A 144,179-nucleotide genomic window follows, 5' to 3' on the forward strand; every position below is an offset into this window, starting at 1 on the left:
GATGCAGTGAATTACTGATCCATTATAACAAATTATACTGGTTTGATTCCATCTATTCACATACCTACTGTAGTCTATGATAGCTCCCTTCTTTGAACTGCAAGTAAATGTCCATGTACATTCACTTTCTCCCATCCATGGCCCTGTACCAGTCTGATGTAGGCAATATCTCCCTAAAACTGGTCAGGGTCCAGTGATGCTTTTCTTCTGCTGATTAGAAACCTGTTCCATTGTGTATTACTGACTTGTTGCTCAAGCTCCAGGCCAGAGACAGGGGAACAGGAACCCAGGGCCACTGTGTAAATTGATCAGGTCCCCCACATATCCAATAGTCAGTCAATTTAAAGCTAGTGGCTATTGTTTGGATCAGGGTTTGAAAGGTATTTTCATACCCCACTGCTCTCGAGGTACCAGTACAAAGGGAGTACTCACATATAATCATACATGCATATACAAGGCACAGTCTCCAACCCTTTGGGTTTGGTTCACACCCCATTCTCCTAACTAGTATATAATACCCCTAATTCCTAACAATACAGTTCAATAAATTGTAATATCTAGTACAAACAAGAAAAGTTCCAAGAGAATTCCCCAAATGAGACAAGTCAAAAAGATTTTACATGCGCAATTCATTAGTCTTTCCTAAGTTTCCTGTAATTTCAGCTGCACTTTCAATGTTCCTGGATCAGTCTCTCCTGCCCACTTCTTTGGTGCATCCACAGGACCTTTGACTCGAGTGTGATGTGTCCAACCTTTCTTTTTGGTGCATATTGCCATATCTGAAGTCAACAGGATCTGGAACAGTCCTTTCCAGCTCAGGGTCAGCTTGTCCTCCTTCCATGTCCGAACCAGGACCCCATCTCACCCCATCTCCAAGCTAGAAGTTATGCACTGTGAATCCCAAGGGAAGAGTCTGAGCAATAAGCCCTTTTAGGTGTAAAGTTTTTAGATGTTGCAATAAAGACATGACATATTTTCCTAAAAACAAATCCTTAGTCTCAAACATTGGATCCAAGGAAGAATTTTGAATTCCTTTTAGATAAGGGTGACCATACAATAACTCATAAGGTGATAATCCCATATTCCTTTGGGGTTTTGTTCTAATTCTTAAAAAGGCACTTGGTCCAGGGCAATTGTGTCTCTAACTCCAATTTAGTCAGTTGCTGTTTAATTTCCTTATCCATCCTTTCCACTTTACCTGATGAGGGCAGATGCCATGGAATATATAAGTCCCATGATATTTCTAGAGCTAGGGCCACAGATTAGAGGATCTTAGCCATGAAATGGGTGCCTTGGTATGAATCTATCTGCTCCACCATCCCATACCCTGGAATGATATGCTCAAGGAGTACTTTTACAACTGCTGAGGCAGTTGCCCAGGCAAGGAGAAAGGCTTCCACCCATAAGGTCACATGGTCCACTCTGACAAGCAGATATTTGAGACACCCCATTGATGGCAACTTGGTAAAGTCCACCTGTATGCTTTGGAAAGGCCTGATACCAGGGGGCCTTCCTCCTTTTTGGACTTGTCATTGGGCCGCCCTATTCATCCTCTGACAAACAGGACACCTGCTGACCAATTGCCTGCTATTGTGTACAAGCCAGTGCCACAGATTTAGCACCACATCACACAGGCCTTGGACACCCAAATGACTGCCCTGATGTAAATGTTGGAGTACATGTCTCATACCTGCTGTGGTCAGTACCTCTCTACCATCAGGAAGGAGCCTTTATCCTCCTGAGCACCAAGGCTTTGGATTTCCTGCTTCTCTTCTGGGGTAAGGGAAGGTGGAGGCATTGGAGGCAGAAATGCCAGAATTAGCACCATCATCTCCTCCGTACTTACAGATTCCTCTTCTCCACGTTTTGCCTCCTCATCTGCAAAGCAGTTTCTCCTTATCTCAAATGAATTTCCTCTTTGGTGCCCCTACACATGAATCACTGCAATATTCTTAAGCAACATAAGATTAGTTAAAATTTCAGTGACCAATGCCCTGTGTGCCAATCCCTTTCCTTTGCTATTTACCATTCCTCTTCCCTACCAATTTTTCCCCAAATATATGAACAATTCCCCAAGCATATTTTGCATCGGTATATACAGTTACGTTCTTTCCTTTAAGCAATTTTAGGGCTTGACTTAATGCATATAATTCACAAATTTTGAGCTGACCACTCTTTTGGCAAGGATTCAGCTTGAATCAGAGAAAAATCTTCCCCATTAACAATAGCATATCCATTTTTCCTTTTGCCATGAACTATTTGTGAGGAACCATCTATAAACTATTGAGCGCCTTTCAACAAAAAGACCTCCTACAAATCTCCCCTAATCTTAGTTTGGTAATCAATCACATTTGGACAATCATGTTCAAGGGACACATGTTCCCCAGGGGAAGCAGATAAGAACATGGCTGGATTAAAGTTATGGTCTGGTGAGAGTACCAAATCATTTCTTTCCAATAATATTGCTTCATATTTTAAAATCCTTGAATCAGTTAGCCACCTCCTGGCCCTTTGATTCAGAATTGATTGAACCTGGTGCAGGACACTCACTATTAAACTACCCCCAAAGGTTAATTTCCGATTTTCTTCTACCAAAAGTGCTGTGGCTGCCCTCCCCTTAATTGTGATAATACTACTAAAGCCACACTGTTTACTGTATTTACATATAAATGAAAAGTCTTTTCTAATGATGACAAAAGTAATACTGACATTTCAAAACTTTGTTCCCCTTTTGAATCCCTTTGCATTATATCAGGCTTCTCTTCCAACAAATGAGTACATAGAGGCTTAGTTAATAATGCATATTCATCAATCCAGGTTCTACAATACCCCACCAATCCTAGAAATCTCTGTAGACTCTTTTTCCTCCTAGGCTTAGTAATTTGAAGAATCCCCTTCACCCGTACAGGGTCTAATTTCTTTTTCCCTAAGCTTATAAAATGGCCTAAATATTTTCCCTCATATTTCACAAATTGCCATTTGTCTTGGGAAACTCTTAATCTCGGTGCCCTTAGATTACTTAACAAGTAACTTGGGCAAGGTCACTCTTTTTCCTCCCTGCCATAAGAGGATCATCTACATATTTTAAGATTTTTAACAGTAAGAAATTTATCTCAGAATGTTTACACAATTCTTATATACCCAAGTAGATGTTCCATAAATTGAATATTATATCAATCATTTTACTTTTAAAATACACAATACATAGAAAAATCCCAAACTACATATTGTCCATAACAAAAACATTTTCAAAAGGATAAATGCAAAAACTATTATTCTTGGAGTCCCTTTAAATAATTGGCATCAATACAGTTAATTAAAACTTCCTATTTTCACATAAAAAAACCTGAAAAGTTCTTAAAAACATCATTTAAACTTTTTGAAATAATCCTTTCAAACTATAGATCACATTTATGATCATATTTTTTTTAAACAAGAAAACCATTATGTTTCAAAGAAACAAATATTCAGTCAATTAATATCTTTTGAGAGCAGCCTGTGCCTTTAAATGATTAGCCTGCCTCTCCAGCAATTCAGCTGCAGCACAAATAAAGGCAACTTTCCACTGGTGCCCTTCTCCCCACTCAATTTCCTACATAGGAATTCTTCTCAAGATCAGTTAATTTCCTTTCTTTTTCCAACTGATTCCTTCTTGACATCATTCAGGTTTCCAATTTTACTCCTATAAATAAATCTCCTTCATAATAAAACTCCTTCATAAATCTCCTGCATTCTCCTCTCCAGTTCCCTTCAGAACTTTTAAGGTTCACAATACAGTGAATAGCTAGATAACTCCATAAAACATAACTTAACAATGCTAACAAATTACCCAACATGTTTCAGAAGGTAACATTCTGAATCAAACTAATACAGCTGCTTTTAAAAGTTTTCTTTCTTTTCTTTTCTTTTTCCACCATATCTCTTCTCAGGGTAATTAGCATTTTACCTCCAGAGCTTTTTACCTCCAAAACCTTGAACAGCCTAAGCTTGAATTTTATTGCTCCTTCCCTTTTTTAGTAATAAAGGTATCAATATTCAAACAAATTCTAAGATCTTATACTCAGAATAAACAAATCTAGTATGCAAAGGCAATAGCAAAATTATATTTCCCATAATTTTAGAATCATCCCAATATTTCTAATCAAATGTCTTTCAACTGCCTGAGTTTCCATCAGATAAGGTTTTATTGCCCTTTTCTCTTACAGCCTCTGAAAACTGCTTTAAGGGAAAAACTTTCCTGTCAGTTTAAAATAGCCAAGTTCCATTTACTTACAAATTAGCACATCAGGTTAAAAAAATTTAAAATCACAAGCAAATTTTCAAATAACCAATTCCCAAATTTCTTAATCATTGTTCTTAAAACTTAACAGAGCTTTTAAATTAGCAAAACAGACTAGGGGCTTTTCCCAGGATCCCTGCCCCTGGAGAGAATGTTTCATCTTGAACATTTTTCCCTCCCAGAATCCAAACAGAGTTTCTCTAAACTTCCAAGCCTATTTAGTGCATCTCTCTGCCTTCCCAGAGAATGCCTAGATATTCCATGATTTAAGACCAATGCATTCTGAGCCACTCTGAAAGAATTACTACTCTGACTGAATCCCAACTCCCAGCAATTCAGCCTGCTATTTTTCTAAGCCTGCAACACAGAGGCTGAACTCTATCTCTTACAAACTTGCTAACTTTTAACACAGGACAAAAACAGTACAAAACAGACAAACATACATACCTGTACACACGTAGAGCTTTATTTTCACCTTTTACATTTCTTTTTATACCTAGCTACCATCCTGATAAATTCTTTGGACTGCTTCTATCCCATTTTTACAACTTGGTTTCAAACCAAATTGTCAGCAGAGATCCTTTGTTACCCTCACGCCCGCAGTCACCCAAGAGAGAGAGCCTAAGACCCTTTCTTAGAAAGTCATTTGTTGGGGTCAATAGCAGTCCACCAAAACAATTATAGGAGGGCTAATCCCTTGGGTCTCCCTCGACCCAGCCAATAGACTCCCAGACCTTTCCAAGCTCACCTTGAGAGCACAGTGCTTCCTTTTACAGACTGCTTGCCAGACCATCAGGACTCTATTTCTCCTTTTTGTCTTCAATTCTGCTTTTCACTGAGTATCTCTGCCTCGGGTCTTTTGTCAGAGAGGGAAGGAGGCTACACACTCAGAGGCAGAGACTACGGAAAAAAACTATCCATGGGCGTGCCTATCCCCTTTCGGGATGTGCAGCCATCTCTCCCAAAGACTCATCCCGGACTGAGCCCCCAAAACTGTGAGGGATAGAAAATCCTATCCAAAAATGTCAGAGATCACTCATAGAAAAGCAGAATTATTTATTAGAATCTCGAGAAGCGGACCCCATCCTGGTCTGTGAGCCAGATTCACAGTAGGAAAGAGCCACTCCTATGAAATGTTCACAACTTTTATACATTTCAGGGGCAGCTAGGTGGCGCAGTGGATAGAGCACCAGCCTTGAATTCAGGAGGACCCGAGTTCAAATTTGGTCTCAGACACTTAACACTTCCTAGTTGTGTGATCCTGGGCAAGTCACTTAACCCCAGCCTCAGGGGAAAAACAAAACAAAACAAAACAAAAAAACCTTTTATACATTTCAGACAAAGGACCTCCAAAATCCCACCCTCCATGTGTTGTGATTGGCCATACAAGTCTGCACTCTCCTATTTTGGTGAGTGGAATGCAGCCAACAAGGTGATTTACAACCTTTGGTCACTTAATGCTATATTTGGACAATGGAATGCAGCCTAGGCCTTCACTTGACTGGGGTCTAGTGGCCCTGATTTACATTAGCTAGCAGTCTCTGATCAACATGTGCTTAATCTGTAAGTTCTTCACTTACTCCATACATTGTGATTGAGGTGACTTGATTTGTGGTAATGACTCATCTGGCATATGCCAGATGGCATATTCTGACTCTCCCTGAAGATGTTTTCCTGTTTCATCTAGGTCAACTTGCATGCTATATGGATGACAGTTAGTTGGAAATTCATTCCCCAGGTGATGACTGTGGGAGCTGGACTGGGAACAGAGTTAGTGATCTGGGGAAGAGGGGAATGGAATCCTGCCATTTCTGGGCTTCTTAGGCTTACCAACTACACATAAGACAGACTTAGTTCATATGAAAATGGAAATTGAAGCAATATGATCCATCAATATAATATGGCTGCCCCTCAAAAGCCAATGCAACTTATAATGTTCAGAACTGAGTCCAGTTCTTATAATCACACATAAAAAGAACATAGACATATTTGAATGTACCCAGAAGAATAAGGATTGCCACACATGAAATTTGGTTGAAAGAACTGTAAAACATTAACTTAAAGAATTCTATGAGATACATGAGCATTATCTCAAATTTTTTAGGGAAGTCATGTGAATGAAGACTTGTTCTAGGGTTGCATGCTGGGTAGAACAAAATATAGGGAAACAAATTTGGGGAGTATCAGGTAAAAAATAGGATGTTTCATGAGTGGGTTCCCCATCGTTAGAAACATTGAATCAAAGATTTCATGACCAGAGATTTTGTACAATAAACACATGTGTCTAGGTGAGGGTTGGACTAGATAAACTATAAGGGCTATCTTCCAACTCTGACTTCAAAGATTTCTCCATGCCCTTTCTTAATGTTCTTTGTTATCCCCACTCCATTACACCCTCAATTCAAAACTTCCCGAAATACTAATGTACCCGCAGGCTATATGTGTCCTTTCCTTCCATGAAGTTCACACTGGCTGAGCCAGCTTGGATAATAAAGACAGACTTTCTGGTCTTTCTTCCCCTTTCCTTCCTCCCTATCTCACTACTGAAGCTATTAACTCAAAACTCTTTTTTTACCTAGAATATTTTAGGGGCAGAACAGCAAATGTAATGGTAATCTTTAGCTCTACCTACTGCAGAAATTAAGTCCATTCTAATTCCCTCCCTATTCTACAGTTTCCTTGCCGCGCATGAAATCAAATTCTGTATTTCATGTCAGCTGGGCAAAGTTCTTATGCCTATTTCATTGAAGCCCATCTTAGAAGGCAAAAAAGGAGGATTCTACTGAAGAAAATGGTGAATGGGAACTCTTCTGCTTCTTCTTCCTTTTTCTCAGACCAGGGGATAGTAACCCACTCCATTTCTAAATGCCTTCCTCATTTTTTCCTCCCTGTTTAGTTGATCCCATCTACTTTCACTCTCTCCTGAAACTCCTCCACCCCATATTGATCTTATTTCCCAATTCTCTTTCCCTTCAGAAACCTTTAATCAGTCCTTTCACTCCATTATTTTTCCTTATCCTGATATAACCTAGTATCTTTCTTAAGTTCTAGCTAAGAACAAATGAAACAGCACGTGAAGTATTTTTTTTTTTAACTTAAAGTACTTTATAAATGCTGGCTACCTCTGTATTCTCAGCCTTCCACCTTCTTATTCTACTCCCAGAGGTCTGCCTAGCTAAATAAGCAAATGGTTACAAAAACTGACAGTAATCAGGAATCCAAGTGGAGGGTTCTTCCTGTATCAACCTATGAATTCTTCCCCTTTAACAGCAGGAGAACAGCAAAAATGGCTGCAGCATGGCCTTTTTCTAGGAAGACTCCAAGAATCTATACCTTTGAAGAACTCTGGTGCCCCAGATCCTAAAGACTGAAACCCAATCCTTTGCAATCGAGGTCCTGCAACTATAGAATCCTGTCTAGTTCTACATGGTCAGCATAGGAAAAAAATATCTGCTCCTTTCTATGGGAATAATCCTCTTTATATAGACACACTTTAGAACCTCTAAAAGATCTTAGTCTAGTGATGCTATCACCAATAATGGCTCTCTTCTCTATCCCTTATATTCATTATTCCCACAGAATGGTACTGAACATCAATAAAAATCCACTTTGGGGAGGATTCTGGGAAAATGGCAAAGTGGGTCAGTAAATTTCAATCGCTCCATATTTCCCCACAAACAGAACAAATTTTCACCTCAGTGAAAATAGACTGGTGAAAAATCAAGAAGACTTGGGGCAGAGCAGGGCAGAGCATGTGAACTGCAAACACCTTCAGGCTAGCTGGAAACACACAGCAAGTGGGAACCCCTGGAGCTAGCTGGTTTTGGCTGGTGCTTCAATTGGAACCACAGACATTTTCATCTCCTGGACTGTGTGGGGACTTGAAGATCTGAGTCCTGGAAGACTGAGGGAACCTCTGCTGATTAGAAACTCCATGCCCACTTTTGCTGCAGACACATGGCCCTTGATGAGAAGGAACCAGCACATCCTCAAGTGCAGAAGCAGTGGGGCAGGACTCCTCTGGCTGCTGGCATTTGAAGAAGGGTGGAGCTTTTGTTTTGGTTTTCCAGGTCAAAAGGGAGAGCTGAAGTGAAGCTAGAGGCACCCCCAACTCCACAATTAGAGGAACTTACACTAATACTTCTCATTAAAAAAAAAAAAAAAAAAGAAGGGACAGCTAGGTAGTGCAGTGGATAGAGTACCAGCCCTGAAGTCATGAGGACCTAAATTCAAATCTAGTCTCTTAATGCTTCCTAGCTGTGTGACCCTGTGTGACAACAAAAATTGCATCAGCCCTAGGACATTCTTTTCTGACATACTTAAGACTGTTTTTTTTTTTTTTTTTCCCCATATGTGCTTGGGGTTTTATTATCAGAAAAAAGATGAGTTTTTAAAGTACACTTGGATTCTACAAAAGGACTTATTATTCCTGAGGATAATGGGCTATGAATGCCAAGACAACATTCAGTCTAGAGAAGAACTAATCAGTACCTAGTGGTACTTTTTGTGCATTGTGATATAATCAAGAATAAAAGGCTTTGTCATAGAAGTGCACTTTTTCTGAATCCTTTGCTTTGATGTAAACAAATTGAAATTAAGTAAGTTTTCTAGCTATGTTTCTTCATCTTGAATCTATAATTAAATTGTTGCTACTAGTCTCATCACTAATACCTAAGGAATTTTTCTATTGTTTTTCCTTATCTTTATTTGCTATCTCAAAGCTAGTTTTTCATAAGAGGTCCTAGGCATGCCAATAAGAACTATATCAAGTGGGGAAAATCCAAATTGGTAGAGTACAGTGCTCTTCCTTCAAAAACCTCCTTCAGACAGATATAAAAAAATGCACAATATTTATTCATATGTATATACATATACATACTTACACATATGTATGTACAAAACATATATGTATGCACATATAAATACACATACATATTTACATACATATACATACAAGCACACACAGAAACAAGACACATACACATATACCTACATATATATTTACATACACACATATATACATAGGTATGTACACATACATCTAAGACAATGGCTGATATGTAATGTAGATTTCTGTCTTGATTGAATCTTATTTTAAATGTGTCTTCATGTGACATCAATGATCACTACTCCTACTTTTTCTTTCTAATAAATTCTACTCCTAATCATTGTTAGTATGTTTTTAATGTATCTCTTATTTCCTATCCCTGCTAACTCTTCTACTTCTACCTCTTAATTTACCTTGTTATTACTTAATCTCCAAATATTCCTCTTATTCTTTCCCCCATTCTTTCCTTCCTTTTTTATCCCATACATATTAATTTATATACTTAATTCCACTCCTATTCTACATACCCTTCTATCTCCCACCTTATTCTATTCTCTCTTCCCTTATTTCTTTGTAGATTTTGGAGGGTGCTATACTCTTTTTTGTAAAGGGCTAGAGCAAATGCACTTGGATAATGGAGCACATGAGACTAATTGCCAATTGGACAATTCTCTATTAACATGTTTGAAGGTTGACCCTCCCCAGCTGTTCTGTGCTGACTTGATTGGTGGGACAAAGAGGGGGAAGTGATGTGGGTGGGTGGAGTAGGAGGAGGAAATTGAGGCATTCTCCTGGCAGTGGAGACAGAGGAAGGTGGTGTGGAGATTGCTAGATCTAATCCCCTGACGGTGACCTCAAGAGACCAAGAATAAAGACTTTTGATTAGCCTGACTCCGGCTGATTTCTGGGAAGACAGAATTCCAGCACTTTTTGGTATACACACACAAACACACTACATACATACATATATACATACATATGTACATATATATATTTCTTCTTTAACCCATTCCTGATGCAAGTAGGTTTTCAGAACTACCAATGTATCTTGAATTCCTTTGTATTGTTTTTGCTCTTACACTTCATTTATACAGAATAATTACTATTTTGCCTTTTGCTATAGTTTTCCTTTTCAGAGTCACATCATATTCAGCTCTGCCTCAATTTTTCTTTTGGACTACTAAATTACTAATGTCAATTTTAGATATGTAGTTTACATGTCTACATATAAAACATAAACATTTTGTCCTTATTGAGTCTCTTGAAATTAGTATTTGATGTTGGCTCTTATATGTTAAATTTTCTATTGAGTTCAGGTTTGTTTGAGACAAAATCCTGAAAATCTAAAAGTTCACTGAATGTCCATTTTTAAAAAATTAATATAATTAATTTTTCTGGATTTTCTTGGATTTTTGGCCTCAACCCTGTGTTTTTTTTTTTTTTTTTTTTTTTTTTTTTATTGTGATATATAGTATTCCAGTGTGGTGTTAAGTCCTGTGCAATTCTTATTGTAGCATCAGCATATTTGAATTATTGTTGTTGTTATTGTTTGTAAAATTTTCTCTTTGATCTGGGACTTTTGAAATTTAGCAATGATATTTCTATATATGCTCCTTGTGTTGCTCTTTGAAGTGTGATTGGTGGATTTTTTCTATTTCTGCTTTCTTCTTTTGTTCTATGGATTTTGGAACAGTTGTCTTTATTTCTTGTATTATTTTGTTAAGGTTCTTTTTTTGGGTATAGCTTTCAGGTAGTCCAGTTATTCTTATGCTTTCTCTTCTTGATCCATATCTGTTGTGTTTTTTTTTTTTTTTATAAAATTCTCATTTTCAAAGAATCATATTTTGATTTAGGACTCTGAATCTCTTTTTAATTTGTTGACTTTCATAATCTTGTTTTTCTTGAATTGATCTTTTGTTTTTAGTTTTTCTTCAATTTCTCTCATTTGATTTTTAAAGTCTTTTAAAAGTTCTTATATAAACTCCTTTTGGCCCATAGTCATTAACATTATTCTTTGGGGTAGGGGAGGTTTGTTGTTGTTTTTTACTTCAATAGCTTTGAAGATGAACCTAGTCTTCCCTTTCAAAGTAACTTTCTATGAATGAGTTCTTTCTCATTTGCCAGCGCAAGTTAAAAAAAAAAAAAAAAAAAACAAAAAACCTTAATAGTGTAATCACCTCTAGTCCTAGGATGGGGAAGACAGTGCCTTTGGCTTCACTTCAGTTTTCCTCTCTCACCTGAAACCCCAAATCAAGAACTTTGCTCTCCTGTAAGTGCTGGCAGCCAGCAGCTTCCCTACTCCACTGCTTTTGCACTCACCTAGGTGTTCTGGTTCCTTATTTCCCAGGGCCAAGCAGCACAACAACATAGTTGAGCCTGATGTTCCTTATCAGCAAAGACTCCCTCAGTCCTCCCCCATTGTCTGGGAGGTAAAAATTCCTGGCTGAGGTTACCTTGGAATTCAGCTGGCCCTAGGACTCTCAGGTTGCTGTTTCAGCAGAGCTAGCCTGGAAGTGTTTATTCATCACAAAAATTATACTTGTACAATCCTGGGGTCTTTTTTGGGAGCTTTATCAGTTGAATCTATGACCACTGTTCTGCTCCAAGTCTTTTTTGTTTTTCACCACTCTACATTTACTCTGAGATGATAATTTTTTTGTGTGTGTGTGTGTGAAGGAAATCTGGAGAGCTTGGAATTTTCTGATTTACTCCAAGATCTTCCCACAATCCTCCATGTCTTGATAATTTTAAAAGAATAATAGAAAGAACAGAAGAGGAATACACTGAAGGGAAAGGAGGATACAGAAATATATTTCACTACAGTGAAATGGGAGAGAAAAGGAAAAAAGAAGGAAAAATTAGAGGGTAGATTGAAGGAGAGCTATCCTAAACAGTATAAAAATTAAGGTACAAAAGTGTTAGGATTCTTACAAGGTGCTAAGTCACTGAAATTGATAGAGACAATAATTATCTAATTTAGCATGGTTCAGTATGATTGATCTGATCCTACAAGGAGATATTATGGGCCAGAACTTTAAACAAGGTACTAAGTGGAATTGATGAGATAATGATTCTCTAATTTACATGTACTTAGTACTTACTATAATTCCATAAGATTCACACCTTTAAGAGAACATATATAAGGAGGAGCTGACAAGCTCACAAAAGAAAAAGCCTGTTCTTGGACATTCACAAGTCAGAAACCCACAAGCTCACTCTCTGGGAGGAGGAGTCAAGACTCATTCCAACTTCCACCTTTGTTTTGGCTGGAGACATTGGGAGGACTAGAGGCTGAAGCTGGCTGGAGAGATTTGGAGGGAGCTCTTAGAACCTAAGAGATAGATAGGCCTCTATTAAAGCTAACTGGGCCCAGGAAAAGATTCAGGACTTTGAAGGATACAATAAAGGATCTGGACTTTAACTCCTGGCTGCATTTGGGATTATTGAACTGAACTGAAACTAAGGCTGCCTCCAGAAGCTCCCCAAGGAATCTGCTCACAGAGAAAGATTATATTTTAGAGAAGAGAACACTACTAAAAGTATCTATAGATCTTTTTAAGGTGATAAAAATGGGGATTTTGAGAGGATGTCCATATATTGGAGCATGTATGACATAAATATAATGCAATACTATTGTCCTGAAATCCTGTGAGCATAATGACTAATCAGAATTGATAGAATGAATCTATGAGATTCATAATTAATTAGTTAATATTTATTAATGGCCTTAGGTGACCTTAGGGGTTATACCACATCAGTCAAATCTTTTGAAATCTTAATTAATTAATATTAATTGAGATAGACTCAGAATGCAGAAGACAATTTTTTTTTTTAAAAACTTGGCCAATGTGGAAAGTGCTTTTGATTGAGTATAAAAGTTTGTCTTTTTCTTGTATTCTTAATTATAGGGTGGGTGGGTGGAGATTTTGGCTAATTAGAACAAAAATTTTAATTTTTAAAAAAATAAACCATATCAAAGGAGATCAAAGTAGAATTGAAAAATAGTTTTGTTTTTGCTTTTTTGGGCAGCAAAGTACAATCTCTTTTGCTGACAAAAGAGAAAAGCCCTGGGACCTCTCTCATCCACTAAGAAAATATTACAGTCTTAAGCTCCCTTAAAAGAAGGAGCCCTGAAACTCTAAAACTTCTTAAAGGAGAAAATCTCAATGAGGGACCCTGCCCAAGGCAAACAAGATAAACAGTTTCATTCTGCTATTTAGGTGGAATTGGTTCAGTCCAGAGCTAAAAGAATTTCAACCCTATTCAATTAAGTATCTTCAATTCAATTCAACTCCCCCCACCACTTCTTTGGGAGGGGGAGCAGGCCTTGCTTGTAGCCAAAGACCTCCTTTAAAAAAATGGCAATTAAAAACTTATTTCCTAGGGGCAGCTAGGTGGCGAAGTGGATAGAGCACCAGCCTTGAATTCAGGAGGACCCTAGTTCAAATCTGATCTTAGACACTTAACACTTCCTAGCTGTGTGACCCTGGGCAAGTCACTTAACCCCAGCCTCAGGGAAAAAACAAAACAAAACAAAAAAACCCCCTCATTTCTTTGCAAAGGTATTAGACATGACACCTATGCCATGCCATGCTATGCCAAGGAGGCCTCTGCCCATTGGATAATATTCTTTTCCAATGCTACCCTCTCTTTATCCTTAAGTATTTCCCTAAGGAGACTTTATGCCTCTCTCCTCGAGATTTCTAACCTTACTTCCCAATTCCTTTTAATAAACCTCTTTTATCATTCTAGCTTTTCAGGTTTGTAAATTCCTTTACAGAGAATCTCTGCACTACCAGAAGAGGATTCCCCCAAACTCCCTACCCTTATGCCAAATCCCAGGCGGGTATAGGGGAGTCAAACCTCTCCATTTGGTTCCCTGAACCCCAAACCTGCCACTAGACCTTATCATTTAACTCCCTGACCACCAGGAACCCTAATCTCATTTTGGTTCCCTATGAAAGGGAACCCCCAAAACTAAACCTCATTACCCTCATTCATTAATAATAATTCCATAGAAAAATGTTCTGGTAGATTTAGGAGTCCCTGGCTTATACCAATTTAAGACATAAAGAAAGCTACCTATTTCTGGGAAGACTCAGGACTGAGGATGAATGATGTCTTCTTACCACACCAGAAATTATGAATTTCATTCTGAATGGAATTACTATTCCTTTCTTCTAGGCAAACCACAATCCTTCTATCCCTTAGCAAATGGTACTCATTAGTTGCTATAACTAAAAAATAATTGAAAATTGGTGATTATCAACTGGACCAGGTTGATTATTGCATGATAGACATATAGCTTATTATTGTTGAGCTTATATTAAAAACTTTTCTAGTTCACTGAAAGCTTCTAGAGTTTATGATTTATGGATAGAATCATGAAGAATCCAGGACTACTTCCCTGTTATGGTGAAACATTTGTTTCCTAGTGATTATAATCCAATTCTGTTCTGCACCTGAATCAACTTTAAGGGAGAGGTGCACCAAGGAACACCCAATGGTTTTTCAGAATTCAAAAATTCTGGAGTAAAATAGAAATTATTATCAGGTGGGACAACCTGGAGTTCAAACCCAGAAGATCTGAATAGGAGGTCTAAACTCACTCTACACTAGGACAAGTAGGCTAACATAAGAGAGAAATTTAGAAAAGTCTCCCAAAGGGATTAAATCCTTGTGATTGATTCCTCTTGGTTTTTAGACCACCAAGAAAACCACATCATATGAACCTGCAGGCCATTGGCCTCACATCACAATAAAATAAACATTCCAAGTCTGCACAAAAATGAAAAAAGGAGCATGGACAAGTTCCTTCAGGGTGCTCTAGGCAAAATTCCAGGCACCAACATCTATATAATACTGCTTCCGTCAGCTTCCATATTTGTAATAGGCAGAGTAATACAATATATATTAGTCCATAAGCCTTCAATTATACAAAAGTTATTTCAAAAAAATAGCTTTGACATGTAAAGAAAACACCATAAAGCTAGTATTGTCCAAAGTAAAAGAAGAAAACAATGTAAAAAAAAATTTAGTGGATCCTTTTAAAACCAAGATACCTCAAAATGAGTCTTTAAGGGAAAATCTCTTTAGTGGGTCCCTGAAAATGTATAGGGAGCCCAAATTTATCCTTGATAAATTCTCATAATGTAGAACTCCCTCTAAGTAACCTCTTCCAACTGGTACATGTACTCCCAGATTAGGTTCCCAGAAGATGGCTGCTGTCTTTGGTATCTATTTCTAATACATGAATACATGAAGCCTATACTTTCTTTTAATGGTCAACAAGTAGATATTATTAGCATGGTGCAAGGATATTTACATGTAGAGAGCCAGAACTCTGGAGAAGTATACTTGAAATAAGGTGTTAATTCAGAGGAATTTATGAGACAATGATTATCTAGTTTACATATATACTAAGTACTTAGCATGGTAATATAACGGTTCTCTAAGTTCACACATAATCACTATGCTGTAATGATGCAATTACAATAAGGTATATAAGAACCAACAAGGACTGGAAGATAGACATTCCATCTCCCACCATCCTGGTGGCTCTCTTGCCTTCTGCATTCCTCCACTAAGACCAAAGCTCATCTGAATGTCCCCAAGAAAGCTAGCTTGACTCTGGTGAAGGAGACAGACTATGAAGAGATAATAAAGACTTTGGACTTTATTCCTGACTATTCTCATGGTGATTATTCTGCTGAGACCAAGGCTGGTCCCAAGACCCTCCAGAAAGCTAGCCCAGACATTATAGTTAGAGTACAGAACATTCCTTCGAAAAGTGTGATATACAAGATAAATAGGAATTTTGACAAAATTATGTAGATTTCAAAAATATGAATAAAAGTTATCAATAATCATATGAAAAAAACTTTATATTTATCATGAGAAATTAAAATTTTAAAAAGTTAAGGTATGGCACTCTTCAGATTGGTAAAGATCATAAAAAATAAAAAAGCTAAGTGTTGAAGGGATTGTGAAACCTTTAGGTGGAACTGTGAATCATCCCAACCATTCTATACAAATATAAAGAAATCATAATCTTGTCTGAATGAATTAATATAATAAAAAAAGCACAATTTTGGAAATAACTACAATAGTCTAATTAAAACAATACTGAGAGACTTTAAAATTTTAATCTGTGAGATAACTTATCATGACTCCAGAGGAAAGACGATGGCTAGGTGCTTTTTTTTTTTTTTTTTGGCAAAAAAGGTGGTAGACAATGACTGGGGAATATAGCATCCTGGGCTAGTAAGTTGGTTTGTATTTTGCTATATTTGTTATAAGAGAAAATACTTTTGAGGGTGCATGGAAAGTCACTGGAAATTACCAAAATTAGAAAATAATGAAGGAAAACATTTATTAAGCACTTACATTATGCAAAATATTGTTTTAAGTGCTAGAAAGACAAATAGTAATTCACAGTGGTAGCTCCCTTCAAAAATGGATGTAAGTTATTTTGGAGGTTCTTTGACTCAGAGTCCAGAGCTGTCTCAATCAGGGTCTGAGGGGAAGTCAAGATAGTGTCAGTGATTTCTCTCATCTGACACATACCATCTCTTGTTTATCATGATGACTTGTTTTCAGAGACTATCATACATTCCTATAAAAAAAAAATAGATAAAAATTTAAAGCATGCCATAGATATAAAATAGGTCGTAAACAAGAAGAAATACCAGAAAGATTAACTGTATATTTCATTAATATGTTGTCATATAAAAAGAGTATTTGAGGTGGGCGCTAACATAGGGATAGAAGAATTTTCCTTGATACAATAAAAAGTAATTTGAATTCTAAATCTAGCATAATAAGGAATGGAGAGATAGTAAGGTTGTTTTCCACAAAGGACAAGGGTATAAAGCAGCAATTTCAACTCTTAGTATAACATTCAACATATTTTTAGAAATATAACAATATCAGAATAAATATTTTAGGGAAACAAGCAAAAAATAAAGAAGAGAATAAAATGTCGCCATCTGCAGGTCATCATATAATTTACCTAAAATAAATTGCTAAGGCAATAAATATACCTTTGGCAAAATAGCCTGGTACAAACTCACAATATATCTACACATCACTAAGGAAAATGGAAAAAAAGAAGAAAAAACTGATAGGGAAATAACATTTCTTATTATCACCAAAAATATTATATACTTTAGTTTTAATCTCAAGGCATAATGAAGACATATAAAGGCTACACTAAAACATTTCATATAAAAATTTAAGAACCAAAAAACTGGAAAGACATTACAAATGGATAGTTTGAGCAAATATAATAAAACAGCTATATTAATCAAGTTATTCTATAGGTTTAATGCAAAACAAAAGGGATATCACAACAAACTTATATGAAAGAATAAATAACAAAAACATTTTTTTAAGGAAGATGGCAGAAAAAAGCAGGAAGTTGTCTGAGCTTTCTCTAATTTGCCTCAAAATAACTATAAATAAAACTTTGTAATAAATTCCAAAATTACAGAACCTATAAAAAGGATGGGATAAAAAATTCTTACAGACCAATATAACTTAGAACGGTTTGAAAGATCTCTCTCACTTGGATAAAAGAGTAGTGCAGTAATCTCTTTGCTGGCACTGAGTTCAAACCTTTGTTGTTTGACCATACTCAGATCCCAGGCACGATCCTGGTAGCAGTCCCAGAGTGAGGAGGAGCACTAGTACACCATAGCTTGCAGCCACAACCTTCCTCTCAGTTCTAGGGCAAAAAAATTAGTGTTTGTGATCATTCACAGTCCAGGAGAATAGTAAACACACTTCTCTTTATAACGTATCCCCTAGGAAGAACTGAAAACTTATAAGTCCCTAGAAGTAAATAGCTTCACAAAACCTCTAAAGCATGGGACCGTACATCCTACACTCTGGAAATAGAACCCTACTTTAACAAAGAGTTAAAATTCAAGTAGTAGGCTAGGCAAATGATGGAAATGATAGACTAGTGATGGAAAAAGATTGTGACTCTAAAAAGTTACTATGGTGAAAAGGAAGATCAAAATACACATTTAGAAGATGATTTTAAAAAAAATCAAAGCTTCTACATTCAAAGCCTGAGAAAAATAAGAATTGGTGTCAGGCCATGGAAGAGGTCAAAAGGGATTTTGAAAATCAAATTGAGAGATAAGATTAAAATGGGTCCATGATTTAGGCATAAAGAATGAGATCATAAATAGATTAGAGGAACAGAGAATAGTCTACCTCTCAGACCTGTGGAGGAGGAAGGAATTTATGACCAGAGGAGAATTAGAGATCATTATTGATCACAAAATAGAAGATTTTGATTACATCAAACTAAAAAGTTTCTGTACAAACAATACTAATGCAAACAAGATTAGAAGGGAAGTAACAAACTGGGAAAATATTTTTAAAAGTAAAAGTTCTGACAAAGGTCTCATTTCCAAAATATATAGAGAACTGACCCTGATTTATAGGAAACCAAACCATTCTCCAATTGATAAATGGTCAAGGGATATGAACAGACAATTTTCAGATGATGAAATTAAAACTATTTCCACTCATATGAAAGAGTGTTCCAAATCACTATTGATCAGAAAAATGCAAATTAAGACAACTCTGAGATACCACTACACACCTGTCAGATTGGCTAAGATGACAGGAACAAATAATGATAAATGTTGGAGGGGATGTGGGAAAACTGGGACACTGCTACATTGCTGGTGGAGTTGTGAAAGAATCCAGCCATTCTGGAGAGCAATTTGGAATTATGCCCAAAAAGTTGTCAAACTTTTTTTTGACCCAGCATTTTTAAAGAAGGACGTATGTGCAAGAATGTTTGTGGCAGCCTTCTTTGTAGTGGCCAGTGGAAACTGAGTGGATGCTCATCAATTGGAGAATGGCTGAATAAATTGTGGTATATGAATGTTATGGAATATTATTGTTCTGTAAGAAATGACCAGTAGGATGATTTCAGAAAGGCCTGGAGAGACTTACATGAACTGATGCTGGGTGAAAAGAGCAGGACCAGGAGATCATTACACACTTCAACAACAATACTATATGATGATCAATTCTGATGGATGTGGCTCTCTTCAACAATGAGATGAACCAAATCAATTCCAATAGAGCAATAATGAATTGAACCAGCTACACCCAGCGAAAGGACTCTGGGAGATGACTATGAACCACTACATAGAATTCCCAATCTCTCTTTTTGTCCACCTGCATTTTTGATTTCCTTCACAGGCTAATTGTACACTATTTCAAAGTCCGATTCTTTTTGTACAGCAAAATAACTGTATGGACATTTATATATATATATATATGTATATATATATATGTATTGTATTTAAATTATACTTTAACATATTTAACATGTATTTGTCAACCTGCTATTTGGAGAAAGAGGTGGGGGGAAGGAGGAAAAAAGTTGGAACAAAAGGTTTTGCAATTGTCAATGCTGAAAAATCACCTATGCATATATCTTGTAAATAAAAAGCTATAATTAAAAAAAAAAAGAAATTATGATACAATAGAACATTGGAGAAGACCAGGGGATAAATTCTGCTTCTCTATGTGATCATAAAGGAAATTACTTCATCTCTATGGACCCTAAGTTTCCTTATATTTAAAGGATAGCATGAAACCAGAATTCCTTCTAGCTATTAATCTGTAATCAAAAAATTAGAAACTCAGAATTTATTAGAGACCATTTCATATTATTTAATGTGTATCATCTTTTCTTGCCACCTTCATTTCATTAATCAATTATTGTCCACATGCAGCCAAACTTATTTTCTCAGAATTTTGCTAAGATAAAGCTATACCCTAGCCAGGTTTAAAGTTGACTAGCTGTCTTTACCCATTTTCCTCAAGTGTATATAAACAAATTTAAAATAAAAACAAAAACAAAAACAAAAACAAAAACAAAAACAAAAACAAAACCCCCAAAATTGAGTTAAAACCTTGAGAGGATTAAACCTGGTAGAAAGTCATTCACCTAGCATTTCTACCCTGTTACCATTCCCTCTAATATGTTTTTTGCTTTTTCTCTCTCAAGGGGCAGTAACTATGAATTAACCCTTTTATTAAAATATAAGCAATCATTTAGTAGTTATGGAAAGGAAATGGTGTAGTTAGGAAAAAAACATATCCTTAAGAATTTGTTTCTGTGAAAATTGTCAGTGTAGTTATACTTTGTTAGTGTAGTTATATACTTAGTACATAATAGTATAGTTATATACTTAGTATATACAAACTTCAAAAAGTTTGTCCTAAAAAATAATAGCATTTCTTCATGATAAATTCACACTCCCTAAGACAGGGTTTCTTAACTTTGTCATGGATACATTTTCAGAATGATATTTTAAATGCCTAAAATATACAGAATACAAAGCCTATGACAGTGAAATAATTATAAGCTTATGTTTACTTTTTAAAGTTTTTAAAGACCCCATATGAACAATCCTTCTCTAAGATTTAAATCATAGAACAGGTTCTGGTCTAAGTCAAAAGAAGGAATTTCCTTCTCTTAGGAATTTCAATGTGAATGAAATCTCCCCTTCTACTCCCCTTCCCCTCCTCCTCTCCCTCACTGCTTCCCCACCCCTTCATTAAAACATAACAAAGATTAATGACTTTTTTATTACAGTTTTTTTTATTTACAAAACATATGCACAGATAATTTTCAACATTCGACCTTGCAAAACCTTGTGTTCCAAATTTTTTCCCTCCTTTCCCCCCACTCCCTACCCTAGATGGCAAGTTATCCAATATATGCTAAACATGAAATTCTTACATACATATTTCCACAATTATCATTTTGCACAAGAAAAGTCAGATCAAAAAGGAAAAAAAATGAGAAAGAAAACAAAGTGGAAGCAAACAACAACAAAAAAGTGAAAATACTATGTTGTGATCCATACTCAGTCTAGACCTCTCTATAGTTTCAGATGGCTTTCTTCATCACAAGATGATAGGAACTGGCCAAGTCTGTCAGAACTGATCATTGTATTATCTTGTTGTTGCTGTGTACAGTGTTCTCCTGGTTCTACTCACTTCAACTGGGCTAATGAATTTGACTACAGAGTGATTTTTAAGGTATTTTTGTTTAAAAAAATGCTTCCATGAATAAATGAATTATAAAATATGTAAACTGAACATTTGATTATATATTTCAGCTGATAATCTTTTATAAAAGAAGTGGGTTTCTTGCTTCAATATCAGTTTTATATTTAAGCAGTTTTACTGCTATGGCTTTATTCTAACCAGAGGTGCAGCATAGTAAAGTGCAGTATTATTGCTGAAACCTGCAGATTATGGTCTGCACCATGTTTGAGCAATATTGTTGCACATACTCCTTCTGCTGACACTCTATTGCCTATCAGTATAATATAGACAAAGAGAGAAAATTAAATAAAATTTAGTATATTCAAGCATTACTAGTAAGATTTAAATACATTAGTATTTTCTTAATCAAAGAAAGAAATCCAAATTCATTTCATTGAACAGCAAGGTTAGTTAATGCATGCATACCTTAATTAAAGGAATTTGATTATGATGATTCCACAAGTTTAGTTTACACTTTCTCTCTACTAAGAGAGACATAACATCTGGATATCCATTAGCATAGGCCAGGTGAAGAGGTGTTCTATGGAAATGAGAAGGCTATTATTACCCTCATTTAACAGTTGAGGAAACTGAGAAACAAATTTGCTCAGTTACACAACTAGAAAGTATGTAAGATTGAATATGAATTCAGATCTTTTTAAGTAATTAGCATTTAGTAATTAAACAGGTTAGTAACTAAATTAGTAATTAAAACAGAAAGACAGAATAATATGATTTTTGCATCTTTTTAAAATATTACCTCCTAAAAAAGTTTAATTAAGAAAGTTTAATTAAAGGGTTAGGAAGTGCAAGCCAAACAGATGTAACTTTTAAGAGGCCTGGGATTCCTAGGAGGGAGGTGGGATACAGTCACTCAGGTCAGGCAAGATGAAGAACAAAGGGCATCATGTCTTGCTACACTAGGCCACCCCAACACCTCTGGTTCACTGTGGATGCCAGTAGGCCTGAGAACTTGCTGGGTGAATTTGGTGGCTGTGGCTCTGTAGTATATGTATACATTCCACTTGACTTTTATTCAAGTTGCCTAAAAGGATTTGCTTACAAAATCTATTTTTTTTTAAATTATAGCTTTTTATTTACAAAACATGTGCATGGATAATTTTTCAACATTGACCCTTGCAAAACCTTCTGTTCGAACTTTTCCCCTCCTTCCTCCCACCCCCTCCCCTAAATGGCAGGTAGTCCAATACATATGAAAGTATATGTTAAATATATGTATATGTATTTATACAGTTATCTTGCTGCACAAGAAAAATCGGATTTAGAAAGAAGGTAAAAATAACCTGAGAAGGAAAACAAAAATGCAAGCAGGCAATAACAGAAGGAGTGGAAATGTTACGCTGTGGTCCACACTAATTTCCCAGTGTTCTTTTGCTGAGTGTAGCTAGTTCTCTTCATTACTGAACAATTGGAACTGATCTGGATCATCTCATTGTTGAAGAGAGTTACATCCATCAGAATTGATCATCATATAGTATTAGCAGTGGAAGTATATAATGATCTCCTGGTTTTGCTCATTTCACTTAGCATCAGTTCATGTAAGTCTCTCCAGGCCTCTCTGAAATCGTTCTGGTCATTTCTTATAGAACAATAATATTCCATAACATTCGTATGCCACAATTTATTCAACCATTCTCCAATTGATGGGCATCCATTCAATTTCCAGTTTCTAGCCACTACAAAGAGGGCTGCCACAAACATTTTTGCACATACAGGTCCCTTTCCCTTCTTTAAGATCTCTTTGGGACATAAGCCCAGTAGTAACACTGCTGGATCAAAGGATATGCACAGTTTAATAACTTTTTGAGCATAGTTTCAAATTACTCTTTAGAATAGTTGGATCAACTCACAATTCCACCAACAATGTATCAATGTCCCAGTTTTCCCACATCCTCTCCAACATTTGTCATTATCTTTTCCTGTCATTTTAGCCAATCTGACAGCTGTGTAGTGGTACCTCAGAGTTCTCTGATCAATAATGATTTAGAGCACCTTTATCTTTATCTGAAAATTATCTATTCATATTCTTTGACCATTTATCAATTGGAAAATGGCTTGATTTCCTATAGAGTCAATTCTCTATATATTTTGGAAATGAGGCCTTTATCAGAACCTTTGACTGTAAAAATGGCTTCCCAGTTTATTGCTTCCCTTCTAATCTTGTCAGCATTAGTTTTGTTTGTACAAAACCTTTTAAACGTGATTTAAAAGTTTTTATTTTGTGTTCAATAATGATCTCTAGTTCTTCTTTGGTCACAAATTCCTTCCTCCACCACAGGTCTGAGAGGTAAACTATCCTATATTCTAATTTATTTATAATTTCATTCTTTATATCTAGATCATGAACCTATTTTGATCTTATCTTGATATATGGTGTTAAGTGTGGGTCAATGCCTAGTTTCTGCCATACTACTTTCCAATTTTCCCAGAAGTTTTTGTCAAATAGTGAATTCTTTTCTCAAAAGCTGGGGTCTTTGGGTTTGTCAAACACTAGACTGCTGTAGTTATTGACTATTTTGTCTTGTGAACCTAATCTATTCCACTGATCAACCTAGTGGAAACCAAATGGTTTTGATGACCACTGCTTTATAATATAGTTTTAGATCTGGTATAGCTAGGCCACATTCACTTAATTTTTTTTTTATTAGTTTCCTTGAAATTCTTGACCTTTTGTTTTTCCAGATGAATTTTGTTATTTTTTCTATGTCATTAAAATAGTTTCTTGATAGTCTGATTGGTATAGCACTAAAATAGATTAGTTTAGGTAGTATTGTCATATTTATTATATTCCCTTGACCTATCCAAAAACATTTAATATTTCTTTTATTTCTATAATAAAATATAATATATATATATGTATATATATATGACATTTAATATTTTCCCAATTGTTTAGACCTGACTTTATTTGTGCAGAAAGTGTTTTGTAGTTTTGCTCATATTCTTCCTGACTTTCCCTTGGCAGATAGATTCCCAAGTATTTTATATTATCAACAGTTATTTTAAATGGAATTTCTTTTTGTATCTCTTGCTATTGGATTTTGTTAATGATGTATAAAAATGTTGATGATTTATGTGGATTTATTTTGTATCCTGCAACTTTGTTAAATTTGTGGATTATTTCTAATAGCTTTTTAGTGGAATCTTTGGGTTTCTCTAAATATACCATCATCTCATCTGCAAAGAGTGATAATTTGGTTTTCTCATTATCTACTCTAATTCCTTTAAGCTCTTTTTCATCTCTTATTGCCAAAGCTAGCATTTCTAATTCAATATTGAATAGTAATGGTGATAGTGGGCCACCTTGTTTCACTCTTGATCTCATTATAAATTTACATATATATATATAGATGTATGTATATATACACCACTTTGGCTACATCCCACACATTTTGGTATGTTGTTTCATTATTGTCATTCTCATGAGTAAAATTATTGTGTCTATGATTTGCTGTTTCACCCATTCATTCTTTAGGATGAGATTATTTAGTTTCCAATTATTTTTTTTAATCTGTTTTCCCCTGGCTTTTTATTGAATGTAGTTTTTATTGTGTTGTTATCTGAAAAGGATGTAAAATTTCTGCCTTTCTGCATTTGAATTTGAGGTCTTTATGTCCTAATATAGGGTCAATTTTTGTATAGGTTCCATGGACTGCAGAGAAGAAAGTGTACTCCTTCAGTTTGCTTACAAAATTTAAAGCCCCTCTGCGAAGGTCTGGTCTAGCTCCTCTTGTCAGGATAAGCAAAAGTCCTTGCCCCACGTGTGGACGCCAATTGTAACGAGCTGTCGTCTCCAGAAGCTGCTGGATCGCTCTCTGGGAAGAGATCTGCTGTGTCTACTCAAATCTCTCAGACAGATTCTTCTTCCTGTAGTGAACCGTTGTCTCCAGGCAGTTGCTGTTAACTCTTGTCCAAAGAAGTGACTTCCCTTCCTGCAGAGAGCCCCGTCAAGCCTGATGCAATTCAGAGTCCTCTTCTTTCTCTGAGAGTCCTCTCTTTTATTCTCCCAGAGAATGGGCGTGGGATAATGCAAGGGCTTCTGGGAAGAACCACCCCAGCCAATGAGCTTGCCCCCTCTATCAAGTCAACCTGAGTTCTCACCTTGTAATTGTCCAGAAAACCTGAATTCTCACCTTGTCACTGTCCAGACAACCTCAGTTCTCACTTAGTAATCCTAACATCTCCCCCTTTCTTTTGATTTAGAACATAGGACAGTCATGACCTTGAAACATAAATCCATCAATATGGGAAGTATTACAGATAATTACATAAATGACCTTGAAACATAAATCCATCAATATGGGAAGTATTACAGATAATTACATAAATTACATAAGCATATAGTAACATAGTAACATAACACATGCTAGAAGTATATAACATAATCATAAATTGAAAATTTATAAATGTCCATAAGTCCATTGTCCATTAGTCTCATCTTGTGTGAGGAAGTCCAATGATTCCTGCTGGTTTTAAAGTTCTTTAACAGTCTTCTTATTATCCATGCTCTTTCAGTGTCAGATGTTTCTTAGATCTTCTCCTTTATTTTGAGGTCTTTCTCTTTTTCTGTCTCTCTCTGATGGACAAGGCGAATATGACTCGCTGGCACCCATCTGATTCCTTCTCCTGCTGAAGAAATACAAGCAAACCCTCTCTCCCAGGCAGTTAACCTATCTAATTTCCTTCTATTTACCACTTTCTAAATCTCTTCTTATCATCTGGCAATTACATTGGAATTGTTTGCACTGGACACAGCCCTGTTGGTTTAAAAGGCCTGTATTCTCCCCAAGTGTAATCCATTTTTGCAATCTGATTGCCTTTTGGTTGACTGATTGGGTAATCCCTTTCTGCCATGTGATTGCTTTTCTTCTGGTTGATTAAATCAGAGTCCTGGCCTTCTAAAGGCTCTTTGGGTGTAACATCAGCTGCCATCATGCCCCAAGTCTTTTTTGCCTGGGGCCCTGGATCTGGGCCCCTCATCCTATTTCCCTGAATTAGTTTACACTCTGATGCCCAATGGAGTCCTCTGTTGCATTTTGGACATGGGGTTTTAGGTCTTCTTTCACCCTGTCTTCTCACTGTATCTCCATTTCTACACTGAGCTCTTAGATGCCCAATTTTTCCACATTGAAAACATCGCCGAGTTTCTCTAGAAGTCCCTTGCCAGGAGGGACCCTGCCTTTCCACATTCATCATTGTCCAGGTGTAAAAAGCATTTGTTCCCACTGTAGCACAGCGTCTTATGATCTCCTCTAAAGGAGCATCTTTGTCTAATCCCCATATAATTCTTTTGCAAATCTCGTTGGCATTTTCCTTAGCCAGATGTCTGGTCATTATTTCTGTAGCTGAATTTTCTCCAATAGTTCTTTTGACAGCAGTTTGCAAACGTCCCACAAAATCTGCAAAAGGTTCATTGGGACCTTGCTGTATTTTAGTGAAAGCCTCTCCACGATCTTTCTGTCCAGGAAGGACACCCCAAGCTTTTATTGCAGCCTTAGCAATTTGCTCATATATTGTCATGGTATAATTAATCTGTTCCGAATTCTCTCCATATTGACCTTCACCAGCTAAGTGCTCAAAAGTGAATTGTGTGTTAACTCCTATTTCCAAATTGCATCTGACTTGAATTTTACATAATTCATGAAATTCCGCAAGCCATAATAAATTTTCTCCAGGCTCCAGACATGTCCTTGCTATGGATTTCCAATCATTCGGGGTTAGGACTTCATAAGACAAACCATCTAGTAACATTTTGACATAAGCTGATGTAGCCCCATAAAGGGTACAACCTTTTTTCAAATCCTTAATTTTATTCAAATCTAAAGGTGCATATCTTCTCCTTTTTTTACCTACAGAGTCAGTATTTTCAATCACAGGATATGCATGTATAAAATCACTTATATCCTGTCCTTCTCTCTTAGCTTTAACCAATGCTTTTTCTAATCTTGTCATAGGCTTAGGCTGCTTCACAGACAATTCTGTTTGTGTTTCTGCCTCTTCCTCTCCTCCCTCTTGCTCCACCCCTGAAGGGTTAATTGAGGGAGGAGATGGGAGGTGTTCCTGTTGCTGTTGCTCAGAATTGTACTTAACTTCATTGTTATCTGATTCATCCTTTTCACCTAGTTTAGTTGACACTTCCCCATTTTGCTCCTTCATCTCTTCCTTTAGAATAACATTGTTTAAAGCCAATTGGATTACATTGTATATATGAATTGTATCTTTGGAAATTGAGTTTGGCCTGGAATTGTAGTGTTCACCTAATTGCTTTCCTACTAATTCCCATTCATCTGGATCCAATTCTTCTTCCAGAGAAAAAGAAGGACATATGACCTTCACAGTTCTTAAAAGTTCAGTAATCTCCTCTAAAATTATAATCAAGCCTTGGCTTTTCATAACCTTGATGATGCTCTCTAAACATTTTCCTTGAACAGAAGGTGTTTGCCCCATTTCACTATAAGAGATTGCTGGTTTAGCCCTTAACAAGTTCCTTATTTATCTATTAGCATGCTCACTTAATCTTTAACAAAGTTTCCTCGTTACTCACGGTTCTGGGTTAGAGAGACTGAGATCTGGATGGGAGGCTTTTCCACTGGAATCAGGACCGTATCTGTCCCTGTTCGGGCGCCAAATTGCGAAGGTCTGGTCTAGCTCCTCTTGTCAGGATAAGCAAAAGTCCTTGCCCCACGTGTGGACGCCAATTGTAACGAGCTGTCGTCTCCAGAAGCTGCTGGATCGCTCTCTGGGAAGAGATCTGCTGTGTCTACTCAAATCTCTCAGACAGATTCTTCTTCCTGTAGTGAACCGTTGTCTCCAGGCAGTTGCTGTTAACTCTTGTCCAAAGAAGTGACTTCCCTTCCTGCAGAGAGCCCCGTCAAGCCTGATGCAATTCAGAGTCCTCTTCTTTCTCTGAGAGTCCTCTCTTTTATTCTCCCAGAGAATGGGCGTGGGATAATGCAAGGGCTTCTGGGAAGAACCACCCCAGCCAATGAGCTTGCCCCCTCTATCAAGTCAACCTGAGTTCTCACCTTGTAATTGTCCAGAAAACCTGAATTCTCACCTTGTCACTGTCCAGACAACCTCAGTTCTCACTTAGTAATCCTAACACCCCTCAGTAAGCATCCCAAATTTTGAATTAACCTATTACCAAGAATAAATCAAACAGGCACACCTTGATACACTATTTATTATATATTGTGGCCCTAAAGTTTCTTAACCTGTTAGTAAATCTTTTGGGGATCAATGTCTCTAAATTCGGCAAAGCCAGGCTTGAGATAACAAATTAACAGGTCCATATTCAAAACTTATAGTTTAATAATATCCACCAGATTGTGTTCCACTGGTGTAATGTTTCCATTCCAATGGAAGCCCATGATATATACCAATTTCTGGTGAACACCTTCCCATTTTACAAAATATGAAGAAATTTTTGCTATTCTTGTTAGGAATATTCACAAGACCAAGAATTCAAAAAGAGGTATTCTTTCTTGAACTCCAAGAGGTAACATTATCAAAGAAGATTTAATATATATTGGTAGTGTAATGTAGTTTAACTGACATTAAAATGATATTCAGTTCTATAAAACTTGAAATATACCTTTGTATTTCTGGAGAAATCAGATCTTGATATATCTTTATATCTTGCTATATGGAACTTCCACTAATACAGATCAACACTTGACTCTGCAATTTGTAGTTTGAGAGATCTATTTGGGTAATGAGACATTAGGTGATTTGTTCATAATTATGTAGCCAATGTGTGTGGGACCTGTGCTTCTGACCTTTGTTTCCTTGAGACTAGTGTTATCCACTATGCCATGCTGCCTCATTACATAAAATTGTATAGCATGATGAATTAAAAAATATAAAAAAATTACTTTTATGAAAAAAATTGAAGTATTTTGAAATTATGTGCTATACCCATTTCCCCAATAATTAACTTTGCTAATATGCTTTGCTTTTGTAGTTAATAAAACCAAGGACTTTTCTAAAAAGTGTTTTCAGTTTACATTTTAGAGAAGCTTTTTGATAGTATGATGATAATTTATTTTTAAATATGAGGAAGCATTTATTAAATACCTACTATGTACCAGGCACTCAGGATAAAAAACAAAAATGAAATAGCCTTCTGTACTGGAGGAGCTTAAATTCTATCAAGTACAGTATCATAATAATATATGTAGCTCTTTTAGTATGCTATGTTATATTGCATTCTTAAGTTTTGTGAACAAAGTTAAAAAATTATTTTTGCCTTGTATGCCAGTCTATGCTTTACAAAAAGATTCTTTTAAATAAGTTACATTTTTGAGCAAAAAAAGGGGGAGATGAAATAAGGCCTTTTATTATCAAAATTATGAAATTTTATTGAGATTTATGAAAAAAAAATTTAAAATTGAAATTTGTTAATTCAGTTTACAGTACTAATTTCCTCTTTCTTAATCCAGGTGTACCCCATGCTTATCAGTTATGATAAAGGTAGGTTATTTTACTCAAAAATGGATAAGAAAAACAAAAGGAAGACAGGACAAAAGAATGATATTCCTAGGAAGAAGTTGACAAAAAGAGGGTAGGAATTTTTAAAAGGTGTTTATATTTGTGAAATTGTTTAAGCAGGAAACTGTCAGTAGTAATAAAAGGAGGAAAGCAAAGTAGCATAAAATTAGAGAAAAAGAAAGATGTTGACTCAGCCATCATGCTGGCTGAATTGCACCATGACACCATGCACCATGCACCATGGGCAAGTTGGTTGCAGTGGATTTTATGGGAGAATATGATCATAAAAATAGAGGGAAGAGTGTCATGGCTACTTGAGTTGAAGAGCATGAGACCAGCTGAGGCTCCCTGTCTCAGGAGCAGATTGATGGAATGGAAGCCAGTGATGGCAGGAAAAGACTTTAGTTTATTGAGCAGCACAGCCTTTGTTTTATAGGGTTTCGCAAGCATAATCCAATCACTGTGCAAAGAGCTTGCATGAGCACCTTGTGGACATCTTGTGGACAATGAGAGAGTACCAATTGGAGGAGAGCCCATCTAGTCAGCTGTTGACTGCCAGTTGAGTGGTTTTGAGAACATCCTTGCATAGCCAGCAACTTGTGACGCTCAGCTTATCTTTCCATTCCCAGGGATACATGGCAACTTCTTGTCACATCCTGAGAACAAAGAAACACTTTTCACTCCCATGAGTTCACTTTCTGTTTTTTAGGCATATTAGTTTTATTTCTGCAGAGATCTCCTGCACAGTGTTGAACAAGGCTTTAAAAAGATACCCAAAACATGTGGGTCCACATAACAGAATGAGTAAAATAACAATTATTACAATCCAATATTCAATAACCCACCACCAATTGGAGGAGTTATCAAACTAATGTATGTCTGTTGTCTTATCCTGGTTCAAATCTGCATAAGTCTTTTCAATATCTGAAGCCAATTTGTTCAGATCTATATCATCTGCTATTGTGTTATTGAGGAGCAGACCATTTAAATGTTTTTTGATCTCATCCCAAGAATAGTTGGATTTGGATGCATTATAACAAAGATTTGTGACACACAGACTTGTATATCTGTAATCACATTTTAAGTCCTTTGCAATTTTAGTAGTTCCACTTCTGTCCCTATCTCTAGAGTAGCTTTTCTTAAGATTTTTATCATCAGATAAATCTGATCATCTAATTCTGGCTTGTTTGTCAAATCCTGCTGGCGCATTTCTAGCTAGTTCCTCCACATATTGTGCCTATGTTATGCTATTCTGTACTTCAGAAACAAATATTGCTAATGAAATAGATGATGCCATCAGGGCCACCAACAGTGTGATACCTAAAATGACACAACTGATACAACGGTGTCAAAAATGTGATCTATTTTGCTATGATACCACTCTTCATTTTTGACTGGCATTATAGCTACATGGGTCCTAGTATTTTTTTTTTTTTCAATTATTTTGAATTTTAATTTATATATCTGTATAATAAATTCTTTAAACTCATAGAATACTCTGATTTGTCTTTATATATATGCATATGTATATATATATATAATTATTTCAATGTTAAAAGTTTCCTTTGTAATCTATACATTTTATATTATACATTTAAACATATACAACATACCTTTACAAAAAAAGTTTACATGCCCTAGATCAAGAACTTTTTTCTGGGCTATATTCTTAGATCACATTCTTTTATGAGCGATTTTCAAAGATACTCTCAACCTAAAATGCCAGGAAGGCATTTCAGCTACTATTCCAGATGGGAAGGATATTTAAGAGCAAGTATGTTCTTTGATAGACTTCAATTTACAACAGGTAGGTAGTTGTCTATTCTATGTAAGCATATAACATTATCTATTTTATACTATGAATAATTGATCTCAATTTTTAAAGTATTTCATGGTCATTAAGTACATCCCCCACAACTCTATTATATATATATATTTTTTTTACAAATGAGGAAACTGAAACTTTAAGTGATGCTCCTGAAGTGATCCTGCTAGCTAATACTAAAGCTAAAACTACAACTCTAATGTTCAGGCTCCAAGACCAGGGTAATTTGAACCATTCCATGCTGTCTCTCATTAATAGACTTCTTAGCAATTTGAAGACTTTGAAAGCCTCTTTGATTGGACACAACGTTTTTCAATTTGCTAGTATGGCTGGCTGGGCCAATTCAATTTAGTTCAGCAAGCATTTATAATGTGAGGCACAATTCTAAAATCTGGGGGATGGATAACACAAGTTCTGATCTCGAAGAGCATTTAGACTTATAGGGGAAGCTAAGCTAAACAGAGTTAAGTGACTTACCCAGGGTCACACAGTAAGTAGGTCATGTTTGAACTCACAAAGATGAGTTCCTGACTTCTAGATCCAGTATTTTATGCATTATACTACTTAACTGCCCCATATATATTATTAGAAATCCAATAGCATAGAATTCTTTTTAAATGGAGTACAGAGGGCATCTCAACTGTCCTATAATTTTTTTTTTAATTTTTTTTATTATATATATATATATATTTTATAATATTATCCCTTGTATTCATTTTTCCAAATTACTCCCCTCCCTTATTCCCTCCCCCCGACGACAGGCAATACCATACATTTTACATGTGTTACAATATAGTCTAAGTACAATACATGTGTGTGAATATCATTTTCTTGTTGCACAATAAACATTAGAATCCGAAGGTACATGCAACCTGGGCAGACAGATATTAGTGCTAATAATTTACATTCCCCTCCCAGTGTTTCTTCTCTGGGTGTATCTACCTCTGTCCATCATTGATCAACTGGAAGTGAGTTGGATCTTCTTTATGTTGAAGATTTCCACTTCCATCGGAATACATCCTCATACAGTATTGTTGTTGAAGTATACAGTGATCTTCTGGTTCTGCTCATTTCACTCAGCATCAGTTGATTTAAGTCTCTCCAACCCTCTCTGTATTCCTCCTGCTGGTCATTTCTTACTGAGCAATAATATTCCATAACTTTCATATACCACAATTTACCCAACCATTCTCCAACTGATGGACATCCATTCATCTTCCAGTTTCTAGCTACAACAAAAAGAGCTGCCACAAACATTTTGGCACATATATGTCTCTTTCCGCTCTTTAGTATTTCTTTGGGATATAATCCCAGTAGTAGCGCTGCTGGGTCAAAGGGTATGCACAGTTTGATAACTTTTTGGGCATAATTCCAGATTGCTCTCCAGAATGGCTGGATTCTTTCACAACTCCACCAGCAATGTATTAGTGTCCCAATTTCCCCACATCCCCTCCAACATTTGTCATTATTTGTTCCTGTCATCTTAGCCAATCTGACAGGTGTGTAGTGGTATCTCAGAGTGGTCTTAATTTGCATTTCTCTGATCAATAGTGATTTGGAACACTCTTTCATGTGAGTGGATATAGTTTCAATTTCTTCCTCTGAGAATTGTCTGTTCATATCCTTTGACCATTTATCAATTGGAGAATGGTTTGGTTTCTTATAAATTATGGTCAGTTCTCTATATATTTTGGAAATGAGACCTTTGTCAGAACCTTTGTTTTTAAAAATATTTTCCCAATTTGTTACTTCCCTTCTAATCTTGTTTGCATTAGTATTATTTGTACAGAAACTTTTTAGTTTGATGTAATCAAAATCTTCTATTTTGTGATCAATAATGATCTCTAGTTCTCCTCTGGTCATAAATTCCTTCCTCCTCCACAAGTCTGAGAGGTAGATTATCCTCTGTTCCTCTAATCTATTTATTATCTCCCTCTTTATGCCTAAATCATGGACCCATTTTGATCTTATCTTGGTATATGGTGTTAAGTGTGGATCCATATCTAATTTCTGCCATACTAATTTCCAGTTTTCCCAACAGTTTTTTCCAAATAATGAATTTTTATCCCTAATGTTGGAATCTTTGGGTTTGTCAAAGATTAGATTGCTATAGATGTACCCTTTTTTGTCCTTTGTATCTAATCTGTTCCACTGATCTACCGGTCTATTTCTTAGCCAATACCAAATGGTTTTGGTGACTGCTGCTATATAATATAGCTTTAGATCAGGTACACTTAGACCACCTTCCTCTGAGTTTTTTTTCATTAGTTCCCTTGCAATTCTTGACCTTTTATTCTTCCATATGAATTTTGTTGTTATTTTTTCTAGGTCATTAAAATAGTTTCTTGGGAGTCTGATTGGTATAGCACTAAATAAATAGATTAGTTTGGGGAGTATTGTCATCTTTATTATATTCGCTCGGCCTATCCAAGAGCACTGAATGTCTTTCCAATTATTTAAATCTGATTTTATTTTTGTGGCAAGTGTTTTGTAATTTTTCTCATATAATTCCTGACTTTTCTTTGGTAGATGGATTCCCAAATATTTTATACTATCAACATTTGTTTGGAATGGAATTTCTCTTTGTATCTCTTGCTGTTGCATTTTGTTAGTGATATATAAAAATGCCGAGGATTTATGTGGATTTATTTTGTATCCTGCCACTTTGCTGAAATTTTGAATTATTTCTAGTAGCTTTTTAGCAGAGTCTTTGGGGTTCTCTAAGTATACCATCATGTCATCTGCAAAAAGTGATAGTTTAATTTCCTCATTTCCTACTCTAATTCCTTGAATCTCTTTCTCGGCTCTTATTGCCGAGGCTAGCGTTTCTAGTACTATATTGAATAGTAATGGTGATAGTGGGCAACCTTGTTTCACTCCTGATCTTACTGGGAAAGGTTGCAGTTTATTTCTATTGCATATTATGCTTACTGACGGTCTTAAATATATACTCCTGATTATTCTAAGGAATAATCCATTTATTCCTATACTCTCAAGAGTTTTTAGTAGGAATGGATGTTGGATTTTGTCAAATGCTTTTTCTGCATCTATTGAGATGATCATATGGTTCTTATTAATTTGATTATTAATATGGTCAATTATATTAATAGTTTTCCTAATATTAAACCAGCCCTGCATTCCTGGAATAAATCCTACTTGATCATAGTGTATTATCTTGGAGATGATTTTCTGAAGTCTTTTTGCTAATATCTTATTTAAGATTTTAGCATCAATATTCATTAAGGAGATTGGTCTATAATTTTCTTTCTCAGTTTTCGATCTACCAGGTTTAGGTATCAGTACCATGTCTGTGTCATAAAAGGAATTTGGTAGGACTCCTTCATCCCCTATTTTTTCAAATAATTTATATAACATTGGGGCTAATTGTTCTTTAAATGTTTGGTAGAATTCACATGTGAATCCATCTGGCCCTGGGGATTTTTTCCTGGGGAGTTGATTAATAGCTTGTTCTATTTCTTTTTCTGAAATGGGACTATTTAAGCAATTTATCTGCTCCTCTGTTAATCTAGGGAGCCTATATTTTTGGAGGAAGTCATCCATTTCACTTAAGTTATCAAATTTATTGGCATAAAGTTGGGCAAAGTAACTCCTTATTATTTCTCTAATTTCCTCTTCATTGGTGGAAAGATCCCCCTTTTCATTTGTAAGACTATCAATTTGATTTTCCTCTTTCTTTTTTTTGATCAAATTTACCAAAGGTTTATCTATTTTATTGGCTTTTTCATAAAACCAACTCTTGGTTTTATTTATTAATTCAATAGTTTTTTTACTTTCAATTTTATTGATTTCTCCTTTTAATTTTTGTATTTCGAGTTTAATTTTTGGTTGGGGGTTTATAATTTGGTCTTTTTCTAGCCTTTTAAGTTGTAAGCCCAATTCGTTAATCTTCTCTTTCTCAATTTTCTTCAAATAAGCCTCTAAAGATATAAAATTTCCCCTTATTACCGCTTTAGCTGCATCCCAAAGATTTTGATATGATGTCTCATCATTATCATTATCTTGGGTGAAATTGTTAATTGTTTCTATAATTTGCTCTTTCACCCAGTCATTCTTTAAGATGAGATTATTCAGTTTCCAATTACTTTTTGGTCTATTTACCCCTAACTTTTTACTGAATGTAGCTTTTATTGCATTGTGATCTGAGAAGAAGGCATTTATTATTTCTGCCTTCCTACATTTAATTTTGAGATCTTTATGTCCTAGTATATGGTCAATTTTTGTATAGGATCCATGAACTGCTGAGAAGAAAGTATATTCCTTCCTATTGCCATTCAGTTTTCTCCAAAGGTCTATCATACCTAGTTTTTCTAATGTTCTATTTACTTTTTTAATTTCTTTCTTGTTTGTTTTGTGGTTTGATTTGTCTAAATCTGAGAGTGCAAGGTTGAGATCTCCCACTATTATAGTTTTACTGTCTATTTCTTCTTGCAGTTCTCTTAACTTTTCCTTTAGAAAGTTAGATGCTATACCACTTGGTGCATATATGTTTAGTATTGATATGGCTTCATTATTTATGCTACCTTTCAGCAGGATATAGTTTCCTTCCTTATCTTTTTTAACGAGATCTACTTCTGCTTTTGCTTGATCTGAGATAAGGATAGCTACCCCTGCTTTTTTGGCTTTACCTGAAGCATAATAGGCTCTGTTCCAACCTTTTACCTTTACTCTGTATGTATCTCCCTGCTTTAAGTGTGTTTCCTGTAGGCAACATATTGTAGGGTTCTGCTTTTTGATCCAATCTACTATCCGTCTCCGTTTGATGGGATCGTTCATCCCATTTACATTTACAGTTAAAATTACTAATTCTGTATTTCCTGCCATCGTATTATCCCCAGATTATGCTTTTTTCCCTTGGCCCCCCTGATCCCCCTCCCCGATATTTAATTTACAGACCCCCCTTGTGACACGCAACCCTCCCTCTTTTTTTTTTTTTTTTTTTTTTTAGGATCCCTCCCCCCTCCCTCCAAGTCCCTTCACTTATTCCCCTTTTCCTTTTCCCTTTTCCTCTCCCCCCTTTTAATGAGGTGAGAGAAAATTCTCTGAAAAACAAATATGTTAATTATTTACTCTTTGAGCCTCTTCTGATGAGAGTAAGATTCACACAATGATTCTCCCCCTCACTAAGTTCCCTCAGATATGGTGTATTTTCTATGTCTCTTCCTGGGATGTAGTTTCCCTCTTTTTATCACTCCTTCCCCTTTTTCTGAACCGACCTCCTTCCCTTTACTACACCCCCCTTTTTTTCTTTTATATTAGTAAAATCAAATTATCCTTGAGTATTTTTTATATACCCACAACAGAGTTACAGTTCTCAAGGGTTCTGTGTACCTTTTTCTGTTTCTCTTCAGTCTTGTGGATGTAGATCAAATTTTTTGTTTAAGTCTGGTTTTTTTCTTAGAAACATATAGAATTCCTCTGTTTCATTGAATGACCATCTTCTTCCGTGGAAAAAGATGCTAAACTTAGCTGGGTAGTTCATTCTTGGTTGCAGTCCTTGATCTTTTGCCTTACGGAATATCAGGTTCCAGGCCCTTCTATCTTTTAATGTGGAGGCAGCCAGATCTTGGGTGACCCTTATTGTGGCACCTTGGTATTTAAATTGTTTTTTTCTAGCTGCTTGCAGGATTTTCTCCTTTGTGTGGTAATTCTTCAGCTTAGCCACAATATTCCGTGGTGTTCTTTTTTTAGGGTCTATTTCAGAAGGAGTTCGATGAATTCTTTCCACATCTACTTTCCCTTCTGTTTCTATTATCTCTGGACAGTTCTCTTTGATAATTTCCTGTAAAATAGAATCTAGGCTCTTTTTTTGGTCATAGTTTTCTGGAAGTCCAATAATCCGCAGATTATCTCTCCTAGATCTATTTTCCAGGTCTATAGATTTTCCCAGTAAGTATTTGACGTTGTTCTCCAGCTTCTCATTTTTTTTGTTTTGTTTGACTGATTCTTGGGTTCTCTGTGAATCATTCATTTCTATTTGTTCCATCCTGACTTTTAAGGAGTTATTTTCTTCTTTCACAGTTTTTAGTTCTTTTTGTAAATGCCCAATTTCGTTTTTAAATGAATTATTTTGCTCTATTGAATTTTTTTCCATTTCCCTAATTTTTTTTTTTTGAGAATTATTTTCTTTTTCCAATTCAGAAATTCTATTTTCTTGAGACTTTTTTATCTTTTCCAATTCAGAAATCCTACTTTCCTGTGTTTTTTTAACCTTTTCTAATTCACTAATTTTGTTTCCCTGCATCTCCTGTGAATTCTTTATTTTTTCCAACTCCAATTTCAGGACGTTGTTATTCTCTATCATAACTTCCCTTTCCTTGCCCCATTTTTCTTCGATCTCCCTCAATTTCTTAAGAGCTTCTTCTAGGAGAGAGTTATGTGATGGGGGGCAGGAATCGTTCCCCTTTAGGTTGTTATCTTCTGAATCTTTGCTGTTAACTTCCTCGGGGTTGGGTACCCGCTCTTTCTCTGTATAGAAGGAATCTATAGTTTTTCTAGCTTTTTTGCTCATACTTAAAAAATGTTTTGGGGTCTGTCCCTGGGGTAGGAAATTATTTACTTCTTTACCAGCTTCCTCCCAGACCGGATGGATGCAGCGGCCCCTGCGCCCGCGCTAAGATAGAGCTCTGGGAGAGAGTTCCCCACCCCCTCCCTGGAAGCGCCTCAGAGGTGATTAGCACTGCTGTGCTTTGAGGGCGTAGAATAGTGAAGACAGCAAGAAGCTCAGCCTATGTGTCCGGGTGGGGAGTGGATGTCTGCAGCAGGTGACGTGAGAAGCCCCTGCGCTCAAACTGGAAGTGTCTGCCAGAAACCGCGGTCCCTAGTTCAAAGGTTCCGCTTCTCTGGGACTTCCTGGAGCTGAGTTCCACTCCCTCCAGCTAAGCTAGGCCGTGTGTGTTGCCTTGGGCCGTATCCACCCACTTGTCAGTCTCTTAACTATTCTCAGGAGGTAGCTGAGGCCACACCCCCTGGTGCCTAGTCTGCCGAGTGGGGGGGGGGGGGGGGAAATCTAATCTGAGTTTTAAAATATTTTGGCTTTCTCTTCTGAACTGCTAAATAATTAGCAGAGAAGAGCTAACAGCCTGTGCCAGATTCCTTTACCTCAGTGGCTTCTCTGATCCCAGAGCCCCTCCCAGCGCAATGGGCGCAGTGTGCCCCTACCCCACCGTCTGTGCTGGTCTTTCTTATTCCTCCCCTGAGAACTGACCTTTCCTGTTGAAACTCCAGATTCTCTTCAGCTGGTAAGTCGTGCTTCCAGTCCTTGTGGTATCTATCAGTCCTGAGCTAATTTTGAGACTTAATTTATCTAATTGGTTGTGAGGGAGTGAGGACGTTCACTGAGTCGTGTGTTTCTTCTCCGCCATCTTGGCTCCACCCCCATGGGTCCTAGTATTAACAAACACAGTCTGACTGACCAATTTTGGGCCTAAACATTCACTAACCGGAATTTTTAGTTAACATTAAAATATTCACCTGATTTGTAACATTAATGTCATTTTCCCACATAAATGCATATCTTTCCCCTAAGCGTGTCATAGATCCCATCATGTACCCTATCCTTGTTCCTGCTGTTCAAGAATGAGTTTCAAAGATCTCCTTCCATGCCCATATTAGGTCCCCAATTCTTGTATAATGACCACATAATTCGTGGCAAGGAGCACCTTCCACATATTTTTCCATGGATTCCTTATTACTAGTATCCACACAAGCACAGGCATTTCCTTATAAGAATTTCTCTCAGTTACATGTCAAGATTGAACAACATTCCCTGTCAAGTTCATACAAGTACAAAAATATCCAACACATGGTTCCAGAAATGGCCACCTGTAGTCATTAGTCAGTTTGCACCTGTTCAAATCCCCTGCACACAAGAGGGTGGTATTTGGGCAAGGAGTTCCTTGCCCTCTTTGCAGGTAGACCTGGTGGAGACCCATTCTTGGAACAGTCATATCAAGTGTGATGTTTTGCACTTGTACACAATAGGGATGTATTTTTTCTTGACCAACATAATGGTAGATGCAAGGTGAAGCCTGTAAAGTTATACTTTACTTACAATACCATTTTGTTCCCTATTCCTTGAAACATGAATTTATCTCGTACCAGATGAGATCCATTTCTGGAGATTACCACCTTAAGTAATTTATCACCCCAAACAGTTATTCTTGGCCACAGAGAGTCCATCATGATGGCCTATTGGTGATTCTCCCCTTTGATTGCTGATGGTACTATTGTTAGTATTGCTAGAGCGCTCAACATCTGTTAAATTGGCGTGTTCATCTTTTTCTGCCTTCTCTGTCTCTTTGATGAATGTGCCCTTCTTTTGTGTCTTCGCGGTGTTAGCGACAACCTTGAGATGTTTTGAAGGAACCTGCTGTTCAGCTGCGCCTATTGTGATATAAGCATACCCTGTCCTCAGATTAATACCCTATAGGGGCCTTCCCATCCATTTGGGCCTTTCCACATGGCTTCTGTGACTTTGTGGGGGGGGGGTGTTTGCATATAGTGGCTTAAGCTCTGTTGTGCTTTTTGCAGTATTTTTGCAGAAGTTTTCTTCATAGTTGGACTTAGTTCTTGAGAGTCAAATTTTAAATTTATAGTTTATATAATTTTGTCTATATACCCCTGTGTCATTCAGGGCACCCCGAGTCTCCCTTTTTGTTTTTGAAGGAACCTTTTTATAATCAGATTTGTACATTCTACAATGGTTTGACCTGTGGGGTTATATGGTATGCCAAATATATGACGTATGCTATGATTGAGAAGAAACTGTTGAACAGTCTTGGACGTGTAGGACAGTCCATTGTCAGTTTTTGTATTTATTGGCAAACCTGCTATTGAAAAACAATGATACAGATGATGAGAGGTGGCCTCTCCTTTCTGTACAGTGGTCATAGCAAATCCTGAATAAGTATCCACTGTAACATGTATTCTGGACTTAATATTTTGCCAAAATATTATTAGGTTTATTCCCTTGTGGGTTAACACCTTTTTGAAGAGGTGAGGGTTGATAAGGGACAAGAGCAGTGCATCTTTTTAGTATTTGTTTTGATTCTTCCTTCTTTGTATAACATTCTAAGTGATTTCATGGAAATATGATAATCAGAATAGGTCTTTTCTGCTTTTTCTAAAGGAATGATGAGTGAATATGCTTCTACAGATGCATCAACTTCCCCGTTGCCCTCCAACATGGGTCCTTGTCCATCAGTATGAGATCTCACATGTGAAATTAAAAAAAGGGATTAACACGTTGTCAGATTGTGTTTTGAGCAAATTTAAAAAGGCTAGTGATTTCTGATGATCCTTCTTTTATGCTAGCTGTTTCTATTCTTTGTACAATCACATGTTATATTGGGTATCAGATATAATATAGGGGCTTCTAGCATAAGGGCTTGGATAATAGCATACAACTCATTCTTTTGAGTGGAAGCATAAGGAATGGAATATAAATTCTTAATATGCATGGCAGAGCATAAAATGGCTGCCTTATGATCCCTCATAGTATCTGTGAAAATATTGGGGCCAGCTACAGGAGCAATTTTGGTAAATTTGGGAATAATCCAAGGCCAACTTTCATAGGACTTCACATAGATGAGGACCCTCCCTGCTTTAATTTCACTTATTTCGAGTAGTTCAGTCTATAACTCATCCAGTGCCAATAAGAATTTCTGTCAGCTCTTATCCATGTTGATCCACCTTTTTTACCATAAATTTGTAAAATGCAGATCAGCACTTTCCTAATAATCTCATTTATACTATCCAAGTAGGATAGTATATTGTTATATCTTAATTTTTGACATAGATATCCACTTAATAATACTATCTCCTTGATGTATTACTCCTAATGGTGTTCTGGGGCAAGCAATACAGAAGTTTCAGTGGTTTTATGAATATCTTACCTTCCAGTCTGAACATCATGTAACTTTATAATCTCCTGAATACTAGTTATGGCCTCTTGAGACCATTGCCTAGATGAGGTCAGGCAAGGATTGCCCTTCAATATTTCATAAAAAGGATGCATGAGAGTATTAAGTGACTTGTGACCTCAACCACTGTATCTCCCCTATCATTTTCTGAAAGGCATTTAATGTATTTATGTGATTTTAGTTTTATCTGTGACACCCTTTGCATATCTTGACTCACTTCAAATCCTAGATATTGATATAAGGCTGCTTTTTGAACCTTATCTGGAGCTATTATAAGCCCCATGGCATGTAATATCTTTGTTATAATCTTCAGTATTTATATCTAACATATCAGATAACTGCAAAGAATATCATCCATATAATGCAGCATGTAAGTGGCAGGATATTGTTGTTTCATTTCCTTTATGGCCTTATCAGCATACCAGTGACAAATCGTGGGACTTCTTCATTCCTTGGGGTGGCACGATGAGAATGGAAAAAGCAAAATATTTCTGATCCTTGGGGTGCAAAGGTATAAAGTAAAAACAGTCTTTAATAGCTATGATTCATAAAGGCCAGTGTCTGGGTATCATATTCCCAGACAAGCCAGTGTCTGAGAAGGTAAGCCTGACTGTAAAGGGCCCATATTTTCCAACACATTGTTAACTTGGCTTGGATCAGTTAACTTTCTCCATTTTCTTGATTTCTTTTTAGTAACAAATACTGGAGAATTCCATGGGCTCTGGGTCTCTTCTACATGACCCAATTTCAATTGTTCTTCTATTATTTCTTTTAAAGTGGCTATCTTTTCAATAGAGAGGGGCCATTGTTCCACCCATACAGAGCTGTTGGATTTCCATGACATTTTTGGGGTAGTGATAGCTGTGACTTGCACAAGGGCCCCTTCTAAAAATCCATTGTAACACCACCATCCAAATCCTATAGTATATCTAGACCTGTGAAATTCAACTGCTCATCTATGGTGGCATGACTTCCTGTCCCACTGAGTTGTTCAAAGACTACAGTCATATTAGGACCCTGTGCTAGCTGAGCTGCAAGTGTTCTGGCTTGTTCAATAAATTCAGCCATCCAGAACACAGACTGACCAGGGGAGTAAATGACCCTAGCTAATGCCTTCCAATCATTAGGATACAGGATTGTCACATATTCTTTAGATGATACATAACAAAAGGAGCTGCAGGCCCATATTTCTGGAGAGTGACTTTTAGGTTACTTATTTTTTAAAATGAAGGGGTTCATGCCTCCTTCTTCTCTACCCAGGATTAAAAGGATCATTGTCCTCTATGATTGGAAAGAGACCCTCCCAAGCACTAATATCCTCATCCTGTTCTCTGGCATTTGTTTGGTTTGTTGTAATTCTGAGTCCCTATTGCTTCCATTAGGGGGCATCCTGCCCTTTCTATTATCCACACTTTCTCTCCTAACCTGTTTTTGTCTCATGAAATGTTGCAAGTTCCCCTCCTCCTTTTGTTACTTACATCACTGATTCCTTCCTTCTTTTAATTCTCTTATATTCATCTCTAATTACCTTATGTTCATCATTGCTTTCTCTGTGGGAAAACATAATCTATACTATTATCTGATGCATGGGATAGCATTTTTTACTTTCTCTCCTTTGGGGAAACACTAAATTCCCAAGAACAATACTACTGTAAATAGCCATTTTCTCTTGTGAAGCAAGATTGAGGGTTAAGGGGGGAAAGGAGGAGGAGTCAATAGATGCTCTAATAGCTTCCAATTTCATAGCTTTCTTCTGTCTGCTATTTGAAGGTCAGGCTTCTCTCAGAATTGAACCCTGGGGAAAGGGTGAAGGCAGGTGAAGAACAAAAATTGGAATGAAGTTGCTTATGCCAAGGGGTATGTTACATTTGATGTGGGGACCTGGGTATAGTTTTGGAACCCTTTGCATTTATAGGGTAACTAGAGGACTCAGTAGATTGAGTATCAACAGGAAGTGAGAAAGATCTTAATTCAAGTCCAGCCTCATATTTTTTGGTTGATTGTTATCCTTTGTTGGTGAAGAGGACCAAAATGAAATTACTATGTTAAAGAGTCCAGTTACAGTGTATCTGACTATGGCTGATCAGACCAATATGAGTTCTGAATGGTCTACCACAGATTGGACACAAATAGTCCATGTGAACATTTAGGTTTGCTTCTCTAACTTTGTGCATCTCTCATTTCTTTTGGGCTAATTCAATTCTGTTTTGTTCATAGAGCACAGAACCTTTCCTGATGAGGGCATACCATGCTGGATGATGCTGTGCCAGTGTCCCTCATGTCATACAATTGATTATAAAGTGTCATTGTATCACTTTTTTTTTTTTACCACTTTGTAAGCACTTTCCCTTGGGAGAGCTCTAAAATATATCCTCAGATACTTATTAGCTACATGACCCTGGACAAGTCAGTTCCCTTACATTTGCCTCAGTTTCCTCATCTGTAAAGTGGAAATAATAGCACCCACCTCCCAGCATTGTTATGAAGATAAAGTGAGATTACAATAACAAAGTGCTTAGCACAAGACCTGGCATATAGTAAGCACAATATAAATATTAGTTATGATTGCAGTGATGATGATGATAATTATTGGAGAGATTCTCCACAGAGAATTCTTATAAAGTTGATGATAGCTTTCCCATATGGAGAGTCTAGCATATTCTTAACTACATTTTTAGTAGGTAGATTTTGAGAATATTTTAAGATGCTAGAGATAATAGTTGTCCTTACTTTTTGAAAAAAAATCAAAATGGTATTTTTGTGTTGGTATCGTTAAGTGTGTCCAACTGTGGTTGATCAGACCAATGCAAGCTTGGAATGCTCTGCCATAGGTTGGACACAAATGGTCCCTATGTTCAAACATTTTAAGTGCTGTCTCTAACTTTGCTCACTTTTGAGCTAATTCAATTCTGATTTGCTCGTAGAGCATAGCACTTTCTCTGATGAGTTCATGCCATCCTGGGAAATTCTATGTCTATGACTTGCAATCAATTCTAAACTTCTTAAGAGAAACTTTGAGAAAGTTTTATTATTTTTTCCCCCTAACTTTGTGAGCAACTTGTGCTATGTGAGTTCTTCATAAAATAGTTTTTCCAGCAAGCATAAATTTGGCATTCCATACAATGTGACCAGTCCAACAGAATTGCACTCTTTGCAGTAGTGTTTGAATGCTTGGCAGTTTTGTTTGAGAAAGGACCTTAGTATCTGTTATCCTACTAGGTGAGATCTTTAGACTTCTCCTAAGACAATTCAAATGGAAGCAATTTGATTTCCTGGCATGGTGCTGGTATACTGTCGAAATTTTCACTAGCATACAACAATGAGATCTGTCCAACTCCTCTTTAAATCTTCAGTTTGGTAGTCAGTTTTATAGACTGATTAATACCTATGTTCTCCCATATTTTCCCTCAGAACCTCTCAAACACTGAGATAGCTCTGACAAAGTGTGTCAACCTCATTGTCAATGTGTACATCCCTGGAAAGTGTACTGCCAAAGTCAATTAATCTACACCATTCAAAACTTCTCTATTTTCCGGAACAGTGGTTCCACATATGGATTGTATTATGCTGTCTGATGGAGCACCTATGTTTTCTTGGTGTTAATTGTTTACACCAGTTAAATTAGCACAAACAGCAGAGAATCTTTCCACATTTGTTGTAGCTCAGTTTCATAGACTGCATTAAGTGCACAATCATCTGCAGAGAAAAAATAGAAGCAAACACTTATGCCAGGGAGATTGTAATTACAGCAGATGTGAGCTGGTGCCAAAGGAATAGTTTTTATGGAGAGGAGGAGATACAGAAAATGAGAAAAAAGAAAGAGACAGAGAGAAATTGAAAATAAGAAAGATGCTTGCCATCTAGGGGAGGGTGTGGGGGAAAGGAGGGGAAAATCTGAAACACAAGGCTATGCAAGGATCACTGTTGAAAAATTATCCATGTATATGGTTAAAAAATAAAAAAGGGAAAAAAAAAGAAAATAAGAAAGTTATACTGAGTGTTAAATTGTCTTGTGTCTGGTGAAGAGGAAACGTAGTGGATACTTAGTAGGACTGCAAAAACTGAATATTACTTTATTAAAGTATTTAATAATGATAAATTACTGGATTCTGATCTAATCATTCTATAATTCTTTATTACTTAAGGTTTTCTTTTCTGGTTGGGATACAATTGAATTATTTTTTAAAGGTATTTCCCTTTCTTCCCTCCCAGGAAACCATAGATTTCAGGCAAATGTAGAACTGTCCCCGGAGTTGAGGAAAGAGTATCATATTGGTTAGCCTAGTTCCTCTATTGAGAAGTTAAGCTTCCAAGCCCAATGTGGAAACTTTCACAAATCACAATGGCAAGTGAAAGCCTAAGACTGACTCAAGATGTTGGTACTTGGTACCTCAGCTAAGCTATGTTATGCTAGAGATTATGCTCAGTGGATAGAGACTATCAGTGACTGATTAGGCTTCTGTGGAGCCAGGAGAAGTTAAGGAAGTTAATTTTCTCCTAGACCAATAGTATTAGGCTTAGGAAACCAGTTGTAAACTCAGCACCACTCTCAATGTTTCTCATGGACTTGAATGCTTACTCCTGTACCCTTCTCTGTTAACAGAATTTGTAGTTCTGGAAATGTTTAAAATAACATGGCTCTTGCCTTGATTTCGTAAAGCAATTATCTTGTGCTTTATTTACAAAGAGCAAGTGGTATAATGAATGAATGGACATGTTCTATTAAAAACAAAGTTAGTGCTACAACATTTTGCACTAACCAAGTGAATAAGCCCAGCTATGTCAAAATATTAATAAATAGTTGTAATTTAGTTATATTAATTTTTGAAGCCTCAAAATTAAGTATAAGATGGTGAATTATTTTTTTTAGTTATAGCAACTCATGAAAAACCATCTTCTAGGCATAGAAGGTGACCTACATTATTCCAAGAAATAGTTATATTAGTGAAATCACAGTTCTATTACCTATTCCTTTTCTTGTAAATTACTTAATCTCAAGTAATAGAAAGGAGATGGTACCAAGTTTATTTTTTTTTTTGTCTTATAATTCTTCAAATAATTTAATGGTTATTTTATAAGGATTATTAATATTTAGTAATTGAAAAAAAGATATAGTCAATAAGATCTTGCTGAGAATACTTTTATCAAATATTAGCATTTATATAGATTTTAAAGTACTTTGCATATGTAAATCTTATCTAATTCTCACAGAAACCTGGTGGGGGGATGTGCTGTTTTATCCCAATTTTAGAGAGCAACTAACTGATACTGAGAATAAAGTCTGATGATTTATCCAGGTTCACACATATATTTGAGATTGGATTTAAACTCAGGTCTTCTTCATTGTCCAATACTATGTACTTGTGCCAGCTCTACAATTATCAATAACACTACAGTTTTCCTGAAAATGTTAATTCATGATTCTTAAATCATATTAGTTGAAGATCATGATAATGAAAGCACAATATTTTTATTAACAATTGTAGATAATTTATTAGGAAAGAGTATTATGCATCAAAATTTCACAAATTCCACTTTACATAGTATGATGAATGCCTAGGCAGCATTAAGAGCTATGTAAAGTTAAACCCAGGGTTAGAATGTTTTCATAGATTCTGTTTTGGTTTTAAGCATGTCCATAAAAATCTGTCACTGACTTAATTGGTTTTTAATGGGAAAAGAAACAAATGATTTTGGTTCATTACAAAAATAAAATTTAAGCAATAGTGATATGAGCTCAGTTGTGAAGTCTGCTTTTTTTTTTTTTATTATACTTCTGGACCCTGATCGTCAATACTTGCCCCAAAACTTGTGTTTACATCTCTAGCATCTAGTATAGTTTCCTGAAAAGTAAATGCGTGAGAATCGTTTGTCAATTGATTGAATTCCTTGAATATTGTGATTTTCAACCAACACCTTCTTTCTGTTTGAAATTAAGTAATAATGGGAACTCTAGAAGTCTAAAAAGACTTAAATCAATTGATGCAAAGTAAAGTGAACAGAACCAGGAAAGCAAATTATACAATAGTAAAACATTTTTTAATGTTCATTTTATTTGTTTTTTGTTAATGAGCATTAATTATCTCTCCCTCCTCCATTTGAAAGAAAAATAAAACCATTGTATCAAATATGCATAGCCAAAGCAAACCAATTTTCATATTGTCTATGACCAAAAATGTATGCCTTTTTTGTTGTGATAAAAATTTTCAATTGAGAAAAACGAGGTCAAAAGGAGGTCAATAGCTCTTCAATAGCCAACGATTCATCTTACATTTATAGCAGTTTTTTTAATGCAATTGATTATATAAGGTATAATGATGCAAATTAAACTAAAACTGATTGGTTTAAAGCAAAGTTGCATGGTGGGCTTACATTTTATTAAATTATGCTGACTTGCAAGATCCCAAGGCCCCCAGCATTTATAGCAAGGAGGTAAAATGAGTTGGAAAGTTCTGTGCCAGACACCACTTGACAACAAGAGACATCCGGTGCTAGGCAAAATATCTCCTACCAGGTTGACTCATCTTCCACTTGTTTTCCTCAGATCCTTCATAGTACTGGAACAGATTATATCCCTTCAGATTAGGGAATCTGAATATATATGAACTCTACTATAGAGTTAGGAGGTACTTTGCTTAGTTTGTCATTTGTACTCTGGTTATATTTCTTAGGTGTATCAAGAGTATTTGTCCTTAAAATGCTGCTGTTGTTGGGTGGCTAGATGGTAAAGTGAATAGAGCACCAGCCTTGAAGTCAGGAGGACCTGAGTTCAAATCTGGCCTCAGACACTTAAGACTTCTTAGCTGTGTGACCCTGGGCAAGTCACTTAACCCCAACTGCCTCAGCAAAAAAAAAAAAAAAAAAAAAAAAAAAAAAAAAAAAAATCCTGTTATTGTGTAAATTGTTTTCCTGATCCTGCTTTCTTCACTCTACATAAGTAGATATCACTCTTCTCAAGTTTTTCTGAAATCATCTTTCATTACTTCTTAGGGCAGAGTAGTATTTTGCTTTAATTATATACCATTGTTTATTCAGCCATTACCTAATTGATGAATATATCAATTTCTTTGGCCTATTTGCCCCCCAAAAGTGTTTCTAAGTATTTTTATATTCATGTATCCTTTTATTTCTTTTTTAAAAAATCTTTTTCATATATAGTCTTAGAAGAGGTATCACTAGATCAGAATCATCAAAAATCCCCATCAATCTGTGGGGAAGAGACATTTTACAACAATTAGGGTTAAAAATGAGTACTTTGGTTTTTTAGGCAGGGCTACTGTTGAAGGCCTGCCACCACTTTCACCTGTTCCTATCCAATGAAAAACTGATACACCAGTGTGGGTAGAACATTGGCCCTTAGGTAGCCATAAAATTCAGGCCTTATTATATATAGTACAGGAGCAACTTGACCAAGGACACTCACAACCTTCTCTAAGTCCTTGGAATTCCCCTGTATTTCTTGTAAAAATAAAATCTGGAAAATGGAGGATGTTGACTGATTTGAGAAAAGTAAATGAACAGATGGTAACTATGGGAACTCTTCAGCCTGGACTTCCATCTCCTACTCAATTGCCTAGAGAATGGTCTCTTTAGGTTATAGACATTAAAGATTGATTCTATTCCATTTGTCTGGATAAAGAGGATATGAAAAGAGTTGTCTTTTCAGTACCCAGCATCAATTTAGCTGAGCCTTATAAAAGATATGAATGGACAGTTTTGCCACAGGGAACAAAAAAAAGGCCTACTATGTGTCAAATATATGTGGCTGCTGCTCTTATTCCTGTAAGAAAAGAATTTCCAAAAGTTATGTTGTTACATTACATGGATCTTGGGTGTGCACCTGAGGAGCAAATGTTAGAAGCATATCTACAAAAGACCATAATAACACTAAGGGAACTACAAATTGCATGTAGCTCCAGAAAAAATTCAAAGACATGCTCCTTTTCAATATTTAGGATATGAAGTATATTCTAAGGTGCTTAGAGTACAAAAACCTTCTTTAAGAACAGAGAAGTTGAACACTTTAAATGACTTTCAAAAATTGACAGATTTCCAATGGATGCATCCAATGTTAGGCTTAACTACCTATCAATTACAACCATTTTAAGAGAAGACACTGCTTTAAACTCACCATTCTAGCTTACAAAAGAAGCTCAAGAGGCTTTGAGAGAGATTGAACTGACTTTATCCAATGTGGTTGAAAGAGTTACTCAGAAACCCTTGGAAATATCAGTTTTCACTACAAAAGAGGCACCCACAGCAGTCCTTCATTAAGGAGACAGTGTGACAGCAAAGCCTTACTCCTTACCTAGTGCTAGTGGCTAGAATTTTATTAAAGGCCATTAAGTGAGCAGTACAATTATCTGGGATAAGACCTGACAAGATATACACCTTTTTATACCAATGCACAAATTAATGTATGCTGTGAAACCATCCCAGAGTGGCAAATTTTATTGGCCACAGCTCCAAATTTTACACACAGATCTCCATTAAAGATATCCCAGCTATTACTCAGCATTTGAAGTCTGCTCCCTCTCCACACAGAAGCTGTCAATGGTTAGAGCCCTTTTGAATTTTTTGTTCATTTTGTCAGAGTAGGAATCAAAGCAAACAAACTGACAAGAGAAACAATTGGTCTGTTTTGCGGGGGATGGGGCTGGATGGTATTAATGGGCTTCCTCTACAGACTGGGGGTAGGGCAGCAGAGAGCCACTAACAGAACAGCAATGACTGTACTGAGTCTGCGCTCTGAGGCTCTGAGAACGCACCGAGTCAGTCCAGGTGGGGGTTGGGGGTGGCCGGGCTCTGAGAGACGCTGGCTTTCTGGGGTTTTAATCTTCACCTCCGGTGTTTACACCCTCTCTGCTGCTCCTGGCTTGCTGCCAAGACGGAGCATCCACACTGGGGCAAAAGCCCTTTCGCAGAAACGGCAGAGATCACACCCCTCCCCCTCTGGTCTGAGCTGTGTGAGCTGCCTGTCTTGCTCTGGCTGTCTGCCCTCAGTCTGCGCCCAGTCTGATTGACCCTCCCCCGAACAAACACAGACCTTTTCTGGCGACTTTCAAGGATGTCTTCTCTTGGTGATTATTTGTGGATTTCTTTCTGGGTCAAGCATTAAGTCAGAGGCTTGTCATGAAGTAAGTTCTGAGAGAAAACATGGAGCTCAAGCAGCTGTCTGCCTCCACGCTGCCATCTTGGCCGGAAGTCCTATATCCCAGCTATTACATAATTGCCAATGAATTTGAAGAAAATGTTTCTAAGGTTCCTCTTAAAGGACCAATTATATTTACAGATGTATGTATCATGGCTTAACTATAAAGAAAATAGTCAGAACTCCTTTTTAGTCCACTCAGCATAATGAATTGTATGCAATCATTCTATCTCTTACTCATTATCCCAAAGATGTAAATATAATATCTGATTCAGCTTATTCAGTAGGTATGGTACAAAGAATTGCCACAGCCCAAATAAAATTTGTAGCTTTTAATATATATCAACTCTGTAAGGAACTTTAAGAGCAAGTGAGAAAGCATCCAGACAAGATTTATATCTTGCATGTCCACTCTCATAGTGGATTTCCAGGTCCTATTTTTTATGGAAATTCAAAGGCAGATAGCCTTATAATCATGTTAGTCAATATTCCTTTATTTCAGACAGTCTAAGAATCTCATTCTAAATTGTAATCACCAGAGGAGAAAGGTCTCCTTCAGTGCACCAGAAAGTAAACAAGCTGTAATGCTTGAGACCCCCTGAAGTGATTTGCTGTAAGCATACAGGGACTGCATCATGAGCAGGAACTCTGGCCATATTGAGATTGCTTCATAATGGGAGACGTCTCCTTCTCTGATTGGCTGTGTGTATGACCTCATAGACTCTATTTAAGCTGTGAAGAGGAGGAAGTTCGCTCTCTTTTTATCTGGAGTTCTGCTAGGAGTAGGAACTAAGAGTGTGCAGGAGGTCAGAAGGTATGATATAGACACATGAATCCTGAGTTTGCATACAATTGCTCTCAAGTGCTCTATGACGTTCCAACTATTGTCCATGTGAAACCCTAGCCAGAGACCTCTGAAGACTTCAGAAAGAGATAAGCTTAGTAAACACTGCAAAGCACAGTGACCAGAGGTTTCTCTGAGGGCCTGGGAATTAGGAGAGACTGGCAATAGTAAATGCAGAGTCAGCATATACACCGGCTTCCAGACGTGAGGGCAGCACAGTAGATTGCTAGATCCCCATTGATTGGGAAGGGAAGATAGACATTATGGGTGTAACTATGACCAAACCCGAGAGTAAAGTTATAAATGCAGACCAAGCTGGTGAGTTAGAAAATTGGGTGATTCTTTAACAAAAATCATGCCCAATGAGAAGCAGGAGGACTGCTCCCCATCTTGGAGGTGTATATACCCCTCATTAGAACATTTACCAGGTAGACGGTAGAGGATCAAGATAGTAAAGAAAATTACCTCCCACAGCCCTTAAGTACAGCCCTGCAAGAAGGGATGGGTGAGGGGATTAAGCAGATAGAACAAAAGATTCAGAAACTTCACCTTTGAGCAGAATCAGAGGATAGAGAAAAGGTTAGTTTACAACAACTAGAACAAGAAGTGCAACAACTCCAGCCAAAGCCTGAGGCAGAGAACAGAGAAAGGATTATTTTAGGGCAGAGAGGACTAGGAAAGCAAGAGCTCTTCTTACAGGCTGAGCAGAAGAGACAAAAGACCAGCTGTTTTTCCTATAGAGCACAGGAAGAACCACGCCCACACAGATTTACAGGAAGCCTTAAGGGGGGCAGCTGCTGAGAGAGAGGACATAATGCCTTGGGATTCTGATTGGGGCCTCCAGGCCTTCCCTGTAGAGGAGGACACATATCCTAATCCAATTGAACAAGTTTGCGTTAGCAAATGCTCCCTATATTATACAAATGTTATAGCTGATATCAAGTATGTATACCCTTACCCGGAATGATTGGAAATCTATGGCATCTGCTTGTTTTATTCCTGGTCAATTAATAGTATGGCTATCAGAATTTACTAAATCAGCCACAAAATATGCTGTGGCCAATGATCATCAAGATTCAGAAGAATCTGTGCTTGTAATTACTGGCACAGGCCGCTATTCCACAACACCTATCCCACAGTGTGCTATGCAGCCTTGGGAGAGAATAGACAAGGAGGGGCTGGTACAGCAACATCTTACTTCAATAAAACAGGGCCCCCGAGAATCTATTCAAGATTATGTGTCCTGATTGAGAAGAGCAGTTGAGAGAGTTATAGGGAAAGGTGGTGCTTCTGACCTTCTTTTCAGGCAACTTTTAAAAGAGGAATGAATATAGGGTGCAGCTATATAATGGCTGGACTTTCTAAAGAAGCTCCTATCTCTGAAATTATAGATAAATGTTATGAAGCAGATTATGAGGCTGTTAATGCAGATGCAATGGCCTCAGCTATAACTCAGGGAATGAATAGAAAAGATGAGAAAAAGAAATGTTATTAACTGGGGCAGAAAAGGACATTTCCAAGCCCATAAGCAGCCACTAGGGGGCAGAAATCCTTTTGCTTTGCTTGTGGCAAGATGGGGCATGTTGCAAAATTCTGTAGGACCAGAAAGAGAAATAATACTGTGGTTCAGGGAAACTTATAAAGGGGCCCCATGAGGGCCCTAAATGCATACCAAATAAATTAGGAACCCATCCAGAGAGGAACTACAAGGTTCAAAGAGAATTATCAATCCTTGATGAGGAATATGGATGATACTTGGTGAATGCAGTTGAGAATTTTAATATCAACCCATGGACCACTGCACATGTTGAGGTACAACCCAAGGCTGGAGATAGGTTAATGATTGGACTCTCAGACTATGCATCTGTGATTGTACCTACTATTATATTAAAACATATGGAACCATTTGTCTTGGTTACCATTCCTCACCCATATTCTGTGAACTTAAAAGGAGATCATCCAATTGCCAAAGCCCTCCCATTACATCTCTTTGGTGAGGTGAATTTTACTCAAATGATTGGGCAAGAAAAACCCATGTGTACTATTTATATAGAAAATAATAATTTATAATAATTTATATAGAAAATAGGCCATTTCAAGGAATGATTGATACCTGGGCTAATATATCCATTATAACAAAACTTGATTGGCCTCCTGAATGGCTGCTTCCAGCTCAAACAGTAACAGTTAATGGAGTGGGCTTCCCAGTCTAGTAGGAAACTTCATTGGGAATTTGAAAATCAGAAGGGTGTCTTTAGGCCTCTTGTCATCGTGGGGATCAGAACCTCCTTGTGGGGAAAAGATTTACTGAAAGCCCTTCAGACAACATTACACATTGAGGAAAACTGAGAAGATCCTGGCAGTGCCACCCTTAAGATGGAAACATGACCATCCTATATGGGTGGATTAGTGGTCCCTCTCAAATGAAAAATTCACTGCTATTATTGAACAAAAGAAGTTGGGTCATCTTGAGCCTTCCTTTAGTGTTTCTAACTCACCTGTCTTTGTAATTAGGAAAATGAACAAAGCATGGAGCATATTAATTGTTTTGAGAGCTGTGAATGCTGCCATGCAATCTACGGGAGCCCTGCAACCAGGCCTCTCATCTCCTAATATGGTTCCTAAAGAATATCATATGGTGGTTATTGACATAAAGGATTGCTTTTATTCTGTTCCTTTACATCCTATTGACAGGGAGAAGTCTGCCTTTTCTGTTCCAGCTATTAATTTACAAGCTCCTGCCACTAGGTGGAAATGGAAAGTATTACCACAAGGGATGGCTAACCGTTGCAAAGCATTGTGCAACATATTATTCAAATATTAGCTCAGCAGAACCTTGTAGTGCCACCATATAAGATATAGACTAAGCCTCCATTTCTCTATTTTGGGTACATTCTTCAGGATCTTACTAAGGTGCCCCCTAAGGTGGATGAGGGTAAATATAAAACTCTTCATGACTTTCAACAGCTGGTGGGAACTTTACAATGGCTGAGGTCCACTCCTCTGATTCCTCCTTCTGCTAGGCACCCCTCTCATGATATTTTAAAAGGCCCTTCTGTTCTGACATCACCACAGCCATAGTCTGCAGAGGCGCGTGCAGCATTACAATCTATTCCCTTGCTGTGCACTTGTCCCACTTCTAGAATTGATCCTTCACAGCCCTTGATGCTGTCGGCATTTGTTGATAAGACCTTTTTCACTGTACTGCAGTACAAGGTGAGCACCAGATAGAATGGCTATACCCTACTAGACTTTCACGCATTCTGTCCAATAGGATTGAGGGACTTGGTTCCTTTTTGTGGCAATGTTGCCAATGAGATGTACTTATCTCAGGATGGCCTCCTCAATTGGCTCTTGGGATATTATCACAGCAGGTGCTTGCTGTTGCCCGGGATAACTTAATGTGGGCTGTTCTGTTACAGCTTTGTTCACTAGCACCTTTGCATACTTCTCAGTCACTAGGCATTCGTACAAAAGATTAAGAGAAAGCATTGCCACTGGATCTCTTTCCTCAGAGCCAATGTAAGGCCTGAATCTTTTTACTGATGCTACCAAAGATCACAGGGCTGCTATATACAGTGAGGACACTCGAGAGACATACATCCTTGACAACCCCTATGATTCCACACAGAAAAATGAGTTGTATGCCATTAAACATGCCATGCAATGATATAAAGAGGCTATTAATATCATTATGGACAGTCTTTATGCCTGTCAAGCCATCCAACAGCTACCACATGCATATATAGATAACAGGCACTCTACCATCACTGATCTTCATCAGCTCAAGAAGCATTGAACAACAGAGCCACATCTCTTTTCATCATGCATGTTAGATCCTATACTGAAGGCACTGGTCCCATATTTGAGGACAATAGGGTAGCTGATGCCCTCCTTTATCCTTTATATGGTCTACTATTATTCTCCTGCCCAGAAGGCACATGCTTTGTTCCATTTATCTGCCTGCTCATTGCAGAGGTTATATGGCATCTCTAAAGCAGAAGCTGCAGCTATTGTTTGCCACTGTACTACTTGTGCTCTTTTTCGTCCTGCTTCACAAAATGCTGCAACGAATCCTTGTGGTAAGTCACCCAATGCCCTATGGCAAATGGATGTTATTCATGTTAAAAGGCAGTGCAGCCATGTAACTATGGATACACACTCTCAATTCCTCATGGCTTCACTCCAATCAGGAGAAGCAGTTAGGCATGTGATCAGCCATCTTTATAATTGCTTCTCCATTGCAGGAATTCCACGTGCACTTAAGACAGATAATGGACCAGCTTATACATCTTCTGCTTTTAGGTCCTTCTGCACTGAATTGGGCATTGCCCATTCCACTGGCATCCCATATTAATCCTATGGGACAAGACACTGTTGAACTGGTTAATCATACTCTCAAGATGAAAAGGGGTATTGGGACCCTCCACCCAACTCATGCAGGCCCACTTAAATATGGTGATATATACATATAATTACTTACAATTTGCATATTCCTTGGATCTTATCCCAGCAAGGTGCTTTTGGCACACGCAGAAAGTATGGCTAACAGACTGGTCAACAAAGACAAGAGCCCTCTCTCCATAGTGATGTGGAAGGGCTTAGATGGCATCTCGAAAGGCCAGGGTTTGGTCAAGGTTTGGAGTCCCAGGTATGCTCTTGTTATTCCAGATGCAGACCCAACAGCAGAGGAGTGGATCTCAACCAGAAACATCCATGATCTGAGGAACCAAGGAGAGAAGGATCAGACAACAGATCAGAGGGATCAGCCAGATTTCAGCAGCCCTCCAGATGCTGATGGCAGCAATGTCCCTCCTGACTGTGACACCAAAGATAACAGACACAGCACCAGTGTAGCAGCTGAATTGGACTGTTTTGGGTGATGTGCAATACTTACAGACTGATAATTGGACAGTGGGCTTGTGCACTTCTCCTATGGCTACTTGTTGCTCATATAGTGTCCTGGGAGAGGCTTTGCCCTGTTTTCCACTTATAGACTATGCCTTTAAATTAGTGGGTGAAAAATCAACACACCCACCTGCCAAAGTTACTGAGGAAGTGCTACAGGACATGACTTTGCTTGTACACCTTTCTCTGTATTTTTCTTTCAAAAGATGTATACAATTTAAACTATAGATTTGTGACATCCTATCTCATTGATGTCCTACCTCTTTGATGTCCTACCTCCTTGAGCATGACTCTATTGAATGGGTTGAACACCATGTTACCTATGTTTAGTTATGGGCAACTCTTGAGCCTAGTTCTCACTGTCACACTTTTGTTTATTATTCTGTTATATCCTATCTCCTTGAGCATGATATTTGGTAATCTCATTGATCAAGCAAACTATTGATTATACTAAAGTAAGCTTGATGTGGTGAGTGGTCGCCACTTTAAAAGAGAGGGGAATTATAAGGGTCAGAGGAGATAGGGTCAGTGCACTAAGAAGTAAACAAGCTGAAATGCTTGAGCGGGAACTCTGGCCATACTGAAATTGCTTCATAACAGAAGTCTTCTTTTCTGATTGGCTATGTGTGTGACCTCATAGACTTTACTTAAGCTGTAAGTAGGCAGAAGCTTGCTCTCTTTTCACCTGGAGCTCTGCTGGGGGTAGGAACTAAGAGTGTGCAGGAGGTCAGAGGATAGGATGTAGACATGTGAATAAAGATCCTGAACTTGCATACAACTGCTCTCCAGTGCTCTATCACATTTCAAGTACTGTTCATATGAAATAGTAGCCAGAGACCTCTGAAGATTTCAGAAAGAGGTAAGCTTAGTAAACATTTCAAAACACAGTGACCAGAGGTTTCTCTGAGGGGCTGGGAATTAGGAAAGACTGGCAATAGTAAATGCAGAGTCAGCATTCACACAGCATGATATATCATCAGGCTGCTCGACTTTTTTATTTGCAATTTGGGATAACAAAAGAGGAAGCTAGGAGCATAGTAAAAGTAAAAGTTTGCCTTCCTTTCCACACTCCTATACTCCCTCCAGGAAAGAACCCTCATGGTTTGAGACTCAATGAAATTTGATAAATGGATGTGACCCAGTATAAATCTTTTGGTTGTCTGTCTTTTATCCATGTTGTAGTAGACTCCTTTTCAGGATTTACTTTTGCAATACCAGAAGCAAAAGAGACTGAGATTATAAAAGGGGGAAAAGACAGGGGCAGTGAATAGACCACTAGTTCTGAGGTTAGGAGGACCTGAGTTCAAATCTGGCTTAGACATTTAACACATCCTAGCTGTGTGACCCTAGACAAGTCACTTAACCCCAATTGCCTCAGCAAAAAAAATGGGGAGGAAAGATCCACATGTGCAAAAATGTTTTTAGCATCCCTTTTTATAGTGACAACAGACTAAAAATTGAGAGAATAATCATGAGATGGGGAATTACTGAATAAGTTATAGCATATGAATGTAATGGAATATTATTTTTCTTTTAAGAAATGATCAGCAGGACAATTTCATAAAGGCCTGGACCAACTTACATGAACTGATATTAAGTGAAGTGAGTAGAACCATGAGAGAACATTGTTCACAGCCATAGCAAAATTATATGATCAACAACTCTGATGGACTTGGCTCTTTTCAACAATGAGGTGATTCAGACTTGGTATGGAGAGAGCCATCTGCATCCAGAAAGAAGACTATGGGGAGTGAATGTGGTTCACAACATAGTATTTTCACCTGTGTTGGTAGTGGCAGCTAGTTGGCACCAGCCCTGAAGTCAGGAGGATCACAGTTCAAATTTGGCCTCAGACATTTAACACTTATTGACTATACTATGTGACCCTGGGCAAGTCACTTAACTCCAATTGCCTCATCAAAAATAAACAAACAAATAAAAATAAAATTGGCAAATGGAAAAAAGAAAACAACTCAAAAAGTAAATTTGGTGAAATGAAAAAAATCCACTGAACAAAACAATTCCTTTAAAAATGTACTAACCAAAGAAAATAATTTATTAAAAATCAGAATTAGACAAATGGAAGTAAATTATTCAATAAGACATCAGGAAGCAGTCAAACTCCAAAAACTGAAAAAAAAAAAAAAAAAAAAAAAAAGGAATGTTAAATATGATCCTTCAGAGCAAGCCCATATATTGCAAATGGACCTTAATACCTTTGACTGGCTACTGGTTGCTACTTCAGGCCCATTTGTCCCTACTTCAGCTCAACCATGCTTTTCGTCGATGCATTTATGATGGTGTCGATGCGACTTGGCCTCATAATCGTGGCATCTCCAGTGATTACAACGGCATTAGGTAATTTTTAATTTTGGGGTGGTTTATCAACAGGGTGGAAACCTGGGAGACTCCAATAAAACAGCAGATTTATATAGCAAGATCCAATAACGTTTCAACCCGACATCAACTGAGGATGATTGCAACACACGTGATTATTTCCAAATGGGGTTGTTTAATGAATGATGATAAGAAATAATATTAATTTATTTCAATTATTATATATATATATTATTGTTTAGATATTAAGCTAGGTAATTAATATTAATTCAATCATCAAGGAAAATTACTTTACTCTAGAACTAGAGGTAAAATAGTCATTGAAAGAATCCACCAATAAATCACCTTTTGAAAGAGAACCTAAAATGAAAATTGCAAAGAATTTTGTAGCTAAATTCCAGAATTATGAGATTAAGAGAAAATACCACAAACAATCAGAAAGTAACAATTCACATATTGAAGAGTCACAATCAGGATTACCCAGTTCCTAGCAGTTTTAACATGAAAGGACTGGAGGGCCTGTAATTATTTCAGAAAGTAAGGGAGGTTAGATTACCAACAAGAATCAACTATCTGCAAAACTGACATCATCTTTCAGGGGTAATACAGCATTAGTAATCTTAACTGTGAATATGAATGAGATGAATGCGTCATAAAAAGGAAGTAGATAGCAGAGTGAATTAAAAAACAGAATCCTATAATTATATTGTTTATAAGAAACACATTTTCAACAAAGGCACACAAACAGAGTCAAGGTAAAAGACTGGAGTAAAATATATTATGCTTTAGTTGAAGTGCAAAAAAACAACTGGGGAGATCTTATCTTTCAGATAAAGTAAAAGCAAAAATAGATATAATTAAATGAGATAAGGAAGGAAACTACATCTTGCTGAAGGGTACTTTCATACATAATGGTGTAATATCAATACTAAACATAGATGCACCAAATGCTATAGCATACAAATTCTTAGAGGAGATATTAAGTGAGTTGCAAGAAGACAGCAAAACAATATTAATGGGAGATCTCAACTTCCCTTTCGCAGAATTAGAAAAATGAAACTTCCAAATAAATAAGAAGTTATGGAGGTAAATAGAATTTTTAAAAAGTTAGATATGACAGACCTCTGTGCAAAATGGAATGGAAATAGAAAGGAATATTTCCTTTTTTCAGCAGCACATGGCATCTACACAAAAAAATGAGCAATGCATTAAGGCATAAGAACCTTACAGTCAAAAACAATTATTGAATGCATCCTTTTTGGATACATTAAAAATTATGTGTAGCAAAGGATCAAGGATAAAAAACTCAAAAATTAATTGGAAATGAAATGTATTAATCCAAAAGAATGAGTAGGTTAAGCAACAAAAGAAACAATAATTTCATCCAAAAGAATGACAATAAAGAGAAAAATACAAAAACTTAAGGGATGTTACCCAAGAAGTAGATAGGGAAAATGTTTATATCTCTGGATGCTTACATGAAGAAAATAAAGAGATGATCATGCAACTAAAAACCTAGAAAAAGAACAAATTCAAAACTTTCAGTTAAATATAAAAAATGTAAAAATCAAAGGAGATATTAATAAAATTGAAAGTAAGAAAACTATTAAATTAATAAATGAAACTTAAGAGTTGGTTTTATGGGAAAAAATAGCAAAAAAAAGGAAAGAAAAAAATTTGTCACAAACAAAAATAAAACAGGTGAATTTACCACCAATGTAGAAGAAATTAAAGCAGTAAGTAGGAACTATTTGTCCAATTGTATGCCAATAAACTTGATAATCTAAGTGAAATGGGTATTTTCAAAATACAATTTGCCCAGATTAATAGAAGAGGAAACAAAATATTTAAATAATCTTACTTTAGAAAAAGAAATTGAATTAGTCATCAATGACCTCCCTAAGAAAAAATCTCCAGGAGGATATGTATTTACAAGAGAATTCTATACAAACATTTGAAGAACAATTAATTCCAATATTGTAAAAGTAATTTGCAAAAATAAAGAAGTACTGCCAAATTTCTTTTATGACACAGACCTGGTTCTGATACCTAAGTCAAGAAGAGCCAAAACAGAGAAAGAAAATTATAAACCAAGTTTCCTAATGAATACTGATGAAAAAAATCTTAAATAGAATATTAGTAGTACCACCAAGATAATAATATCCTCTGACCAAATGGGTTTTATATCCAGATTGTGGGGTTGATTCAGTATCAGGAAAACTGTTAGCATGATTGACCATATCAGTAACAAAATTAACAGAAATCATATGATTATCTTAATAGTTGGAGAAAAAGCTTTTGACCAAATAAAAGCACTAGAGATCATAAGAATTATGGAGTGTTTCTTAGAATAATCATTTAGCATCTATCTATAACCATCAGCATACATTATATGTAAGCATTCCCAATAAGATCTGGGCTAAAATAAGGTTGCCTATTATAACCACAATTATTCAACATTCTACTAGAAAATTAACTTCAGTTATAAGGAAAAGAAATGGAAGGAATAAGAGTAGATAATGAGGAAATAAAATTATCACTCTTTGCAGATGATATGATGGTATATTTAGAGAATCAACTAAAAACTACCTGAAACAATTAATGAATTAATTAATGAAGTTTCAGGATACAAATAAACCCACATAAATCATTGGCATTTCTATATGTTTCCAAGAAAGCCCAGCAGCAAGAGATAGAGAAATGCCATTTATATTTGTATATATAAAATATTTGGGAGGCTATTTGCTAAGTGTTATGGCTGAAAGAGACAGCCCTCTGTCCCTGGGACTCCCCTTTAATACCCCAGCATGACTACATCACCATATCATAATACTTCGCATGCACAGCTGTAGAACATCACATCACCACATTACCCTAAGTATACACCAACTAGATTGACCACATTATTACATTACATCAAGTATATGCTTAGAGAGCCACCATTTCACAAAGAGTAGGTACTTAACTACAAGCATCCTGCTGTCTTATTTTCAAGTACACCCTTTCAGAGTTCCAGGCCGCTACAGCTATCTACCAAGATGAAGACAGGAACTATATAAAAACAACTACAAAACCCATTTCACACAAATATTAGATGTAATTCAAAAATATCAATTATTCATTGATAGACTGAGGTAATTAATAATAAAAATGACAATTCTATCTAAATTAATCTGCTTATTCAGTGATACTAATAAAACTACCAAAATTATTTTATAGAGCTAGAAAAAATAAGAAAATTCATCTGAAAGAACAAAAGATTAAGAATATCAAAGGAATTAATAAAAAAATGCAAAGGAACCTAAAGCTACATTATAAAGTATCAGTCATCAAAGTCATTTGGTAATGACCCGTAAACAGAATAGTGGATCAATGTAAGAGGTTAAATTCATAAGACACAATAGTCAATGAATACAGAAATCTAATGTTTGATAAACCCAAAGACTCCAAATCTCAGAAAAGAACACATTATTTGATAAAAATAGCTCAGAAAATTGGAAAATCTTATGTCAGAAATTAGGCATTGACCAACATCTAATATCCCGCCCTAGATAAGGTCAAAATAAGTTACTGATTTAGACATATGAGGTGATATTCATAAGCAAATTTGTAGAATAAGAGATAGTCTGTCAGATCTGTGGAAAAGGGATATATCACTAAAAAAGACCTAGAGAAAATTATGAAACACAAAATGCATAATTTTGTTTACATTAAGTTAAAAAGATTTTGCACAAACCAAATCAATGCAGCCAAGATTAGAAAGAAAGCAGAAAGCTGGGAAAATTTTTTTTTTTTACAACCAGTGTTTCTGATAAAGACCTCATTTCTAAAATATCTACTATTGGTAATGGTCAAAAGATATGAACAGACAAGTAAATTAAGACAAATCTGAGGAACCAATTCACAAGTGTAAGATTGGCCAAAATATGAGGAAAGATGATTAATTTTGGAAGAATGTGGGAAAAGTGGGATTCTAGTACATTGTTGGTGGACTTGTGAACTGATCCAATCATTATGGAGAGCAATTTGGAACAATGTCCAATATATATATATGGGTGTGTGTGTGTGTGTGTGTGTGTGTGTGTGTGGGTGTGCATATCCTTTGATCCAACAGTGTCTCTTCTTGAACTGTATCCCCAAGAGATAATAAAAAAGAAAGACCCACATGTACAAAAATGTTTGTAGCAGCTCTCTTTGTAGTGGCAAGGAACTAGAAATTGAGTGGATGCCCATACATTACATATGAATGTAATGGAATATTATTGTTCTATAAGAAATGAGGAATAGGTTGATTTCATGAAAGCCTGGAAAGACCTATGTGAATTGATGCTGAATGAGGTAAATAGGACCAGGAGAATATTGTGTATAGGATTATGTTATGATAAACTGTGATGTACTGAGCTCTTCAATAGACTTAGGATGGAAAATGCCAGTTACATCCAGAGGAAAAACTATGAACACTGAATGTGGATTGAAGCATAGTGTTTTCACTATATTATTTGTTTCTTTGTTTATTGTGGTTTTTTTTCCCCTTTTGGGTCCTATTTTTCTTACACAACATGACAAATATTGAAACAAGTTTAAAAGAATAGCACACATTCAACTTATATTTAACTTAACTATATAGTTGAGGGGGAGAGGCAAAAACAATTTGGAACACAAACGTTTTACAAAAATGAAAGCTGAAAATGAAATTTTTATAATAAATTCTTTGTTTTATAATGACAGTGTTGCCACTGTCTCAGCTCACAAGTCCCAGAACAAAGCAAGGAGGAGACATGGTAGTGAATGAAACAAAAATGTTTCTTCCAGTGGATAGATCAAGAAAAGGACCCCTGAAGTTGATATAATATTAAAGACATTAAAAGTCAGTTCTCAAGGTATATAAAAAGGCGGAGATACACTAAAAGTTTGGAAGAAATTTCTTACATTTTTGTTGCCTCCCAGTCCCCCCACCCAGAAAAAAATGTAATTATTTCTGTGACATTTTTTGAGCACATACTTACACAGGCACAGAAGAAATCCTAGATAAAGGCCTGAAGAGGTATCTCATGTTCACAAACTTAAATTCTATAGATGTATACCATAAAAACTGTAATAATTAAAAGATACTATTGTAAAAAAAAAAATAACATTGAAAACTCTCTTTACATGTATTTGGAAAAATAGGGTTGAAATTCTAAAAATTAAAAAATTATAAAATTGCTTTAGTAATTTTCAAAAATTGGGTTTTAAATTTTTATTTGTGGTTAACATGATAAAAATGTAATATTACTTATTGATGTATATCACTTCAAACACTTTTCCCCCTTTAATGCCTTTCATAATAATTTCAGGTAGGTACCTAGAGATATGCTATTTTTTTTGAGATATACTATTTTAAAAATGAACAAAATAAGGGAAAGTGGGGGTCAATTGTCACTTGACTAGCAATAGGAATTTAAAATATTTTACTGGAAAAGGATGTATTAGGCAGTAATAAGACATATTGTATATCCCATATCTTAAATAATCAAGATTATCCACAAATTATCCACAAATTTTTATTTTTTGATAAAGTCTGCAAAATAAAACTATTAATCTAGATGTCATATACTTTTCTTCAGAGTCACAATATTATAGAATTGTAAGTTTAGAACTCAGAAGTTTTATATAGATTATTATAATTTAAATGAAGTTACTGAATTCCAGAAAAGGGTGTCTAAAGTCACACAATAAGTGAGAATCAGGAACTTTTCCCAGGTCCTCTGACTCCAAATCAATATTTATCCCTTTAGCAAACTGCTTTTCTGTAAATTCTAAAGTTGACTATATAATTGTTTATGATTCTTTTTAGTTCACTCATGTGAAGACATCCAAAAAATATTGTGGTGTTCTCTACAACTAACTTTAGGAATATTGTAATTGACAGCTATCAACAAAGATTAAAAAATATACTGCCTCTTTAAATCAGACATTATTCAGATTATATAATGTATGTAAAACATTAAAAAACTTAGAAAGAACTGTAAAAATAGATACTATTATCATTACTGCTTCTGAAAATTCTGATCTCAGACATGTACCTTATCTCTTGCTTATGTCCTTTGCTTATGTACTTTGAAGATTTAATTTTGCCACTTGCCAAATGTATTCTTTTTACCCTTGAGTATGTTTTCCAGAAAGTTTTTATAGAAAGCCCCATTCACACCCAATTATGTGAAGGAAAATTTTTTTAAGTGCAATTATATGAAGATAATTAGAATTATGATGTATAATGACAATAACATGCTCCTTGGCTTTCCATGCATGTGTATATTGGCAAGTGATATCATATCATATCCAAGTAGAAAACTTACTATGTCTGGTGATTCACTCCTGACAGCAATCATGATGGTTGTTTTAGAATAACAAAGAAATAATACATATTTAAGAATTTAAACAGGTTACTTCAGGGGGTGGAGGCAAGATGGCGGAGTAAAGTCAGGAAGCTACTTGAGCTCTCCCAGTTTCCCTCGAAAACCACATAAAATCAAGTTTCTGAACAGAGTCTGATGGAAAGAAACTATTCTTTAGTTCAAGATAGAAAAAAACTTCAAGAAATGTCACTCTCAATCACTACAAGAGGGAATGACTTAATCATTCAGTTGGGCATAGAAATTTATCTAACCTTAAAAAATGTAGAAGGAGAAAGAGGAAGAGAAAAGGGAGGGACAGGATAGAAAAAAAAGGGCAGAAACACTAGGGTAAAACCTAAGGAGGAAAGGTTGATAAAAGATAAAGTGGCATCAGTTAAAAAAAAAAAAAAAATGAAAACAAAAAACCCTGCTAAGAAAGGGGAAAAGAGTAATAGGAGATAAGGTAGTAGGTGGGGTAGATTAAAAAAAAAAACAAAACAAAACACTAGTAAGAAAAGGGAGGAGTGATAAAGTAGTAGGTGGCCTCCTTAAAAAAAAACATTACTAAGAGAAGGGGGAAATAGGATGGTGGGAAATGCAGAACTAGTATTCGTAACTGTGAATGTGAATGGGATGAACTCTCCCATAAATCAAGAAGGCAGAATGGATTAAAAAATACAATCCTCCAATATGTTGTTTACAAGAAACACATTTGACACAGAAGCACATACAAAGTAAAGGTAAAAGGCATGAACAGAATTTATTATGCTTCAGCTGAAATAAAAAAAGCAGGGGTAGCAATTCTGATCTCAGATAAAGCAAAAATAAAAATAGATCTTATTAAAGAGATAAGGGGGGAAAATACATCTTGATAAAGTAAATAATGAAGTAATGATGATACTAAATGTGTATGCCCCAAGGAGTAGAGCAGGCAAATTCCTAGAGAAGATTTTAAACCAGTTTCAGGAAGAAATAGACAATAAAAATGTTCTAATGGGGGCCTCAACCTTCCCTTTTCAGAATCAGACAAATCTAACCACAAAATAAACAAGAAAGAAACTAGAGAAGTTAATAAGATCCTAGAAAACCTAAATATTATAGACCTCTGGAGAAAATTGAATAAAGACAGAAAATTATACACCTTTTCTTTTGCAGTACATGGTACCCACACAAAAATTGACCATATATTAGGGCATTAAAAATCTCACAAGAAAATGCAGAAAGGCAAAAATAGTAAATGTTTCCTTTTTAGACCACAATGCAATAAAAATTATATTTAATAAAGGGCTAGGGAAAGATAGACTAAAAGCAAATTGGAAATTAAGTAATCTAATTCTAAAGAATGAGTGGATCAAACAACAAATCACAGAAGCAATCCATAATTTCATTCAAGAGAATGACAGTAATGAGACAATATACCAAAACCTATAGGATGCAGGCAAAGTAGTTCTTAAGAGAAATTTTATATCTCTAAATAGCTAGATGAATAAAATAGAGAAAGAGGAGATCAAAGAATTAGGCATACAACTAAAAAAAAAAAAATACTTTAAAAAAAGAACAAATTAACCTCCTCCCCCCATAAAATATCAAATTAGAGATTCTGAAACTTTAAGGAGAGATTGCCCAAGGCTACACTGAGTCTCCAAAATTTGTTTGGTTGAATCCTTGAAATTTGCATGGGAAATTTCCCAACCAGTAATGGGAATGTGTGTGTTACAATATGTAACTACTAGTTATCTACTAGTATGTACTAGTAGTGGGGGATACAAGGGAACATACCAGTAAGTTGTACCATTGATCTATTAAATTTCCTGGGAGAATTGGTGTTTAGAATAGCAAAAGAGAAATTGCAGTTTGTGGGGAGGGAGGTAAAATATTTAGGGCATTTGATTAGTGAAGGCAGCAAGAGATTGGACCCTGCCAGCAGAATTAGGGAATATTACACAAGATAAAGAAAAAGCTATGCAAATTTCTGGGGTTTGTAGGATATTGTTGGGCATGGATGGATTCTTATGCTGCTATCACTAAACCCTTGTATAAGCCATCTGCTGGAGGAAAGTCCAAATTGTATCATGTGGGTAAAGAGAGTGAAGATGGTAGCGTCTTTCCTTTCCTTCCCTCCTGTCCTGACTGCAGCAGGGCCATGTGGAGGGAAAGAAAGAAAATATGCTATTTAGTGAAATTCGTTATTTTAACTATAATTGGGAATTTAAAGCTGTATTTGATTGGGTTTTAAGTTAAAATATAGGTTATTAAAACAAAATGCTGGTAGCACCTTAGGGGAGGTCGTGGTTATATCTCCCTACTTAGATGGTATGTTGCTTTCTAGAGGTATTGGGTAATTTGTAAACTATAAGTTATGCCTTAAAATTTTGTCAACTCTGTTGGGGATGTATAAGTTTTATGAAATTTGGTTCAAAGTTATTTGTGAACCTTGAAACTTAAAGTTTAAAAAAAATAGATTTAAAGACAAGGGACAAGAAAGATTGATTTGTAAAAACAATTAATAGTTTAAATGGAGCATCTAGTATTAGTTTGGGAGTGTTTAACGTATGTCAAAGAAGGTTTGAGCAAAGTAGGCGTTGGGAGGAGAGAGGTAGAGATGGGACAGGAAGAGATGGTGTGAGAGAAGGAGGAAGAGAGAGGAAAATAGCTTTCCAGAAATGGGAAATTAAAAAGGAACAAACATTTGCCATGGGAAAGGAGACACCCCATGAGGTTTGGGCCTGTCTTTAGCTGGCAGATTGGATCCTGGGAGAAATGGCACCCTAAAAAGATTAGCTGTGATAAGTTGGAGTCCAGAAGCATGGTGGAAAAGAACGTGGCCAGTTGATCTAATCTCCCTCCTCCCAGTAAGTATGGTGGCTTTTTTTTTTTTTTAAAGAAACTTCAGCTCCTTGCTGTTTCAAACATTAATTGCTTCTACTGTTTAAAGGAACAAGGAATAATCTACAGTTATGTGGTATTAATAACTGAATGTTTTATTTTTATTTTTCAAGTCTAGGAGTTTGTAGGAATTGTAAATTTTCAGAAAGCAATTTATTTCTACTAAGATATCCCATCTGTCTAAAGCAAATTATTTAATGTTTAAGTGCATAATAGTCTCCTTGTTTAAGGAATATGATTAAAAAAAAAAAAAGAAAGAAAACCAACCTAGAGCAGGATTTTAATCTGATCTGATAATTTGATAGGATTATTTCCAAAAGTTTAATTTTTTTTTTTTTTTTTTAGAGTGAAAAGAGTATTAATGTTAAGTCTGAAAGTTCCTTTTCTGTGGAAATGAAATGGGTTATGGTCCCTTTAAGAAACTCCTATTTCCTATTGATCTGTGATTCCTTTCAGATTCCCAGCCTCTCCTGGCTGAGGCATATCCTCCCCAGACAAGTTGTCTTTCCAGGATGCCAGAGCCTTTGATTCAATTACAAATCTTGGTCAAAAAGCATCCCTTTGAATTCCAATAGGAGATCTGGGCTTGTTCCAATCCCCACTAAGACACCCAATATAATAAGCTTCCATCAACTAAAGTCTTTGCAGATGGACTTTGGCAGCTTCCTTTGCTGCCAGGACCTTCTGTCCACTGAGAACTGCATTCTCAGTGCAAAACTCCATTTTCTATAGATCTGTCTGCTGGAATAATATTCTTTTCCATTGTTATTTATCCTCTATTTTCATCTATTTCCCTAACCAGACTTTATGCCTCTCTATCAGGATTTCTAAGCTTACTTCCAATCCCCATAATAACCCTCTTTTTCAGGTCTGTAAATTCTTTTACAGAGAACCTCTGCACCACCAGAAGGGAGTCCCCAAAACTCCCTACTCTTGTGCTGAATCCCACGGGGTTGCAGGGGAACCAAACCTCTCTATTTGGTTCCCTGAACCTCGAACCTGGCACTAGACCTTATCATTTGATTCCCTGACCACCAGAAACCCTAATTTCATTTTGGTTCCCTAAATCTAAACCTGGTAAGAAATAGGATGGACAATATGCAATTTGGAATTTTTTTCTCTGTATTGGGTATTTTAAAAGCAAAATGATCTGTGTAATATTAAACTTGGAACCATCTACTTAGATATGAAAGATAAATTGTAGAAGCTGTAAACTTTCTAGGATGAATCTTTTACTGTCATCCTTGAGAGTTAGATTAATCTGAAGCTCTGATTAATGATAATTGCTGTAGGAGATAAAATCTTTTGGGACTGCAGCTGAAATTTATTTGGAGTTTTGAATTCAGGTATGACTGTCTGGATGGATCATCAAACTCCACCACCTGAAAGGAATATGCCATAAGCTACCCAGAAGAAGCTGTTCCAGGTGGAAGATGAAATTTGAGAATGAATTGGAAGGGCTCTCTTGATCTCCACTGAGATAGGATCCTTTTGACTCACTTTCCTAGTGGTCTACCTTTTGAATGAGAACCCATCTGATTATTCCTGGTTTAAGAAGGAATGGTTAAATTCTCCAGTTGATAAATGGTCAAAGGATATGAACAGACAATTTTCAGATGATGAAATTAAAACTATTTCCACTCATATGAAAGAGTGTTCCAAATCACTATTGATCAGAAAAATGCAAATTAAGACAACTCTGAGATATCATTACACACCTGTCAGATTGGCTAAGATGACAGGAACAAATAATGATGAATGTTGGAGGGGCTGTGGGAAAACTGGGATGCTGATGCATTGTTGGTGGAGTTGTGAAAGAATCCAACCTTTCTGGAGAGCAATCTGGAATTATGCCCAAAAAGTTATCAAAATGTGCATACCCTTTGATCCAGCCATACTACTACTGGGCTTATATCCCAAGGAAATACTAAAGAAGGGAAAGGGACCTGTATGTGCCAGAATGTTTGTGGTAGCCCTTTTCATAGTGGCTAGAAGCTGGAAGATGAATGGATGTCCATCAATTGGAGAATGGTTGGGTAAATTATGGTATATGAATGTTATGGAATATTATTGTTCTGTAAGAAATGACCAGCAGGAGGAATACAGAGAGGCTTGGAGAGACTTACATCAACTGATGCTGAGTGAAACGAGCAGAACCAGAAGATCATTATACACTTCAACAATGATACTGTATGAGGATGTATTCTGATGGAAGTGGATATCTTCAACATAGAGAAGAGCTAATCCAGTTCCAATTGATTAATGATGGACAGAATCAGCTACATCCAGAAAAGGAACACTGGGAAATGAGTGTAAACTATTATTTTTCCCTTCTGAATCCAATTCTTCCTGTACAACAAGAAATTTGGTTCTACACACATATATTGTATCTAGAATATATTGTAATATATTTAACATGTATGGGACTGCCTGCCATCTGGGGGAGGGGGTTGGGGGAGGAAGGGAAAAAATCTGAACAGAAGTAAGTGCAAGGGATAATGTTATAAAAAATTACCCATGCATATGTACTGTCAAAAAAAAAAAGTTATAATTATAAAATAAAATAAAAATTAAATTAAAAAAAAAAAAAGGAATGGGTAAAAATTAGAACAGTTACCTGAAGTAAAACTGCCTTAAATAAATCATGTCCCTGATTTTTCCTCTTACAGCAAATATCTATAATCAGAACAAGTGGTCAGTGAGATAAAATACAAGTATGTAGATATTTTAATTTGCAGCCCAGCCCTGGAGGACTTTTTGGTTGCTGCTATTATATCTTTTAGTCCTTTTACTTCCTGGTGCTAGAGTTTCTTTATCTAAATGCTTGCTTCAGCCAAGTACTTGGGGCTATTCCCACTTTGCCTTTTGTTCTTTGAGAGAAAGCTAGGAATCTCATCATGCTCTGATTAGGCTAGATTTTTTAGCACCCTAAAAGTTAAACTAATCTGCTGAGAGAATTTTACACTGTATTTGATGAAAGGCTGTGTGGGTAATAGAGCCAGATAAGGTGAAGAACTTACAAGAATATGTGAATTCTTCTTCTGTATTTTATTTTCATTATTTCTGCGTTTCCCTTATGACTTGTATAATATGTGCAGGCCCATATTTACTTGAGCCTTGGCCAGCTGTAACCATATTTACTTAACCTGAGCTGATGACATTTATCAGTATTTTTCATTTATCGATATTTAGTCTATTAGTTGGACCGCTATCTGCTTGATTAAGCCTGAAGGCCCGATTTTCTGTTTCAAAATCAGATTTTGGGGAAACAGAAACCTTCCATTCCAATCTCTCCAAATAGCAACAACCAAATAGATGCCTCCCTCTCCCCATTCTCTCTTACTTGTGATGTAATCTCATATAAAAGCTATGTATCTTTACTACTTCTTTAGCCCTCCTACAGCAAGCTTTTTCTTTCTTATCTTGTGATGGGATGGCTCATCCTCTGGAGGTTTTCAATAAACAACTTTTCTGTCTTCTACTGAGTGAGTGATCTCTGAGTAGTCATTTTGGGTAAGGGTTTTCTACATCCGTCACAGCCGGGACTAGGTCCTTGGGGTCCCTGGAACTAATCCTAAACCCCTGATTTATTTATTAAAGATTTATACTGTCTTCAAAAGTGTTTTTCATGTTTTGCATAATCATGAGGGGCTATATGGAAAGAGAACTTTTGACACACAAACAATTCCCCATTAAATATGCAGAGAAAGTGAAATGAAGGGGAATTCATTCCAGGTGAAGGGAAGCAGGCTTATATATCAGCTGCCCATGTTGCTGATTGTTTACTTCTGACCATGGCAACTTTAATTCCCTTACTCCTGCATTCCCTCATATAGTTTCCATGTAAGTAAATTCAGAAAAGGCCCTCCACATGTGCCCCTTGCAGGGACGTCAAACTGCTTTATTTTGTTAACACCTGTAAAAAAACCTTCCCTTGTAAGACTCTAGCATTTTTATGGGAGAGATCATACTCACTAAAGGGCACATGTTCTAACTATTGCACCTACTCCTTTGAGGGGAAAAAATGCAAGAATTTGGGAAAAACATTCCTTGGTATCTATCCTAGCTTAAGGCTGGAGAAACTGAGCAAGATAGAGATTAGAGAACAATTCAAAAATTTATTAAATGGGAGACATTTACTGGAACCAAATGGATCCAATGATTGGTCCCAGGGCTGAACAAGACTATTATCTCAAAGAATCCAGCCCTGAATGTCCGATAACAAGATTCTTTTATAGGGTAATAAGAACAATGACATAATGGGGGACATACCTGGATGGGACTGACCTAATGGGGGGAGGAACCTAGGATGAGGATGACATAATGGAGGGAGGTACTGGAGAGCCTCCTGATATTCTAATGATGTTTAAAATGGATAAAGACCTTTATCCCATCAAACATTAAAAGGGAATAAATATAGCCTAAGGTCTAAGATATAAGATCTTTATTCTATCAGACATTAAGAGGGAATGGTTATAACCGGGGGCAGAGTAACTGAATAGGACAATTAGAGAAACTGGGTCAGGACATTAAAAGAGAACTGTGGCACAACTCTAGGAAAGCTGTTTGGATGAGAGACATTTTTGATAGCCTCATTCTCCCCCCAACCTTCTTCTGGGTGGGGTTTCTGGTTCTTGTCCTTAGTAACCTCTTTATTACTATCTATTACTACATAAATTTTGTTCATTTTTTTTTCTTTTACTCATATTTAGTCCTTGCATTTTAATATACTTGTGAGAGTTGCTTCTTCCAGACTCTGAGCCATGAAATTTCAACTACTTGGTCATCCTGAAAATCTCTGAGACCTGATTCTGACATTCAGGACCAGACTCCACTGCCACTGCTGCTGCTGCGAGTGCCCGGGCCTACTACTCACTCCTCTCCCTTTTCAGTCTTGACCCCACTGGGTAGTCAGTTCTACTCTCTTGGTCAGCCTGAAGCAGCTTCTTTGGTTTGGTCTTATAGCTATTAGTGGTGTTATATTACTCCCTACCTGCATACCTTGTTGGACCCAATTGATAACTAGAATAGTCCAAAACTCATTATCCAGAATGATAAGTTGGAGGAGAAAGCTGAAGGGTCTGTTAGATTGATGGTGTTAAAACAACAAGGGTGGGAGCCAGTGGCCCAAGAAGACCAACAGGAGCCAGAAAGGGATGAGGAATTAGATAGGGAATGTGAGGTTATGTTACAAAATTTGAAGAGATCTCAGTGTACAAATAAGAGGGAGGACTGAACAAGATGAGGTGAGATCTTTCAAGACAGTTGTGAAAATCAAGTAAGGCTTCATTTACTTCAGAGTTTGACTAGGCCTGAAGAACTTTGAGCACTGATTCAAGGGCATACTTATATCCTCTTCCTGCTATCCTCCCTTGACATCATTTTTTCCCTATTTCAATCAAATATGGGCAACTATTGGTTATTGGTCAAGTTCAATTTCTTAGGTAGTTCCGAAGTTTAGAATGTAAAACCTTCAGCCAATGAGGATGAGGGTCAGTGGTGGGAGGGAGTATTTGCAATTAGGGATTAAAGTGTTAACCCTGCCCCCAGGAGGTGCTTCTATCTTCTGCTCCATGGGTAGGACTTCCTTTTCCCAAGAACATGTAATAAACTTTTGCTTTGCTTCTAGAAATCTCTCCAACTTTTTTGTCAAATGATGACTCCTCATCATTTCTGAGCCACACAGCAATAACAAGAGAAAATGAAATTAAAGGAATTAGAATAGGCAATGAAGAAATAAAGCTGTCACACTTTGCAGTTAATATGATGATATACTTAACAGAATCTTAGAAAATCATCCAAAAATCTATTGGAAACAATTCACAGCTTTAACAAAGTTGTAGGATATAAAAAACCTCACAAATTATCTGCATTTCTGTATATTACTGACAAAGCCCCTCAGCAAGAGATGTAAAATTACTGTAGGCAAAATAAAATACTTGGGAATCCACTTGTCAAGACAAACCCAAGAAGTATATGAACACAATGACAATATACTTCTCAAAGTCAGATCTAAACAATTGGAAAAATATCAATGTTAGGGCAATTATCAATTAGGGCAAACTAATATAATAAAAACAATTCTGACTAAACTGGTTTACTTGTTCAGTGCCATACCAATTAAACTGCCAAAACATTATTTTATAGAATTAGAAAAAATAAAATTCATCTGAAAGAATAAAAGGTCAAGAATATCAAGGGAATTCATGGGAAAAAAATACAAAGGATGGTGGCTTAGTACACCAAATCTAAACCTATATTATAAAGTAGCAGTCATCAAAATAATTTGGTACTGGCAAAGAAAGATTGGTGGATCAGTGAAATAAATTAGATACACACAACACAATAATCAAGGCTTATAGCAATCTAGTTTTTGATAAATTCCCCAAACTCCAGATTCTGGAATAAGAACTCATTGTTTGACAAAAATTGCTGGGAAAACTGGAACATAATGTTGGCATGGACCTACATTTCACATCCCATATGAAAATAAGATGATTTGGGCATAAAGGATGATACCATAAACAAATTAGGAGAACAAGGGATAATTTACCTATCAGGTCTTTGGAGAATATAGGAATTTATGATCAGAGAAGAACTAGAGAACATTATGAAAGTTAAAATAGACAACTTTGATTACATTAAAGCAAAAAAGTTTTTGCACAAACAAAACCAATGGAAACAAGATTAAAAGGGAAGTACGAAGCTGGGAATAAAATCTTCATAGCCAGTATTTCTGATAAAGGTCTGATTTCTAAAATATATAAATAATTCTGTCAAATTTATAAGAATATAAGTCATTCCCCAATTAATAAATTTTGAAAGGATATGAACAATTTTCAAATGAATGAAATTAATGCTATTTATAGTCTTATGAAAATATGTTCTAAATCACTATTGATTAGAGAAATGCAAATTAAAACAGTTCTAAGGTACCACCTCACACCTCTCAGATTGGCTAAGATGAAAGGAAAATATGATAAATGTTGGAGGGGATGTGGGAAAACTGGCACAATAATGGTAGAGTTGTAAAAGATACAGCCATTTTGGAGAGCAATCTGGAACTTTGAACAAAGAGCTATAAAATTAAATATATCCTTTGACTTAACAGTGCCATTACAGGGTCTGTTTTCCAAGGGTATCTTAAAGGAGGAAAAAGGGCTCATTGTGCAAATATGTCTGTAGCAGCTCTTTGTAGTAGCAAAGAATTGGAAGAGGAATAGATGCCCATCAATTGGGAAATGGCTGAATAAATTGTGATATATGAAGGCAATGGAATATTATTGTTCTATACAAAATGATGAATAAGCTGATTTTAGAAAGGCCTGGAAAGATTTACATGAATTGATGTTGAAACAAGCAGAACCAGGAATACCTTGTACACAATAACAATAAGGATGTGCAAGGATCGACTATGAAGGCTTGGTTATTCTCAGTAGTACCAAGTGTCTTCATTGGCTGTCTCCATGCCTGGAATGCTTCTTACTTCTAACCTTTCCTTGTAGTCTCAGCTAAAATCTTATCTTGTACAAGAAACCTTTTTCCATTATCCTTAAAACTCGTACCTTCCCTTTGAGACTACTCCCACTTCAGCTTGCAAGTATCTGGTTTTATATTTAGTTGTTTTCACCCATGTAATCTTACAATTTCTATTTTCCAGTGCATCATACTTTTTCAACATACATATTTATACTCCCTGAAACACCCTCACTTTACATTTCCCCAACTTTCTAATACAATATACTTTTTCATCATATCTTGGTGTAGAGGACTGGAACTCTGAAAAGGTATATTTGAATCAAGGGCAACAGGGTGTTTATAGTTAAGCACCTTTTCAATGTGATTGATTTTCTAGTTAAGTACAGTTGGTGCATGCTCAGTATGCTGTAGTGATATAATCATATTGAGGTATTTAAAAGAGTCTCAGACACAGAAGGCTCTTTCAGCCACAGACACAGAAAAGACTTCAGGCTCCAGACTCCAGATTCCAGATTCCATCTTTGACCAGCCTTGTGGTAGCGCTCTTGCCTACCATCTCTCCACCTAAAGACCAAGGCCCATCTTGCAACTCCCCAGAGAGTTAGCTCCAAACATTGCATCTTGGCCAGATACAAAGATAGGTATAACTTTGATCACCCACAAATGCAGCACTGCCACCTTTACAAATTCTCAGTTTCTTAAATAATCACAATCTACATCATTCCACCTTTTTCTTTGCCTTGTAAACTTAAACTCTTTTCAACCAGACCCAGAGCACCACTCCTACACTAGCTCTCCTACTTTCCCCAACTTGACTCCTTGATTGAACCATTCAATTTGTTTGTTCAACTCTACATTGCTTTCTCTTGAGTCTATTGCCCACTTATCATATTGCCAATTGTGTCCTGAATTCAGCCTTGAATCACTTCTGCCCTATGCTACCTTTGCTCATATACACATGCTGTTAAATAAAGATGGGAGAAAATCCTGCAACTCTGCTTACTAGGGCCACTACAAATTTATGTTATATAAATTTTACTTAGGCTCTCCCTGATGCAAGACTATTTATTCTATTATATCTCCTTAAATAATTCACTCTGCCACTATAGCACAGAAGCTCTTCCAAAGCTTTTCATCCCTCCTCAAACCTTCTATCTTCCTTCTCAACATTATCAATTAAAAATCTTGCCTCATATTTTACTGAAAAAAAAAAAAAAACACACACACACAAAAAAAACAAAACCTAAAGTAATTCCCTGAGATTTCCCTTTTCCCTTCTCCCTCCTTCTCATCTAATGTCACTCAAATGCCTTCAGCCATTATCTTCTCCTTCAATCATCTTACATGAAAAGGTGGCTTTTCTTGCCAATGAAAATGCTTCTTCATAAACAAGCAATAACATTCTATCTTATTTATCACTCCTCTTCTCACTTATCTTCAATCTTTCCTGCACCCCATTTCCCTGCCATCCCCATTGTCATCCAACACCTCTTCTGTCTTTTGTAGCTTAAATGTCTCCAGAGGGCTGTTGACAACTGATATCTCCATTTCCTCTCCTAGTCATTTTCTTTTAACACTCTATGTTCTATTTTCCAAATTTTCTAAAGATACAATGATCTCTTAATTGCCAAATCCATTGTCTTTTACCAATTCTCATCTTCTTTACCTCTCTGCAATCTCCTTTGCTGGTTAACTCCCTTTTCTGATTGATCTCCTAGAATGCAGGGACAATTCCAGCTCCCCCATTTCTTTGTACCTGTTTCTGACACATATAGTAGCAGCTTAATAAAAGCAGCAATTTTCTGCTTTCACACTTTTACTGTTTACATATTGTGTCCATATTTCACCAGATGGATAGTTAAATTGTACAATGAATAAGAGTTCTGAGCTTGGAGTCAGGAAGATCCATATAAGTCAGATGCTGAGGGCAGCTAGATGGCAAAGAGGATAAAAAGCACCTGATCTGGAAAGAGGAGGATTTGAGTTCAAATCTGGTTTCAGGCACATCCTTGGGTGATCCTAGGCAAATCACAACACCAATTGCCTGCAAAAACAAAGCCGAAGCTGCTAAAGGCCCCATTCCTGAATGTTGCCATCTCCACCACTTTTAATCTGCTCCCGAGATCTGTTTTCTCTAGGCTTCAAACTTTGGATTCTCAACTGCCCTTCAGCCTGGAAAACTTGGGATGACTGACTGGGCAAATATCCCTTAGATGCTTTACTGCCATCCCCAACCCCACACCTCACCTCTTGGGATGAATCCCCCAACATCTCTATGACCCTTGCCAGCTTGAAGCAGTTAAGAAGAGATCATTGCCCCTTTTATCTCACATGCATTTGAAGGGCTTGAGGGGAGAATGAAGAGGGGACCCCGGAACTCTGAAAATTCTTGAAGGAGAAAATTTTCAACTCTGCCTCAATAAGAGACCCTCCCCCAAGTCCTTTTTTTCTCTTAAATGAATTTAAGTTTTAACTGCTTCAGGGGGGAATGAAGTGGGTTGTGGTCCCTTTAAGAAACTAGTCCTTTCAGATTGATTTATTCCTTTCTGATTCCCAACCCCTCCTGGCTGATGCATTATCAATTCAGGAACCTAAGATCTTTGATTCACAAATCTTGGTCAAAAGCATCCCTTTGAATTCCAATAGGAGATCTGGGCTTGTCCCAGCCCCCACCAGATCTGAGCCACCCACAGGCCCCTTTTAGCTAAATCTCTCTTTATAAAAAGAGCCAAACTAAGATCCTCTCTTTGAAGAATTTCCAAACATGCCAGCACCATGCTTGGCACCCCAAGGAGCTTCTGCCCACTGGAATACTCTTTTCTAGTACCCTCTTCTCTTTACCCTCACCTTAACTAGACTTTAACCTTACTTCCAATCCCCATAATAAACCTCTTTTATCAATCTAAGTTTTCTGGTCTGTAAATTCCTTTACAGAGAACAGCTTGTGCCTCTAGAAGGGAGTTCTCCAAAACTCCCTACCCTTGTGCCAAATCCTGAGGGATTGCAGGGGAGCCAAACCTATCCTGTACCCCAAACCTGCCACTAGACTTATTTAACATCCTGACCACCAGAAACCCTAATTTCATTTGGGTACCCCAAATCTAAACCTCATCAAAGCCAAACAAAAATTGATACAGTTGTGTGAACCTGGGCAGGTCATTTAACCGAGTTTGCCACAATTTCCTCATTTGTCAAAATGAACTTAAGGAAACAGCAACCATTCCAGTGACTTTGTCAAGAAAATTCCCCTCAAACAGATGTTTTAGATGTGACAATGATGCAAATTGTGTGCCCCTTGACTTTTTTTTGGGAAGCAATGGGGGTGAATACTGAGAAACTCTCCTCTGGGAGAGACCCGCCCCCAGGGAATCAAGATAAATGGTTTCATTCAATCAAGTTAAGTGGTCTGTTAACACATCTTTGCTAAATTCCTAATTAGGAATTTTGCCTGCTAAGAAAGCCTCTTAGTGAACAATAAAACTTCCTTTTTGCCACAGATTTTAGGTTAGCAAATTATTGGCATTGAGCCTGCATCTCTGAGCAGAAGGCATTGTTTGGGACAAAGACAGACCTACCCAAATTAACTACTCAGAGATCACTCATTAAAAACAGATTTATTAGAATCTTCAAATGGACCCCCATCCTGGTCTGTGAACCAAATTTCACAGCAGGAGAAAGCCACTCCCTTGAAAATATTCACAGTTTTTATACATTTCAGACAAAAAACACCCCCAAATCCCACCCTCTATATGTTGTGATTGATCACATAAGTCTATTGTTCCCCTATTTGGTCAGTGGAATGTAGCAGACAAGGTGATGTATAGCTTCTTTGGATAATGGTATGTAATCCAGGCCTTATGTAAATCACATGCTTCCTAAACTGAAGCCTTTAAGGCTTTAGCTAACAGTCCCTGATCAATATGTGCTTGATCTGTAAGTTCATCACCTTTTTCCCACATAGGATCTCTCCCCCTATTCCCACACCTCAACAATATTTCAGCAGAAGAGTATTTGCTTCCACATCACCAATGATTAAAAATAAGTGAATTGGACGGCGACTAAAAATATAGTTTTCCATTCATTAAAAATGGACAGAAGGGAGAGGTGACTTCAGTTTTCAGGACTTGCCATTCAATCTTCAGGGATCCTGTCCTTGGTACTAAGAGGAATTAATTTTCTAAGAGTTAGTGTGGGCCTGGGCGGACACAAATGGAGGATTGGGAAGGAGTGTCCTTAGGCTCCTCCAGTAGAAGCCTTCTCTTCTCCCTTCCCCCACCTCTTATAACCTCTGTTCTTACCAATTCACTTCATCTAGATAATTCACATTGTATTTCCCCAGCAGCAGCCTAGCAGCAGCAGCTGAACAAAGCAGCTTTGTGGAGCTTCCTATGCCCTGGATGAGGAATCCTGCATTGGGGTTGGATTCTGGGACCTTAAATATCTCTGTGGGATGGCAAATGATATGGAAACTGTCTTTTCTTGTCCAAGTTAAAAATTTTCATATTGGGGGCAGGCTTTAAGGAATGTTTGGGAGAATTTGCGGGGAATCCTCTCTTGATCAGGCCCTTCAGCCTGCTCGGAAGCCTAGTTTCCACTCCAGAATTTAAGGGGAAAATTTCAATAATCGGAGGTCGGAGGTTTAGTGACCGATGAACCCGCAACAGTTATGACTGGTACAACTCTAGAGCCGGCTACAACCCTGGCAATGGCAGGAGGGTAACTGACTCTGCGAGAACTTGTTAGGTTCAAGGCTCACAAAGATGAGAGAAGGGGTCAAGTCATGCACAGGTGAATGCACAGGTGCCAGGTCCCTTAGATCTCAAATCCAGATCGGGAGTGTGGGTGAGTTACAAGTCTCACCTTCATATCTCAAGATCTGCTTACCTTTGTAATGAGCAAAACACTTTCTCTCCAAGACTTGATTTCTTCTGTTAAATTAAGACATTCTAGTGTATAAGCTCTCAAGTCCCTTGCAGCCCTTAATTCTGTGCATCTGAAAGTGCCCAAACTGAAAAAAGATGTCAGGTCAGTTGAAAGATTCATACATACATACCTGAATGCTATAGTAATAGAATAGTGTTTAAATCCCAATAGTCCTTGGCTGATATATCCCTGTCCAAAGTAATTTATTTATGGATGCTACATTCCAGGAGGGTTATTGATGAATTCAGAGACAAGATATATGGATGAAGAATGATTAAAATAGAGAAGACATGATGGAAAAGGAAGACATGTCTATTTTCAAAAAAAGTATCCAACAAGGATACTTTGATTTTCTATATACTATGATTTACATCATATTGTTTCAGGCATCTCTTAGGAGAGATCAAACTTCACCACTTTTAATGTACTTTTAATGTAGAGTAGAAAATAGAATTTATTTTACCTGAGTTGGTTCAAACCCCAAACTACAAGGAAATTTCTGCAAAAAGGAACACTATTTAACTAATCAAGTCCTTCCTCACTTCCCCGATTTTTCCTCTTCTCCTTCCCATCATGATGTGAAATTTATCCTCTGAACCAAGAGCATTGATTTCTTCTTTCAGTTCCAGGATCACTGAACTTGAGAATACAGAAATCATGCACACCCATCCTGATGACCCTCTGCTGATACTTCTGCTTATTCACCTGACCCTCCTCTTCCCCTTCCCTTCTTCCTTCTGCTGTTTCTCCTTTTCCCCTTTCTCCTTCATAACTTTTCTCCTTCCTCCTTCCCCTCTATTTCCTTTTCCTACTCCACCTTTCCCTTCCCCTGGCCCTCTTTCCCCTACTCTTTTCTCCTTTCCCAGCAAATAACCAAAGTGTAAGTTCACTCTACAGGTCTTTTGATCTCAGAAGTGGACTGGTTATGACCCAGTGTGTAAATCTGTTGGTCTATATTTTGTTGGTTGTTATTTGTGACATGACCTGTCAATATTTCTTCATGGGATAGACTCCATTATATCTACCATACCTGATGATATCCTGTAGAACTTCAATGTTGTCTCTAAATGGCATTTTTCTATAGTATTTTCTACCATATAGCACCGTGATCTAATACTTTGAATATATTTGATCTATGGCTTGGCTGATGTCTTAAGGATAAAATAATAGACTCCATTATTAAAAACATTTCATACTGTGTATAATTTATGAGCAAAAATAAATGAATTTAATTATTTGAAAAGTATATTTTCCTCATTTTTATTGTTTTATTATTTTTTTCTGATTATACATTCATTTTTAAAAATACACATTTACGAATCATGTTGGGAGAGAAAATCTGAACAAGGGGAAAAAAATCATGAGAAAAAAAAAAGAAAAAGAAAAAAGTGAAGAAAACATGATTAACATTTACTCTCCATAGTTCTATGGATGCAGTTGGCATTGCCTTTGATCTCTGAAGAACTAAGAAGAACCAAGTCTTTCATTGCACACAATCTTGCTGTTACTGTGTATAGTGTCTTCCTGGTTCTGCTTGTTTCACTCAACATCAATTCATGTTAATCTTTCCAGGTCTTTCTAAAATCAGCTTGTTCATTTTTTATGGAACAATATTATTCCATTACCTTTATATACCACAACTTATCCAACCATTTGTCAATAAATGGGCATCTACTCATTTTCCAATTTTTTGCTATCACAAAAAGAGTTGCTACAAACAATTTTTGGCACAGGAGTCCTTTCTCGTTTTACAATTTCTTTGGGATACAAACCCAGTAATAGTACTGTTCCATCAAAGGATATGCAGATTTATAGCTCTTTGGACATAGTTCCAAATTGCTCTCCGGAGTAGTTGGAACATTTTACAACTCTACCAACAATGTACCAGTTTCCCAGTTCTCCAATATTTATCATTATTTTTTCCTGCCATTTCAGCCAATCTGAGAGGTTTAAATTTTTCATTTCTTTAATCAATAGTGATTTACAGCATTTTTTCATATGACTATAGGTGGTTTTTAATAATTTCATGATCTGAAAATTGTCTGTTCATATCCTTAGACCATTCAACAATTGGGGAATGATTTGTATTCTTATAAATAAAATACATATATTGTTATTGAGGACAGGGTATATTAAGCTTTTAATACTTCAACTATAAAGGCAAATCTTTAAAAACTCATGGCTTTGTTACAAATATATGGTTGAGTCCAAGGTGACTATATGAGTTTCAGAAGTTCATGATGTCCTGGAAGGCCACTGTAAGTATATTGTCTAATGAAGTGGTCAACAGTGCTAATAGCATCTGGCTGGAGCAAAAATCAGAGTTCACATTTGAGAAAGGAGCCACTGTTAAATATCTGTCTCAAAGATACACACACACACACACACACACACACACACACACACACACAATATTTGACTGAACCTTGTTCATGAAAAATGTAAAATTGCTAATTAGAATTTTGAAACTGAATTATCTGACTTGCTCTAAGCCTCTTTACAGATTAATTTGTATCAAGTTACAAGCTACAAATTGTTTCTAAATCCTATTAGTTCATCCTATAGCTATTCTCTTAAGTACACTATAAATCCCTAATGTTAATCATTGCTTTCTATGTGGGAAGAAAAAATCTGTACTATTATTTGATTCACAATCAGGCATTTTTACTTTCTTTTTTTTGGGAAACCCTAGAATCCTCAAATCAACATTACTGTAAATAGCCATTATCTCTGTGAAACAGAAGGCTGGATGTTCTACTGGCTTTCAATTTCATAAAATTGAAATTTTACTCAGAATTGAACTCTGAGAAAAGAGTGATAGTGGGTAAAAGACAAAAATTTGTGTAGGTTGAGTCTCTTTGTGGCTTCAGTCAAGGAGCAGGTAGCTAGCCATTGTACTTGATATGGGGAGCTTGACAATTTTGGAACCATTTGCATTTTTAAGTTAACTAGGGGTTTTCAGTGGATTGAGTGCAAGATAGGATATGAGTTAGACCTTAATTCAAGCCCAGACTCAGATACTTACTAGTTGTGTGATCCTGGACAAGGTACTCAATTTCTGTTTTCCTCAGTTTCTTTTTCTGTATCTTTCTTTTTCTTTTTTCTTTTTTTGAGGCTGAGGTTAAGTGACTTGCCCAGGGTCACACAGCTAGGAAGTGTTAAGTGTCTGAGACCAGATTTGAACTCGGGTCCTCCTGAATTCAAGGCTGGTGCTCTATCCACTGCGCCACCTAGCTGCCCCTTCTTTTTCTGTAAAATGGGGATAATAATACCTATGTCCCAGGTTTTTGTGAGCATACAATGAGATAATATTCATACAGTTTTTAGCAAAGGATGTGGCATGTAGTAGGTACTATCTAAGTGCTTGATAGGATGAAGATGATTAAGATTATAAATATTTCAGGGATTCTCTATAGAGGACTCTTGTAAAGTTGGTGGGGTCTTCCCATATAGAGAATCTAGCATAAATTCAACTAGCTATATTTCCTTTTGACTTTCTTATATATTTCTTTCTTTTAGCGTTGACTTATTATGAATATTTTAAGGGTCTAGAGGTAATAAAGGCAAGACTTGAAGTGTGAGCTGTTGCCAAGAGAATAGTTTTTATGAGGAGGGGAAGAGAGACAGAAACTGAAAAAGAAAAACAGACAGGCAGAGAGAAAAACAGTGAGAATGAAAATCAGAAAGAAAATCCTACTTAGCATTCAATTGTCTGGTGAAGGTGAATGACTAATTAGCAGCATTTCAAAAATTGACTATTAGCTGACTAAAGTATCTAATACTGATAACTACTGGATTGCAGTCTGACAATTCTATTAATTATTTTATTAGCATTCCTGGTTCACATCTGATTTTTATTTAAAAAAAAAAAAGTTTTCAGGGATTATAATCTAGTTCCTCTATAGAAAAGTAAAAATTCCAAAGCCCTGTATGGAAATTTTGATAAACCACAATGATAAGTGAAAGCCTAAGATTGGCCACCCCAGATTGACTTGGGGCCTGAGTTAAGTCATATCTCACAAGTTGCTATTTTATATATTATCCTGAATGGACAGAGAGTTATCACTGACTATAGGGCTTCTGTGGAGCCAGAAAAATTAAAGAAGTTCATTTTCTCCTAGACAGAATAGTATCAAGTTTGAAGAAACCAGTTTTTATCTCAGCACTATTCAATATTTCTCATGGACTTGGAATTCTTGTTCTTTTTTATAGCTCTTGCCTCAATTAAGCTGTGCTTTATCTATTAAGAGCAAAAGTTGCAAATAATGAATGGACTTTAAGACAAGTTTTATTCTGGTTGTTTTTATTTGCCTACAGCTTTTAAGTAGACAAAGTTGTTGTTACAACATTAAAATGAGAATTGGACAGCTCCGTCAAAATAGTAATAAACAATTGTAACATAGTTAAATAAATTTTTGGAACCCCCTTAAAATTGAGTATAAGTTGATGATAGATTATTTTTAAAGTAACAACTCATGAAAGACTATCCAACAGCACCTCTTGTGCCACCTCAATTATCAAATATTTCCAAAAATGTTGATTAGTGCTTCTTATATTATTAATAATCATAATAATGAAAGCACAACAAACTTTTTGTTAAACTTAAGTGCAGATACACAGGAAAGAGTATTATGTGTGACAATTGTACATAGTCTACTTTATATGATTAATGATGAATACTTAGGCACAATAGTAAAACCACAGTTTACTCAATAAAGAAAGTTATGTGTAACTACAGGAAAAAAAAAAACACAGGAAAAAAGTAAAACTAATTTACCCAACCAATACAAGTAAGATGGCCTGTTTTTCTTTCCTTTATCATTGAGAATATGAGTGCTAATAATATGTTAATTTGTTTTTTCTAGAAAAAATACAAATTATTTCTCTGGCATGTTTTCTCATTCCATGAGAAATGAACAATTCTTTAAAATGAAACACATATAAACAATGAGTTGCCACAATTATATATATATATGAATTTTCAATTATTTTTAAAAGGAAAACTTTATTGATAATTGATTTAAAGAATATTGTAAACTTCATAGTTCTCTACTTTTTATTCTTTTTTTTTGGTAAAAAGTAGTAATAATAACATTTCCCTCTCAAATATGTACAAAGATAGATTTCAACATTCTTCTTCCCTTTCCTTTCCTGCCTTCCCTAGATAGCAAATAATCCAATATATATTAAATGTGCATAAATTACCAATTATAAAAAATAAAATGCATTTTATTCTAAAACTACATTTAATAAAATTATATAAAGTTATCATGGATATAAATTACCATGGTAATATGGAAAATTAACATTGGTACAAATTATCTTTTTTGATGTTTACTATTATTTAGAATACTATTATTATTATAATAATATTTTTTAGAAATTTAAAATCAGTTTAACCAAACAAGTTAATAACTGTCACTTTGGCTAAGAACTTTGATGATAAATAACATTCCTTTGAATTGCCTTGATACCCAAAATTAATTTTGCAGGTTTTTCATTTTCAATGAAAAACTGCACAGTTCTCCACTTAATTTGGGGAAGAAAAGAGAGATGTTAAATTCCCATAATTCTTTTTTTTAAATGATTCTATTTTAAGTACACATAAGTATTAAATTTTAAAACATTAACTATCACAAAATAAACAATCACTGCCTATCAAATTAAAGAATAATTTCATAAAATCATATAATTTAGAACTAGAAGACTTAGAAATCATCCAATTGAATTTCTTTATTATACAGAGTTCAGAGATTAAATGATATTTCTAAGGAATTGCAGGACTTCCTAACTCCAAAGCTAGTATTTTTCCTTCTGCAAAATGATCTCTCAAAACAACCAAAGTAAACCAATCAAACAAACTAATACATATGTTTTACTAAGACTGAATTACTTCTTGAAATTCCAATTCCTAGTTTTAAAGTCTGTATTGTAATCATTTTTCATTTAAGTTTATATTCTAATCATTTAAAAAAGCCAATACATTTTCTAGACATTTCCCCTAAAGGATAAATTTCAAAAGTTATAACCAAGGATAAAAGTAAGAGGAAGAAAACAATTGAAAATTTTAAAACACTATTTGAAGTTACTATTGAGTTACTATTATCAACCAGAGAAGATAAAATACAAAAGAATTAAGAATTAACTAAAATTTGATACATTTTGTTTATTAAAAAAAATTTAAACTATCTTAACCATGTGCTGAAACATGTCACTTTTCATGATGCTCTTTATTTCACCCACATTATTTTAAAGAACATTGTAGATGAGGAATGTTAAGTGATTTGTCCACATTCATAAAGGGTGTATATGAGGGGTGGGATTTGAACTCAGGTTCTCTAGGTTCTTTTCACCATACTATGCCAACTTCTCTTAATTGAAGATGTTAAGTACAACAGAATACTTCCCAATTGTTGAGCATTTAGCACCCTATCTTCAGCCTTACCAAATATAGACTGAGAAAATAATGGCCATGTAGTTTTGAGTTCTGGTTTAGAAGTAAAGTGGTATTTATGACATAAGGGATTTACAAATTATGAATTAAGAGTTTTTCAGGCACTTATGAAGACAAGTCATAGAAGTGCTTGAAGTGATAAAATGCCATTAAAAGGGGATTTGTTTGTCATGCTATAGAATAATATGTGGCATATTTTTTTTTTTTTTGAGGGATGTGTACAACAGATAATGAGTATTATTTTACTTGCCTATTCATATCATTCATAGACAATAAAAATGAATTCAAATCAAATATACTAAAAATTGAATTAAGACTGATACACAGTGTTTTAGAATAGATGGAATTTCAGAGAGCATTCCAAACCCTTCACTTTGTATTTGTAAATAGAAACAAAAGGAATCTGATATTCAAAGAGATGAAAGAGCTAGTTTGTTGTAGACCATGGACAAGACGCATTAATCCTGCCTGCCTTATCTATTTACACTACAGCATTATCTCAGTGGAGAAAGTTTTTTTGTTTTTGTTTTTGTTTTTTATTTTGCTTTTTGGCATTTGTCATTCAGTGATATCATCAATGATGACTTGTTCAGCAAGAGAAAAATTACACAATTAAAATTGTGATTGGGCAAAAAGCAAATAAAGCATTAATTTTCAGAAAGTAAAGAAAAAAGAACTTTTGGAATCCAATTTTATGGATAAATCAAGGCTTTTCCACCATAACCCTGAATTAAAATATCAAAGTAACCATTAGAAATAACTATTCAACACCCCTCCCTCCATGTCATAATTTGTCAAAGTACCAGAAAACTCATAAAACTCAAATTTTGGGTTTATGACAAAACTGAGGTTATTCACAATTAAAGTCTACAAAAGAATGCAAAAATTAATGATAAAAAAGCAAGATGTTGATTCTAGGGATATAAAAAGTACTATCAGGCTCCAGGAGCAGGCTTCCAGCACACTCATTCTTCATTACAAGAGTCTGGTTCTCTTTGAAAATATAATTTATACAGAAACTTTTATGCAAAGGGTTCTTTATTAATAAAAACTCAAAGGGGAAAAAAGATCCTCATTTATTATTGTTCCAAGCAATAATAACCAAACTGAAGATCTGTCACTCCTTATGTTCAAAAGAACTGAGACATCACTAGTTTTGAGTGTAATGAAGGGTTAATCAATGCCATTACCAATGGCTTACCAATCAAATAATTAATTTTATCAATTTTTTGATCAACAGGAAATATGGTGGAATGAAGAAATTATCAAAATACCTGCACTATATTTCTCACAAGGTAATGGATAAATTGATTGAAAAAAAATCTTATAAATGTGAGATGAATTTATTATTACAAGTCTATGTTATTAACATTTTAAATGGCTCAGCTAGCAAGATAAAATGTTAGAAGTTAAATCAGAAATGTCTTATGGGAGAAGATGAATATTTTAGAGAAAACAAATATATTTTATAATAGTAAATCTTATTTTTATCCCTAGTTATTTTAATCATTTAACATTCTAATACTAATACATTTATACATAAAGTAGGATTTTGCTTTGCATTTTTAGTTACTGCATATTCAAATAACCAGTGTCAATATTCTGATATCTTCCTTGAACATATTTATGAACATTTCTAACACTAATAAGCTATATTCTTCAACTGTACTTATATTTAATTATTATAGAATAAAACATTTTCTTCATTGATAAACTTCCCCAACATTCCATTGTCAATGAGAGTACTATAATTATTTTTATTGAAATTGAATTGGGGATTTTAAGAAACTATTTATAATTTTTATATGTAGTTAACATAATAAAAATATAATACTACTTTATTGATGGATAGAACTTCAAAAAGTTTTCCCCCTTAAATGCTTGCCAAAACAATTTTATGTATGTAGCTAGACATATTCTATTTTACAAATTAATAAAATAAGAAAAAGTGAGGATCGATTTTGACCTGTCAATACTAATTAAGAACATTTTTTTTTTCAGCAAAATAAAGATATTCTTAAAATTAAAATAGCTTTTTCTGCCATTGTGATTTCTCAGTTCTTAATTAAGGAAATTAATCTTTTAATTAATAAAGGAAACTCATCTTTTTCTAATATATAGTATAATGGCCAGTAGTTAAAAGTGCACAATCTCTCCTTTCTGTGCAAGTTATCTAAACTTTCTGCTTTCATAAGCATTAAGTAGGAATCATCAAAATACCTGCACTACATTTCTCACAAGGTAATGGATAAATTGATTTTTTAAAAAATTTTTTAAGTTTGAGATGAATTTATCATTTTAAATCTATGTCATTAAGATTTCAAATGGCCCAGCTAGCAAGATAAATCAGAAAATTCTTTCTTCTAAAGTCAGGAGGTTGCAAAGTCTTCTGAACGTCATGTTGGGTGTGGGCACGTATGAAAATATCTAAAAGAAAATGTAGGAACATAGGCATTATTTTTCAAATCTTCTCCTATGTTTGGTCTCCCTAATTGCCATGGCTTTTTCATTCTCATTAGTTTGTGTTTAGGAAAAGCTTTATGAACATTGTAAATTTTTAAAAAAACATTTAAAATGCATTTCCAAAGGTTGGATAAATATTCGAAAAAAAATTCCACAGAGTTCTTAAAATAGACGAATCTGTTCTTCTGCTGTTTGTTTTCTCTCTCTTTCTGTCTCTGTCTCTGTTTGTCTCTTTGTCTCTCTATATATACATACATACACATACATATTTGTATATATGTGCATATATATATATTTGATCACAAATAATATGTATTATTTATTTTCCCCATATTGAAGAATAAGAAGCAAATAATATTAATAAATATGTTTTTAAAGTGTTAAGAGTTTTTCTATGATTTGGTTAAACATATTTAGAATAATATAGAAATCAGAAAACTGATATTGCAGCCTACCTAAAAATTTTTTTTTTATAAAACAGATAACACAAATGGTCTTGACAGTGTTATTGCAGTTTCAGTAGAAGACCTAGGAGAATAATTAAGTAATTTACCAAAAATTAACCAGTTCCTATCCCTTTAAAATATAAAGTGGGAATAGAAGAAATAGAAAACGTGAATTTTAAGACTGCTCTTCATTATTTTTTAATTAACTGTTTATTTGGGTTTGTCAGTTCTACCTTCTTGGTCCAAGGCAGATCCACCCAAACCAAATCGAGTACCAGAAGTCTTTTCTGAACAGCTAATTTGGGGTGAAGAGGGCTGATAAAGTTCCTTCTGTAGTTTTTGTTCATCAATTAGAGAGTGATAAATATGTCTAAAATAAAATATAAAACATAATAAATCTACAAAAATCAAGATAAAATTATATGCAACAAGTCTTTGTATATCTCAAATCTTAATCAGATTATCATCAGTTTTTTTTTTGTTTTATAAAAATCTGTAGAGCAAAACTAATCTAGATGTAATAAACTTGTCTTCAGAGTCACACTATTATAGAATTGTAGGTTTAGAGCTAAAAAGGTACATATAAGTCATTGATTATAATCTCTTTTTTTATTAAGTAACTGAATCCCAGAAAAGTTACAGTTGGCCAAAGTCACATGTACAATGAGAGGCATGATCTCTCCCCAGGTCTTTGAGCACCCTTACCCTTGTACCAAATTGCCTCTCTGTGAATTCTAATCTAATTTATGATTCTTTTTAGTTAGCACTCATGTGCAGCCATCCAAGACATAATGTGATTTCCCTTAAAACTAACTTTCATTATCATTAGCAAGAGGTTAAAACAAACAAAAACTACTGCTTCTTCAAATCTACATTATTATTATTAAATTATATAACTTTTGTGAAGATTAAATATTAAAATATATGTAAAATACTGAAAAACCTTGCAAAATTACAAAAATGGCAGTTATTATTATTAGATTTTGAAAATTCTCATCTCAGATTATGAGACTATCTTGTTTACTCTTTTTTTATGTCGTACTTAACTTTGATAACTTTGCCATTTGCCCAATTGCAAATACTTGAATACTTAAGGGTACTAAGAAGTATGAAACGTGTAGAGATCTATCCTCTATGAGACTATGCTGAAGTATGCCAGACAGTTATTATATTGTGCAACTATGAAAGCCATATTAACTTTCAATTTTATGGAGGAAAAATTATTTTAGATGCGACTGTGTAAAGAGATAAGAATTATATTAGCACTTACAGAGGATAACGAAAATGCTTAGCATACTTCTCAGCTGTCCATCCATCTTCATCTTCACATGTGGGATCAACATTATTTTGAAAAAGAAGATTAACTATGCCCATTGATTCCATACTGATAGCAATCATGAGGGATGTTCTAGAATAACAAAGGAATAATTCATTTTGAAAAAATTTTAAAAGGCACATTTAAAAAAACACAATTTTTTTCTGGATATAATTCAATAAATGGAAATCTCATATTCTTTAGTTGAACATATTGAACATGTACATAAAATGATGGATAGGAGTGATTTTATTGTTCATAAACAGCATTAGAAATGGCAATGAAGACCAGACAGAAAGATGTTTTTTTGGTCCCCTTTCAATTTTAGCAGTGATTGTCAAATTGGAGAAAGGAGAATTTGCAGTGTCAATTGTGTCAAAAAAAGGATAAGGACTTTCAGCTGGTTTCCTGACCTTTAAAGTGTAAGCTCTTTGGAAATGATTTAAAATAATCTTGATAATTCGCTCTAAATTTCTATTCCAATGCCCCAACATAATGTAGTGGTGACCCTTGGTTGTCTAAAGCTAAACCAGAACAAACTATTTTATGTCTTAAAACACTGTCTTTCCTAGATCTATTTTCCAAGTTGGCTGTTTTTCCAATGAAATATTTTATATTTTCTTCCATTTTTTTCATTCTCTTTCATTTGTATGACTAAATTCATGATATTGCATAGAGTCATTACCTTCCATTTGCCCCATTTTGGTTTTTAATGTGTATTTTATCTTTTATTTTATCTTTTTTTTTTTTTTGTTTGTTTGATTAATTCTACTTTTTAAGGTGTTGACTTTAGTGAGTCTTTTTTTTTTTTGCATTTGCCCTATTGTCTTTTCTAAAGATTTTTTCCAATTTTTTTCCTTTTTTTTTTTTTAGACTGTTGACTCTCTTACTTCCCATTCTATTTTTCATTTTTACTTTACCTCTTTTATTTACCTTTTAAAATATTTTATGAGAATTTTGAAGAAGCTTCTTTGGGTTTAAGACTGATTCACATAACTCTTTGAAATTTCCTCTGTGGACATTTTGTCCTCATTTGAGTTAGTGTTTTGATATTCCCTGTCAACATAGTAGCTTTCTATGCTTAAGATTCTTTTCTGTTTCTTGCTCATTTTTTTCCCTTTTATTTTCCCTCCTTTTTGTGCCTTTTAAGGTTCAGCTCTGCTCCTGGTGTAAAGGGGATGCTAAGCCAAGTTTTCTTTGCAGCTAAACTTTGGTTTTGAGACACATACTCCTAGTGTTTGGTTATTTGAAGACTATGACCAAAAAAAATGTCTGGACAGCCTTCTTCAAGAGATTAAGGAAAACTTCCCTGAACTAGAGGGGGAAATAGTCCTTGAAAGGATCCATCAATCACCTCCAGAAAGAGATGCTATAAAGAAAACCCCACGGAACATTGTTGCAAACTCTATAACTATAATCTCAAAGAAAAAATGCTGCAAAAATTGCCAGAAAAAAAAAAAAAAAAACACAACAAAACAATGTGCCAGATGATTGAGGAACAATAATCAGGATTACCCGATATCTGGCAGCTTCTACAATAAAGAATGAGATGATCTGTAATATCATATTCCAGAAAGCAAAAGACCTGGGATTACAATAAAAATTAATAATTCAGTGAGAATAAGCAATATCTTTCAGGGGAAGAGAGGAATCTTTAATGAAGTAAGAGACTTTCAATCATTTCAATTGAAAAAACCTGAATTAAACAAAAAATTTGATCTTCAAACACAGGACTGAAGAAAAATATAGAAAGGCAAACAGGAAAATATGTTATATATTTATATATTATATACATAATTTAAAGGCTAAACTCTTTATATCCCTAGATGGGAAAATGATATCTGTAACTCTTGAGAACTGTATCTGTCTTTGGGGCTGTCAGAGGGAGTATCACATGAACTGAGAGTGTGGTTATGAATGAGATCTGATATGATATCAAAGAAAAACACATTAAAAGGTGTAAAAAGGATTGTACTGGGAGAAGAGGGACAGGGTAAAATTAGATCACATGAAGAGGCACAAAAGACCTTTTACAATAGAGGGAAAGAGGGAAGGATGATAAGCAATGTATGAAGTTTTGCTCAAAGAGGGGATAATATAATTAATCAGTTGGATACAGAAATGTATCTTTTCTTTTAAGAAGGTAGGAAAAGAAACGGGGAAAAAAGGGAGGAGCTACATACAAGGGAAGACAGGAACACTAGGAGAGGTTAAAAAAAAGGTAGTAAGATTGATAAAAGGGAGGGCAGATAGAGAGAGGGGTTAATATAACAATACTAAGGAGGGACAGAATTGAAAGAGAAAACAATTATATAGAGGGGAGAAATAAGATGTATTTCCATACATAAGATGGAAATACAGAGCTAATAATCATAACAGTGTATATGAATGGAATGAACTCTCCTATAAAACAGAATAGCAAAGTGGATTAAAAATTCTACACTATGTTGTTTATAAGAGACATATTTGAAGCACAGAGATACAGGCTGGAGCAGAATATATTATGCTTAAGCTGAAGTAAAAAAATAAAATAAAAACAGGGTAGCAATTCTGATCTCAAATAAATCAGAAACAAAAATAGATCTAATTAAAAGTGATAAGGAAGGAAACTACATCTTGCTAAAGGGTACCACAAATAATGAAGTAATATCAATACTAACCATATAGGCACTGTGGTACAACATCCAAATTCTTGGAAAAGTTAAGTGAGTTGCAATAAGAAACAGACAGCAAAACCATCTTAACCTCCTTCTATCAGAACTAGATTAATGTAATCAGAGAACAGATTAAAACAAGAAGTTAAGGAAGTGAATAGAATTTTGCAAAGTTAGGTATGATAGACCTTTGGGGAAAATTGAATGGAGATAGTGGTACATGGTGCCTACATAAAAATGTATTAAGGCATAAAAACATCACAATCAAATGCAGAAAAGCAGAATGAGTAAATGCATCTCTTTCAGATCATGATGCAATTAAAATTACATGTAATAAAGGAATATGGAAAAGTAAACCTAAAGATTAAGCACATAGCATAATTGTCTGGGATAAGACCTGACAAGATATACACTTTTATACCAATGCACAAATTAATGTATGGTGTGAAACCATCCCAGAGTGGCAAATTTTATTGGCCTCAGATCCAAATTTTACACATGGGTTTCCATTAAAGATATCCTAGCTATTACATAATTGGCAATTGAAGAAAAGGTTTTTAAGCTACCTCTTAAAGGATCAACTATCTTTACAGATGCATCCAGACATACCATTTGTGCTGTATATTCTCATGATTTAAATTAAAAAAGAGAAGTCAGAACTCCTTTTCAGTCCACCCAGCAGAATGAATTGTATGCAATCATGCTAGCTCTTGTTATCCAGGAGATGTAAATATAACATCTGATTCAGCCTATTTATTAAGTATGGTACAAAGAATTGCCACAGCCCAAATAAAATTTGTAGCTTCTAATATATACCAGCTCTTTAAGGAACTGTTAAGAGCAAGTGAGAAAGCATCCAGGCAAGATTTATATCATACATGTCCACTCTCATAGTGGACTTCCAGGTCCTATTTTTTATGGAAATTCAAAGGCAGATAGCCTTTTAACCATGTTAGCCAATATTCCTTTATTTCAGGCAGCCCAAGACTCTCATCAGGCTGCTCAACCTTTATATTTGCAATTTGGGATAAGAGGAAGCTAGGAGCATAGTAAAAGCCTGTATAGCTTGCCTTCCTTTCCACGGTCCTAAGCTTCCTCCAAAGAAGAACCCTTGTTTGTGGCTTGAGACCCAATGAAATTTGACAAATGGATGTGACCCATTACAAATCTTTTTTCATCTGTCCTTTATCCATGTTGTAGTAGACACCTTTTCAGGATTTACTATTGCAATACCAGAAGCAAAAGAGACTGCCTGAATAGCCACTGAATTCCTTATACAAACTTTTTGCAATTATGGGTGTGCCACAAGCAATAAAAACAGATAATGGACCTGCATATACTTCTAAACATTTTGCACACTTTTGTGCCCACTATCAGATTTTACACATCACCAGCATACCTTTAAATCCTCAAGGACAAGCAATAGTAGAGAGGAAAAACAGACATCAAGATGCTCCCCCAAAAGCAAAAGGGTGAGCCACAGGTAATCCTAGAGAACTTTTAAATTTAGCTCTTTCCACTATTAATTTTTTGATTTTTTTGATAAAATGCACTGGCTTCAGCAAAGATCTTTTATAACCCGCCAGAAGGGTAGTGTCCAGTAAGAGCAGTTCTACTATCTTTAGATAATCTCCACATGATGTAGAGAGATCCAGAAAGTGGTGAATGGAAGGGACCAGATAGGTTAACTGCCTGGGGGAAAAGGTTTGCTTTTATCTCCACAGCAGGAGAAGTAATCCAGATGGTTGCCAATGAGCATATTTGCCTTGTCCATCAGAGAGAGAAGAAGATCCTTGAAACAAAGGAAAAGGTCCACGAAACATCATGTGGTTCCATCTCTGATCACACTTGCCACTGGAAAAAACATGACTTATTAACCCAATGTGTATGGCAATTGACTCATGAACATCAAAAATTGTTAATGAGACTGATGCAGGACTTCAAAACTCTCAGGAATCATTGGATTCTTTAACACATAAGACTGCTGCAGGACTTCAAAACCTGCAAGAGTCATTGGATTCCCTGACACATGAAGTAATGGACAATTAGTATTGGACTATCTGTTGGCTGCTGAAGGAGATTTATGCATGATTGTTATATATCTTCCTTCTAGGACTCTTGGACATGTATAATTCTTCATGTTGATTCATGTGTTTGTTACATCACTACTATCCTGTATTGTATTACTATGTGCTTGTATACTATCTCCCATGCTAATGGATTTATGTATACCTGTTTCAAGTAAGACCCTTCAGCCCAGGAAACCTGCTAACAATATCTGGTTTGACTCCCCATTTCCCTTTGGTGCCCACCTCCCTTCCTGATAAGTCAGGAAGAGTGTGATCACCTTTTAATATTTTCACCTCCCTTCCTGAAAAGGCAAGGAGGGAGTGACCACCTGGTTCTAAAACAAAAGAAAATGGGGGATGTAGAGGACCGCAGATATTGAGGAACTCTGAGAAAAGTATACTTGAAGCAAAGCTACTTATAACAGGGTGTTAACTCAGTATGATTGATGAGATGATGGTTCTCTAGTTCACATATACTTAATACTTAGTATGGTGATATAATGGTTCTACAATTGGCACATGATCCATGTTCTGCAGTGATGTGATTGTTCTAAGATATTTAAGGGCTGAGAGGACTGGAGAGCTCAAGCTTGAGCTTGGACTCAGACTCCAGACTCCAGTCTCCGTCCTTTACTATCCTGGTTGTGGCTCTCCTGCCTTCATCACTTCATCTAAGACCAAGGCTTGTTCAGAGATCCTCCAGAAAGCTAGTCCGGACACTACACACATCTTCATGCCAGTGAAGCAGGAACAGGTCTGGGCCCCTCTTACTCAGCAACAGTACTTGCAGTTTCTAGAACTTTCTGCTCAGAACCACCAAAAATGACTTTGAAGGTTAGCAAAAAAGTCTGTGGAACCGGTATGGGAGCCCAATGTGCCATCCAAGCAGAGGCCATTCTAGCGCAGCCCCAGCCTCAGTGCCATATTTAATTTTACAGCTAACATGGGGTAGCAGTAAAGAGTGCTTGTGGTCAGGTCCATAGCAGGACTCCAAAAATAGTTGTACAAAATCCCTGAAGCTCAGGACAATGCACTCTCCATCCTAGAAACAGAGCTCTACTTTAACAAAGAGTTATCTAAAACATAGACTAAAAAAATGAGCAGACAACAACAAAAAAGCTTTTGATCAATAAGGAAGACCAAAACACACACTCAGCAGAAGATAACAAAGTCAAAGCTCCTGCATCCACTGCCTTCAAAACAAGAATCGAGCACAGGCCATAGAAGAGCTCTAAAAACATTTTGAAAATCAAGTAAGAAGCAAAAGAGAAAAAAATGGGAAAAGAATAGAAAAAAATAGAAAAAGAGTTGCACAAAAGGAGGCAAAGAGTTCCTTCAAAAGCAAAATTAGCCAATTGGCAAAGGAGGTACAAATAACTGAGGAAAATAACTCCTTCAAAATTAGAATTAATCAAATGGAAGCTAATGTCTTTGAGAAATCAAGATATGATAAAGCAAAACAAAAAAACACATTAAAAAAAAGAAAATGTGAAATAACTGACTGGAAAAACAACTGAACTGAAAAAACATTCAGGAGAGGTAATTTAGGAATTACTATCTACTAATTATTATTACAAATTAATTAAAAAAGAGTATGAACTTTTTCTTTCAAGAAATTAAGGAAAATAGTCTTGATATTCTAGAACTAGAGGGTAAAATAAAAATTGAATAAATCCACCTATCACCTCCTGAAAGAGATCCCAAAATGAAAACTCCCAGAAGTATTATTGCAAATCCTGGAACTCCCAGGTCAAAGAGAAAACTTTGCAAAATCCAGAAGGAAACAATTCAAGTATAGAGGAGCCACAGTCAGGATAAGACAAAATTTAGCTGCTTCTTCATTAAAGGACTCAAGGCTTGAAATATAATATTCTTGAGAGCAATGGAGCTAGAATTACAACTAAGAATCACCCATCCAGCAAAACTGAATATAATCCTTTGGGGGAAAATGTGTACTTTCAATGAAATACATTTTCAAGCATTTGTGATGAAAAAACGAGAGCGGAATGGAAAATCTGACTTTCAAATATAGGGCTCTGGAGAAGCATATGAAACTAATTAGGAAAAGTGATATCACAAGGAACTTAAGGTTTATCTGTTTAGTTTCCTCCATGAGAGAAATATACTTGTAACTCATTAGAACTTATTATTATGTCAGTTAGAAGGAGTATAGACAGAGCATGGATATGAGTTGAATATGAAGGGATATTATCTTTCAAAAATGATGAAATTAAAGGTGAGAGAGGAATGTCCTGGGAAAAAGGGAAAGGGAGAAGTGGAATTGTTTAAATTATCTGCCATAAAATAAAGGCATGAAAAAGCTTTTAAAGTTGAGGGGAGAGAAGAGGAGAGGGAGAGTGAATGAATCTTACTCTCAACAGAATTGGCTTGAAAAGGAAGTAAAATTCTCAATATGGGTATAGAAATCTATCTTACTCTGTAGGAAAATAGTAAAGTCATGGGATTTGGGGAGAGGAGAGGGTGATTAAAGAAGGAGTAGTCAGCAGCAAAGGGAGGAGAGCCAGGGTGAAGAAATTAAGAAAATAGAATAAATGCAATTTTGAAGCAAGTTTCACTGATAAGACCTTATTTCTCCAACATGGAGGGAACTGAATCAAATTTATAAAAAATAAGAGCCATGATCAAAATATATGATCTAGGGGTATAGATAAAAAATTCATGCATATCCTTTGGTCTAACAATTTCACTGATAAGCATGAAATACCAAAAGAGATTTTTTAAAAATAAGAAAAGGACCTATATGTACATATTGATAGCAGCTTTCTTCTCAGGGCAAAAAATTGAAAATTGAGGGAACGCTCATCAATTAGTGAATGGCTGAATAAATTGTGATATATGATTGTCATGCAATTTTATTATTCCATCCTCAGGAAAAAACAAAACAAAACTTGGAAAGCCCTTCATGAGCAAAATGAACTATACTGTATCCAAAGTAATAGCAATGTTCTGGGATGACCAACTGTAGCTGACTTCTATTTTCAGAAATATAATGATCCATACCTATGCTGAAAAGCTTAATGATGAAAAATCCTATCCATACCCAAAGAAGAAACCTGTCTCAATGTAGATTGAAGTATTCTTTCTGTCTCTGTCTGTCTGTTTCTCTTTCTCTTTATCTCTCTCTCATCTCTTGATTTTTTTTTAATAGGGTGGAAGATCTAGGTTTTCTTTCACAATGTGATTTTTATGGAAATGTTTTGTATAACTTCAAATATGATTTCTTAATGGGACCTATGGATAGGAATAAGGAGAAAATCTGGAACACCAAACTATTAAAAACAAATGTAAAAACATGTAACTGGGGAATAATATTAAGTAAATAAAATTTTTAAAAGAGTGATTACAAGAACTTGTCACCAGCATAATACACCTTGGTCAAGTGATATTTATACTAGAAATACAAGGCTAGTTTAATATCAGAAAATCTAATGGCATAATTGACTTTATCAATAACCAAACTAACAGAAATCATATGATTAACTCAATATGTGCAGAAAAAAAAGCATTGAACAAAATGTCAATACTCATTCCTATTAAAAAAAAAAGCAAAACATGAGAGTATAGGAATAAATGGAAGTTTTCTTTAAAATGAAAAATGCCATCTATCTAAAAGCAATTAAGATCAAAGGTGAAACAAGGTTTCCCCTTATCACCACTATTTAATGTAAGAAATTGCATTCAAAATAAGGGAGTCTATTGCTAAAACAAACCCAGGAATTACCTGAATACAATTACAAAATACTTTTGACACAAATAAAATCAGATCTAAACAATAATATGAGTTGCTTATGGGCAGATCTGCCAATATAAGAAAAATATAATTTTACTTACATTGATTTATTTATTCAGTACCAGGAAAACAAACTATCAAAAATCATTTGATAGAACTAGAAAAAAATCATCTGCTAGAACAAAAAATTATGAATATCAAATGAATTAATGAAAAGAAAATATTAAGGAATGTAGCCTAGATACCAAATCTTCAATTACATTCTCAAGCAATAATAATAAAAATATTCTGGTACTGCACAAGAAAGATGGTAATGGATACCATGAATAGATCAAGCATGTAAGATACAGTAATCAATGTCCATAGTAGCCTAATGGTTGATAAAACCAAAGACCTACCCTTTGCAAAGACCTTATCCATTAGAATAAGAACTACTAACTATTTGACAAAAACTCTTGGGAAAACAGAAATGCAATTTAAAACAGCTCTGAAGTATTAAGTTAGCTAATATTATATAAAAATGACAAAAGTTGGAGAATATATAGGAAAATTGGGACACTAATGCAATATTGTGGAGTTGTGAACTGATTCAACCATTGGAGAGCAGTTTGGAATTATGTCCAAAGGTCAAGAAAACTTTGAATACTATTTGATCTAGCAATGCTAGATCTATATTCCAAGATCATCATAAAAAAGGAAAGGATCCTTTTTAATGTACAAAATATTTGTATAATATACATATACAAAAATATTTACAGCAGTCACAAAAATATTGAAAATTGAGGGAATGATCAGAGACTGAAGAATAGCTGAACATACTAATGTATGAATGGAATAGAATACTGTGTGGTAAGAAATGGTGAATAAGCAGATTTCAGACAAACTTGGAAAGATTTGTATGAACATATGCAAAGCTGAGATGAGTAGAAGCAGGAAAACATTGCACACATTAGCAAAAACACTGTGTGATGATCAAGTATAAATAACTCAGCTCTTTTCAGCAACACAATGATCCAAGATAAGTATAAAGGACTCAAGAAGAAAAATTCTACTCACATTCATATAAGGAACTTACAGACTCCACAGATTGCAACAGATTTTTCCACTTTATTCTTTTTCGTGTTTTTTTTTTTTTTTTTGTCTTTTGATCTGTTTCTTCTTTGAAAACTAATGAGTCTAATAAGTTTACATGATAATATCACATGTACAACCTATATCAACTTACTGTATGATCAGATGATAGGAGGGGAGGCACGGAATGAGAAAAATTTGTAATTCAAAATCTTGTAAAATTGAATGCTAAAATTTTCTTGACATGTAAGTAGTAAAGTTAACATATTCAAAAGGAAAGGCTCAAAAAGATATCATAAACATCTTTTGAAATCTCAGCTCTTCTATTATTTATTCTTCAATATTTATGTTTTATTTTACTAGGAAATGATCTTTCCCATTGTTTTGGAATCTTTCCATTTTTCAAATACCTTTAAAAATTATTCTGAAGTGCCTTTATATCTGTGCTTCCTCTGCCACAGTTTTTTTTCATTAGGTATCTGGTTCAGGTTTAACCACTCTTTCCGAATCAGGCTTTTGAAGTACCACGTCCCTTTCCTCACAGAGAACTTCAGATAGTGAGTTCAATGGATCAAAATGATCATCTATTGGTCATAATGAAAATACAAATATTAGTTCTGTTCAATTTCATATTTATTCATTGTTACTCTTTCAATTTCATAGACAAATGCTCTCATGTAAAATGGCCTACAGGATAATTCTCTTAACAGGTTTTCATTTCTTTGTGAAGCAATACTAGTCTTCATCTTTTTATCTTCTTCCTGAAATTTTTGCAAATTGTGTTGTATTCTAAACTTGAGTTAATCTTAGCCATAATAGCTCCATTTTTGGCAGAGATACTGTTTCACAGGCAATTTTTAGCCTATTTTGGCCTCTTCTTTGGGACAGTGGTTTAGTATTTGGTTGATATGTCCATTTTCCATTTTGGAGAACTGATAAGCTTGTTTAATTACTTATTAATTATTATATCCACTATCTGTGTCTTTATGCTTTCTTATTTGTATTCGTTTTGACATTATTTCTGGCATATATGATCTGAATGACCATAGACCATAGACAACTAATTCTGAAATTATTCCAACAATGTAACCACAAATTTTTGTCTGTTAGGATAATGTCAATTTTGTATTTGGAGTTGAGTTGTTGTTATTGCTGTGTTTTTTTTTTTTTGAGTTATCGACCTATTTTCTCCCATTCAGATATTAAAATCATGCAAGATTTAATGACATATTCCACCAAAAATTTTAATTTTGTTCAATAAGTAATTATTGGCATTAAGCTAGATGTAAATAATGAGACATATGATCACCTAAAAGTGTTTGTTGTCCTCCACAGAGTCCAAATAGAATAGATTGTATGTGATGGCAAAGATTTCCAAGTACCCCTATTTGGGGATGACATTGTGCTAACTGCATGAAGGCTTGGAATGTAATTGATGAAATCAAATTTAGTAAAAAGAGATAGGTCAAAGATTCCACATTGAAAAAGTAAATGGAAAGTACTATCTAAATTCTGTGTAATTTAATGGGAAGCCCCATTTAGTTGGTCTACCTATATCTTTGTAGATGTATTTATACATATAGATACACACACACACACACACACACACACACACACACACACACACACACACACACACTGCCTGCATGGGCATTGAAGAACAACTTATTGATCTCAAAATTGTTGGGAAAATAAAATCAAATTGGATCTTATTTGAGAAACCACAGAGCACTTCTAATGATCACACTGCCACAAACACTCATTTTATAAATACCAATATTCTTTCAAGAATGCAATTTGTTTGACCTAATTTTAAAAAAAATCAAAAATCTGAACATATGATTTCAGAAGAATCAAAATTGTATATAATTCCAAAGATGTATGGACATATTAAGTAGGTGCAGGCAATGATGATTTTGATGTAAAAATGGTATCAAAGACATTCATTAACAGAAAAAACCGGTGGGCTAATATTGTATTGAAAATAAGAGATAGACAGCATGAGTGCACTGGTCCTCAAGTATTAAAAGAACCAGGGGAATGATTCTGTGTGTTTTCTGCATCCTTTATGAAAAATTTATGGAATGATAAAAGTCATGTAGGATGAGTAGGCATGGAAGGATTAAAATCTGAATCAGATTTTATCAGATGAATATCCACAATCATTCTTTTATTTATTTGCATTTGTCAATTTGCATATTCTTAAGGGAAACAGAAACAAGGAGCAGAAAATACATGTTACAATCTTCATTGTAAGTGACATTAAGATTATTTTGTAAAGGTAAATCAATTGAATCACAAGAGCACAAATCTTCTATGGAATAATCTTTAAATAATTTAAAATCAATAAAGAAAGCTGCATATAGAAATCATCAATAAACCAACAAATCATGTATGCCCACATACACAGTTTTCTCTCTTGCAAACTCATAGTTTTTCTTAATTGCTCTTAGTTGACATTTTTCACACTTCTGTAATGATAATCAATTTCATTTTCTTTATTAAGTGTTCAAAGATTTAAATTTTTCTTATTGCTTTTAAAATTTTATTTTATTTTTTCGCTGAGGCATTTGGGGTTAAGTGACTTGCCCAGGGTCACACAGCTAGGAAGTGTTAAGTGTCTGAGATTAGATTTGAACTCAGAAACTCCTGACTTCAGGACTGGTGCTCTATCCACTGTGCCACCTAACTGCTCCTGCTTAAAAAAAAAAAATAAAAAAAAGTTAAGCTTTAATTACATACTTTTTAGTGTTATCCGTGGCATTCACATTTGCTCCCATCTTTAAGAGAAGTTCTACAAGTTCATAGCTCCTTTTCATAACTGCAAACATAAATGGTGTAAAGCCTTCCTGCAAAATCATAATAAAGACACTGTTGCAGAAAGCAAGAATTCCATATTTACTTCAATTCAGCTTATAACATTTTCTGAATATCTTGTGGATTTGCTAATGACATATTAAGTATAGTACAATTGAATATTGGGCATAAATCCTGCTTTGGTTAAGTTAATTCCTATGTGATCATAAAGCAAATTATTTCACTTCTCTGCACCCCAAGTTTCTTTTTATGTTAAGTAATAGAATAAAGCTAGAATATCTTTGGGATTCCTTCTAGCTATTTATCTATACTCAGAAGGATTTCTAAGAGACCATTTTATATTTCATTTTCATATATTTCATGAGTATTTTCCTTTTTTGTCATCTTCATTTCACAATTAATTATTGTCCAAATGCAGACAATGTTATTTCCTAAGAACTCTTTGCTAAAATAAAGCAATACCCTGGCCGACTCAAAATGAAACAAATTTTTAAAAATTTCTTTCCTTGAGAGGGTTAAACAGGAAGAAAGTCGTGCACCAGCCATTTTCCCTTCTTACCAATTCTCCTAATAAGTTTTTTTTTTCTCTCAAGTGGCAATAATTAAGAATTAATCCTTTTCTTAAAAATCAGGAGTTATTCAATAGTTCTAGAAATAAAGTGGTATAGTCATTAGAAAAAAGAAAACATATACTAAAATTTTGTTCCTGTGAAAAGTCTGTATCTGTGTAATTATGTCTCTAGTAGGAACAAATTTCAAAAAGTTTTTCCTAAAAATTTATGGCATTTTTTCATGAGAAATTCATGTTTTAAAGGTCTGCATGTAAGAAAAGCATGATAAGCAATATCTTGTAGACAACTATTGCATTCTGGGGAGCAGACCTAATGTATCATGCCAAAAACATTCTGGAAAGACAGATGTGATAGAACAGCTAGCTAGCTTCATAGTCAGTAAGACCCAGATTCAGAGGCTGCTGCTGACTGACTCTGCAGTACACTTGCTAACACAGAGTTTCTTAACTTTTTTTCAGAATAATGTTTTTTAAATGCCTAAAATATGTGGAAAACAAAGAAAACAAAACTATTTTTGTCTTTTTTAAAGTTAATGAAACCTAGAAGAAGAATTCCCTACTTTAAGATTAAATCATAGAGTAGACTCTGGTCTAAATCAGTAGATAGAATTTCCTTATTAGGAATTTCAGTGTGAATGAAATCTCCTCCAGTGCCATGCCCACTTTTCTCCTTCACCTCTCAACCCTGTATTAGAAAATTCTAGATTAGAAAAGGCTAATTATCTTTGATTACAAAGTAATTTTAATTTATCTTCATTAAAGAAAAGCTTCCATAAATAAATGAATTTTAAAATATGTGAATTAGACACTATATGATTATATATTTTAGCGGATAATCTACTTTATTATACAAGAAGTTAGTTTCTACCTTGTTTTTTGCTTCAATATCAGCTTTATATGTAAGTAGTTTTTCTACCATGGCTATGTTCTGATCAAAGGCAGCATAGTGAAGTGCAGTGTTGTTGTTGCGATCCCCAAGATTAGGGTCTGCACCATGTTTGAGCAAGATTATTGCACATTCCTCTTGATGACACAGTATTGCCTGTCAATATAATACAGACAAAGAGATAACAAATATTGTAATATAAAATTTTGTATATTCAAGCATCATTAGTGATATTTAAATACATTAGTAAAGCATGTCTTAATCAAATTAAAAAATCAAAATGCATTTCATTGAACTGCATGGTTAACTAAAACTGACCTTGATTAAAGGTGTTAGACTGTCTTTGTCTTGCAGATCTACTTTGCATTTTCTCTCTACTAAAAGAGATACAATATCTGGATATCCTTTAGCACAGGCCAGGTGAAGAGGTGTTCTACAGAAATGAGAGAACAATGTGATTGTTTGATAATATACTATAATAATCAAAATTGTTCTATTTTAGTATAATTTTTAATATAACATGCATATATAACATATTATGCCTAAACTGTAAATCATTGCCAAAATAAGTATAAGTGGCTACTATTCTCATCTAAAGAAAAATGAAATATGAATATGATGGACAAAATTGCCAGAGAGGGAAGAATATCCAGGTAGATTTTGATTTCACTACAGATTAAACAGGAGCTGGTTCACCTCTCCTGAAGCAAGTTGCTGATACCTAATACCTTGGAATTCACCATACTGATACAACACTTAGTGTAGACATCCTACTGGCATAGTACACTGTACCTCAGAACTCACGAGGTCAAGAAACTTGCCAGCCTCAACCTTTCTGATACCTAAGATTACAAGTGAGCTTAACCCTACTTGGCTGTTAAGCCTAATAACAACTTCTTTCCACTAAGAAATATCCTTCCACAATCACAGAAAATCCTTTACATATTTGCACAAGCACATGTACACATATGAATGCATTCTCCACTAAGGCTTACTGAAATGCAACATTTTAACAGTTGAAGTGACTCTGTTGCTACAGACTATTCCAGCCCGGTAAACATGTTGGTAGTTCTACTATTCTGGAAAGGTTTGCAGTGAGAGCCTGGTATGTCTGCTCTTCACAGACCTACCTAATAAGGTTGACCAACCAGGTTGGTCAAAAGGCCATGTATTTTCTCCTCCTTGTTTTTATTTCCCTTAAAAATATGCACATTGACAAATATAAATGGATATTCATACCACTGATTCAGATTTTAATCCTTCCATGCCTTCTCATCCTACATGATTTTTGTCATTCCATAAATTCTTCATAAAGGACGCAGGAAACACACCAAATCATTCCCCTGATTCTTTTAATACTTGAGGACCAGTGTAGTACTCATGCTCTCTAGCTTTTATTTTCAATACAAGATTAGCCCACCTGTTTTTTGGTTCACAAAAAAAAAAAATTATTGATAGCTAATCTCAAAATCCATCAGTCCATCTTTGCTGTTTAGTCATTTCATTCCTGTTCAACTCTGTCACCAATGTCAGGTTTTCTTGGCAAAGATATTGGAATAGTTTGTCATTTTTTTTCTCCCGCTCATTTTACAGACGAAGAAACTGAGACAAACAGAATTGAGTGACTTGTCCAGAGCCACATGGTTAGTATCTGAGGCCAGATAAACTTATAAAGACAAGTTTTCCTGATTCCAAGCCCTGCACTGTATCCACTGAAAACCTTGATGACTCTAGATGGACCATCTACCAAAGATGCTATGTTATGTATTGGAGAAGTAAATATCCATCACAAGTAAAAAAGTAATAAATGTGTACATAAATATTCATACATTTTAAACTTTTTCTTGTTTTTCAAGACTCCCCTTTTGCCTTTTCTCTCATGCCTTCTTCCAGAGTGTCTAAGGTAGGTAGAATGGCAGATTCCTTCTTCCCCCATCCTCCCAGCTGCAATAGTGATATGCTTAGATATAGTCTGAGAAAGAAGAAAACCAACATCTGCTATGTGTCTACTATGTCCCAGACACTGTATTTAGTAGTTTGCAAGTATTATCTGATATGATCCATGTAATAGCCCTGGGAAGAAGTTAGTATTATACTAATTTCATATATGAGAAAACTGAGGAACAAATTTGCTGAGAGGCACACAACTAGAAAGTGAATAAGGTTGAATATGAATTCAGATCTTTTTGAGTAATTACTACTTAGTAATTAAACAAACTAGTAATTGGACAAAACAAAATGCAATAAGACTTTTGCACCTATTAAAATAATAAATGCTAATTTAAAAAAGTTTGATTAGAAAAGGAGGAGATGAAATGAAGTCATTTAAAAAATTAAAATTATAAAGGGAAATTTAAAAAGATTTATTCAATTTACACTATCTTCTTTTTCTTAAAATAGGTGCACTCTATGCTTATCAGATATGATAAAAGTAGGATTTTTTTTACTCAAAAAAGGTAATAAGCAAAATAAAAGGAAGACAGGGGAAAAGAAATGATATTCCTCTATGCCCCGAGTGCTATTTAATTGTGCATACCCTTTGATCCAGCAGTCTCTCTATTGAGTCTATTATCTCAAAGAGATCATAAAAAAGGGAAAAGGATCCACATGTACAATGTTTGTAGCAGCTCTTTTTTTGTAGTGGAAAGGTACTGGAAACTGAGTGGATGTTCCTCTGTTGGGAAATGGCTGAGTAAGTTATGGTATAAATGTTATGGAATAGTATTGTTCTATATAGCAGGATGATTTCAGAAAGACCTGGAAAGACTTACATGAACTGATGCTAAATGAAATGAGGACCAAGTGTGGCAACAACAAAATTATGTGATAATCAACTCTGATCGACATGATTCTTTTCAACAATGAGGTTGATTCAGGCCAATTCCAAAAGACTTGTAATGAAGAGAACCATTTGTATCCAGAAAGAAGGCTGTGGGGACTTGTAGATCACAGTAAAACATTTTTTACCTTTGTTGTTTTTGTGTGCTTGTTTCTAATTTTTCCTTTTTGATTTGATTTTTTCTTGTGCAGCATAATTGTGGAATTGTGTATAGAAGAGTTATATATATTTAATATGTATTAGATTACTTGTTGTCTAGGGCAACTGAAGGCAAGGGAGGGAGAAAAATTTGGAACACAAAGGTTTTTCAAAGCTTGATTATTGCAAAATATCTTTGCATTTATTTTGAAAATATGAAGTTATTATTTTAAAAATGATGTTCCTGGGAAGGAGTTAGCAGAAAGGGGAAAAGATTTTTAAAAGGTGTCTATTTATAGTTGTAAAATTGCTTAAGCAGGTAACTCAATTTATAACTCAAATAGTGAAAGAAAGGGAGCAAAACATCATAAAATGCTCATGTTAGAGTCAAAGAGAGTGAAAAAGAAAGATATTAGTCACCCATCATGCTGGCTGATTGGCACCATGCTGAGAGGTCAACTAGATTGCTGGAATCTATTAAATCTATTATCATTCTACCTCTTCCTTTGCTTTGAAAACTTAATTTCTTTAATTTTTTCTTTAATCTAAGGCTATTACTCTTGCATTAGCTATACTCTTCTCCATTTCCTATCTTGACTCCTTGGTGAGCCATTTAATATGTTTGGTTCACCTCTACATTGCCTTCCCTTGAGTGTACTGTTTAATTATCATATTTCCAACAGTGTGCCAACAGGCTCTCACGAATCCAAGGCAATTCCTTTATATTATATCTCTCTAACTGATTCACTATGCCACTTACCACACCAGCTCTTTCAAACCTTTGCATCCCTCCTCAAACCACTTTGCACCTCTGCTAAAACTCTTGCTTCATATTTTACTGGAAAAAAAACAGGCTATTTCCTGAAATCTCATCAAATATCATCCAAATGACTACTGCCACTATTTTCTTCACCTTTCTCATATGAGACAGTCCCTTTTCCTTGCCAAGGAAAATGCTTCTACATGTACAAGTAATGTCACTCTATCTTACCTGTCATTCCTCTAACATTTCTCTTCTCACTTATCTTCAATTTTCCCTTTCATCAATTGAAACTATTTCCACTCATATGAAAGTGTTCCAAATCACTACTGATCAGAGAAATGCAAATTAAGACAACTCTGAGATACCACTACACACCTGTCAGATTGGCTAAAATGACAGGAACAAATAATGATGAATGTTGGAGGGGATGTGGGAAAACTGGGACACTGATACATTGTTCGTGGAGTTGTGAAAGAATCCAGCCATTCTGGAGAGCAATTTGGAACTATGCCCAAAAAGTTGTCAAACTGTGCATACCCTTTGACCCAGCATTGCTGTTATTGGGATTATATCCCAAAGAAATACTAAAGAGTGGAAAGGGACCTGTATGTGCCAAAATGTTTGTGGCAGCCCTTTTTGTTGTAGCTAGAAACTGGAAGTTGAATGGATGTCCATCAATTGGAGAATGGTTGGGTAAATTGTGGTATATGAAGGTTATGGAATATTATTGCTCTGTAAGAAATGACCAGCAGGAGGAATACAGAGAAGCTTGGAGAGACTTACATCAACTGTTGCTGAGTGAGATGAGCAGAACCAGAAGATCACTATACACTTCAACAACAATACTGTATGAGGATGTATTCTGATGGAAGTGGAAATCTTCAACATAAAGAAGATCCAACTCACTTCCAGTTGATCAATGATGGACAGAAATAACTATACCCAGAGAAGGAACACTGGGAAGCGAATGTAAATTGTTAGCACTACTGTCTATCTACCCAGGTTACTTATACCTTCGGAAGCTAATAATTAATGTGCAACAAGAAAATGGTATTTACACACATATATTGTATCTAGGTTATATTGTAACACATGTAAAATGTATGGGATTACCTGCCATCGGGGGGAGGGAGTGGAGGGAGGGAGGGGATAATTTGGAAAAATGAATAAAAAAATAAAATAAATTATTATAAAAAAAAGAAAAAAATTTTTCCCCTTCATCTTGGCTATTTTACTGTTTGTCTACAAATATGCTTATATCTTTCCCAAAAGAATCCACCCCCCACTATCATCCTACATCTTTCCTGTCTTTTGTAGCTAAATGCCATGCTAAATGCTTGTTGACAACAGGTATCTCCACTTCCTTTCCTGTCATTTTTTTTTTACACTCCATATTCTGTCTTCTAAATTCTTCAGAAATACTAATCACCTCTTTGTAACGTGCTCTCCTGGCAGTTACAATTACTAGTCTGTCCTAGACCCACCAGAGTACCTTTGACCACTGTCCTTTGCAGCGTGAGCTCTACCCGGCTCGCCTCCTCTGAGGCCTTCTAAGGTCTCTGGCCACAATCTCTTGAATCTATAGCTTAATAACCGGTAGCGCACTCAAGAACAACCACGTGTAATCTTAAAAGCCTTTATTATACCTACTCATATAATGCCCTAACTGATGCCCTGACTTGTTGGTTCCCGAGTGAACACCTGGTCAGAAGACCCATGTGTTCACTACCAAAACCCTTACCTCTTTCGGCTACCCATCTTGGCTTGGCCACCCAGGCTGGTGAGCCAGGGTGAACAGCAGGAGGTTAAAGAGGGCGGTTGCTGCCTGCAGTGGGCTTACATAGGGCCTGTGAGGTCACACACACAGCCAATCAGCGAGAGAGTCACCCATTACGAAACTATCTCAATATGGCCAGGATCCCGCCCAAGGGCAGTCCTAATACTTCTGGGCCTCAATCTCCCGATGCACTGTGTCCGCCCATTTAAAGGGCCCTTACACCTCTTAATTGCCAAATCTAGTGATCTTTTTTTTTCAATTCTCATCCTTTTTATAGCCTGACTCCTTTGACATTGTAACCTTTTTCTGCTTGATAATCCATTCTTGCTAGGTTTTGTAACATTACTTTCTCCTGGCTCTCTTCCCAAGTATCAAATCCTCTACTTATTGGGCTCCCTTGCTGAATAAGTTTCTTACTTGACTGATCCCCTAGAATTCAGGCACAATGCTTCCTTCCCCATTTCTTTTTATCTGTTGCTGTTAGCCCTGTACCTGACACATAATGCTTAATAAAAAGTAGCAATTAATTTTCTACCTTGACACTTTTACTCTTCATATGTTGTGTCCATTTTTTCACCAATTAGGATAATTAAGTGGCACGATGAATAAAAGTTCTGGACCTGGAGGTAGAAAGACTCATTTTCCTGAGTTCAAATCTGATATCAGATTCAGTTTTGTGGTCCTGGGAAAGTCACTTAACCCTGTTTGCCTCAATTTCCTCATCTATCAAAATGAGCTGAAGGAGGAAACAGGAAACCAATCTAGTAACTTTGCCAAGAAAATGACCCAAATAATTTTCACGGATAGTCTGTTACAATTGTTTTAGACGGGTCAACATTTCAAAAGAAAATAGTATTTGCTCCCACCTCACACTGATTTAGTTGAACCCTGGCTAAAAGTTAAATGAAGAAATTTCCCATTCATTAAAAATAGGCAGAAAAGAGAGGTGATTTCAGCTTTCGGGATTTGCTATCAAATCTTCAGGAGGCAAAGCCTGACCCTGCTCCTGTCCCAGATGCTGAGGGGGATTGATTTTCAGAGGGAAAGTGCAGGTTTGGGGGACACAGACTTCATGGGGAGGGATGGAGGAGGAGCTGCTTAGGTTGCTCTGGTGGGGGCTTTCCCTTTCCCAAACCCTGTTCTTACCGCTTCACTTTATCCAGATCATTCACATTGTGCTTTCCGAGCAGCAGCAGCTGCTGCATCTTCGCCACATCCCCAATCGAGGCAGCTTTGTGGAGCTTCCCGAGATCCTTGTCCTGGATCAGGTATCCTGGGGTGAGGTCTGGTGTTCCAACAGCGAAGTAACTCGGCAGCTTGATGGAGGGGTGAGATGGAGACTGCTCCTTCTTGCAGAAGTTGAAAATCTTCTTCATCCTGGAGACAGGCTTCAAGGCCAAGCGGGAGAAGTCGCGGGGGACTCCTCTCTTGGGCCCCTCAGCCTGCTTGGAGGGGGAATTAAAGGGAGAATTAAAGGGGGAGTTACAGGAGGAATTAAAGGGGGAAATATCAATAATCGGAGGGGGGAAGATTTAGAAACCTGGGAACCCGCAGCAGTTATAACCGATTCAGTACTCGAGCCGACTGCAACTCTGGCAACGGCAGGAGGGGAACTGAACTGCGCGTGCGATTTCTCAGGTCCTGGGCTCACGTAGATTCGATAAAAGGTCCTGTCACGCACTGGTGAGTGCATGGATGCCAAGTCCGTTAGTTCTCAGCGTGAGGAGTCCAAAGTTATTCCCGAGGGTAGATGAGCTCCAGGATTCGGATTCGAATGTCGGGATCCGAATCTTTGCTTACCTTTGTGACTATAGGCCTAAAGCACTTTCCCTCTGAGTCTCTATTTCTTCTTTACAATGAAGACATTCTACTAGATAATATCTTAAGTCTCTGACAGTTCTCAAAAATTCTGTGAAGCCGAAGTCTCCCAGATTGAAAACGAGGATCCCAGGAATCCTGACGAATGCCCTGGAAAGAAGACAGTCTAGGTTCTTGTTTCGATTCTTCCTTCCCCTTTAACACCTTTAGGAGACGCAGGGAAGGATTTGTATGGGATACCATAGCAACGGGAGGGGAACAGCTGATCTCAAAACGCAATTTAAATTGTCTTTTATTGACAGTGTTATTAATGGAGGGGACAGAGCGGAGGAGAGGATTCCAGCAGTTTAATGGGAAAAGATACAAGACTTTTAGTTGAAAGATTTAAACATTCTCTAAGGCTATAGAGGATAATAGTCCCATTCAACTCTGGCTGAAGAAATTCTGTTTATTTAAGGGACATTGGTGAATTCAGAGAGAAGAGATACGGATTAGATAGAGAAGACTAAGGGAAGATATGATGACTATTTTCAAATATCTGACACAGATACTTTGATTCTCTATATTGGCTTATATCATACTCTTGCAGGCTTCCATTAGGAGAGAGCATCAAAGTTTGCTTTGTTTTGTAAGTCACATATAGTATAGAGTAGAAACTAGAGGTATTTTGTTTTACTGACTTTGGTTCAACACCCAAACCTTAAGGAAAATTCTGCAAAGAAAAACAGTACAGGTTATTATCCAAGTGGCCTTGACCTTTCCCTCCTGCTGCTTCCCTCCACCCAGCCCCCCTCGCCCCCATTCCATTCATAATGTGAAATGTATCCTCTGCAATACTAGCTCACATTTTTTTCTTTCAGCTCTAAGATTATTGAACCTGAAAATAAATAAATAATGGATAACCCACCCTGATGACCACTGCTGTTTGCCCTCCTCTTTCTCTTCCCCCTTCCTCCTTCCATATCTCTATGCCCTTTTCTCTTCTCCTTTGTCTTCTTCTCCCTTCCTTTCACCCCTTCTTTTTTCTTTCCCCTGTTCCCTCTCTTTTTCTCTTCTCCTTTGCCCCTTCTTTTTTCTCTTCCTTTTCCTTCTCCTATTTTTCTTTTTTTTTTCCCCTTCCCCTCCCCTGCTTTTCTCCTTTCCTCCTTCTTTCCAAACAACCAAAATATCAGCTCATGCTGCAGATCTTTTAGTCTCAGTAGGGACTGTTTGTGATTCAGTGTGTAAATTCAGTGTTCAACCAAGTTGTTAGTTGTACTTATGACATGACTATCCAAGAGATAGACCCTCTCAATTATATGTGCCATAATTGATTATATACTGTAGAACTTTAAAGCTGTTTTCAAAATTCATCCTTGCAAAACCATATATTACAGATTTTTCTGTCTCCCTTTCCTCACCCCCTCCCCTTAGAAAATTGTGTGTTCATATTTTAAGACAGCTTTCTCTAAATATTTTTAAAATAAGGCCTCATCCTGAAGAGACTTACATAAACTGATGCTAAGTGAAATGAACAGAACTAGGAGATCATCATAAATGGCAACAATAAGATTATACAAGGATCAATTCTGCTGGATATGGCTCTTTTCAACAATGAGATGATTCAGTCCAGTTCCAATAGTTTTGTGATGAAGAGAGCCATCTACATTCAGAAAACTGTGGGAACTATGTGTAGATCACAACATAGTAATTTCACTCTTTTAGTTGTTTGCATACATTTTGTTATTTTTCCCCCTTTTCACCTCATTTTTCTTGTGCAGCATGATAATGCTGAAATATGTATAAAAGAATTGCACATGTTTAACACATTGAATTACTTGCCATCTAGGGGTGGGGATGGGGGGAAATGGAGAAAAATTGAAACACAAGGTTTTGCAAGGATCACCACTGAAAAATTATTCGTGTATATGTCTTGAAAATAAAAAAAAATCTTTTAAAAAAGTACACACACACACACACACACACACACCCCACATACACATGATTTTCCTATCCTTGTTGACTAATTAAATTCTGCTCCATAGCTCCCTCAAATTGCCCTCCCTTTTTCAGCTCTTCCTTTCTTATCCCTTTCTCCTTCAAGTTCTGCCCTCCCTTCTATTATACTCCCTCCTTTCTTTTCTCCTTTCCTCTTCTGCTTCTCTGTAGGATGAGAAAAATTTCTATACTACACTATGTATGTATGCATTCTCTTGTTGAGCAAAATTCCATGAAATTAAGGTTCAAACAATGGTCATTTCCCTCCCTTCTTTCCTTAAACTGTAATAGGTCCTTGGTGCCTCTTCATGTGATATAATTTATGCCATTTTAATGTCCCTTTCCTCTTCTCCAAGTACAATTTTTTTTTCTATGTCTAATTACTTTTTATATCATTAAAATCAACTTTTACCAATACCTTCTGACAGCCCTGACAAAGAAACAGTGCTCAAGAATTACTCGTATCATCTTCCCATGTAGTTTTAAACATTTTAACTTTCAAAATATAAGGTTTTTTATTTACTTTTTTATGCTTCTCTTGAATCTTTGATTTGAAAATATAATTTTCTGTATAGCTCTAGTCTTATCAGAAGTGATTGAAAATCTTCTATTTTGTTGGATCTTCATCTTTTCTCCCCAAATGATAATGTTTAATTTTTGTGGGGTAGTTATTTCTTGCCTCCCATGCTCCTTTGCCTCCCAGAATATCATATTCCAGGCCCTTCAATCCTTTTATGTGGGAGTGGAAAGGGCCACAGTTTCTTTTTGGTTGCTTGCAGTATTTTCTCCTTGATCTGCTAATTCTGGAAATTAGCTACAATATTTCAGTTTTCTTTTTGGAGTTCTCCTTCTGAAGGTAATCAGTGAATTTTTTCAATAAGTACTTAATCTTCTGGTTCTAGGATATTTTTTCCTCAATGAGTATTTCAAAGGTGTTATCCAGGTTCTTTTTTTCATCATGACTTTCAGACAGTCCAGTTATTTTTAGATTTAATTTTCTGGATCTTTTTTTCCAATGAGGCATTTTTATGATTTTTTTCGATTTTTTTCATTTTAAAAATTCTGTTTTACTTATTCTCAATATCTCTGAGTCATTCACTTTCATTTTTCCAATTCTAATTTTTAGTGATTTATTTTCTTTAGTGATTTATTTATTTTCTTCAGTTAACTTTGTAGTAATAAAAAAATATATCCTTTTGCATTTGACTACTTGTATTTCTAAAGGAGTTGTTCAAATTTTTTTTTTTCCATTTCAACCAACTTTAATTTTTTAAGGAATTGTTTTCTTTTACCATTTCTCCAATTTTATTTTTTAAGGAGTTACTTTCTTCAGTCAGATTCTGTGCTTTTCCAACTTGTTGGATTTCCCCTAAAAACTTTAATTATTCTTCCTGTGTAGCTGTCATTTCCTGGTTGTCCCTCCCGTTTTTCTCTTATCTATCTTTTTTAAAGATCCTTTTCAAATTCTTCCAAATCTTTTTTCTATGGTCAGAGCTCTTTTTGCCTTTTTGCTCCTTTTAAAAAGTTGACCTGTACTCTTAGGGCTTAGGGGAGATTATCCCAATCTTCTTTTGCAGGGGAACAGGCCTCTTACTGATTATGCTGGGGCCAGGGTTACTGCAGATTTCCCCCCTGCACTGGATGGCCTGGCCAAGTCCCACTTGTTATGCTGAGGTTGTAAGGTCTCACATCTGTTCTGCTATCCATTGGTCTTCTGAACCAGAATAGATTAGCCAACTCTGCTATATTTTGGCTAAGAGCCTCTTTTTAGATTCCATGACTGTATTTGGCACCCTAGACACTTCCTGAAGTCCTTCCAAGATAGTTAAGTCGGAACATTATAACAATCTGAAGATTTGTGGGTTCTTGATTTAGCATTGATTCTGAGGATTTGTTCTTTGACCCATTTATACATTAGGATTAAATTATTTAGCTTCCAATTAATTTTTATCTCTTTTTTCTACTGCCCTTTGTTATATTTAATTTTATTGAATTTGGCTCAGAAAATGATATTTAATTTTTTTATTATTAAAGCTTTTTATTTTCAAAACATATGCATGGATAATTTTTCAACATTGATCCTTGCAAAGTCTTTTGTTCCAAAATTTCCCCTCCCTCCTCTCATCCCTCTCCCCTAGAAAGTAAGTAATCCAATATATGTTATACATGGTAAAATATATTTTAAATCCAATATATGTAAACATATTTGTACAATTGTCTTGTTGCACAAGAAAGATCAGATCAAAAAGGAAAGAAAATGAATAAGAAAACAACAAGCAAATGAACAACATCAAAAAGAGTGAAAATGTTATGTTATGATCCACACTCAGTTCTTGCAGTCCTCTCTGGGTATAGATGGCTCTCTTCATCACAAAATCATTGAAACTAGCCTCAATCATCTCATTGTTGGAAATATTCATGTCAGAATTAATCGTTGTATAATATTGTTTCCATGTACCATTTCCTGGTTCTGCTAATTTTACTTAGCATCAGTTCATGTAACTGTCTCCAGGCTTCTCTAAAATTATCCTGCTGATAATTTCTTATATAACAATAATATTTCATAATATTCATATACCATAACTTATTCAGCCATTTTCCAACTGATGGGCATGCACTCAATTTCTAGTTTCTTGCCACTAAGAAAAGGGCAGCCACAAACATTTTTGCACATGTGGGTCCCTTTCCCTTCTTTAAGATTTCTATAGGCCCAGTAAAAACACTTTTGGATCAAAAGGTATGCAGAGTTAGATAATTTTTTGAGCATAGCTCCAAATTGTATTGTATTAGAGCTCCAGTTTTCCCATATCTCCTCCAACATTCATTATTATCTTTTCTTGTCATCTTAGCCAATCTGAGAAGTGTGTAGTAAGTAGTATCTCAGAGTTATCTTAATTTGCATTTCTCTGATCAATAGTTATGTAGAGCATCTTTTCATATGACTAAAAATGGTTTTAATTTTTTCATCTGAAAATTGTTCATATCCTTTGACCATTTATCAATTGGAGAATGGCTTGAATTCTTATAAATTTGAGTCAATTGTCTTTATGTTTTAGAAATGAGGCCTTTATCAGAACGCTTAAATGTAAAAATGCTTTCCCAATTTATTGCTTCCCTTCTAATCTTGTCTGTATTAGTTTTGTTTCTACAAAACCTTTTTAGCTTAACATGATCAAAATTATCTATTGGGTGTTCATTATGAGTTCCAGTTCTTCTTTGGTCAAAAATTTCTTCTTCACAGATCTGAGAGATAAACTATGTTATGTTCTAATTTGCTGATAATATCATTCTTTATGTCTAAATCATGAACCCATTTTGATCTTATCTTGGTATATGGTGTTAGGTATGAGTCAATGCCTAGTTTCTGCCATAGTAGTTTCCAGTTTTCCCAGGAGTTTTTGTCAAATAGTGAGTTCTTATTTCAAAAGCTAGGGTCTTAGGGTTTGTCAAACACTAAATTGCTACAGGAATTGGTAATTTTGTCCTATGAACCTAACCTATTCCACTGATCAGCTATTCTATTTCTTAGGATAATTTGATGACTGCTGTTTTAGGTCTGGCACAGCTAGGCCACCTTCATTGACATTTTTTTTCCCATTAATTCCCTTGAAATTCTTGACCTTTTGTTCTTCCAAATGAACTTTGTTATTATTTTTTTCTAGGTCTGTAAAATAATTCCTTGGGAGTTTGATTGGTATGGAACTAAATAAGTAAATTAATTTAGGTAGTATTGTCATTTTGATTATATTTGCTACCCATGAGTACTTGATATTTTCCTAACTGATTAGATCTTACTTTATTTGTGTGGAAAATATTTTGTTGTTGTGTTTATATATTTCCTGATTTTCCCTTGGCAGATATATTCCCAAATAATTTATATTATCCACAGTTATTTTGAATGGCATTTCTCTTTGTATATCTCAGTGCTGGACTTTGTTGGTAATATATAAAAGTGCTGATGATTTATGTGGATTCATTTTTTTATCCTGCAACTTTGCTAAAGTTGTGAATTGTTTCTAGAAGTTTTTTACTTGATTCTTTAGGTTTCTCTAAGAATACTATCATATCATCTGCAAAGAGTTATAATTTGGTTTCCTCATGACCTACTCTAATTGCTTTAATCTATTTTTCTTCTCTTATTGCCAAAGCTAACATTTCTAATACAATATTGAATAGTGGTGATAGTGGGCAACCTTGTTTCACTCCTGATTTTATTGGGAATGGTTCCAATTTATCACCATTACATAGGATGCTTATTGATGATTTTAAATAGATGCTACTGACTATTTTAAGGAAAAGTCCATTTATTCCTATACTCTGTAGTGTTTTCAGTAGGAATGAGTGTTGGGATTTTATCAAATACTATTTCTGCATATATTAAGATGATGATAATGGTTTTTTTTTTGGTTAATTTGGTGATTGATTTACTCAGTTATGCTTATAGTTTTCCTAATATCGAACCAACCCTGCATTCTTGGTATAAATCCTACTTGCTCATAGTGTATTTTCCTAGGGATGACTTTCTGTATCTCTTTGCTAATATTTTATTTAAGATTTTTACATCAATATTCATTAGGTTAATTGGTCTATAATTTTCTTTCTGTTTTCACCCTACCTCGTTTAGATATCAGCACCATATCTGTGTCATAAAAGGAAGTTGGTAGGACTCCTTCTTTCCCTATTTTTCCAAATAGTGTATATAGTATTAAGATTAATTGTTCTTTAAATGTTTGGTAGTATTCACATGTAAATCCATCTGGCCCTGGAAGTTTTTTCTTTGGAAGTTGATTAATAGCTCATTCTACTTCTTTTTCTGAAATGGGACTATTTAAATAATGTATTTCCTCTTCTGTTAACATGGACAATTTACATTTTTGTAGGTATTCCTCCATTTCACTTAAATTATCAAATTTATTGGCATAAAGTTGGGCAAAATAACTCCTAATTATTGCTCCAATTTCCTCTTCATTGATGAAAAATTCTCTTTTTCATTTTTGAGACTAACAATTTGATTTTCTTCTTTCCTTTTTCTAATCAAATTTAATAAACATTTATCTATTTTTGGGAGTTTTCTCCATAAAACCAACTCTTAGTTTTATTTATTAATTCAATAGTTTTCTTTCAATTTTATTAATCTCCCATTTTATTTTCAGAATTTCAAATTTGGTATTTAGTTGAGGGTTTTAAATTTGTTCTTATTTTAGCTTTTTTAGTTGTAAGTCCAATTCATTGATCATGTCTTTTTCTATTTTATCCAAGGAAGCATCTAGAGATATAAAAAATTCCCTAATAACTACTTTGACTGCATCACACAAATTTTGGTATGTTGTCTCATTATTGTCATTCTCTTTGATGCAGTTATTGATTGTGTCTATGGTTTGTTGTTTTGCTCATTCATTCTTTAAGCTTAATTTAATTTCCAATAATTTTTTATCTGTTTTCCCCTGGCCTTTTATTGCATGTGATTTTTATGGCATCATGATCTGAAAAAAATGTATTTAGTATTTTTGCCTTTCTGCATTTGATATTTTTTTTTTTGTCTAATACATGGTCAATTAAATTTTTTTAATATATTTTTTATTAATTTTATAATTATAAAAATTTTGTGAAAGTACATATGCATGAGTAATTTTTTTTATACCATTATCCCTTGTGTTAATTTTTCCAAATTTTCCCCTCTCTCCCTATACTCCCTCCCCTAGATGACAGGCAATCCTATACATATTAAATGTGTTACAGTGGGGGCAGCTAAGTGGTGCAGTGGATACAGCACCAGCCTTGAATTCAGGAGGACCCGAGTTCAAATCTGGAACTCAGACTTCCTAGCTGTGTGACCTTGGGCAAGTCACTTAAGCCCAGCCTCAGAAAAAGAAAAAAAAAGTGTTACAGTATAACCTAGATACAATATATGTGTGTAAATCCAATTTTCTTGTTGCACATTGAGAATTGGATTCCGAAGGTATAAGTAACCTGGGTAGAAAGACAGTAGTGCTAACAGTTTACATTCAATTCCTAGTGTTCCTTCTCTGGGTGTAGCTGTTTCTGTCCATCATTGATCAACTGGAAGTAAGTTGGATTTTCTTTATTTTGAAGAGATCCACTTCCATCAGAATATATCTTCCTACAGTATTATTGTTGAAGTGTATAGTGATCTTCTGGTTTTGCTCATTTCACTCAGCATCAGTTCATGTAAGTCTCTCCAAACCTCTCTGTATTCATCCTGCTGGTCATTTCTTACCGAGCAATAATATTCCATAACATTCATATACCATAATTTACCCAACCAGTCTCCAATTGATGGACATCCATTCATTTTCCAGTTTCTAGCCACTACAAAAAGGGCTGCCACAAACATTTTGGCACATATAGGTCCTTTTCTCATCTTTAGTATTTCTTTAGGATATAAGCCCAGTAGTAACACTGCTGGATCAAAGGGTATGCACAGTTTGATAATTATTTGGGCATAGTTCCAAATTGTTCTCCAGAATGGTTGGATTCTTTCACAACTCCACGAACAATGTATCAGTGTCCCAGTTTTCCCACATCCCCTCTAACATTCATCATTATTTCTTCCTGTCATCTTAGCCAATCTGACAGGTGTGTAGTGGTATCTCAGAATTGTCTTAATTTGCATTTCTCTGATCAGTAGAAATTTGGAACACTCTTTCATATGAATGGAAATAGTTTCAATTTCATCATCTGAAAATTGTTCATATCTTTTGACCATTTATCAATTGGAGAATGGTTTGATTTCTTATGAATTAGGGTCAGTTTGTAAATAAGGCCTTTATCAGAATCTTTAACTGTAAAAATATTTTCCCAATTTGTTACTTCCCTTATAATCTTGTTTGCATTAGTTCTGTTTGTGCAAAAGCTTTTTAATTTGATGTAATCAAAATCTTCTATTTTGTGATCAATAATGATCTCTAGTTCTCCTCTGGTCATAAATTCCTTACTCCTCCACAGGTCTGAGAGGTAGACTATCCTCTGTTCCTCTAATCTATTTATGATCTCATTCTTTATGCCTAAATCATGGACCCATTTTGATCTTATCTTGGTATATGGTGTTAAGTGTGAGTCCATATCTAATTTCTGCCATACTAATTTCCAGTTTTCCCAACAGTTTTTTTTCAAATAATGAATTCTTATCCCAAATGTTGGTATCTTTGGATTTGTCAAACACTAGATTGCTATAGTTGTACCTTATTTTGTCCTGTGAACCTAATCTGTTCCACTGATCGACTAGTCTATTTCTTAGCCAATACCAAATGGTTTTGGTGACTGCTGCTTTATATTATAGCTTTAGGTCAGATACAGCTAGACCACCTTCACTGACTTTTTTTTCATTAATTTCCTTGAAATTCTCCACCTTTTATTCTTCCATATGAATTTTGTTGTTATTTTTTCTAGGTCATTGAAATAGTTTCTTGGGAGTCTGATTCGTATAGCACTAAATAAATAGATTAATTTGAGGACTATTGTCGTCTTTATTATATTCGCTCCGCCTATCCACAAGCACTGAATGTCTTTCCAATTATTTAAATCTGACTTTATTTTTGTGGCGTTTTGTAATTTTGCTCATATAATTCCTGACTTTTCTTTGGTAGATGGATTCCCAAATATTTTATACTCTCGACATTTATTTTGAATGGAATTTCTCTTTGTATCTCTTACTGTTGCATTTTGTTGGTGATGTATAAAAATGCTGAGGATTTATGTGGATTTATTTTGTATCCAGCAACTTTGCTAAAGTTTTGAATTATTTCTAATAACTTTTTATTAGAATCTCTGGGGTTCTCTAAGTATACCATCATATCAACTGCAAAGAGTGACAGTTTGATTTCCTCATTACCTATTCTTATTCCTTTAATCAAAAAGTTTTAATCAAACAAGACAAGGTACAGACAATTTAGATTTACACAAACAAACAAATAGAAATAAGAACAATTGACAACATGACAATTATAGCAGAAAGAGGAAGAGAATATATCACCAATTCAAGGGCACCTCAAAAACTCAAAGGGCTGGGAGTCCCGTTTCAGCCTCAATAAACTTGAATTGTGTAAAGATTTTTCCGGGAGAAGCGTCCTCCCCACAGATGAGACTCAGTGGAGATGTAGGACTTATATGTAGTCTTATATACCCCTCTTAGACAAAGAGGGCTTTCAGCCAAGAAGTCTGGCATGTATACATGTGTGACCATTTAGTGTTTTGATTCACTCCATATATCATCTTGACATATGTATGTATCAAATATCTAGTATTTTGACTCACTTCACCTATCAAATTGACATATAAAATAGTGACCATCTGGTGTTTTGACACATTCCATATGTCTACATCTTGACGTATTTCCTTAGAAATACGTATATGCTTGGGGAGGGAGCCACCCAGCCCTAAGCATAAACATTCCTAGGAATGGCTAGTTCCTGGTATCTATTGTCAAGGACATATAGAGTTCATGGAATGGTCAAATTCCCATAATTTAGAAGCTCAGAGCTGTTAGATTTGAGTGAGCTTACAATTCTAATATGAAATTTTAATTTCTTATTCACTATGGAAATAGAAAATGTTAAACAATAACTTGTTTATTTTAGGGAAAGATTCAGCAGTATGTAGCCATTACTGGGTTGCAGAGGGCAAAAGAGATAACTGAGCTTTTAGGCTAACGACATGGAAAAATATACGTATTGTATGGGATGCAAAGATCCTAAATCAAAATTGACTACTCAAAGGCCTCTCTAGGTACAAACAGAAAAGGATGGAAGGGTAGAATCTGATATTGTGAAAGGCAAAGGAATTTGGTATACAGCCAAGAATAACTTCCCAGCCAAACTGAAAATTTTCTTCCAGGTAGGAAGATGGACATTCAATGAAATAGGTGAATCCCATTTATTTCTAATGAAAAAAACCAGAGCTAAACAAAAAGTTTGATCTTCAAATATAGGACTCAAGAGAAGCATAAAAAGCTAAAAAGAACTTTTGAGTGCTGTATTTATATTATGGGTATACATAAAGAGTACATGTATAATTTGGTTTACTGTTATAAAAAAAAGATTTAGAGGTGGAAAGGAAATTGTATTAGAAAAAGGAAAAGGAGAGGTAAAAGAGGGAAACTACATCTCACTAAGGAAACCTATTACATCTGAGGGAAAGAAGGGAGATGAATGATCATAGTGTGAATCTTACTTTTATCAGAATTGGTTCAAAGAGAAAATATTACACATATTCGATTTACAGAAAAACTTCTCCCACCTCATTGAAAAGTGGGAGGGGAAAAGTAGAAAAGGGAAAGGGTAGGATAAATAGAAGGGAATACAGAAATTGAAAGGGAAAGTTTTAAGAAAAAGGGAGGGAGAGATCCTAAAGTGGGAGGGCTGTGTGAGGCATGTGGTGCTCATAAGTTTAATACTGGGGAGGGGGAAAGGGGAAAAGGAAAGACAAAAGCATGATCTGAGGTTAACAAGATGGCAGAAAATACAGAATTAGTAATTTTAACCATAAATGTGAATGGGGTAAACTTCCCCATAAAGTGGAGCAGACTGGATTAAAAGTCAGAATCCTATAATATGTTATTTACAGGAAACACATTTGAAGCAGGGCGATACATACAGAAGAACAATAAAAGGCTGGAGCAGAATCTACTATGTTTCAGGTGAAGGCAAAAAAGCAGGGGTTGCCATCCTGATCTCAGATCAAGTATAAGCAAAAATCGATCTAATTAACGGAGATAAGGAAGGAAACTAAATCTTGCTAAAGGGTAGAATAAATAATGAAGCAATATCAATATTAAACATATATGCATCAAGTGGTGTAGCAGCTAAAATTCTAAAGGAGAAATTAAGAGAGCTGCAAGAAAAAATAGCAAAACTATAATAGTGAGAGATCTCAACCTTGCACTCTCAGAACTAGACAAATCAAAACACAAAATAAATAAGAAAGAAGTAAAAGAGGTAAATAGAAAACTAGAAAAATTAGGTATGATAGATCTTTGGAGAAAATTAAATGGAAACAGAAAGGAATACACTTTCTTTTCAGCAGTTCATGGAACCTATACAAAAATTGACCATATATTAGAACATAAAGACCTCAAATTCAAATGCAGAAAGGCAGAAATAGTAAATGCATCCTTTTCAGATCATGATGCAATAAAAATTACATTCAATTAAAATCCAGGGGAAAATAGACCAAAAACTAATTGGAAACTAAATAATCTCATCCTAAAGAATGAATGGGGGGTGAAGCCAACATGGCAGAGAAGGCACAAATGACATTCTGAGCTCCTCTCATACCCTCATTACCACTTTTTAAAATCAGCCTCAAAAATAGTGCTAGACTGGTAAGGCTCACGAAGATTGGAAGTACACTAACTAGCCAAAGATAATCAGGAATATCGCCAGAAAAGGTTTGTCCTGAGTGGCAGGAACAGACCAGCACAGAAAGGGATAGAATTGGAGTGGAGGTGGCCTCTGTAATTGCAAGGTTTACATAGAGCTCTCTGCCATACCCTGACTGTTTTGCTTTGGTCACAGAGTAGTTGACCAGCAGAGAAATTGGAGCCTAGGATAGAGGGTACTCTAAGATACTCCAGAGCCTAATAGGATCTGGCTGCTCCCACCCAGGACTGGAAGTGACTCGGTGCAGACCATAACACAGCTCTTCCTGGCATTCTGCAGTTAAGGGCTCTTGTTGGGGGGGGGGGGGGAGAGAAGTCACAAACCTGCACAGCAGGGGCACAACCCGGGGCAGCCTTTCATCTGCACAGTAGGGGGTTCTGCCTGGGGTAGTGGAATTTCCCCAGCTCAACTGCGGTCTCCAGGCAGAGACACTCCTGAGTGCCATGAGGGATAGAGTGACTGCTAATACTCAAAGTGGGTGTTTGTGTGTGTGTGTGTGGGGCAATACTTTTGCTGCTTAACTTTTAGCCCCAAGGCAGTCTAATCCTCACAGTGGGGCTCCTCACAGGGCACTTACACAGTCCAGCCCTTGATACCCAGGCCTAGTCACCTCCATGTGGAGCTCTTTCCAGAGCACTCCCAAAACACTTCTGCAGCTTGGCCGCTCTTTACAGCCCATTAAGAGGACAACTACATTCCATAGCCCCATTTTTGCTCTGCAGAGGAAGCTGGTAACCACCTTGCCCTGAAGGCAGACCCTAAAGGCTTTTAAAAAAATGAGCTAAAAAAAAATCAAGAGAACGATTCATAGCTTCTATGCAGAAAGAAAGCAGGTTTCCAACCCCGAGGAGATTAATAGCAAACAGCCTCCAGACAATACCCCAAATAACACTCTCCTAGACGAGACTATTAAAAATCTCAAGAGAGAGAGGAAAAATGGGGAAAGGAAAGAGAAACTATGCAAGAGAGTAACAATGTCCTGAAATGTGAATTGGAAAAGGTAAAGAATTCAGAGGAAGTGCAGGGAAACAGAATTAGGGAATTGGAAAAGGTAAAGAAATCACAGGAAAGTAGGATCTGTGAATTGGAAAAGATAAAGAATTCCCAAGAAAGTAGGATTTGTGAATTGTAAAAAGAAAATACCTCACTAAAAAAAAAAAATTAGTGAAATGGAAAAAAAATCCATAGAGCAAAACAACTCATTTAAAAACTCAATTGGACATATACAAAAAGAAGTAAAAAAAAGCTAATAAAGAAAATAACACATTAAAAATCACAACTGAACAAATAGAAATGAATGATTCATTGAGACACCAAGAATCAATCAAGCAAAATCAAAATAATGAAAAACTGGAGAAAAATGTCAAATATCTACTTAGAAAACCGACAGACCTGGAAAATAGATCTAGGAGAGATAATCTGAGGATTATTGGACTTCCAGAAAATTATGATAAAAAAAGAGCCCAGATGCTACTTTACAGGAAATCATTAAAGAGAACTGCCCACAGATAATAGAACCAGAAGGTAAAATAGGCATTGAAAGAATTCATTGAACACCTTCTGGAAAAAAAAAAAAAAAAAAAAAAAACTCCACGAAATATTATTGTGGCCAAATTTCAGAACAATCAGACTAAGGAAAAAAATATAACCAACAGACAAGACAAAACAATTCAAATACTGAGGTGCCACAATAAAGGTCACTTAAGATCTGGCTGCCTCTACATTAAAGGATCAAAGGGCCTGGAATCTGATATTCTGAAAGGTAAAAGAACTTGGAATGCAGCCAAGAATAAACTACCCAGGTAAGTTTAACATTTACTTCCATGGAAGAAGATGGATATTTAATGAAAGAAATGAATTCCATTTGTTTCTAAGGAAATAACCAGATCCAAACAAAAAATTTGATCTCCAAACATAGGACTCAAGAGAAGCAGAAAAAGGTAAAAGAAACTCTTGAGAACTGTATTTCTGTTGTGGATATACATTAAGACCACATGTATAATTTGATTTTACTTATATAACATGAAAAAGGGAAGTAGAAATGGAAAGGGGATAGTGTCAGAAAAAGGGAAAAGGGGAGATAAAAAGAGGGAAACAAAAGAGGCAAAGAAAACCTATATCTGAGGGAAGTTAGAGAGGGGGAGGAACATTGTATGAATCTTTCTCTCATCAGAATTGGCTCAAAGAGGAAATAATTGACATATTTGTTTTACATAGAATTCTCTTTCACCTCATTGAAAAGGGGGAGAGGAAAAGGGAAAAGGAAAAGAGTAATAAAGGAACAGTACAAGAAAGGGATTTAAAGGGAAGAGGGAGGGATACTAAAGAGGGAGGGCTGAGTGATGCAAGTGGGGCCAATAAGTTTAATACTGAGGAAGGAGTTCAGGAGGGGGGGGCAAGGAAAAAAACATAATTGGGGGATAATATGATGGCAGGAAATACAGAATTAGTAACTTTAATTATAAATGTGAATGGTATGAACTCTCCCATTAAGTGGAAGCAGATAGCAGCCAGGATCAAAAGTCAGTGTTTACAGGAAACACATTTAAAGCAGGGAAATACATACAGAGTAAAGGTAAAAGGCTGGAGTAGAATCTATTATGCTTCAAGTGAAGTCAAAAAAGAAGGGGTAGCCATCCTCATTTGAGATCAAGCAAAAGCAAAAATTGATCTAATCAAAAGAGATAAGGAAGGAAACTATACCTTGCTAAAGGGTAGCATAGACAATGAAGCAATAGCAATACTAAATATGGATGCACCAAGTGGTATAGCATCTAACCTCCTAAAGGAGAAATTAAGAGAACTGCAAAAAGAAATACATGCAAAATAGTGAGAGACCCCAACCTTGTACTCTCAGAATTAGATAAATCAAACCACAAAACAAATGAGAAATTAAAAAGGTAAGTAGAATATTAGGAAAATTAGGTATACTAACTGTACAAGAATCAAATGGAAAACTACACTCAATAGATTGGGGAATAGAGAAGAACAAGTAAGAAAAGGAATTATTTTTCCAAAAGGGAATAACCTGAACATTGCTTTGGACGTAAATTTTTTAGACTGAAAAGGATTGCTGTTATGAAACATTTGATCAAGCTTTAAATATAAAGACAATGATGTACTGTATGCAAAAAGTACCATTGAAGCAAATACGAGAGAACTAACATCAACTATAATGTTCCGAAATGCACAGGAAACAATGGGAAAACTAGAATTAATAGAATGGGAAATAGAGGTGAACAAGTAAGAAAAGCAATTATTTGTCCAAAAGGGAATAACTGGAATATTGCTTTGGATGTAAACTTTTTAGACTGAAAAGGATTGCTGTTATGAAACATTTGATCTAGCTTTAAATCTAAAGAAGATAATGCACCATGTACAGAAAGTTCCATTGAAGCAAATACGAGAGAACTAACATCAACTATAATGTTCTGAAATGCACAGGAAATAATGGGAAAACCAGAATAAATAGAATGGGGAATAGAGATGAACAAGTAAGAAAAGGAATTATTTTTCAAAAAGGGAATAACCAGAACATTGATTTGGACGTAAAATTTGTAGACTGAAAAGATTGCTGTTATGAAACATTTGACCATCCTTTAAAAATAGAGAAGATAATGCATTGTGTCCCGAAAGTTCCATTGAAGCAAATACGAGAGAATTAACATCAAGTATAATGTTCCCAATTGCACAGGAACAATGGGAAAACTAGACTCAATAGAATGGGAAATAGAGCAGAAAAAGATTCCAAAGGAAGGGATTTTTATAAAGGGAATAACTAGAAGATTTGTTTGCCCATTTACTCTTTCCACTGATGAGGATTTTGATAAGAATCTTTTGATCCATCTTTAAATATAAAGAAGATAAGGCATTGTACCCAAAAAGTTCAAATGAAGCAAATTCGACAGTACTGATATCAACAATAATATCCCAAACTGTAGAAGTAACAGGGAAATCTACTCTCAATAAAATGGGGAATAGAGAAGAACAAGTAAGACAAGGAATTATTTTTCCAAAATGGAAGACCCGGAACATTGCTTTGGACGTAAACTTTTTAGACTGAAAATGATTGCTGTTATGAAACATTTGATGAACCTTTAGATATAAAAAAGAAAATGCATCGTGTACAGAAAGTTCCATTGAAGCAAATACGAGAGAATTAACATCAAGTATAATGTTCCTAATTGCACAGGAAACAACCGGAAAACTAGACTCAATAGAATGTGTAATATAGAGGAACAAGTAAGAAAAGGAATTATTTTTCCAAAAGAGAATAACTGGAACATTGCTTAGGATGTAAACTTTTTAGACTGAAAAGGATTGTTGTTATGAAACATTTGATATAGCTTTAAATATAAAGAGAATAATGCATCGTGTACAGAAAGTTCCATTCATGCAAATACGAGAAAATTAACATCAAGTATAATGTTCCCAATTGCACAGGAAACAACGGGGAAAATAGACCCAATAGAATGGGAAACAGGAACAAGATTCCAAAGGAATGGATTTTTCCAAAGAGAATAACTGGAAGATTTGTTTGCACATTTACTCTTTCCACTGATGAGGATTTTGATAAGAATCTTTTGATCCAGCTTTAAATAGGAAGAAGATCATGCATTGTGCCCAAAAAGTTCAAATGAAGCAAATTCGAGAGTACTGATATCAACAATAATATCCAAAACTGTAGAAGTAACAAATGGAAATCTACTCTCAATAAAATGGGGATTAGAGAAGAAGAAGTAAGAAAAGGAATTATTTTCCCAAAAGGGAATAACCAGAACATTGCTTTGGACGTAAATTTTTTAGACTGAAAAGGATTGCTGTTATGAAACATTTGATCAAGCTTTAAATATAAAGACAATGATATATTTTGCCCAAAAAGTCCCAATGAAGCAAATACGAGAGAATGAACATCAAGTATAATGTTCCCAATTGCAGAGGAAACAACGGGAAAACTAGACTCAATAGAATGGGAAAGAGAGAGGAGAAGTATCCAAAGGAATGGATTTTTCCAAAGGGAATAACTGGAAGATTTGCCTGCATATTCACTCTTTCCAATGTATGGGGCTCCTGGTAAGAATACTTTGATCTGCTTTAGATATAAAGAAGATGATGTATTGTGCCCAAAAAGTTCCATTGAAGCAAATACGAGAGAATTAACATCAAGTATAGTGTTCCCAATTGCACAGGAAACAAAGGGAAAACTACACTCAATTGAATGGAAAATAATCAGGAACATGTATCCAAAGGAAAGGATTTTTCCAAAGGGAATAACCGGAACATTGCTTTGGACATAAATGTTTTAGACTGAAAATGATTGCTTTTATGAAAGATTTGACCAAGCTTTAAATATAAGGAGAATGATGCATCGTGTACAGAAAGTCCCATTGAAGCAAGTACGAGAGAATGAACATCAAGTAAAATGTTCCCTATTTCACAGGAAACAACGGGAAAACTAGAGTCAATAGAATGGGAAATAGAGAGGAACAAGTATCCAAAGGAATGGATTTATCCAAAGGGAATAACTGGAAGATTTGCCTGCATATTCACTCATTCCAATGTATGGGGCTCCTGGTAAGAATACTTTGATCCGCTTTAGATATAAAGAAGATGATGTATTGTGCCCAGAATGTACCATTGAAGCAAATACGGGAGAATTGATATCAACAATAATATCCCAAACTGTACAAGAAACAAACGGAAAACTACTCTTAATAATATGGGGAATAGAGAAGAGCAAATAAGAAAAGGAATTATTTTTGCAAAAGGGAAAAACTGGAACATTTCTTTGGAAGTAAACTTTTTAGACGGAAAAGGATTGCTGTTATCAAATATTTGATCAGGCTTTAAATATAAAGACAATGATGTATTTTGCCCAAAAAATACCAATGAAGCAAATACGAGAGAATTGATATAAACAATAATATCCCAAACTGTACAAGAAACAAACGGAAAATTACTCTTAATAATATGGGGAACAGAGAAGAACAAATAAGAAAAGGAATTATTGTTCCAAAAGGTGATAACCGGAACATTGCGTTGGACTTAAACTTTTTAGACTGAAAACAATTGCTTTTATGAAAGATTTGACCAAGCTTTAAATATAAGGAGAATGATGCATCGTGTACAGAAAGTTCCATTGAAGCAAGTATGAGAGAATGAACATCAAGTAACATGTTCCCTATTTCACAGGAAATCATGGGAAAACTAGAGTCAATAGAATTGGAAATAGACAGGAACAAGTATCCAAAGGAATGGATTTATCCAAAGGGAATAACTGGAAGATTTGCCTGCATATTCACTCATTCCAATGTATAGTACTCCTGGTAAGAATACTTTGATCAGCTTTAGATATATATAAAAAAGATGTATTGTGCCCAAAAAGTTCCATTGAAGCAAATACGAGAGAATTAACATAGAGTATAGTGTTCCCAATTGAACAGGAAACAACGGGAAAACTTCACTCAATTGAATGGAAAATAATAAGGAACATGTATCCAAAGGAAAGGATTTTTCCAGAGGGAATAACCGGAACATAGCTTTGGACATAAACGTTTTAGACTGAAAATGATTGCTGTTATGAAACATTTGATCAAGCTTTAAATATAAGGAGAATGATGCATCGTGTACAGAAAGTTCCATTGAAGCAAGTACGAGAGAATGAACATCAAGTAAAATGTACCCTATTTCACAGGAAACCACGGGAAAACTAGACTCAATAGAATGGGAAAGAGAGAGGAGAAGTATCCAAAGGAATGGATTTTTCCAAAGGGCATAACTGGAAGATTTGCCTGCATATTCACTCTTTCCAATGTATGGGGCTCCTGGTAAGAATACTTTGATCCGCTTTAGATATAAAGAAGATGATGTATTGTGCCCAAAAAGTTCCATTGAAGCAAATACGGGAGAATTGATATCAACAATAATATCCCAAATTGTACAAGAAACAAACGGAAAACTACTCTTAATAATATGGGGAATAGAGAAGAGCAAGTAAGAAAAGGAATTATTTTTGCAAAAGGGAAAAACTGGAACATTTCTTTGGAAGTAAACTTTTTAGACGGAAAAGGATTGCTGTTATCAAATATTTGATCAAGCTTTAAAAATAAAGACAATGATGCATTTTGCCCAAAAAGTACCAATGAAGCAAATACGAGAGAATTGATATCAAGAATAATAACCCAAACTGTACAAGAAACAAACGGAAAACTACTCTTAATAATATGGGGAATAGAGAAGAAAAAAGAAGAAAAGGAATTATTGTCCCAAAAGGGGATAACTGGAACATTGCTTTGGACTTAAAACGTTTTAGACTGAAAACGATTGCTGTTATGAAAGATTTGATCAAGCTTTAAATATAAGGAGAATGATGCATCGTGTACAGAAAGTTCCATTGAAGCAAGTACGAGAGAATGAACATCAAGTAACATGTTCCCTATTTCAGAGGAAACCACGGGAAAACTAGAGTCAATAGAATTGGAAAGAGGTACAAGTATCCAAAGGAATGGATTTTTACAAAGGGAATAATTGGAAGATTTGCCTGCATATTCACTCATTCCAATGGATGGGGCTCCTGGTAAGAATACTTTGATCTGCTTTAGATATAAAGAAGATGATGTATTGTGCCCAGAATGTACCACTGAAGCAAATACGAGAGAATTGATATAAACAATAATATCCCAAACTGTACAAGAAACAAACGGAAAACTACTCTTAATAAAATGGGGAACAGAGAAGAACAAGTAAGAAAAGGAATTATTTTTGCAAAAGGGAAAAACTGGAACATTTTTTGGACGTAAACTTTTTAGACTGAAAAGGATTGCTGTTATCAAACATTTGATCAAGCTTTAAAAATAAAGACAATGACATATTTTGCCCCAAAAGTACCAATGAAGCAAATACGAGAGAATTAACATCAAGTATAATGTGCCCAAATGCACAGGAAAAAAGAGGAAAACTACACTCAATTGAATGGAAAATAATCAGGAACAAGTATCCAAAGGAATCGATTTTTCTAAAGGGAATACAACTATAATGTTCCTAAATGTAAAGGAAACAAAGGCAAAACTAGACTCAATAAAATGGGAAATAGAGAGGAACAAGTATCCAAAGGAATGGATTTTCCCAAAGGAAATAACTGGAATATTGCCTGCACATTCACTCATTCCACTGTATGGGATTCCTGTTAAGGATCCCTTGATCAGCTTTAGATATACAGAAGATAATGCATCTAGTACATAAAGTCCAGTTGAAGCAAATAGGAGAGAATTAACATCAACTACAAAGTTCCCATTTGAAAAGAAAACATCAGGAACACTTGACTCAATAGAATCGGATATAGAGAGGAACAAGTATCCGAAGGAATGGATTTTCCCAAAGGAAATAACTGGAAGTATTGCCTGCACATTCACTCATTCCACTATAAAGGATCCCTGTTAAGAATCCCTTGATCAGCTTTAGATATACAGAAGATAATGCATCTGGTAAAGAAAGTCCAGTTGAAGGAAATAGGAGAGAATTATCCTCAACTATAAAGTTCCTAATAGAAAAGGAAACATCAGGCACATTAGCCTCCATAGAATGGGAAATAGAGAGGAACAAGTATCCGAAGGAATGGATTTTCCTAAAGGAAATAACTGGAACTATTGCCTGCATATTCACATATTCCACTCTAAAGGATTCCTGTTAAGAATACCTTGATCAGCTTTAGATATACAGAAGATAATGCATCTTGTAAAGAAAGTCCAGTTGAAGCAAATAGGACAGAATTATCATCAACTATAAAGTTCCTAATTGAAAAGGAAACATCAGGCACACTAGCCTCAATAGAATGGGAAATAGAGAGGAACAAGTATCCGAAGGAATGGATTTTCCTAAGGAAATAACTGGAACTGTGGCCTGCACATTCACTCATTCCACTGTAAAGGATTCCTGTTAAGAATCTCTTGATCAGCTTTAGATATACAGAAGATAATGCATCTGGTACAGAATGTCCAGTTGAAGCAAATAGGAGAGAATTATCAACTATAAAGTTCCTAATTGAAAAGGAAACATCAGGCACACTAGCCTCAATAGAATGGGAAATAGAGAGGAACAAGTATCCGAAGGAATGGATTTTCCCTAAGGAAATAACTGGAATTATTGCCTGCACATTCACTCATTTCACTGTAAAGGATTCCTGTTAATAAAACCTTGATCAGCTTTAGATATACAGAAGATAATGCATCTGGTACAGAAAGTCCAGTTGAAGCAAATAGGAGAGAATTATCATCAACTATAAAGTTCCTAATTGAAAAGGAAACAAAGGGAAAACTAGACTCAATAGAATGGGAAATAGAGAGCAACAAGTATCCACAGGAATGGATTTTCCGTAACGGAAATTATTGTAACTATTGCCTGTACATTCACTCATTCCACTGTAAAGGATTCCTGTTAAGAATCCCTTGATCAGCTTTAGATATACAGAAGATAATGCATCTGGTACAGAAAGTCCAGTTGAAGCAAATAGGAGAGAATTATCATCAACTATAAAGTTCCTAATTGAAAAGGAAACAAAGGGAAAACTAGACGAAATAGAATGGGAAATAGAGAGCAACAAGTATCAACAGGAATGGATTTTCCCTAAAGAAATAACTGGAACTATCGCCTGCACATTCAGTCATTCCACTGTAAAGGATTCCTGTTAAGAATCCCTTGATCAGCTTTAGATATACAGAAGATAATGCATCTGGTAAAGAAAGTCCAGTTGAAGCAAATAGGAGAGAATTAGCATCAACTATAAAGTTCCTAATTGAAAAGGAAACATCAGGCACACTAGCCTCAATAGAATGGGAAATAGAGAGCAACAAGTATCCGAAGGAATGGATTTTCCTAAAGGAAATAACTGGAACTATTGACTGCACATTCACTCATTCCACTGTAAAGGATTCCTGTTAAGAATCCCTTGATCAGCTTTAGATATACAGAAGATAATGCATCTGTTACAGAAAGTCCAGTTGAAGCAAATAGGAGAGAATTATTATCAACTATAAAGTTCCTAATTGAAAAGGAAACATCAGGCACACTAGCCTCAATAGAATGGGAAATAGAGAGCAACAAGTATCCGAAGGAATGGATTTTCCTAAAGGAAATAACTGGAACTATTGACTGCACATTCACTCATTCCACTGTAAAGGATTCCTGTTAAGAATCCCTTGATCAGCTTTGCATATACAGAAGATAATGCATCTGGTACAGAAAGTCCAGTTGAAGCAAATAGGAGAGAATTATCATCAACTATAAAGTTCCTAATTGAAAAGGAAACAAAGGTAAAACTAGACTAAATAGAATGGGAAATAGAGAGCAACAAGTATCTGAAGGAATGGATTTTCCCTAAAGAAATAACTGGAACGATTGCCTGCACATTCAGTCATTCCACTGTAAAGGATTCCTGTTAAGAATCCCTTGATCAGCTTTAGATATACAGAAGATAATGTATCTGGTAAAGAAAGTCCAGTTGAAGCAAATAGGAGAGAATTATCATCAACTATAAAGTTCCTAATTGAAAAGGAAACATCAGGCACACTAGCCTCAATAGAATCGGAAATAGAGAGGAACAAGTATCCGAAGGAATGGTTTTTCCCTAATGAAATAACTGCAACTATTGCTTGCACATTCACTCATTCCATTGTAAAGGATTCCTGTTAAGAATCCCTTGATCAGCTTTAGATATACAGAAGATAATGCATCTGGTAAAGAAAGTCCAGTTGAAGCAAATAGGAGAGAATTATCATCAACTATAAAGTTCCTAATTGAAAAGGAAACATCAGGCACACTAGCCTCAATAGAATGGGAAATAGAGAGCAACAAGTATCCGAAGGAATGGATTTTCCTAAAGGAAATAACTGGAACTATTGACTGCACATTCACTCATTCCACTGTAAAGGATTCCTGTTAAGAATCCCTTGATCAGCTTTACATATACAAAAGATAATGCATCTGGTACAGAAAGTCCAGTTGAAGCAAATAGGAGAGAATTATCATCAACTATAAAGTTCCTAATTGAAAAGGAAACAAAGGTAAAACTAGACTAAATAGAATGGGAAATAGAGAGCAACAAGTATCTGAAGGAATGGATTTTCCCTAAAGAAATAACTGGAACGATTGCCTGCACATTCAGTCATTCCACTGTAAAGGATTCCTGTTAAGAATCCCTTGATCAGCTTTAGATATACAGAAGATAATGCATCTGGTACAGAAAGTCCAGTTGAAGCAAATAGGAGAGAATTATCATCAACTATAAAGTTCCTAATTGAAAAGGAAACATCAGGCACACTAGCCTCAATAAATTAGGAAATAGAGAGGAACAAGTATCTGAAGGAATGGATTTTCCCTAATGAAATAACTGCAACTATTGCTTGCACATTCACTCATTCCATTGTAAAGGATTCCTGTTAAGAATCCCTTGATCAGCTTTAGATATACAGAAGATAATGCATCTAGTACAGAAAGTCCAGTTGAAGCAAATAGGAAAGAATTATCATCAAGTATAAAGTTCCTAATTGAAAAGGAAACATCAGGCACACTAGCCTCAATAGAATGGGAAATAGAGAGCAACAAATATCCGAAGGAATGGATTTTCCTAAAGCAAATAGCTGGAACTATTGCCTGCACATTCACTCATTCCACTGTAAAGGATTCCTGTTAAGAATCGATTGATCAGCTTTAGATATACAGAATATAATGCATCTGGTACAGAAAGTCCAGTTGAAGCAAATAGGAGAGAATTATTATGAACTATAAAGTTCCTAATTGAAAAGGAAATATCAGGCACACTAGCCTCAATAGAATGGGAAATAGAGAGGAACAAGGATCCGAAGGAATGGATTTTCCCTAAGGAAATAACTGGAACTATTGCCTGCACATTCACTCACGCCACTGTAAAGGATTCCTGTTAAGAATCCCTTGATCAGCTTTAGATATACAGAAGATAATGCATCTGGTATAGAAAGTCCAGTTGAAGCAAATAGGAGAGAATTATCATCAACTATAAAGTTCCTAATTGAAAAGGAAACATCAGGCACACTAGCCTCAATAGAGTGGGAAATAGAGAGGAACAAGTATCCGAAGGAATGGATTTTCCCTACGGAAATAACTGGAACTATTGCCTGGACATTCACTCATTCCACTGTAAAGGATTCCTGTTAAGAATCCCTTGATCAGCATTAGATATACAGAAGATAATGCATCTGGTACAGAAAGTCCAGTTGAAGCAAATAGGAGAGAATTATCATCAACTATAAAGTTCCTAATTGAAAAGGAAACAAAGGGAAAACTAGACTCAATAGAATGGGAAATAGAGAGCAACAAGTATCCACAGGAATGGATTTTCCCTAACGGAAATTATTGGAACTATTGCCTGTACATTAACTCATTCCACTGTAAAGGATTCCTGTTAAGAATCCCTTGATCAGCTTTAGATATACAGAAGATAATGCATCTGGTACAGAAAGTCCAGTTGAAGCAAATAGGAGAGAATTATCATCAACTATAAAGTTCCTAATTGAAAAGGAAACATCAGGCACACTAGCCTCAATAATTTGGGAAATAGAGAGCAACAAGTATCAACAGGAATGGATTTTCCCTAAAGAAATAACTGGAACTATCGCCTGCACATTCAGTCATTCCACTGTAAAGGATTCCTGTTAAGAATCCCTTGATCAGCTTTAGATATACAGAAGATAATCCATCTGGTAAAGAAAGTCCAGTTGAAGCAAATAGGAGAGAATTATCATCAACTATAAAGTTCCTAATTGAACAGGAAACATCAGGCACACTAGCCTCAATAGAATGGGAAATAGAGAGCAACAAGTATCCGAAGGAATGGATTTTCCTAAAGGAAATAACTGGAACTATTGACTGCACATTCACTCATTCCACTGTAAAGGATTCCTGTTAAGAATCCCTTGATCAGCTTTAGATATACAGAAGATAATGCATCTGTTACAGAAAGTCCAGTTGAAGCAAATAGGAGAGAATTATTATCAACTATAAAGTTCCTAATTGAAAAGGAAACATCAGGCACACTAGCCTCAATAGAATGGGAAATAGAGAGCAACAAGGATCCGAAGGAATGGATTTTCTTAAAGAAAATAACTGGAACTATTGCCTGCACATTCACTCATTCCACTGTAAAGGATTCCTGTTAAGAATCCCTTGATCAGCTTTACATATACAGAAGATAATGCATCTGGTACAGAAAGTCCAGTTGAAGCAAATAGAAGAGAATTATCATCAACTATAAAGTTCCTAATTGAAAAGGAAACAAAGGGAAAACTAGACTAAATAGAATTGGAAATAGAGAGCAACAAGTATCCGAAGGAATGGATTTTCCCTAAAGAAATAACTGGAACGATTGCCTGCACATTCAGTCATTCCACTGTAAAGGATTCCTGTTAAGAATCCCTTGATCAGCTTTAGATATACAGAAGATAATGCATCTGGTAAAGAAAGTCCAGTTGAAGCAAATAGGAGAGAATTATCATCAACTATAAAGTTCCTAATTGAAAAGGAAACATCAAGCACACTAGCCTCAATGGAATGGGAAATAGAGAGCAACAAGTATCCGAAGGAATGGATTTTCCCTAATGAAATAACTGCAACTATTGCTTGCACATTCACTCATTCCATTGTAAAGGATTCCTGTTAAGAATCCCTTGATCAGCTTTAGATATACAGAATATAATGCATCTAGTACAGAAAGTCCAGTTGAAGCAAATAGGAAAGAATTATCATCAACTATAAAGTTCCTAATTGAAAAGGAAACATCAGGCACACTAGCCTCAATAGAATGGGAAATAGAGAGCAACAAATATCTGAAGGAATGGATTTTCCTAAAGGAAATAGGTGGAACTATTGCCTGCACATTCACTCATTCCACTGTAAAGGATTCCTGTTAAGAATCCCTTGATTAGCTTTAGATATACAGAAGAAAATGCATCTGGTACAGAAAGTCCAGTTGAAGCAAATAGGAGAGAATTATTATCAACTATAAAGTTCCTAATTGAAAAGGAAATATCAGGCACACTAGCCTCAATAGAATGGGAAATATAGAGGAACAAGGATCCGAAGGAATGGATTTTCCTAAAGGAAATAACTGGAACTATTGCGTGCACATTCACTCATGCCACTGTAAAGGATTCCTGTTAAGAATCCCTTGATCAGCTTTAGACATACAGAAGATAATGTATCTGGTAAAGAAAGTCCAGTTGAAGCAAATAGGAGAGAATTATCATCAACTATAAAGTTCCTAATTGAAAAGGAAACATCAGGCACACTAGCCTCAATAGAATGGGAAATAGAGAGGAACAAGTATCCGAAGGAATGGTTTTTCCCTAATGAAATAACTGCAACTATTGCTTGCACATTCACTCATTCCATTGTAAAGGATTCCTGTTAAGAATCCCTTGATCAGCTTTAGATATACAGAATATAATGCATCTAGTACAGAAAGTCCAGTTGAAGCAAATAGGAAAGAATTATCATCAACTATAAAGTTCCTAATTGAAAAGGAAACATCAGGCACACTAGCCTCAATAGAATGGGAAATAGAGAGCAACAAATATCCGAAGGAATGGATTTTCCTAAAGGAAATAGCTGGAACTATTGCCTGCACATTCACTCATTCCACTGTAAAGGATTCCTGTTAAGAATCCCTTGATCAGCTTTAGATATACAGAAGAAAATGCATCTGGTACAGAAAGTCCAGTTGAAGCAAATAGGAGAGAATTATTATCAACTATAAAGTTCCTAATTGAAAAGGAAATATCAGGCACACTAGCCTCAATAGAATGGGAAATATAGAGGAACAAGGATCCGAAGGAATGGATTTTCCTAAAGGAAATAACTGGAACTATTGCGTGCACATTCACTCATGCCACTGTAAAGGATTCCTGTTAAGAATCCCTTGATCAGCTTTAGACATACAGAAGATAATGTATCTGGTAAAGAAAGTCCAGTTGAAGCAAATAGGAGAGAATTATCATCAACTATAAAGTTCCTAATTGAAAAGGAAACATCAGGCACACTAGCCTCAATAGAATGGGAAATAGAGAGGAACAAGTATCCGAAGGAATGGTTTTTCCCTAATGAAATAACTGCAACTATTGCTTGCACATTCACTCATTCCATTGTAAAGGATTCCTGTTAAGAATCCCTTGATCAGCTTTAGATATACAGAAGATAATGCATCTAGTACAGAAAGTCCAGTTGAAGCAAATAGGAAAGAATTATCATCAAGTATAAAGTTCCTAATTGAAAAGGAAACATCAGGGACACTAGCCTCAATAGAATGGGAAGTAGAGAGCAACAAATATTCGAAGGAATGGATTTTCCTAAAGCAAATAGCTGGAACTATTGCCTGCACATTCACTCATTCCACTGTAAAGGATTCCTGTTAAGAATCGATTGATCAGCTTTAGATATACAGAAGAAAATGCATCTGGTACAGAAAGTCCAGTTGAAGCAAATACTAGAGAATTATCATCAACTATAAAGTTCCTAATTGAAAAGGAAATATCAGGCACACTAGCCTCAATAGAATGGGAAATATAGAGGAACAAGGATCCGAAAGAATGGATTTTCCTAAAGGAAATAACTGGAACTATTGCCTGCACATTCACTCACGCCACTGTAAAGGATTCCTGTTAAGAATCCCTTGATCAGCTTTAGATATACAGAAGATAATGCATCTGGTACAGAAAGTACAGTTGAAGCAAATAGGAGAGAATTATCATCAACTATAAAGTTCCTAATTGAAAAGGAAACATCAGGCACACTAGCCTCAATAGAATGGGAAATAGAGAGGAACAAGTATCCGAAGGAATGGATTTTCCCTAAGGAAATAACTGGAACTATTGCCTGGACATTCACTCATTCCACTGTAAAGGATTCCTGTTAAGAATCCCTTGATCAGCATTAGATATACAGAAGATAATGCATCTGGTACAGAAAGTCCAGTTGAAGCAAATAGGAGAGAATTATCATCAACTATAAAGTTCCTAATTGAAAAGGAAACATCAGGGACACTAGCCTCAATAAATTAGGAAATAGAGAGGAACAAGTATCCGAAGGAATGGATTTTCCTTAAGGAATACCTGGAAGTATTGCCTGCACATTCACTCATTCCACTGTAAAGGATTCCTGTTAAGAATCCCTTGATCAGCTTTAGATATACAGAAGATAAAGCATCTGGTACAGAAAGTCCAGTTGAAACAAATAAGAGAGAATTATCATCAACTATAAAGTTCCTAATTGAAAAGGAAACATCAGGCACACTAGCCTCAATAGAATGGGAAATAGAGAGGAACAAGTATCCGAAGGAATGGATTTTCCCTACGGAAATAACTGGAATTAATGCCTGCACATTCACTCATTCCACTGTAAAGGATTCCTGTTAAGAATCCCTTGATCAGCTTTAGATATACAGAAGATAATGCATCTGGAACAAAAAGTCCAGTTGAAGCAAATAGGAGAGAATTATCATCAACTATAAAGTTCCTAATTGAAAAGGAAACATCAGGCACACTAGCCTCAATAGAATGGGAAATAGAGAGGAACAAGTATCCGAAGGAATGGATTTTCCCTACGGAAATAACTGGAATTAATGCCTGCACATTCACTCATTCCACTATAAAGGACTCCTGTTAAAAATCCCTTGATCAGCTATAGATATACAGAAGATAATGCATCTGGAACAGAAAGTCCAGTTGAAGCAAATAGGAGAGAAATATCATCAACTATAAAGTTCCTAATTGTAAAGGAAACATCAGGCACACTAGCCTCAATAGAATGGGAAGTTGAGGGGAACAAGTATCCGAAGGAATGGATTTTCCCTAAGGAAATAACTGGAACTATTACCTGCACATTCACTCATTCCACTGTAAAGGATTCCTGTTAAGAATCCCTTGATCAGCTTTAGATATACAGAAGATAATGCATCTGGTACAGAAAGTCCAGTTGAAGCAAATAGGAGAGAATTATTATCAACTATAAAGTTCCTTATTGAAAAGGAAACATCAGGCACACTAGCCTCAATAATTTGGGAAATAGAGAGGAATAAATATCCTAAGGAATGGATTTTCCTTAAGGAAATAACTGGAATTATTGCCTGCACATTCCCTCATTCCACTGTAAAGGATTCCTGTTAAGAATCACTTGATCACCTTTAGATATACAAAGGATAATGCATCTGGTACAGAAAGTCCAATTGAAGCAAATAGGAGAGAATTATCATCAACTATAACGTTCCTAATTGAAAAGGAAACATCAGGCACACTAGCCCCAATAGAATGGGAAATAGAGAGGAACAAGTATCCAAAGGAATGGATTTTCCCTAAGGAAATAACTGGAACTATTGCCTGCACATTGACTCATTCCACTGTAAAGGATTCCTGTTAATAATCCCTTGATCAGCTTCAGATATACAGAAGATAATGCATCTGGTACAGAAAGTCCAGTTGAAGCAAATACTAGAGAATTATTATCAACTATAAAGTTCCTAATTGAAAAGAAAACATCAGGCACACTAGCCTCAATAGAATGGGAAATAGAGAGGAACAAGTATCCGAAGGAATGGATTTTCCTTAAGGAAATAACTGGAACTATTGCCTGCTTATTCAGTCATTCCACTGTAAAGGATTCCTGTTAAGAATCCCTTGATCAGCTTTAGATATACAGAAGATAATGCATCTGCAACAGAAAGTCCAGTTGAAGAAAATAGGAGAGAATTATCTTCAAATATAAAGTTCCTAATTGAAAAGGAAACATCAGGCACACTAGCCTCAATAGAATGGGAAATAGAGAGAAACAAGTATCTGAAGGAATGGATTTTCCTTAAGGAAATAACTGGAACTATTGCCTGCACATTCACTCATTCTACTGGAAAAGATTCCTGTTAAGAATCCCTTGATCAGCTTTAGATATACAGAAGATAATGCATCTGGTACAGAAAGTCCAGTTTAAGCAAATTGGAGAGAATTATCATCAACTATAAAGTTCCTAATGGAAAAGAAAACATCAGGCACACTAGCCTCAATAGAATGGGAAATAGAGAGGAACATGTATCCGAAGGAAGGGATTTTCCCTAAGGAAATAACTGGAACTTTTGCCTGCATATTCACTCATTCTATTGTAAAGGATTCCTGTTAAGAATCCCTTGATCAGCTTTAGATATACAAAACATAATGCATCTGGTACAGAAAGTCCAGTTGAAGCAAATAGGAGAGAATTATCATCAACTATAAAGTTCCTAATTGAAAAGGAAACATCAGGCACACTAGCCTCAATAGAATGGGAAATAGAGAGGAACAAGTATCTGAAGGAATGGATTTTCCTAAAGGAAATAGCTGGAACTATTGCCTGCACATTCACTCATTCCACTGTAAAGGATTCCTGTTAAGAATCCCTTGATCAGCTTTAGATATACAGAAGAAAATGCATCTGGTACAGAAAGTCCAGTTGAAGCAAATAGGAGAGAATTATTATCAACTATAAAGTTCCTAATTGAAAAGGAAATATCAGGCACACTAGCCTCAATAGAATGGGAAATATAGAGGAACAAGGATCCGAAGGAATGGATTTTCCTAAAGGAAATAACTGGAACTATTGCGTGCACATTCACTCATGCCACTGTAAAGGATTCCTGTTAAGAATCCCTTGATCAGCTTTAGACATACAGAAGACAATGTATCTGGTAAAGAAAGTCCAGTTGAAGCAAATAGGTGAGAATTATCATCAACTATAAAGTTCCTAATTGAAAAGGAAACATCAGGCACACTAGCCTCAATAGAATGGGAAATAGAGAGGAACAAGTATCCGAAGGAATGGTTTTTCCCTAATGAAATAACTGCAACTATTGCTTGCACATTCACTCATTCCATTGTAAAGGATTCCTGTTAAGAATCCCTTGATCAGCTTTAGATATACAGAAGATAATGCATCTAGTACAGAAAGTCCAGTTGAAGCAAATAGGAAAGAATTATCATCAAGTATAAAGTTCCTAATTGAAAAGGAAACATCAGGGACACTAGCCACAATAGAATGGGAAATAGAGAGCAACAAATATTCGAAGGAATGGATTTTCCTAAAGCAAATAGCTGGAACTATTGCCTGCACATTCACTCATTCCACTGTAAAGGATTCCTGTTAAGAATCGATTGATCAGCTTTAGATATACAGAAGAAAATGCATCTGGTACAGAAAGTCCAGTTGAAGCAAATACTAGAGAATTATCATCAACTATAAAGTTCCTAATTGAAAAGAAAACATCAGGCACACTAGCCTCAATAGAATGGGAAATAGAGAGGAACAAGTATCAGAAGGAATGGATTTTCCCTAAGGAAATAACTGGAATTATTGCCTGCACATTCACTCATTATACTGTAAAGGATTCCTGTTAAGAATGTCTTGATCAGCTTTAGATATACAGAAGATAATGCATCTGGTCCAGAAAGTGCAGTTGAAGCAAATAGGATAGAAATATCCTCAACTATAAAGTTCCTAATTGAAAAGGAAACATCAGGCACACTAGACTCAATAGAATGGGAAATAGAGAGGA

General features: G+C 35.6%; 1 protein-coding gene across 3 annotated transcripts; it reads right to left on the minus strand.

Moving 5' to 3' along the window:
• Nucleotides 1-29,851: 29,851 nt before the first annotated feature.
• Nucleotides 29,852-112,001, minus strand: LOC141544481 (uncharacterized). Of its 3 annotated transcripts, XM_074270721.1 has the most exons (7): nucleotides 111,540-112,001; nucleotides 105,195-105,309; nucleotides 104,859-105,032; nucleotides 103,345-103,451; nucleotides 91,013-91,150; nucleotides 55,953-56,190; nucleotides 29,852-30,364 (listed from the first exon to the last, which is right to left on the minus strand). In XM_074270721.1, exons 1-6 carry the CDS (start codon nucleotides 111,767-111,769, stop codon nucleotides 55,974-55,976), a joined length of 981 nt encoding a protein of 326 aa, XP_074126822.1. In that variant the 5' UTR covers nucleotides 111,770-112,001; the 3' UTR covers nucleotides 29,852-30,364; nucleotides 55,953-55,973. The 3 variants fall into 3 exon arrangements, with proteins under 3 accessions (XP_074126822.1, XP_074126823.1, XP_074126824.1); XM_074270722.1 differs by lacking the exon at nucleotides 29,852-30,364 and having other exon boundaries at nucleotides 55,945-56,190; XM_074270723.1 differs by lacking the exons at nucleotides 29,852-30,364; nucleotides 55,953-56,190 and adding an exon at nucleotides 89,803-90,112.
• Between the last annotated feature and the right edge of the window lie 32,178 nt (nucleotides 112,002-144,179).

The sequence above is a fragment of the Sminthopsis crassicaudata genome, chromosome 5 (assembly GCF_048593235.1).
Source record: "Sminthopsis crassicaudata isolate SCR6 chromosome 5, ASM4859323v1, whole genome shotgun sequence".
Lineage (NCBI taxonomy): Eukaryota > Metazoa > Chordata > Mammalia > Dasyuromorphia > Dasyuridae > Sminthopsis > Sminthopsis crassicaudata.

Coding starts and splice junctions, on each gene's coding strand:
- LOC141544481 (XM_074270721.1), bottom strand. CDS start 111,769: ATGAAGAAGATTTTCAACTTCTGCAAGAAGGAGCAGTCTCCATCTCAC. Junction 105,033..105,194: donor GTCTAACACCTTTAATCAAG/GTCAGTTTTAGT, acceptor TTATATTGACAG/GCAATACTGTGTCATCAAGA. Junction 103,452..104,858: donor ATATTGAAGCAAAAAACAAG/GTAGAAACTAAC, acceptor ATGATTTTGCAG/GAAGGCTTTACACCATTTAT.